The following is a 131,443-nucleotide window of genomic DNA, read 5'->3' as shown; positions in this document are numbered from 1 at the left end:
TATCTGTACAGAAAATAATGTTTCTTTCAAGAAAAGTCATCTTTTTTCCATGTACCTGCCTGTGTTTTTAGTCTAATGTCTGCCTTGGAAGAGGAGATGGCATTTAATGTGTCACAATGATCATTTCATTTTACCCCCCCGGGACTAACAATACATCCCACATTACAGACCAACCAGCTCTTTTGAGCAAGGTGTTCCTTTCAAGGTTTATTCCAAGCAACTGCCTTACAAGAAATATGCGTATTAACAGCTGCTGATCCAAAGAGCAGATGTGTCCACTCAGGTTAACGTGTAATCAGCAACCCATTAAAGGTGCAAGCAAAACCTTACTCACCTTAACTATCTCCTGTGTTTCTGTTACATACTGAGGAGAGTCAATGACTCGTTTCAAGAGCTCTGGAATTTCCTCCAGTTGTGTGTGTTTGCAGTACCACTACTTCCTAGAAACTTCAGTCCCAGCTACAGCAGAACCTGCCTTGGGAGTTGCTCTTAATCTAAGCTTGCTTGAGTTTCAGACCTTGTCACTGGGATTTCTTGTAGCAAGACAGCAAGACCTGGGCTAAAAATAAGAGAAGAGCATGAGCTAAATCTGCAGTGAAATCATGCTTTGGGTTCCTAAGGACATATAATTAATATGCAAGATTGAGCCATGTTTGCATCTGTACAGCAGACAGAACAAGAGAAAAACATTCTAAAAAACATGTTAATTTAAATATTTTGGAACCATGGTAGGGATGAGGGGGGACAGAAGTATGAAAGCACGCAGTAGCAGTTACATAGACCTTATTTTTGGGGGTGACCATCACCATAAACATAGTATTGGTTAAAGCCCTGTATAAGTGTTTGAGTTAGCTTTCTAGCTAGCCATCAACAGAATTTGTGATTCTCCTACTAGCCCCCAGGTTGTTTTTAAAGGTAGAAACAACTACGAAACAGACATGCATGCTTTTCAGGCAGTTTGTACTTGTTTTATTACCATTTTTGTAACTGTTAGTATTTTCATATCTGGACATCTTAAAAAGAATTTTAGATTTACAACTTCAAAAGACACTTACAGAATCATATGTCTTTATGACAACTACTCTACTGCACTGTATACAACTTTGTTGCCCACTTTGTGTCCCCATCTATATAGCTCCAAACAAGTGAAAATGAGATTTATGTTCACATTCAAGCTGCAGGAAAACTCAGTTTATGGAAAATGATTGACAACTTGCAATTCAACTATTTCAGGAATCAAGAAGAGCATACACAGAACTATACATTTTATCATTTTATTAGGAATAATTCCAAGTGGGTTATGAATAAACTAATCCATTGAGTTTGATGAATTTTCCAAAATTTCTTTATGAAGATATGTTCACCAACAAACAGTAAAACTTCAGCAGAACTATTATACACTGGGCAAAAATAGTCAGGCTGATACCAAAAAGCAACATGCAACATAAAAAAAGATACAATATAAAGGAAGACAATCTGCTGAATATTAAAAACAACCTCAACATGAGCTCTTCGCAACCAGCACAGAACTATTCTACCCATCGAATCCAATTCACACGAAGGCAAGTTGGGCTAACAGAACCTAAAGATTAATAAAAATGTTCCTCAGTGCAGTAGATTTGAATAGTGTTTTAGAGCATTGTCTTGGCGGGAACAAGCAATATTAGGAATTCTTCTTGGCAAGGGATAGAAATAAATACATACAGAATGCTACATTTTTAAATCAGCAGACTGTCTGAGGAATGAAACAGGGCATCAGTAAACTAAAAGTAGCAGGGAGAAAAAAATTAAAACATTAATTTATCGGGGCTCAAAAAAAGTATTCAAAACAGATCTCAAAGATGTCACAATAACTATATTCAGGCATTTAGACTAACAAGGGGAATAAAATCAGAAGATACACTTTTTCCAAGTTAAGGAGATTTTTACCCAAGCATATTGCTACCTTTGCAACATGTAGCTCGGTAAACAATAATTGGCAACAAAATAAGTTGAAACGCTTTAATATCCTGCCCAAATATCAGTTCCAGATACTGTAATAACCAAGATGCAAACTAATTTTGTTGTAACAAGCCTAGACCACTTATATCAAACATGTCCCTGGTGAAAGAGTCATCCAGTTTGAGTTAGCGTTTTGAGAGTTCATTTGACAGCCAGTCAAGTCCCTCATACAGACCAGTTCCTTGCGTAGCACAGGTAGCTTGGACATACCACTGTTAACACAGAAAACAGACAAAAAGAGTAAACTTAGTTTGCATTTTGCTAGTATTTAAATTATCACTGTATGTGACGCTCAGATCAATGCTCAAATAGCATTCTTTAAGCATCGTTTTGCACCACAGAATCAATATTGAGCAGAGGGTATTTTCTAAGTTTTGAAAAATATATACAAGATAGGTAGGGTTTAGACATCATCCAAAAGCTCAGTGTTGGCCCACCAAATGCCAGAACACCGTTTAGTGCATCAAGAAAAAAAATAATTCAGAATTTGCATTTGTCTTCTATGCAGAAAGATAGCTTCTTGGTTCTCCAAGACAGCTTGCCAACAAATGGGCGTGGAATTATCTAATTTAAGGGACTTCTAAGACATCTTAAATTATAATTTTGGTGTGTCAACAAAGAGATCGAGTATTACCTAAAGATAGACAGTTTATGTGAAACAACCATATATCTCTAAGGCTTGCATAGATGGAATCTAATGACTCCGGAGCTACTTAATTTCCTCCCATCTTTGTAGAGGTAAGAACGCTGAATGCATTTTTCTCCCCAAGAATAGCTAGCACTGGGACAACAGGCAAGCCCACCACACTCTGTCAAACGTTGACAGCTACAGTTCAGTAACAGCCTGGAGTATTTCTGTTTTTCCAGAAAGAGGTAAGAGATGAAGCACCTGCAACAGCTGTACAAATTGGATTATACTTCTAAATCACCTATTTTGAAGGAAAACCTTAAGCATTGTCCACAGAGTTGAATACCAGATACACTCATCTTTCTACAGAAAGAGGTAGAAACTTCCCTTTCCTTTAAACAGAAATTATTTTTATGATATATAATACAGGAAGCCAGAGTTAGCAACCAGGCAAGTTCAGCACTTACAGTTCTGCTACGCAGGGACTGAAGACCTAGTTTATCTGTCATTTCACTGATTGCCATGGCATTTGGCAGATCTTGTTTGTTTGCAAACAGAAGCAGCACTGCATCTCGCAGCTCATCCTCTTGAAGCTAACAGGAAAAAAGATGGCCATGTTATTGAATTATCTCAGTTAAGTATGTCAACAAGCACTAAAGAAATCTAAATACTGTTTAAAGCATAAGTTTTTTAATTCTTGCTCCTGAAGTCACTAGCAAGTCCATAGTGAAATTTATCTGGTACCAACTTAATTTCCAAAGGTAATGAAATATTCTTTCATTAGGCATTTAAATTTATTAGGACATTGCCACGAAACTCTCTTTTACTAAAACTGTTCTTCCATCTGCTGCATTTCTCTTAATGTTCTAGCAAACGAAAGAAAGGTTTTGACACATTGGTAGTTCTTGAGCTAAAGCTCTCCATGGAGTTGTAACTACAACTCAATGCACTACTTAATCTAGCACTACCCGGTACATACAATATGCACTCTACAAACTCCCTCGACTTAAAAAAAAAAAAAAACCTGTTCAGGAATCTGATACATAAAAAATAAAAGAAGGTATCAACATTTACCATTTTCTGCAGCTCTTCCGCTGCTTCCTGGATTCTCTCTCTGTCATTGCTATCCACCACAAAAATGAGGCCCTGCAAGAAGTTAAGCAGTTTTGAAAAACCATTGTAAAATGCAAACACGTAATATCATTTTAAAAATTAAAGAATTCTTATGGAATATTGTGAATGTCCCCCCTCTTATGGAAGCAAATTTGACAAAAAAACTGTTCAAGGAATTCAAGATACCTGTCTGAACAACTACACAATGAGTAGCAATTGCAAAATTAAGCTACATCTTTTAAATAAAAAAAATTAACCCAGAAACGTCAGTTTATATGCTAGATGGGGAACTGTTAATTTGGAAAAACAAACAAACAAAAAAAAAAGTAAGATTTCATAAGCTAATATATTACTGAATACTGACAGATTCTAAGGGCTTCATCCTTGCCAGACTATGCTCATGACTAAGACCTGAAGCTTTCAGGGTAACAACCTAGCTTCCACTAGAATAAAATCTGGGTATCCTCACAACTTCAGGAAGATAGTGAGGAACCCTTCTGACAGGAAGGAACAGAAGACAACTTCCCATATTTATTCTACAGAACATGGAGTATATAGAGTACAGAACAATGAGTCTTTACAAAACAGGTCATTAACTACTGCTGTCTTAAAACTCTTACCTGTGTGTTTTGGAAATAATGCCTCCAAAGAGGTCTAATTTTATCTTGACCACCAACATCCCAAACCGTGAAACAAATGTTTTTGTATTCTACTGTTTCCACATTAAAACCTGAAATAAAAGAGTCAAGTAGTTAGAAATAGTTAATGCTATTGCTAAAATGTAATTCTAATCATGTTAAAGACAGCAACTTCAAGTTTTACTTCTGGCAATTTATTCCTGTTAAGCCATTTTATCTTTTAGGAGATCAAAGCAAAAACTGACTGAAGGAAAAAAAGAAAATTACTCACACCCAAGTTCACCACTTTTAGTTCAGAGTCTTTCAGCCACAACCTGCTGGAGGCTCATGGTGTTTGGGCTAAGTACTGATACCTCGTTGGTTCCCATACTCCTGAGCACCAGCTGCTGGTCACTGTCAGACACCGGATTCCGGTCTGGGTAAATATTTGGTGGGACACAGTAGGACAGTTACTCTGCCACGGCATTACCAGATCTTACAAATTATTCTGAAAAGCCCACGTTTGTCTTAATTCCTACACTAACAGCAAGGACAGCAAATTTCTACACTATTCAGCAGCCCACCTCCACAACAGAAATACAGAGTAATGAGAATGAAGACAAGAATTGGTTAAAAACACGAGAATTGGTCATCTTACCAATAGTGGGAATTGTGGTGACAATTTCTCCTAGCTTCAGCTTATAAAGGATGGTTGTCTTACCAGCAGCATCCAAACCAACTAAAAGAAACAGAAAATTTGCTTTAGTTCACGATACGAACTACAACCTCTTAATTTCAAAGGTAGGCCATTTTAAATGTAGAGTATTAGCTTTCTTTTTTTCCGCCCCAAGAGGATACAACTGTTTAAATACTTTAAGTCACTGTTGATATAGTACTGTATGCTTTGCCCCACCTTCTCTACCCAGCACCGAGACAGAACTCAGGCAGCAAAGAAAACAAGCTCAGTAACACATTTTCAACCACAACCTACAGACGAAGAAGCTTCTAGTCATCTTCCCTCATGTTTGTGCTACTTAAGTTTTCTCATTCTCTTTGAAAGTTTCTTCTCTGTAAGTCAAGATGTTCTTAAGTGCCTGGAAACATTCTACAAGCAGAACGTCGCTTCTAACTGATCACACAACTGCTACTCTCCCTCATTGCAGCCCCTTGTTCCTTCACTAAGATATTTCTTTTGCAGTAACAAAACCACAAGCATGTTACGTAAATCCTGCCCTCCCTCCATGTAGACCATAAGGGCTGTAATTCTCTCCATGACATCACTTCTACTCATTGAGACCCTCAAGGATGCTTTCTTTACGAGACTCTCTCCACTTTTGATCCTTATAGAAGGCCTGCTGCACTGATCTTCTTGCTCTTCTGGTGCTACAACTAAAATTAAGCTTGCTGTTTTAAAAGGCAAGTTCTAGGGTAAAAACATGACCCTTAAAAAAAGGAAACTGGAGCCTTGAAGATTTTTTTTGAGAAACATCACTGAGATTGTAGGCACACACTGTAGTTTCCTAAAGTTGTTTGTGCAACTGCTTAGTGTTAGACATTTCAGAGCTTGCAAGAGCAACTTAAAATACAATTATTTATGTTATAATCCAGTGCTGATCACAAACACCTAAATAAAAAGTAGGTTATAAGCACTCAGCAAGCAACAGCTTGAATAAGATGTCTATTTGTGCAATTCAAAATTTTTGCCCAAGCAAAAATAAAACCCACATAGAAGAATTAAATAATACTTGTAGCAGAAACCAACCGTCATCCTTGCTTGATAACACTGCTAAGTGTTCTCCATTAATTTCCTACTTGGTGGCTGCCATACATAAGCTCTGAGTACTTGATGACTTGACTACTAATAATACAACCGTTTCCTTGGCATTGCAATAACATGGAATTGAAAATACCCTACTTATTCAGAACGAAACCCAACTCTTAAAAAGCTGCCTCCTTCTCAAGACAGAAACTGCTGTTACAGGAAACTATTTACAAAACCTAAACGTTCTTTATTTCAATACCACGAACAGGATCATACATGTGAATGCAGTTTCTTTGGTATTGTCATTGTGTAAAAAATAAATAAATAAATAAATACAAACGTTGTTCTAATTACTAATATAATGGAGTAAAAGGGGAAAAAAACCTACCATCATGAACAAAGCTCTTTGAGGAGGAATAGACTCCCCAAATGCTCAAATTAACCTTAAAAGCCTTAAAGTCTTACTTAAAGTTAGTCTCAGCATTGGTCTAGAACCAAATGTACAAGAACAAAAAACAGAGTGCAGTTTCACAGGAACAAGTCATGAAATTTGTAAGCATTAGCATTTTCCCCCTGTATCAGTGAAGTGCCAGGTAGCCTTAAAAACCCTTTAAGCAAACTCTGAAACCCTCATACACTCCATCTAAGCTGAAAAACAATGTTTTAATAGCACAATGCTTGAAACCCAATATTATTATGTAGATCATCCTCAAGCAAATGTTTCTAGGATGCCTAGATATCTACAAGAAAGCACGTGGTGTACATGCATCATATATAAAAGTTTTCCAGTAAGTGAATTTGACGTGAACTACCAAATTAAAGCTACACATACTCACGAACTCTCCCCGATCAACAACAACAAAAAACAGAAATTAGTCAAGAATTTGAAGTTATCTGACCTTCAGAAACGACTGCCACAGCTACCCACTCTGCTCTTGCTCCAGAACCTACTGCTGCCTCGATGGCATTGGCAGGCCACGTTAGCTATGTGAGCACAAAGCCCAGAGCCTTTGCTTAAACCCACTCTTATCCACAATTTTAATTAAGCCATTGGACTTTGCACGGAGGCAGGCTGAATTACGGAAAGATGTTTTCTTCTTCCGACTCCACTGTTGAGACAGCAGCTTTTAACAGAGGGAAAGAGTTTCTGCAAATCACCATGACCCCATTTGCAGAAACTGCCACTTTGAATCAAATTACAAACTTGAAGTTTAAATAATCAATAGCTACCAGCAGCATAGCCTCTGTTCATACACCAGTTTGCTGATTTACCCCTTTTTTAGAACAAAAGGGGTCAGAGCACCAAGTCATATTTAATTTTTAGAGCCACTAGGAAGTGTATCTTTACTTTTAGGAGTCCAGCAGTTTACACTACTTGCTGGATCATGTGTTTTCCAAGAATGAATACATTTTTGTTTACTCTGTAACACTAAATGTAAATCTATGAGTTACTTCCGTATCATAAAGTTTAGGTTTTGATCTTGAGAGCAACCTCAATTTAAGTCTTAAATCCTCAAATAATATAAATTTCCAACTCTAGATGTCCGCTCTGCTCCCACTGTGACTACCCATCACCAAGAGGACAAGGTGTAAGTGTAAGAATCTCGACGTAGGGTATTACAGCCAACAGTTACAGCACAAAGCACTGAGATTACAATTCAAGTACAAATGGGAAGCTCAGACTCGCACTTGAAACAATTTAAGTCAAACATCCTCTTCCTCTAGCTGGAGAAAAAACACCTACAGCGCTTCCAGCTGCTGTTAAAACAAGGGTAGTTGTAGGCCCTTTACTTCTCTTCAGGACGTTTTATTTATAGTCTGTCCATCACGCTTCTACATCTCCAGTGTGCAGTTTGCTTGCCCATGGTAACAGCAACTCCACCACACCACATCCCTCCAACAATCCCCAGCTTCCTACTTTGATCAGAGGAGGGGATGGGGGGAGCTTCCACTGGATTTAACTAATTAAAGAAGTCTACCTTGTGACAAACAACAGCTTAAAGATACACAAAATTAACGTAGCCCAATTCATCAGAAATGGTTATTCCTTCACTTTTCTTTTACCTTGATACCAGTTCTCTCAACACTTGTCTTTATTTATCCTTTACATACTAGTCCTCTTTCAGGCTTAGTTTCAAGTGGTAACTCTTTGGAGGCCCCCAAGGGGCAATTCTCAACACAGTTTCAAGAAAACACATGCATGAAGAAAGCCAACAGCATGCAAGTGGACAGTAGTTAAAAAAAAAAAAAAAAAAAAAACAACAAAAACTGCTAAATAGTTGTGTCCTGCACGATAACGTTCCCCAAAGAATCTGGCCTTTTTTTTTTTTTTTAAATGTATTTAACAATTACCTTTGTATTTGAAGCTTCTGAGTAGCTATTATCTTGGTTAACATTCACACAACTACACCAGAAGATAGCAGGCTGAATTATGGCACTGAAAGGCGCACAACGAGTACTGTTCCTTTTTAAGCATAAGAAGTACGAGTGAAGTTTTACAGACATGTACATGTAGGATCAGGACTCGGTTTCTCCGCTGTAATGCCCCGGTTGCCTTGTCTAACATTAAGTCATTTGATCCTTCCCTTTTGTTATTTCTTTTCTCTTCTCTTACGTCACTTCCATTTATAAAGTAGATCCAGGAATTATTTTACATTCCTTTCTTCAAAAGCAAGTTAACTTAATATTTCTGAAATATACCTTATTACTCAAGTGCACTTGAAAAGAAAGCTCCGTAATGACATACCAGCCACCTTTCACTACAAACGTAGCTCGAGACTATGAAAGGTAACATGCTGTTTGCTGTTGGCAATGAAAGCTTCAGGTGCCCTCAAAATACTTGATTATATGTACTCGAATTCTGCAGAACTCAGTAACATCGAGTCTGTTTTACGAGCTAGATTAATTCTACTTAACTTGAATTTCACAGAAACAGAAGAAAGCTGTGAAAGGGAAGTATGAATTATAAATGAGTCATCTGTTCGCTACCAACTCACTCCTATGATATTTCCCCCCTAAATATTTCTTCATGAACATCTTACCCCATGCAGTTACTTCACCAGTACGCTACATGTAAAAAAAATTAACTGCCTAACCTTGCTGAGCTCATTTTCAAATCATAAATCTAAAGTTACCACCTCTGAGGAAAAGTTTAATTCAGTCTCACTGTTCAGACATCTCTCCTCAAAGTGCCAATATACAATGTACAATGCTACATAGAGCTTCTTCGCCAGGTGTAAGCAAATTATGCAATTCACAGAACATATTCTGCTTCTAAACACCCAGTTTAGGACCTCCGCTACACCCTCATCATGATATAGGAAATTTTTCCTCTCATACTACGTAACAAGAATGGAGCACTCTCCTGCTCTCAGCCTGCCCTATATTTGAAGGGGGTAAAAGCACTGAAATTGTAGTCAGAAGAAACTGATGCAGTTGAACCAACTAGAAGAAAGCACGACTCCCTAACCCGTATCTAACCTCATTTGAACTAATTACCAGTGAAGAAACTAAAGCCCTGGCAAGTTCTTTTGATTTGTCTGGCATTGTGTGCCTGTTTTCATTATTTTGCAGAATGCAAAAGAGCTACTAGCATCATTGACACCATCTCATGTTACAGCCGAGCTCATCTGAAGACTTCGCATCACTCATTTAGAGTCATATGAAGAGTCCGACTGCTAGGCAGACAGTCAAATCACTTCCTTGAAACTAACAGATGTCCTGTGTTGTCTCAAAAGACAAAAATTACTCAGGTTATTTTGAAATGGATGAGAGTCTCTCATTTCAAGCACAGAATTTACAATAAAAATTACTGCGCGTATAACAAAGAACTTCGTCAACACAAAATGTATGCAGAGCATGAAAAATTATCATTTAAAAAAGGTGCATTTGGTGTCTGCAGTGCAGCATTAAGGCTGAGCCAGTGTGCCAAGAAGTTTCATAGTCAGGACCCAGTCCTATTGCTGGCTACGTCAAAGAGAACAATTCATAAAATTTCTTAGGACAAGCTACTTCAGTCAACTACGAGTCAAGTTCCAGTCGCTTTGGTAAAAGAATGTGAGAAAAAAAAATGGGGGGTTAAGATCCGGTTGTGCATAAAGCTCGGCAGGGTGGAAGAAGGAAGGGAAGAGTTGGAGCGGAGGAGGAAATGGTGAAGGCAGGCAGTGTGTGCTCGCTTTGACCTTTTGAACTGCAACCTTACATCGGGAATCTTCAACAGCCACTGGCTTCAGCTGCTGCACGATCTGCTCCCAAAGAACCATAATCCAACTCCAAGTAAATAATTACGGCCAGGCAGTAAAAATAATTAAGCATTAAAAAAGCCAACCTATGGGGTTTTACGGTCTCGTGCGCGGAGCGGGGAGGAATCCCAGCGCGCAGATGCTCTGCCAGGGCCTCCAAAGCAGCGGCGCCGAGACCTCGGCTGCCAGAACATCGGCCATGGCGGGGGCGAGGGGCGAACCTCAGGACCCCCAACCTTAAGGGGCGAACCTCGGGGTTCAAACAGCTGTCTGGGGGCCGGCAGGAGAGGGCAAAGACGGGTGAGGAGAACGAGGACGAGGAGAAGGAGGAGGAAGGGCAGCCCCTCCACCACCCCCATCCCCACCCTTCGCTCCCCAACGACCCTGAGGAGAGCGGGAGGGAGGCGCCCGGCCCGGCCGTGAGGGAAGGAGAAAGAGGAGGAGGAGGAGGAGAAGGAGGAGGAGGAGGCCGGGCCCAGCGGCGGGCAGGACGCGAGGCCCGGCGGGCCCTTACCCATGAGGATGCGCATCTGCTTCTTGCCGAAGAGGCGGGAGAAGAGCGAGGAGATGGTGAGGCCCATGGCGGCAGCGGCGGCGGGAGGGGAGCGCGGCCCGGCTCCGGGGACAGCTGGCGGCGGGCGGGCGGCGCCGATTTATACGGGGCGGGCGGCGGCGGCTGCTCGGTGCCCGGAGCCTCGTCGCTCCCTCGCTCGCTCTGTGCCACGTCACGCTCGCCACGGCCGCCCCGGCTCCAACGCGGACAAAATCACGTCACGCTCGCCACATCCCCGCCCGCCGCCCTGCCCGAACGCCCAACGGCGGCGGGGACTACGCTTCCCGGCAGGCGCCGCGGCCGCTCCGCGCTTCGCTCGCCTCTCAGCGCCGCCGCTGGTGCGTGCCGGGGGATGTAGGCGAAGGGCTTCGCTCCCGCCTCACCGCTGCTTCCGGCTGCCCCCCCGGAGCGCGGCATGCCGGGAAATGTAGTCCGCGGGGCGCGCAGAGGCCCAGGCCTTGCACCACGCGCGGCCCCGGCTCGCCCCCCGGCCCCTGGGGCTTGCCCACCTCGCCGGCACAGCCAGCAGGGTCAAAGGACTGCTCAGAACATGAGAGAGGGTGGTTTTGGGGGTAAAACAGCCCCAGCGAGACCCCCAAAATATCCCAGTAACGAACAGAACACGCAGTAAAAAACAAAAAAGTGAAAAACAACAAAACCCCAAACCCCCAGCCCCAGGAGCGCTGATTGCAGCAGGACTTTTCCTGACGTTGTTTCTCTGACTGGAGCCGGAAGGGGCAGAGGGAACGTAAACAAGGGTGATGCTGGCACTAACGGCGTGTGCAGCTGCCCCAGCAGGAAGGAGGCAGCACACAGACGCAGGAATGAAAACCGAAACGAGCCACGTTTTAGTAACAACATGCTCCTTTTTGGAGGGTATGACGTGAAAAGGGAAATCTCCAATCCCCAGACAAAGGTTTCTTTAGTCTGTGTAGAACTGTGTTTATTTTCAAGCCTGGCTCTGGGTTCTGAGCCCTCTGGTGAAAGGGGCAGGTGGAAGAGCAAGGGGCAACCAGAACGCTGCAGGGAGCAGTACAGCGCTGCTCCCACCGTCCTGACCACCTCTGGCCAGGGCTTGCAGCTCTATCTTAGGGGCCTTCTGAACCACCATTACAAAAAGCATTACAGAGCACTGACAAAGATGGCAAACAACCCAGTACAACTTTCCCTTTTGCCTTTCTTTTGAGCAAGGTTCAAATAATTCTGTTTAAACATCCAGTTCAGGCATTTAACCTAATGCCACCTCCATTAAAGAAAGGCAAATTGAACTTCGCTTGGAACCTGCCTCCCACTGTCATGTTTCTCCAGGGCCCATCAGCTGTGTACAGGAAATTGAAGAATGGATAAATGTTGCTTGGAAGTCAGTCCCTGCTATTTGGATTCTTAAGGATCCTTCGGACTCTATCACACAATAACCATGATGCATGATCAAACTACAGCAACACTCCATTGTAGCATGTATTTCTGGTCACCTACACCATACAGCTTCACAAAGTCAGACTAAGCAGAGGTCTCTCTCTAAGAGCTGAGAGAAAAAAAGGAAAAAGTCACACCCTGCATCTAAGACACATAACTTCCAAAAAAAAAAAAAGTTTATTTTCTTTTACAAAAATACATATTTGCAGTCACGTAATAATATTTATCAGTTGTTACCAGCTTATATGGTTCCGAGAAGCTACACAGTGCTCCAAGTTAAATTTAGTATAAGAATGGCCACTTATTAATTTCTAGATTAGAAATTATATTCATCATGGTGTGCAAAAGAAATTCCAAGTTAGAAAGTAATGCTAAAGTGAAGTAGTTTAAGTAACGTAATAGATACATTAAACTTTTGGTCATGAATAATTGTATACAAACCATAACAGTATTAAAATACACATTTTCATAAAAATACAATTGTGACACTTTATCTAAATAAGACATTTTTAGAAAGATGATATGAAATATCATACAAAAGCATTTTCTTATAGCAGGATTACAATGTCATATGTTTTAAAAAATTCTATCCAAGCACTTAAAAGCAGATTTTTTTGATAACTGTGATCCACTTGTTATGTAAAAGTTTATGCTGTGTGTACACTATAGCATTAAGTTTATTCTACTTGAAATTGGTCAAAGTACAACACTGCATGTGGAGCAGCTGAGTTTTAATATACCATGGAACCTTGTTCAAGAAAAACATCATGTTCTTGTTGCTTAGTATGCAAGAGGAAATCATTCTTTATGCACGTCTGCTATATGCATATACCAAGAACAATTTCCTGCTACAATCTTTTCTTGCCACAGTTTGACCTCTCCGTAGGCTTTTGTCAGCTGAAGCCAACATTATCTCCTCCCACCCTGTTAGCTCGTCAAAGACCCTACTGGTGTAAGTAAAAACAAAACCAAAAATAATTAAAAAAATATATTTATAAAAATTTCAAACAGAAGCTATGATCTCCAACAGAAAGAGATTGTGTATCAGCTAACTCTACTGAAGTCATTGATTTTAAATTCTGTTTTAGAACACTACTGCTTACTTCCTGCGATGAATACTGTTACTGTGATGAATACATTTACACTGGTGATCCACTTTAAATCCTGAATGTCAGCAGTTTAAAGCCACAAATTAGTATATATTTATTTAAGGCATGTGAATAAGAGCACCCTAATTAACTGATATTGAATAGAAAAGGCTTCTCTTCAGGAAATTTCTGTCAGCTGCCTTCTGTTCTCTAATGATTCTCTAAATCAATATGGTCTTTGGAAAGAGGTTAAGAAGGTGAAAGGAAGGAAGTTAAGAACCAGTCTGATGATTTCAGCTGTCCCTGAAACAGTTTTGTAAACTGTTGATGGTTTACCAGTAAAATACCTCAAATATGATGCATACTGACCAAGTCACATGTTATCCAAGTTTTTTTTAAAAAAAACAAACAAACAAACGGCAGATACTACATCAACAGGACAGTACAGGATCAATATTGCTTACCCCTGAGTTAACAGGACTGGGTATAGCAGCACCAATTAGAAAACATTCTGCAATGCCAGCACTGCACTGTGGTCCTATACTGTGGTATAATTTCAGATGCCCACAGATTCTTCTTTAAGAGCACTTATTTGAAACATTATTAGACACAAGAATTCCTTTAGTTGCATTGGTACTTAAGTGGGGAAAAAACAGTGAAAATATTACAGTGGACTATACTAGTAGTGTAGTCCGTTTGTAGTGTTAACCTACTATTTAGATATGTGTCCTGAACTTTGTAAGCCACTGTCTTCCACGACACTACATTCACCTTCCATTTTCTGCACACATACAAACACACACACAAAAAAGGCCAGTAGAAATCACGTTGTGCCAGTTTTGAGCAAGATGTCCTGCAAGTCATCTGGAAGTGCTAGTATAATGTCATGGATGTGTGCCTGCAGCTTTTTCAGTGTGTCAGTTTTCACAGGAAGATGCTCTCTGTCAGCCTGTAACTGCAAAATGTACAATAAGAAATGACTTCTACCAAAAATGCCAGTTTACCTCAAGAGACACCAAAATAACATATTAGCAAATCTGGAAAATGAATTCCTCATTTGTCAACCAAATAGAGATTTGGATCTGCTGTTCTGGTCAGAAACCTGCCACATCAGGTTTCCTCAACGTGCATACACCAGCATGAGCTAACACTGATTTGGACTTCCAGAAATGACAAGAAAGTTTGGTTTTCTGCTTCTGTGAGGATTGAGCCTTGCTCCCAAGCAGTTCCAAGTGGTCTTAACAAGATCTCTCTGCAATGCTTCTAACATAGCCGGCTAATGCTGGGAAGCTGGCTTGCTTTCAGTCATGGCTGAACTGTTTGTTTGTTTATAACACCTGATTCCTTTAGCCACCTAGATTTTAAAGAATATTTTTGCTGAAGTACTTGTGAACACAACTATATAATGCTTCTATCTGGTTTATCAAGACAAATTACAGCCATGTTTAATTCACATACTTACCAGTTTGTTCTTTAACTTTAAGACAAGATCCACTGTTTCTACTTCAGTATGCTTCTGACTCCAGAAAACCAAATTCTAACAGAATAAAAATTAAACATTGAAGTATTTATGGCAACACATATTTTCAAAAGTGGAAGTAATTTACACCTACTGTTCTTAGTGGGTCTTCTCCTTTTCCTTATTTTTATGCCATTTACCTAACTTGTTTTACTCACATACTGTCTCTGAACTGCAAAATCTGCTTTATTTGCAGGTTCGCCCAGGACTTAACACGAAAGGAGACTAAGGCACAACCACAATACAAACAAATATAGAAAAAAAATCATGCCAAACAGGCTTAGTTTCAAAAATAGCATCTACAATGCAAAACGGCAGTGAGTGTTTTCCAAATCAGATTGGCCAGCATGATTATAGATTAAAATAGTGCCAAGCTGCACTTCTTGTTTCTAGGGCATTAAAGGAAATCTATCACATAGCTGATAACCAGCAAAATGTACTTAAGTGAATTTCCTTATGCCAATTCTGTTCTCCTCTTCCTTTACTATTCACCTATTAAAGACATTTTCTCATGTACAGAAAGATTTTAACTATTAGATCGAAAGAAAAAGCTAACAAGGAGCAGAAACTGTAATAAATTTGTGACAAAAATCCTTCTCTTTGTAATAAATTAGTATCAAATATAGTTGGATATATTCTAGGTGAGCTAACTGACCTAGCTATTGCCCTGCAAACTATTAGGCTGCTCTACTTGAGCAACCTGTGTGGATTCCTATGAAGTACTGTTTAGGAATTGACAAATCCAGGGATAAAAATCAATAGCTTATTTTAAATTAAAATTAAATATATATAGATAGATCCACTAGTTAAAGCTGTGATGTACTTTTTGCTTTTCCTATTCTCTGTTTAGCTGTACAATCTCTTCTCTTTTTGTGATGCCTTTATTTCAGCCAATTGTTCTGACAAATTATGCTGATACATACCTCAGCTGCTTATGTAAAGAATGGATCTTACAACATATGATCATTACATACCAATAACAGATTTCACATCTCAGTTTCTAATTATTATTGATTAGTTGTAGGCTTATTTCCTATCAATAAGTAATCAGTTGTCAACTTTCTGTGGTATTCACTTAGTTTATACCTTCAAAGTTAAATAGCAGCTCAAAGTGTGTTATGTCAAATTAAACAAAGGGAAAAGAAGACGAATGAAATAACATTGCCAAATAGGAGGAAAAAAACATTTTTTGAGGAAAAATGTGAAATTCAAAATATATAAATATATATATATAAATATATATATATAAAAAAAGAAAATGATTTAAGACTTGTTTTATAAATGATGACAGTCATTAAAAAAAGAAAGTGAACGGTCATACTTTTCTCTTTTGTTATCTTAGTTCTAGCCTGTACATGGTTAACAAATTCATGTTTTGTTACATGTACTTGACAAAGTTATCAACTTTTTTTATGTTCAACCAATGCAAACAGCAGAAGTAAAACTGACTTGAGGGAGATATTTTTATTATTACAAGTTGATAAATACAATCATAAGCACTCATTTTTCTAACCTCATTACAGAGTGCCTCTAAATGAAGGGCCTCCAACTTCTGTGTCATTTCTTTCTGCCGGCTCCTAAACCAGCCATCAAAATTTGGTGATTTCAAAAAATGCCTGTTAAAACACAGAAACAAAATAAAATTTTTATTTTAATTACAATTCTGATAAGAGTTTTCTATATCATCAACTGTAAAGTAGTTATGTTTGATGTTGAGTAAGGATCAGGACCCTTTCTCTGTTTACTTTCACAAAACCGTGGTGAAACAGTAGCTTCTACTAATCCAGAAAAGTATTGAGAAATCAACATAAATAAAAGGTGTCTGAGAGACAATAAACGTTAGACATTTTGTCAAGATAAAAGCAAGGCTGAATTTTAAATATCCTTATTTTTATTTTTGTGTTTAATTGGAATCAGGTATGAAGTTAAGGGGAAAGTCCAGTTCTAACCTCCTGACAGATAATACTTGTTTACCAGGACAATTTCTATTAAAGTATATTTTCCAAAAGTCAGTTTTATAAAGTCTTACTCAAACCAATACTGACAATAAGCATGCTCAGGAAAAAAAAAATAATGCTGATGAAAGAAATGACCTGTAAAGTCCTATCCAATCTCCTTTTAAACCAGAAGTGAGCTGTGGTCCTGCTTTTTCTAGTGTCTTCATGAATTCATCTTGGCTAAAATGCCTCAGTTGTGGTGGACTCTACAGAAAGAAGAAAAAAAAGAAAAAAGTCATTAGAATACTGTAACTGTCTTCTCCAATCACCGATCTCCAGCTCATGCCGATTCTATTTCCTTACCTTCCATGGTGATATACATTTTTGCAAAGGCATTAGGCTTGCCACATAACGTTCCTAGGGAAAGGGAAAAAAAGGTTGCTTGCATAACCAGTATTTAAGATACACAGTCCACGTGTATATTTACTTATCACTTGTGACCACAGAGCGTTCTCTTCTAAGTAATGGTACAGGGTGGGGTCATACATATTTACCACATGAGAATATAAGAAGGAGCTTATCTAATTCCATTTTCACTTCTCAACTACAGAACCTGACATCAGCAAGGTTCTAGAAGGACGCAGGAAAAAGTAAAGCAGGATAGGAAGCAAACACATGTGAAATATATATACCCTGAACTCCAGCCACTAGTTAATAGTTTCTCCTCCTATTTTGGTAGTTCACAGGTACCTTCGTATCCTGGGTGAATGCCAAACACTAATTCCGTATTGTATCAAGTATTTGGAAGGGGTGCTTAAGAGCCTCTTGCACAAAGAAATATAGAACTACCATACCAAACGCTGTATCAGCTGTGAGCCTCTCTGCAGTAGCAATGCTTGGCAAAGGCACTGGCAGCACTTCAGCTGGTTATCTCAAGCATCAGTGGTAGAGACATTTCTTAGGAATGTCAATCCGAAGCTTAAACTCTGACTACAGGAGACAGCTCCACCTTGCCAGCTCACACAAGCACATCAATACAAGCTGTTGCACATGGCCATGCTTTTTTGATCTACAAACATAATCGGCTTTGGTAACATTATGAAAACAGAAATTGGATGCCAATCATGGCATGCTGTAAAATGATGAAAAGTTCAGCTCATCCACAGAGTGTTTATGGAGCTCAGAAAGGGATCATCAGTATGTAAAATCCAATGCCTTAGGTATCAATTCCCTGTTTTTAAACACTTGCCCAGAGACATGACAACCTTGTACAGAACTGTTTGCGAATGTCCTAACTCCAAATGCTAGGTAAGAGCGCATTAGAACACATTTAACATCATCCCAAGGACTAGAGAACAGATGACAAATCTCAGTTTCAGTGCTAGTCAAAGCCTCCAAGCTGTCAGTCTGCACGGATTCAGCAACCTAAACTCAATATTCATCTGTCAGCATAAATATGTATCACTAGCCTGCAACCACTAGAACAGGATTTCAATTTACAGGGCAGGTAAGTTTTTACTATTAGAGTACATAAATTTTCCTACTTTTAAGTTTCTTTCAGCCAATTCTCATCTCAGTCAAGAATTAAAAACAATCTGGTGAACGTTTAGCATTCCAAGAAACCCTGCTTACTGGTTAGAAATCAGGCAAAATTTGCCCCCTCAGCTTACACTTAGAGATTTGAACAGGTGAAGTAACACGTTTAGAGAGCTAAACAGCAGGCATCCACCACTTGCTGAAGAGCAGGATACTGTAAAATAAATTATTCTGATTCACTGAAAAACAATAATTTATATGACACCCCTTTATATTAGATGAAAAGTATACGTATCTCAACCTTCAATGTAAGTCAGTCTCTCCTTTGTAAAATTTTAACAGCATCTTCTAGAGTCATCTGAACACACAGAGTTTGCTGGGAATTGGTTTTATTGCACCCAAAACCAGAAAAAGTATCACTTGATAAAGCAAACTCGTGAGAATCATTCCTTTACAGGCTGAGCTGGCTGATCTGTCATGCACTAGTAGAGAGATTACCCCTCAGCTGTCATAACAAATTACTACAAGAATCAACATTTTTAGAGCTCTTCTCATCACCAAGTACTTTCCAACTCTACTCTTTCAGTACTGCCATTTCTCAAGTTCAGGGGAAACACCCCTGTATTTAAATGCACACACACACAAAAATAAAAACCTCCAACAAAAAAAAGTTCAAACAGACAAGGGGCAGGGGTGTCAATTCCAAGTGTTGAGGAAGGATTAAACAAACTTCCTTCTTAACCCATGTTAAAATATACGCACAATTATACTTTGCATAAATGCTACACAGTACATCACAAGCAAGCATCTGAAAATGCTATGAACATACACAATAGAGCATTCATTTTTTGAAATCTGAACCTGTTGTCGAGGAATATAAATGTTTCCTCCTTTGATATTACGCTACCACATCGTTCTTATGCTAATTACCATACCTGAAGAAACGTAAGACTAACAAATTTTAGAAAAGTCAAGACATAGCCTAATGTTAAATTTCTGCAGCTCAAATATTATTCATAGAACCACAGAACGGTTGATTCTTCTCTTCCCTATGCTACAATACTAAACATTCCCAACTGTCTTAGCCTTTCCTGGTGTGCTCCAGTTCCTCAATCAATCACTCTACTGGCCCTTCGCTGGACTCTCTCCAGTAGTTCCATATGACTTTTGTACTGAGGAGCCCAGACCTAGACACGATACTGCAGGTATCAGGTGTGGCTTCGTCAGTGCTGACTAAAAGAGAAGGATCACCCCTTTGGATCTGCTGGAAACGGCCCTCCTCCTGCAGCCCAGGATACCACTGGTCCTCTTTGCTACAAGGGCACACTGCTGACTCGTGGTTCACCCGGTGTTCACCAGGACCCCTGGATCCTTTTCTGCAGATCCGCCTTCCGGCTGGCCAGGCCCCATATGGAATGATGCATAGGGTTATTCCTCTCCAGGTACAGGACTTTGCATTTCTCCTTGCTGAACTGCATGAGGTTCCTGTCAGCTCATTTCTCCATCCTGTTGAGGTCCCTGAGTGGCAGGACAGCCCTCCAGAGTATCAGCCACTCTTCCCAGAGTTGTCACCTGTAAACTTGCTGAGGGTAAAAGCTGCCCCATCATCCAAGTCATTAATGAAGATGTTGAATAGTACTGGACCCAGTATTGACCCCTGGGGTACACTGTCACCAAAAGAAACCTACCTTGTATTACACATACAAAAAAAAAGTCTAACAACTTACTAGTGGAATAATGAAACTTTCTGTCAATTCCAAAAAGTATCTCCGAAGAATCACACTCTGTGCTTCTGTAGGACGTTTCTGTTGCACACCCTTAAAAAAGGAATCTGAGTAAGTCTGATATGTAAGTAGGGCTTTTTTTTTTTTTTTTTTTAGAAAAAAAGAATATTTGTTCTAATATTGCTGTACTCATTTGCCATAAGCTTGTACATTGCACCCCCTCTCCTGAACCATGAAAGGAAAGCAATAGGATCAAGTTCTTTCTGCACATTCAAGCCTTCAATAGCTGATTTTTCAGTTTGTAAGCTCTGATTCTTGAACACCTCATGGGTGAAATTTCTAGACTAAAGAGACACGAGGAGGATGGCAGAAGGTGGAAAAGCCAAAACAGATAGACTGATCAATCATTTCAATTATCTAAAACATTAAGCAAGCTTCGTGAATTTCACCATTCATGTTGTTATAGAAACATATAAAAGAAGGCCTTTCTTCTACAATGAGGATTTCAAAGTATCTATTCAGTTACCAATCAGGGCAAAGGAATCAGAATGCAGTTTCATTTTAGTTATGTAGACAGAGATCAACCCTAAATGAGAACATTGTAAGACAGCATACTATACAGTTTCCACGAAGAGACTTACCTTTTGTAACTGTTTAACAATTTCTTCATCTTTGTTCAAGTATGGCTTATAAGAGGTATAAACACCTAAAGAAAAAAAGCAGTAGCATATAGCCAAAGGAAAAATGGTTTGTTTGTTTTAAACTAAAAATACTGGTAATTCAACTCTGAGGCAACTTGATTACCAGGTTTGGAGTCCAAAGTTTTTAGGTTCTTCAGTTTTTTCACTTTCACCTGCTTTGGAACATCACCTGCCAAAACATTCAAAGCCATCTTACTAGAAATCTCCATTCCTGTTGCTAGGTATTAGTATGCTATATGTTGCAACGATTTTTAGAAACTTTATAATATTTATAATAATATAATAATTTACAATAATGTTATAAAATTTTATTATATTATCAAATATTTGTAATATTTATAATATTATCCATGTATAATATTATCTAAGACGTTATCTATTCTAAGAGGTATCAGAAACATTAACAAGCATCCAAGTAAATATACAGAAACATCCAGTAAGAACATTAACACCATCACACAGGCTTTTAATTTGTGTAAAGGTTCTCTGTTGAAAAACAAAAACAAAACAAAACAAAAAACTGACAACCTTCTGAAACAAAGTAGCCAAAGAAAAATATTGACTGTTGAGCAATGAATGTTTGTTTCATTCGCTTCAAAATTTATTCCATCTTCCTTTATTTCTCTTAAGGTAAACACTTTCAGGAACAAATCATTAGTACCTTAGCCAAAATTAAAGTCACTAGATATATATGAAACTAAACAGTAGTCACAGACTACGTGTTATAACAAAATCCATTTAAGTCGCTGTTTCAAAGTAAGTGTTTTTTTGTTTGTTTTGTTTTGCTTCTAGTCAAATATATTCTTGTCCAGCCCTAAGACCCTAAATCCTGTTAACAATCTTGCAGCCTTGGCAGAATTTTCTTCTTATATCTAGTATATCTAGTACACTTGTAATAGTATAAATTACTACTGAAACTGCAGAGTGGGGAGAAAAGGAAAAAATAAAAATAAATCACAAGCCCTCTCTTTGTCCATAAAGAAATAAAGTTTAAATTTTTTAAAGTTTAAATTTTTTAAAGTTTAAATTTTTTAAAGTTTAAATTTTTAAAGGCAGGTCAGACAGATTCATCTCCAGAACTTCCCAACTAAGCATTTTACACAGTTCCTCCAAAACTTTAGAGTTTCACACTTGAAAATTGTGTATCCAATCTGAAAGCAACATGGTACATGGCCTTTCAGATCAACAGTCTAAGTAAGATTTTATTTTTCAGATTTTAACTACATAGTTCCATCTTCCTTCTTATGAAACAGGTATTCTGAAGCATGGACAGGCATAATATTTTGAAGTAAAGCAAAAACTTCCATGATTATAAAAAAATTTGATTATAAAAAAACTTCCATGATTATACTGAACACAGTAATCTTTAACTACTTTGGTACATGCAGAAATGCAAGGTAACTTGTTTTTACAAATTTTATGGTATATTACCCTAACTGGATATTTATACAGTCCTACTTTCAGAACAGTGAACCTGTCACAGCAAACAACTACATTCAGGAATTTCCTATCATAAATGGAGCACTGCAGGATTTTATTACAGACTAGCCATTCATATGTTATCAAATATTACATTAAAATTAAGGAAGTCGTCCACCTTGAACAAATAATAATTACTGAAATGTTAGAAGATTAGAATTATTTTATTAACTTAGCTTTTTTAATGGATCTTACTTTCCGTGCACTTACTGCAACTGATCTATTACATTCTGCTAATCCTAGAATTAGTATCAGAATTGACGTTTCTCAATTTAATACATTTTTGGTAGAATACAGAACCAGGACTGTGTGAAAGTTTAGAGAAAACATTATTACTGATGAATGCCACCTTTTGCATTAAATATACTAGATTGGGCAATACAAAACATACAGTACTGGAGAGCCTAATTTCACTTGACAGATTTTTTTTGACAGTTTTTTGTTGTTGTTGTTTGTTTTTTGACAGGTATTTGATTATGTTTTTTTTTTGACAGGTATTTGGTTAGTAGTAAACTAAATTCATTAAACTAAAACTAAATTACATGTTTGTTTATAAATAAAGTACACAGATCTTGTCACACAGGATTGTAGAGGATGTTTATACTTTACCTGGAAGTTTAATATCTCCAATCCGAATAATGTGGGGCCAGTGCTGGAGTGTTTTAGCAAAAAAAGGATTCGTCACCCCTAGAATGACAGATGGTCTAGAAAAATAATGACAATGTTTAAAATATGATAGCAAGAGCATGTGTCTTAATCAATACAAGAGGTCAACTATAATTCTTAACTTGAAATTATTCTGGTTTTGTATTTAAGAGTTAAATTTTAAGCTGCAGGTAAGACAACATGTTTAAAGAAAGTTTTAGAAAACAGCTGGACAGATGTCTCAGAGTCTGAACAGGAGCAGAGAATATAAGTGCCATACCTTCCACTTGACACTCTCAGCTATTTCCTGCCCACTTACAATGAGAACAGGGTATTATCTAACATTATTGTGGGCTTTGCTTGTTTGTTTTAAATGAGCAGAAATTTAACCCTATATTTGAAAGGCTAATTGCTATGTTTCAAAGTTTGATTATGACAGACTCTCAGTACTTCAACGTTGATGTCCAATGCAACTGCTGTTTGTTCAAGACTTCTCAATTGAGCTACCGCTCAGAGGACAAGATTAAGGAAAAAGACACTTGCTGTTCTACTTCCTTTCCAACACTTCAGTGTCCTTTGTTAAAAAGCAGTTATTAGGTTATTAAGTACATGAACATCGTAAACCTGGGCACAATGCTATTAAATTGCCAGATTTTCCTTTCTACTCTGTATAGAAACTGGCTTTGAGGACGCATACAGGCAGAAAAAGAGGCAGTAAGAGCAGCGCTGCAGAATCTGGGTCTTATATTATGATTACATCATATTAGTCCTATATTTTTCTATATAGTGGCTGCCATCCATTTTATGGTCAAATCTTAGCTAAGGAGAGAGTACAACTGCAAACCTCACTGGAACTGCTATGCTAAAAATAGCTTATCATTACTTCTTCAGATTGGTTTTAAGAATCTCATGTTTTTAACATGATGACAAGTGGGTATAAATTTTTTATACTAATCTACAACTATTTTTGACTTACATTCCTGCTTCCACTTACTAATTATAACAATATATATTTTTTAAACTCAGGCATTCAGAGAGAGGACAAAAATCTGAACACACAGCTTTGTAGCTTGGTATAATGCCTGAGCTATGGAAATAGCAATTTTCATCTCTCAGCCCCGTTACACCATAGACTGAGCAGTGCAAAATCACATCAGTAACTCTGAAGTCTTTGCTTGCTCGTCACTGACTCAAGCTTCACCAGTAAATCACTTCTTCCCAGTCCTACTGCTGTTAAAGCAAGTTCACCTGGAAACATTTCATTCCACATATTTGTTACATATTTCCCCATTCACACACCCTTGTGAATTCAGTTTCATTATTTTTGGTGTTTCTATAAACCTGCTAAAGTCATTACTACTGTTGATTTAAATTCAGTGGGATTTGCAAATATTGCTCATGAGTTTTCCATGTTATCATAGGAGACTTATATTTTCTCTTCCAAAACAATATAAAGATCAGCGTCCATAAAAATGTTTCAACACATTCCTCCGTTGTACTCTGAAAAAAATCGATTTGTGATGACTTATCTAATATTCTTATAATCGTCATGATAAATAATCAACATAAGAAACAGTAAACAGTCTCAAAAGTTCACAACCCTAGGGATGGATAAGTCTAGCCTAGCCTAACTTAACACAGCAATTATTTCATGCTTATTGTGTGGGAACTAAAAAGCGGCTTTCACACACAATTGATTTGGACCAATGTACACGAACTAACATTCTTTTACTAACTGGAGGAAAACCATCAAGGTTTACAGTAAGGCTTTCTTTCACACAGAGAAGTTTCTCCAGGCCAAGGTAAATTGGTAGCAAATCGTGAGGAATGTTGTTTTATTGCTACGGATAACACAATAGCAAGATTTTGTGGTAAACTACTTGGTCACTTTTAGGAGCATACTTACCAGAACCAATTCTGATTCTGCATCACTAAAGTAACATTTGAAAAAGCGTAAGTCAAAACAAAGAGGAAAAAACACTCCTTGCTCCCCTCTCCCTAAAGAGAATGAAATACACAGAATCTGCATCATCTGAATTCTTCCCCTTCTTAGAGCCACCGCTTTAAACACCTGTTTCTAGCCTTGCCATTTTTCTGTAAGAAAGCCAGAGAAATTCTAAGGTACTGAACAACCTTTATATTTTGCTACAGATGAGTAAAACATGGGTGACTAAAGTTTAGCTAAATTCTTCTTGAAATTATTTTTAGAAATTAAATTACATACTGTATAACCATGCCCCTGGAATACAACTGGAAGCACAATGCCTATGTTTAGATGTTTTTCCACTGGCAATACTTTTTTGAGAGGAAAAACACAGTAAAAAACAAACAAATGAAAAACCCAACACAACTGCCATTGCCTGTTGAGGAACTAGAAAAAATTGTTTAAAAAATAGCAGTGAATCTAACACACGTACTCCATTTCCAAATCAAGCTGCATTTAAATAGCATAAGAAATACCGTAGGTGTATACTCTTAAAATAAAAGTAGAATATATTAATCTTTTTTTAAAGAGAAGCAAACGTCCTTAGAGCAGTTTTAAACAACTGTTTCGTACAGGATTTGAGACTCATGCTCTTAAAAAAGGATCTTAACTTCTGAAGTATTTACAATGTTTTTCTAGCAAATTTAGTGAAGAGATACTTTTGAAAGGAGAGTCTCAGCTAGGACTCTAAATGAATTAACTTTGCAAAACAGACGTACAGATGTTGAATTCTAGATGTCACTGTGTTCAATTATTGCTTAAAATGAGTACAAAACAATTTCCAGAGGAACTATTCCAGAGCTGATATTGCATAGGCAAAGTGTTACTGAAAAGCCAAACTTAATCTTGCTTTCAGACTTCCACTTTTATTTATGCTGTACACAAGAGTCCTATGAAGCTCAAATTATGGCATTGTTGAATAACTTCTTTATCCTATCTAACTGCAGTGACAATTTTAAATGTCCAATTATTGTATTCCATAAGATAAATCTTAAAATCAGAATAGTTGAGCAATATCTTAAAGCAGATTTACGGTTACAAGTGACTTTAAGCAACACCTTCACAACAAAGTTTGGTTTACTTACGGGGCTTGTGTGCGAGTTGTATATTCTTTGAATTCACTGTCATGTATGGTAAAGTATGGCCTGAAATCACTGCAGTACTTTAATGGTGAAATACAACTGCAGGGTAGAAAGAGTAGAAGTTTGTTGTATGTATACAATACAAAATTTCATGAAAGAAAAAGTTAATCTAAAATTTGTAAGGCTTTGTTATATTCAGATCAACTCCAATTGCAATCAGCTGCAATCAACAATGACCCACTTGGTCATCAGTTTGGCAGCTCCATTACATTTACCTAACAAGTGCCAACACGGTTTCTGAAGATTCTGATGGTGACGGTGCCATCACAACAAGTGGTTCTCCTAGCAGTACTAGTTCCCAAAGCATCTGGATGTGAAAGAACACTGGACAAAAACATCTGAAAACAGATTGAGAGATTTTAATACATTTAACATAACCAGAAGGAATACATATCTGGTTAATAACTGTATGAAAAGAAGGTTTCCAGGAGAATTTGAGTCATTTGAAAAATATAAAATATTATTGTAAAAGGGAACATTTAATGAACTTGCTTATAGATTGCAGTTTCGTGTTGTCTGAATTCTTTTTTAGACAGCTTTACGGAAAAAGAGTATTAAAAATAATACTGATAAACAATAGCTTGTGACCTGTTAACTTTGTGTTATGGAACCCTCCATCTTTGACTTGTGGGAAATTCACAGTTAGGAATAAATCAGTCCTACCTGAAAAGGTCTACTTCATGAACAGTTGGTAAGGCCATAGAGATTTGAGCATTTGCCTAAAAGACATCACAATACTAGCTTTTTAGTCATCACAGGTATTAAAACAGTTTGCCTTAAGGGTTTATATACAGTAGATGCTATATACCTTATGTACCACTACTGTACTACTGCGGTCGTAGTGCACTGTCTCCCCAAGTAACTTTTTTTATGATAAAAGCAAGATTTCCCCAGCACACACACACTCACCCACCCACCCACCCCCTTATGCGACTGTCAGGCTGAAAATGATAAAAAACGCTGAAGCTGTTTCAAACAAGAGCTGTGCAGCATATGAAGGCACAGACAGATTTATTTTATAACCAGCTTCTATGGGAAAAGATTTTTGATGTGATTTTTGTCCTCCAACATATAGTTTTGTATAGCTTCACTCTTTAAAAGGATGCTCAAGTTAAGTAATTTTGTTAGCCAACTATCCTCTTCCCGCAGCAGGACGACTCGTGTCATCCCCTGATGTGCCCAGGGTAACAGGATTAAAATACTTTTATATGAAGAATCCAACACTAGACTCTTCTATTCAAAATTTCAATGACTGGATTTCATTTTTATCAAAATATATAAGGATTTGCTATCAATCTTTTATGAACAAGTTTAAAGAGAAAGAATGAAGGCAGCTATTTAGCTTTGTCTTACGGCTATACACAACAGCAGCATCTAATCTCTACCTGGTGCATGTTCTGTACTATTTGGGTTGTTCCAGGCTTGTCACGGTATGTCGGAATCCGCAGCTAAGAAAGAAAGACAAATAATTTCTCCTCCTTGTATCAAATCTGGCATTGACCTAAAATAATCACTTACACATAAATTGCAACATTTAAAGAGAATGTAATACAGAATGTAATACAGTACTGTGCTTAACTTACTCTCCAGAATATTCACATAACAAAGAATACATAGCTTAAAACTACAGATAATTATTACAGGAATTGATATGCAATGCTACGTAGCACTATACTGCAATTTGAATATTAGAATATGAAAACTATACTTCAATAAAAAGACCACTGGTTACATTAGTCACAACTCTTACAATAAATTCAAATTAAAATAAATTCAAACCAACCAAAAACATTCAAATGCTTTAGAGAACAATCTAAAACAAGGTTATGGGGTTTTAAGGTGATACAGAATTATTGTTAGGAGGGGGAAAACAAAAAAGACTGTCAAAACGTCAGACTTCTTGGTGGGTATGGTACAAAACCCAAATATAGTGAACAACATAAATATCTTTTTCTAAATATATTTATTATTCTATTATTATAGAATTATATTTTATATATTTTATTATCTATTATTATTCTATTATTATATTATTCTATATTCTACTATTTCTAAAGGTATATAAAGCAAAATAGCTTCAGAAACTTCTCCCTGGTAAGGCAAATGTGTCTGGCCATAAGCTTGAAACTATCTGCTAAGAATGTACTTCTGCCTGTAACCTCTGGATCCATCAACTCCATTTAATTGCATTTCAAATAAAGATACTGTGGCTCCCAGAGGCACAATTTTCGGCCACCATTTAATCTCCACAGTTCTCCATGCACTAGATTCAACTTCTTTAATAGATTTCTTCAGACGTATTTCAGTTTCATTGAGAATTATCAACAGGTCAAGAAATTAATTTCTGGTGCATGGGCCAAAACAGATCTTTGTTTATCAAACTTCAATAACAAGAATGTTTTTCATCAATACATTTCATTTAGTTGACTACAATTTAATTATCAGTATTTTCAAGTGTTACTCAATATTTGACAAATATAATTAGCATTAAAGCCTCCTGCATATTCCAGACAGTTAATATAGAGAGTGCAATTAATAGTCGTCTTGAAATATCTCTCTTTAATATCCACAAAAAAACAAATGTTAACCTATGCACCACAAAAAATTAATAAAAAATTACCCCCTCAATCAAGGAACCTAATGAAGACAACCCCAGCTTTTACTCTGAGTGGAACATAAGTCTATTCTTGTTCTGAATGAAGTATGAGACACTGAAAACAAGGGAGAATACAGTGAGTACATACACAACAAATGGAAAAGAAACCACCCTCAGAGAAAAGAAGTGCTGAAATACTTACCTTCATTATAATACCCATGATAGGCAAATGTAGTATCTCCCCTGGAATTGGTGGTGGCCAGCGATCAACATCACTACAGACTTAAAGAAAAAAAATATAAAGTATACCACATATACATACAGCTAGTATGTATATGCATTAACTCACAGTATTGTAGTCACCTTTGTGCACACTGAATTTTTAAGTCAGTGCTAATACCCCACAACATTATCTTTTCTTCACTCCATACTCTAAGGAAGTTTTACAGCATTGTTGACTTTCTTAATATACTATTTCATTAGAACTAGAAAATTTTTCATTTCAAGAAAATACTGTCATCTTGTCTTCTGTTTTTATAGCAGATTTGTAATTCATTGAAGAAATATTATGAGAAAGCATGAAAGCACATTATTAAAAAACTGTGAACATTACATAAACACTTCAACAAATCAGCTACTGTAGAACAGATAGACACAAGTAATTATGGGGGAAAAAAGTCCTAAGAGATATAAAAGGTTTGCCTACAAAGTTTTCCAGCATTTTGTTGTAAGCAATTACAAGTATCATTACTAATTCTAGTAGTAATTTTGTTTTAGAACTTATTTTGTTCATAATACAACCTGTCAAAAGTCTGCCTATACACAGGTAATTCTTTTAGCAAGAACGGTTTCCATAAATTGCTGCTCAGTGAAAGTACAAAGACTCAGATTTTATACGGGGCAGGCTGATGCACCTGTTATCAGTGCTGCCCTGTTGCTTCTCGTATTTGGTTAAAACAACCCCCCCCCGCCAATGCAAGATGACATTTGTACAGTTGCTTAACAAACGTTGTCACAATGCCCAAGAGGACTCAATTTGTGAAGAGTACACATTAAAGGTTTCCATCAGCTACTTGTACCGAACAGCTAGTTCTGAAATTTATGACAAAATCTTAAATATTTTTCAGTGTGGATCAACTCTCCCACAAAGGATCCAAAACCAGATTAGTTCTGTTCAATGATCTAGATAGAAATCAAGCCAGTTTGCTGAAGTTTAGCCCTCTACCCTGCAAAAACACAAACGCACAAACTCGACCATGATGGTTTGTTATTTTTTCCAAAACAGGTATGTGATATTGTAGGAGCGCTTCCAGAACTACATAACAGTAGCCCTACCTGCTTCCAGGAAAGCTTCACTTTTTTCGAAATATTCTGGTGCTATTTGCTTAAGCACAGTGCGAAAGAGATGGACATATGGCAGCTTGCTGATGAGGACCAGTGACTGGAATAAAGAGTTACAAAACAAAAATGTAACTTTAAGTTAATCAGTTGTATTGCAGTTCTACTGATTATCCTCAGAGAACACCAAGTGTGACTTTTCCCACACACATACAAGCTAACCACACATTTTACTGCAGGCAATTGAGAAAGAACTCCCCAAAGTTCCCAACTTTTTGTTTTAACATAAAATAGTTTTCTTCCAAACAGTACTGCTGGAACATAACAAAGCTGACGTAAAATTAAATCGGTTTACTACAAATCACCAAAGAATTTAGTTAAGAGTGCAAGATATTCTTCCTGCTTCTCTAAGGTCACTGAAAAATAATTAACTTTGAAATTTGTATTTTCCTAGGATAATTGAAATTACCTTCTGGAAATAGCCTCTTTTTAATGATTTGTCTCGAACCTGTCTGAAATATACATAGCCATAGTAATATGCTGGATCTTTCTGCAAAAGAACCAAAATAATTAAATATATCAACCTGATAATGTCTGTCTTTCAGAAGGATTCTATATGTATTTTAGAAGTTTATTTACCTGCAAGCTCCTAAGTTGATTAGGCACAAAAAGAGTACTCTGCATTAAAAGATTTTCAATTACTTCAAAGAGAAAGCACCAGTGTGTGGAAATAGTTGTGCTTTCTGGCTTTACTATTTTCATATCTACATTCTCCTGAAATACCACGAAAGCAAAAATAGAGTTAATTCCCTGAGGAATCAACACTCAAATTTTGCAAAGTTGCACTAAAAAGATTTTAGTAGTTAAAAAAAATTGAAGAAATCCCGACTTGAGAAGATAAAAACTAGTCTTTTAATGTATAAGTGTTATAAAATATGCTTGCAATAATAAGGAAGCATGCTCTCACATTTCAACAGTAAAACATCATACTTCCTACATGCAGGAATTCAACTATTTGCCGCATAAACAGATTCAAATTGAATCTGAGAGTCAAACTCCCACTAGCATAGTTAAAATACCAAGAATGACTTTTTGGTCACTACCTCTTTTAGATAACTCCACCATCTTCAAGAACATGAAGAGAGGAAACAGAGAGAGACCTCTAAACTTTGTGGGTTTTTGTTTGTTTTTGTCTTGTTTGTTAACATTATAAAGTACTTCAGATTCCCTATAAGGTAAGGGTTCCTGCAATCTGATATTCAGGTTTCCAGTCAGTAACAAAACAGCTCTGGTCATCAGTTTGACTCTTTGCAGTCCAAAATCCATTATCAGTTACTTATTATGATAATGACATACTAGAAAAAACATCTGCTCAGCTTCACCTTTCACGACATCCAGTTCAGTTTTTGTTTTTCAAGCATTAATCTAAGTGTTAAGACCTATTAATTAACATTATCCAGAAGAAATTAACTTTATTTTTTTAATTTCCAACCTTTAAGTAAACTGGTAGATCTCTATCCAATTGGTCCAGAAAACAACACAATGAAACTTTCCTTCCAGGAGACCGTCGAAATCTAAAACAAAACTGTGTGTCCCCAAGACAACCTACATAGGGGGAAGAAATAAACAACAAATGACAGTATTTTGAATTTGCTTAAACATTAGCACTTGTCCACAGAAAGAGGTAAAATAGTTCTGGTTCAATTATTTTGCACTGCTATTATGCCCACTTATTTATAAATATATAAATTTGGGGTGAGTGATTTGGAACCTGTGGCAGCAATAAATAGCTTTTCTTCAACAAGAGAAAGTAAAGTCATTCTACCTCACAGTGAGTTTATTAGCTGTAAAGACTTAAGACTGTAATGTCCCTGAAGAGCTCCACTAACAGCTGTCCTCCTACTGTTATTACCTATTTTATTGGTACAGTTCTGATCTTGACCAAATTTCTGTTCAATGACAGCATTTAGCCTTTTTTTGATATCAAGCTGGGCCAAATTAATAGAGAAGTTGCACTGTAAGAGCAAGCCTAGGACTAAATAACTTTGATGGCTGCAAAAATGAACTGCATAAAACTGAATGAAATTCAGACATTCTGAACATGCTGTCAAAACATAAATATAATACATATATTTAAACACAAATATTTGCTACTAACACAAAGTCACATCAGAAGAATTCCAGGAAAGGACAAAAACAGACTGTCCCATAATACCCACAAAGGGTAAAGTTTCCCTTCATTGCTATTGAAATAAATTTCTGACAGGAAAATCTAATTAAGTATATTGACTATTTGCAGTCTGAAATTTTGGCCAACTTCGTACCAGACATGAAAGAAACTTTCTCCAGGTGGAACACGAGAACTATAGTATCAGAACTTGTAGCACTAATGCCCTTGTGACTATGTTCTTGCCATTAAAAATGTTGCTTGCCGTCGAAAGAGAGGATGCTCCAAAAAAAAAAAAAACCTGACATTCAAGTAAAAGCTAGATAAGCTGAGCAGACTGCTGTTTGGCTAGAATCTTAAGAACACGCAAGCACATTGCGCACTGCGACAAACCTGTTAAAAAAAATTGCCCCTTTGGAATGCAGTGTTATTAATATGAAAACAATAAATTGAAAAGCAACCTCCCAGGCATTGCCAAGCTATGGTAAGCAGACTATTTTTACTCTAACAATGGAAACCTTCATGTAAGTGACTATAAAAAAGATCTATTGCTAAACCTATAGCTACTGTTATTGCAGTAGGTTTCCAGATGGTAAAGGACATTCAGCATGGGGAAGCAAGTGTAACTTCTTCATTAGAGTTTTGCTCTTACAGCTGTTAGACAACATTTGTCAAGCTCTACAGGAAAAGAAAAATCAGGAAGTGACTACCGATAATCTGGATGCTTAACAGCTGTCCTTATACTAGCCAGTGCTAATTGACTGAACAGAGCGGCAAAGCTCCACACTCCAGCTAACTCTTTTTCAGACTAACAAGCTCAATTTTTTTTTTTTTAAACTTCTCCATCAACCACATGCTTACTGCTACAGCAAGCACAGGCAGCCCAAATCCTCAGCCAAATTCACCTTCCTGTGCAACTGGCAGCATGGATTAATAATGGCATGGTCAGAGCATCCAGACCCGAGGCTCAGAATCCCTCGAAGCTTCAGTGGGAAACCACAATGCGCCAAGACAAAGCCAAAAACACCACAACACTGTACCCTGGGACAGCCAACCAATTCAAACAGGTAGCTGAAACAAGTTCTTAGAACATGGACCTAATCATCACACGAAAAATACCTTACACGCCAATAACAAAGCACTAAGAAATTACTCCATGTTTTCAGTTAGTTCCCTTCATTCAGCTGTATAGCTAAAACCAGCTATTATAAAAAGCTACCACAGAGGTAAAAGTAAATTAAGAGGTAAAAAAAGAGGTAAAAGTAAATTACCCTTTATCATTAACACCCTGGAGAATTCTTAAATAAATATGATTCACAATATGATGAAGTTCTTCATGTACATAGAATTCAAAAAGAATGGTAAACGACTGTTCTTTTCTTTACGACCCATGCAGAAGAGTCAAATATACTGTTTTAAAAATAACAGTATCACATAACTTCATATAAAAACACAAGTGTTATGACCTAGCACCTGATTAAATCTTTTTTTTTTTCTAAATTCATGGTCACTAGGAGTCTTAGAATGACTTCTATTCATAGATTTAAAAACGAAAAGATGAAGCGATCTGTCAAGTTCTCCACATAAATAAATACTCAAACCAAACAACCCCTCCCAGGCCCTTTATGCCTTTTTAAGCCACGAAAACCTAGGAAAGACTGACCTCAAATTTAGCTACAAGCTAGTAACTTCCTCTACTGCTGTATTACACAAAGCTTTTATTTATATGTTACATCCTACAATCAAAAATAAATCAGAAAGGATAGCACATACTTTCAGTTAATTTTTAAATGTGGGTTTTATGCAGGTAATCCCTCTACACCATTTGAAATCAGCCTACCGAAAATCAAGGATGCTCAAGAACCTGCAGATAGTCACATCATAAAGAGAAGAAAGGTGTTTTTTTTTTTTTTCCTGCTGAAAGGAAACCCTCTTTACATACACCTATTCTGCCTAAAATAACTTTACTAACACTTACTTGGAAAAGGAAAAAAAAAAATCAGTCTTTGTTCCTAATGCATTATTTTGTACCTTTAATACCTTTCAAAGGTTGGACAAATTTATAACCATTAACAATGAGAGTAATAAGAAGACAACACATTTTCTCTTTCAATAACAGAAAGACGCTTTTGCTTTATTTATACATAGGATATCAAGAACAGTGAAAATATCTTAAGTTTAATGACATTAAGACAAAGAGGAAAAATAGCTAAGGCATTTTTTAAATGGCGTATGTCAGAGCTCTCTCATATGTATTAAAAGCATACATCTGCATCACTTGATATCACAGTTATGCTGCAGAACTACCAGAGGTTAAGAGCACTATAGGGACAAATCTGCTACTACAAGCTTTGATTTTTGTAAAGAAAAGAAATGTGAAAAGAAGCGTCTGTACTTTTGCCATCTCTTTCTGCAGGTGGTCTAAGTCATCAGCCATATGCCTCTAATTCCTCTTTGGCAGCAGAAAAGGAAAAGTTTAGATGAATGAAGAATTCAGCAAGCAGGACCACACAGCAACAAAAGCAAAGAATAGAGAAGAAAATTTAAGATAATTAAAGTTTTTCCTTCAGGACCGTTCTCTCTCTTGAATTTAAGAGTCCATTTCAATGTTAAGAATTTAGAAAATATACATTTACTCCTTTATGAGAAGAGGGTCCCAAATCCCTTCCATGCATTTCTGAACTCTGTGCCTACACTTTTCTCTTCAACAACAATATTTTTACTTTGTTTAAAGGAGATATTAAGATATCCATTCTTTACTGGCAAAGAACTTTAAAACTTCTGCATGCATGTCACTTGGAAGTTGTTACATACATTCCCAGTATTTCACTTATACTAAATAAAGAGTTCTCAGACCTTACTGCAATACAGTTATATTAAGTTATATTAGACTGTGATATTAAGATTTGCACATGAAGAATTTAATCTAAAACCACAGATGTTTACTGTTAAATTCTTTTTTAACATAGCAACAGATGAATACAGATTAAAAGAAGCACTTACCTGAGTTGGAGTCTGGAAACGACAAATAGCAAATACTGGTTTTCTAAGGAATAGGAAAAAGGAAGAGAGCAGTTATATTTCCTGAAATTACTGAACTAAAAACAAATGATATACTTACACAGCAACCAAGACTTACCTCTTTATCTGTGAGTTTTGAATGTGGAGGATATATTACCTACAGGAAAAAAGGTAATATTTTATTTGAAAATAAACTGGATATAAGCAAAAAGCTTCCCAAACATTTTTACAATACAACCCTAAAAAATACTTGCAAGCTTTGGCTATTTTCAGAGACAAGTTATTAACACTGCATGTCTGTTCTTATTTCTCAAACGCTTTTAGGCTAATGACCTTGGAGAGTAAAGATAAATATCTTTACATGGTGTTTTGGGTACCAGTTGCAGACCATACAGGTACACTCAAAAATTCAGAGTACTTGACATTTTGGTGCAACTGGTCTTAAGGAAGAGCAAGATCACAGCCTTTATATTTAACTTGTACCTAGGAGATGCAGCGAATGATTCCACAGAATGTCAGTAACATTTTATTGTCAGAAATCTGTTGCACTGGATAGTTAGGTAGGAATAATCAAAATTCAATTGCAGTATTAATATAGATTAATACTAACTGGTGAAGGATGAACACTGGCCCCTAATGAGAGCTGGCAACTGCGAAAGCTCAATGAATAAACTCAAAAAGCCACTTGAACTGACAGAACAAAATATATATATATATTTCGTATTGTTTACAATGCATAAATCAAAAAAAGTGCAACACAATGTAAGACATGGAAACATCATTTACAAAAAAAGGAACTGGATGTACAAAATTGATTATTATGCCAATAAGTAAGAACAGAACATAGAGGAAAAAAATGAGATGCTTGAACTTCAACTAAAAGGTACTAAAAAAAAACCAAACTACTAAAATGGGCGGCTAGCCTGTAAGCAAAGAAAATCCAACGTAAATTCAAAAATAATGTTTCAAAGGTGGTTTCAGGGCTTCCGCAGATGAGAACCTCTGTAAGAACGGAGGTTCAATCCAAGAACAGTAACACAGTGTAGAGTCCTTTCATACTACCATACCATTAACGCTAGTTGACCATATTCATTTATCTCATTTAATCTTGTTTTCTACAACATGTTAAGTAAATGTATCTCCTGATAATATAATGTCATTCTACTTTATTGAAAGCAACAAATACATCAATTGCCAGGTCTCCAAATAAGCAGACTTGCCATCCCCTGGCCATTATATCCCCTCTTCATTTCTTTTTCCCTCAGTCTCCTTCTATCCAGTGACTTCCAGACATAGTGGAATAGGTGAAACACCGCATACTGCATGTACTAAATTGCAATTCCTATCTTCATGCTTCTTAACCTCTTACATTTTTCTGTACTAATGTGATGATGTAATGAACTTACCAGAAGCAATACACTTGATCAGAACTACTTCAGCAGTTGAACGATGCTGAAATGATCTGCACCTAGTCAGATAATTAGGACTATAGACCTGACTTGAATTAATATTCCTTTTGCTCACTAGCCGCTGTCTTCCCAGAAGTTAAAGGAATTAAGTGTTAAAAACAGTTCTGACAGAATGGAGGCCAACTGTTGCATCTCCTCAGCCTTTCTGACCTGCACACCCATGTCAGAACGATGCTGTGATAACGAATGCAAGCACAGCACAGGGGAAGTTTTAAAACTTTTCCCAATATTCTGAATGACCTTACTAAAGAAGTCCAAATAGAAAAGAACATGAACACCATTCTTGTGAGCTACCGCTATGCAAGAAGGTGTTGAAAATGAAGTTGCCTACCAAATGAACGAAAGCAAGGACAGAACGAGAGCGCAAGGTGGACAAAAGAAAAGAATGCAAAGTGGACACAAAGAAGCAGAATTATGAGAGACCATCAGTCCCTTGTTTCCAAACATTTCCCTTTGTAATCTACATGTCCTTTACACACATTCTTCTTTCCTGACTGAATCAATAAATTAACTTGCTGGGCAAGAAAGAAAATAATAAGCCCAGAAGACTCATTTTCTGAAAAATGGATTCCAGTGTTACAGCAGATCCAGTGTCACAAACTCCAACCTTATAATAAGTGCATGTGCTTATAAGTGAAACTTGAAAAGTTCCTTAAAAAAAAGTAACTCGCAAAGTGTGATTATTGGAGGAAATGTAACTTTGCCCCTACTTGGAAACCACCTCCCTCCTATTCCCCCTGAACAGTCATCAGAACTTTCTCCTAGAATTGCAGATCTGGGCACGGAGCTGCTTCTGTCTAAGGAGTTTCCAAAAAAGAAATAACACATCTTGCGGGTTTGAAACAATGCAAGCGTTTACTTTGCATTTCCATGTCTTAATTGTCTGTAATGTTACGTAACCTAATTGTTAAGGATTCCAATGGAAACTAACTTAATTATTTGTCCTGCAGCAACATAACTGAAACAACTCAGGCCTTACTTCTGTACACATTTTGAGTTTCATTTTGTGCTTTCAACTAAAATTAATGGGACTGCTAACAGTTTTGAGCTGTTTGCTGACAGGACAAGGGATACTCTGTGCTTCCCTCATCCACCGCGAACATTATCTGCTTAAGTCACAGGTTACAAAGAAATACCTGTCTTAGTTGTTAGCAACACCTTATAATGTTAGATGAACGTAACTCAGACAATAACCCCAGTGTGCCCGTTTATTATTTGTATTTCTCCTGCAGCCAACAATGCATATAAATTACGTATTTTAACTATTGTAATAGCTATCTTTGTTGAATTTTAAGCCTGTCTGCCATACGCTTATGCTAGCAGCACTTTAACAACAACCCAAAAAACTAGAGAAAGGACACTTTTCCTTCCACACAAACTGTGTTTGCTGCACAGTCATATGATGAACACAGTGGAACAGGATGTGAAACTGATCCAAATGAAAGTACTCTTTTAGTTTGTTTTTCGTCTCAATCATATAATCATTAAGGTCGGAAAAGGCCTTGGAAAAGATCACCTGGCCCAATGCAGTTCAATATGCTGCTCCAGAGATGTCTGTGCAAGATGGTAACAGGCAGCTGGGAGCAAAAAAGCTGCAGTGTGGGGCAGCATCAGTAGCTCACAGCTCGACGTTCATTTAATAGTGCAAGGAACGTACCTCAAACGGTTATTTTTGGCTCCCTCAGGGCTCCACACGGCTCTCCCAGGGCTCCTCAAGGGCTCCCCCCGAGCTCGCCGTGGCCTTTTGCCCACCCCGCTTCCCTCGCACCCCCCGCCGCGTAACGCCGGCCCCGGAGGAAGCTCCCGATGACCCCAGAGGAAGCTCCCGATGCCGGCGGAGTGCAGGGAGCGCCCTGCCCGGAGCCGGGCGGCCCGGGGAGGGGGAAACGCGGCCGCGCTGCCCGCACCTAACGGTGCCCGCGCGGCCGCCTCACGTACCTCCACCGCCTGGCCCAGCTCCAGGTCGAAGCCCACGACGCACACGCAGTGCAGCCAGGCCGAGAAGCGGTCCCAGGGCAGCAGCGCCAGGCACGGCTCCGCGTCCCGCCCGGCACCGGCCCCGCCGCCGCCATCCCCGGCGCCGCCGCTGCCCGGGCCCTGCTCCCGCAGCGCCATGGCGCCGCCGCGCGTCACGTGACGGGCCCGGCAGCACCTCCCCTGCCGGGCCCCCCCCGCGCCGCGAGTGGGAGAGGCCGCGCGGGGCCGCGGGGGAGGGGGCGGGCGGCGCCGCCGGGCACAACCATCGTCGCCGCGGGGGGGACCCTTGGGGTACTTCTGCGCCCCCGGGCCGGCTGGAGCTGGGCTGCACGGGAAATTGGGCTAACAGATGGGGAAGGAAACACAGCTCTTAAAACCTGTGTCGGTGTCTTAGCCAGAAGCCAAGGGTTGCTCATCATTTAATGCTTCCAAAATATTCTTCCAAGTGTTCTTTTAGCACAGTCCATGTCCCAAGGAGTTCGCGGCATTCAAGGTAATGTGCTACACAGCTACTCTGAGAAATACAAAAATCACACATCTCCCTCCAGAGGGGAAAAAAAAAGGCTTTCCTAACCCGTCACTCCTTTTATTTGGCTACTCACACTAGGCTTTTGCTTGACTGCTACCAGAAAACCGTCACCTGTAGTAGGTGCAGCCAGGCTAGTTGCCTGAATTACGCCCTAACACTTCTTCCAATTCGGACTTGCAAATATTGAAACCAAGATACCACACCTGTGCATACTTAACAGAAAAGTTAGGACTATTTGGATGCATTGTTTCCTTAACTCATTAACAACATTTGTTTATCTATCAAAACCAAACTGGAAGAAATTAAATCATGCTTTGATCATTATAGTAATTTCCTAGACAAAGGAGGAATTCATATATAACTCTGGCAAATAAAATTATAATACACAAAATTATCATTGTAATAATTTAAGATATAGCAACCTTCTGTTATCGTAAACCATTAGCGGCAAAGTGAATTTTAGATATAAACTAAGATATGGAAGGAGTTATGTAGCGTGCAATGGGAGTGGCTGTACAGGAAGGCTCGCGCTGTCTCCCGTTGCTTCAGGTTGTTTACCATGATGCCATTTCAGACTCATGAACTTTTCCAGTAGCTAATTCCCAGACTCTGTAAAAGATTGCCATCCAAAATATGATGTGACTAAGGCTTAGCTTCATCAGGTTAAACTCACAGCAGTGGTATTTAATTTGCTGGTTCCGTTTAGGAGCTGAAACAAGGCCTGGCCAAAAGCTTTTATCGCTTGGTTTAAGAAAAGATGATGTGTCATGGCTTCTTATAGACCTTTATATTATGCATTCCTTTCTAGTTTTCGTTGGTCTCTATTTTTAAGTCTTCATGAAATCAAAAAGTATACTCCTAAATATGTCTCTCTATATATTTGTACACAAGTAAACTATGGAGAATAAAGTCCTTTAGTAAGATTGATATTCTCTGCTCGTTTTGTTAAACATAGGCAATAACCAGTAAGTTAATTCCACCTGATGCTTAACAGAAATAAACTTTTGTAAGGAGAAAGTTTAGAGAACAGAGATATCATCATTGAGAAAGAAGGGTTCTCACTTATTGGAGATTTTCCTAACTACTAGGGAAATAATCAGTTCAGGAAAATTTTTACATAGACGTTTCAAATGCATTTTAGTTTTCAAAAAGTGCAATGATCTTTCTTGGTTGAGAATGGATGTCAGTTGTTTAAGAAAAAGAATTAAAATGTTCCTGCATGTATTTTAGGTATTGTAATAACAACTGAGGCTGACTGCTTTCTCCTTCAGGAAGCTTATACTGGGTCAAATCAGTGCAGGACAAAGTACAAGCTTCAAAGTTGGGAACCTGTCAACTCAGAATGCATTGCTACAAGTTGCACGTGAAATTGTAGGGCTCTGCATATGGAGTTTGCACTTACAAATCTCTTTGAACTCTGCCTTAATTTGCAGAAAGACTGCAATCTGTTCATATAAATATTCTACAAGGTTTGGACATGAGTACCTTCTGAAAAAACTGTCCTCTTTAATGACAGCTGATGAGTATAGGCCTATGCAGGACAGGTGGATTCTTAAAGTCCAACGCTGTTCAGCATTTGAAGCTATCTTGCTTTCTTCCACCCTCTTTCAACCACAACTGCTCTCTCTGCTGTTCTGTCCTGCCTCTCAGCAGGAAGCTTCCTACCAGGTAGCAGCCAACGTAGTGTTGGCTGCTGGCTGGCCAATTTCCATCAGCTTCAGTAGGGAGTGACAGTGCGGACTGCACATATCCACTGCGTAACACCAAAGGACTGGATAAACATCTTCTGCTTATCTCCCCTTGCCTCCCACGTTTGAGATTCTTATTTAAAATAATACTTAATTTGTATCAGAAAAATAGGTGTAATAAATACATTTATAAAAAATGTATTTAACACTTTCTTTTTCTTACTCTTCAAACCATGGAAAATTTCAAACATCCCAAAAACGTCAACCTCATATTAACAGAAAGGCAACTAAGAGCTCATCACACGATGCCTGTGTTCTACTAAAATGATAAAGCAGGGAAGAGGCCAGGTAGACCGACTTAGAGAATTTCATTAGAAATAAAGAAACATTCTATGTAAAATTAGTTATATATTAGAATTAATATAAACTAATTAACTATTAACAGTATGTTACATTATATTTGCTATATACATTGTATTAATATTATCAACATAACGACATATTGTATATAACAAAGATTATATAGAGAATACATTTTACATATAACATTTACTTTACATAGTATATAAAACTTACTATGCGTATTACATTGTTATACCTGTATACAGTGAAACAAGATAAATGAAGAGTCTACCTGACAAGAGAGGATTAAACCAGCTGAGTTGCGTTGTCCTTCAAAGTTAAGGCTGAAAGATAATGCAATGGTTCTTTAGTCAGAGAGGTGAAAGAACAGAAGATAATTTTGAAACTAAAGAAAAATGGTAGCGCCGCAGGTATAACCACCCTTGAATAAATTCTGGCTGATAATTAGAACAAATTTTCTAATCATTGGAGAAGCAAGGTTTTGAAGGAAATGTTCCAACAAGAGTAGTGAGGACTAGAGTCCTAAGTTTTTAGGAAGAGCTTGGTGAGCTTGTAGAAAGTTTTTTGTGTGGCCACTGGAAGCTAAGGGACTCAGGAGTCAGATCCTTCTCACTCACATACCAATGTTTATAGAATCATCATACAGAATCTTTTCCAAAATTCGTTTACGTGCAGTGCTTCAAACACTGCAATGCAAGGTTTGTAGTTAAATATAAAGTGTAACGTAGCTCTGATATGTATTACGGGCTTTTTGTTCTCTATGATCTTTAGTTACTAGGATAATTTGACTCTCTTTAAACATGATCATGAAACTAGCAAATAGCTTATTAGCAAATGCCTGTTATTCTTTTCCAGTAATGATCGTTATTCTGAGGAAATGATCTTGCTCCATTTATTTCTCATGATGTATCAGCAAGGACAGAAATACACTGCTAGAGAAAACATTTGTAAAAAGTATATGTATTCAGCAGCTCCTGAAAACAACATGTATCTGAAAATTCAAATTGGATTGTTGCTGTATTGATACGCTCTGCAACCACACCATTTAGTCTTGCCACCGTCCAGAGATATATGCTATCACGCACGCACAGAATATTGTGAATTTTATCAAGAACTGCAAGCAGTATATTTCAACAAATTGTAAAATCACCAGTGTCACAAGAATCTTGCCATTCCTTGCTTACCTTATTTTGTGAGACCACTTTTCCTGCTTAGGAAAAAAATTACTCTATATTCAGTCACTGGATCTGAAAAGCAACTGTAGATCAGCAAACATTTGTCTGAGCTAGCTAGTCTGAGATGACATGCAGTTGGTCCTCCCCCTGGCCCTCTAGCGGACAAGAACTGATTGCTATGAACCAAAATATTATTGTCTGTTCTCATCTGAACTGACACATTTATAGCTGCAGGAAAACCAACCTACTGCTCTGAAACAATTTTTTACTTTTTGATGCTTCAGCTTCACTCTGTATGTCTCTGCAGCTACTTGCAAGGCAAGCTTGTTTTGCAAGAGATATAACATCAGGACACAGATAGCAGTTCAAACTTTGCTGTATGTTTCCACATTACGTAACTGTAAATCCCTTTATGCAGTGTTATATTTTAAAATTTGGTATGGCTTCATGTAGGGCAGTTATGCATATTATTTGTTTTATTTCTGGAAATCATAAGAAATTGATTTAGTTAGCTGCTGCTGAATGAGTTTCAGGGGTGAGAACACAGCAGAAAATTGTGCAACTCCAACTTTCTCCTTATCTATTTATTCTGTTTTCATGTTCAACTTACATCATAATTTTTATATTGCAAATTGAACTTTTTCCACACAGCATGCCTCATTCATTCCATATCTAACAATCTCTCTTTACTCAGGATCTCCCACTAAGCAATCGGTTCACAACACCTTCTCAGTGACAACCTTAATCTAACATACAACATTTTAGTAGCCTTCTAGATCATTACACAACATTCAGAAATTTGTCACTGAATTGGCTATAATGATGCTCAGTGGTTTTTTTTGTTTGTTCCCCCCCCTTGGCAGTTACAGATAATTCAGAATTCACAGCAGGCTTTCTTCAGCAGAAGATCCTATTTTTCAGCAAGTCCTTAGAACCAAAGGGTCTTTCCTGCACTTTGGCACACACAAACCAAAATCCAGATATTTAGCAGGTACATACATAAACCATAACCCTGCCACATTTCATCGTTCTGAAACAGACACCAGTTCTTTGGGGGACAAACGCAACAGATGCCTCCCTTTCATTTCCCTTATCCAAGATGGCTATAGAGCATGCTGTAGCTGCCCTCAGTTATGATGGCTATCATTAAATTTTATGGACTTCCTGCCCAGAAAAAGGATGGCCACCGAGGTAGCATCTTGCTGCCCTTGCCTAACATGGCTGCCAAAGCTCACTACCTCTTTTGGTGGTGTGGCCAGCAGGGGCTTGCAGAAAAGATGTATGTGCGTACACATCCTCCGTACTCCTGCTGAGCAGAGTATAGTGGTTGACTGCTCCATACTGAACTCTCTGCATCCTCCTGTTGCTTTCCACTGTTTGAAGATGGACACTTTTTGATAAGTATCAAATACCTCATAAAATACTCGTATTATAGTTTGTTTCCCCAATTCAGAATGCAACCACTTTCTGTATTTTTAATTTAAGTCTATGAGTCAGCCTCTAGTAACTTTTGAACTCATTAGCCAATTTGAAATAGGATTTAAAAAGTCTGAGAGAACTAAATCCATCCAACTTCTCCGAAAGCTGGCACTCACACAGAAGAGAAGGGCTCGAATTAGGCCCCTTGATGAAAGCAGGCAGAACTCTGTTTGCTGAGCCACTTGGCAGCGCCCAGAAGTACTAGGCAGCTGGCACATGCCACTGTTTGCCCCTTGGGATTGTCGTAATGGGATTTCTCCAGGGGATAGAGGGAGAAAGGTTCAGGATACCATTACACGGATAGCACAGGCTTAAAAGACGCTTAAATGTGGGGTATTAGTTTGTTCTACTGGTCACAGAAAACCTTGAGAAAGATATTGTACAGACAATACAGTATGAAATATGTTTGAGTCTCATTAATATCTAAAAAATAGTACTTACAGAGAACATCAGTAACTAATATCCCTCTTAGTTCTCTTGATTCTCTTACTCCCTATAAATGCTAATGCTGCTTCTTCATCTTGGATTTGACTTTCAAACTCCTTTCTCAATTAAACATGCATACACAAATATGAAAAATGCTCTCATAAACATTCTTTTCATTCCAACACCTGTTAGAAGCATTTGTTCCCTCTACTTCTTACTCCTTTCCAATTCCAAAATGTTCTCAATTATTTCTGCTTTCGCAGCTCTTTCCCTCAAGTTTAACTCCTGGTAGACTTTTATTTCCCCATTTCCCCATCTTCTTGTTACGTTCCTTTCCTCTTTTTGATTAATTGCAACAGCCTGTATGCTATAAACAACAGACATATCAAATTTCCATTTACATAAAAGAGTAAATTAGAAATATAGTTGTAACAATAGTAAAATCTTACAAACAAGCTGATGGAAGCTATGAGGTGGTGTATCATATACATACACCATCTGTAGAATTAAAAACTACAGATATACAACCCTAAAGCTTCCATATACTAGTCTGTTTTTGTTCTCAAAAATCAAACTTGTGTCTCATTTTGGATTTCATCTCCTTGCTTCAAACACAGATACACAAACATGTTTTTGCTGTTGTTTTTTTCTTGGGATCATTAGAAGAAAAATAGAAAACTAGGCTGCAATGAATCCAATCCTACACCCTCAATAATAAGAGTTAAAAAAAAAAGGTTAAAAAAAATGACCCCAAGATTTTACTGTGCTATAACTAATAACACAGTAATCATTCTTTCTCTTAGGCACTTCACTGCCTTACTTCAACTGCTATGTATTTCTCTCCTATATTGCTGGCTAAACTGCCTGGCATGGCTCCACTTCTTTCCTCCACGGCTGCCTGGCCTTCCTGGCATCACAAAACCCTCCCATCTCCCTAATCCCAACACCTTGTCACAGGGTAATTATAGTGCTGGCGCAACCCCAGCATCTATCCTATATCAAACAATCTCTGCTTGTTTGCTTTATAGGGACTGACTGACTTAAAAATGAATTTGGACTGGAGAGACCTGTTCTGCACTAGCCTACTGTATGACCTTGAAAAAGTAACACCCTTTCCTCGATCTCTATAAAACGGGGATAACTATGGCCTTGTGCGATGCTCCCTGAACAGCTGAAGGAAAACACTGGGCCAGCGAACCCCACCTCCATCCTCCCCTGACCTTTCTGTCGCTCTGCCTTGGGCCTGCAGCAACCGCTTCAAGGGGTCCACCCCAGCTGCCAAATCGTTACCAGAGCCAGCAAAACACAGCCAGCCTCTCCGTCACGCGACATTCCCAAATTTCACACCTAGGATCACAAAATGGCATGAAAAACGAAAGGAAGGCGGAAGGTGTTGGGGAGCACCCTGAATAAACAAGATATTGGAGACAGTGCAGAAACCCTGCTCTGCCTTGGGGTACCCTCACCTTAAGGAGGGCAAGCCCCCACCTCAGGATGAACCCCTCACCTCAGGGCAGGGGAACCCCCACCTCAGGGCGAGCCCCCTTGCTCCTTCCCACCCAGGGGGGCGCACCCACCCTGTAGCAGAAGGAGATGGTGCCTACCCTGGGGGCTCACTCACCTCAGCGACATGCCCCCGCTCCCACCTCATAACCCTGCCCTTTCTGCGCAGCCCTTTTCCCCCTTCACAGCCCCCGAGCCCCTCACAGCCCTGCGTGCAGCCCCTCACAGGAGACTCCCTCACAGAACCTCCTCTCACAGGAGACTCCCTCACACGACGGCCCCTCCCCGCTCCCCCCGCGCCCTGCAGAGGGCAGCAGCGGCCCCAGGGCGGCAGCGGCGGCTTCACGGGGCCTCAAGGCGGCTGCGCGGCTCCCTCCCACCCCCGGCGCCTGCGCAGCCTCCCGCGCGGAGGCTGGGGGCGGCCTCCTCGCCTCGCCTCGCCTCCGGTCAGGCCCCGCCGAGGCCGGCTCCTCCCTCCGCCTGCCCTCCCCCCCCCCCCCTCCCCGACCCCAGCCCCTCCCCGGCTGCCGCACCGGGTAGGTTTCCAGTCACTATGGCGGCCGCTGTGCTGAAGGTAAGGGAGGGAGACCGAGTCCCCCCCCCCCCTCCCCCCGGGCCGACCCGAGCCTCCCTCGGGGCCGGGCACCGCTAGGCCGGGGACGGGGTGGGGGGGGGGTGAGGAGGAGGAAGGGGGGCGCCGGGCGAGGGCCGCGTCTGACCCGGTTTGTTTTCGCCTCCGCAGGTCGGAGGAAAGTTTTCGCGGCCGGCGGTCGCCTGAGAGGCAGAGCTACCGAGCGGGAGGCGCCCGGGCCCGGCCGCCAGGCCTCTCCCGCCGCCGTCGGGCGGAGAAGCGTGAGGGGCCGAGGGGCGGCCCCCCCCGATGCGCAGCCACCTGCGGAGGGGCTGAGAGGAGCGGAGCTGCGGCCGCCTTCTCCTCCTCTTCATCCTCCTCCTCCTCGTCCTCCTCCTCTCCCCGAGCAGGGGGCTCCTGGCCGGGACCCCCCGCTCGCCGCCCGGAGGGAGCCTGCCCCGCGCCCAGCCCCGCTGGCAGCAACCTGTCAGCCTGCTCCTAGGCCGGCCCCGGAGGAGCCTGCCCCCGCCTCGGCTTGTCCCCGAGAGAAGCAGTTTGCAGCCCTCTCCATGCCTTATCAAGTTCCTTATCTGAGTGGCTGCGAGGAACTGTAGAGCAGTTCGGCTTTATCAGGGGTAGGGGAGGAAAACATCGTAGCTCCTAAATCGAGGACCATCTATTCTGCTTTGTTTTAATACGTGAAGATGATGAAATGCGGCTTGCCCTGTGAGGTGACTAGATCCCTGTTGTGGAGTGAGGGCTTCGTGGTCACCTTCCAACTCCTCACCTGTGTGCTTTGAGAGAGGACGTTAATCCTTTTCCCCCTTCCCTAAACCTTTCTTTGCTTCCATGTTACGTGGGTCAGAATTTTGGTCAGTGTTGTTTACGGAAGGGGGAAAAGAAAGAAGGCAGTTGAGGTCCCAAACAAAAGTATTTGTATGACTCATCTACTTGGATTTGAGACATCCTATCCTTCTTTCAAGGAGCCTTTGCTTCTCTTTGAAGGAATCAGATGCTTGTTCCTATTCTTCCAGAGGAGGATGGATTGAAAGTTGTGCATTTTAGACTTTTTCTGGGCCACTGCTGATGTTGTTAAAAGACATAATGGGGCTTTTTCACTGGATTATTGCCAGAATTAGTTTACACACTGAAACAATGAGTTGTTAGGCCTCTCATACATGATAATGTTTGTCGTGCTTTAATGTAAAGTTGCTGTGGAGGTTCGGCTTAAAAATCGTGGAGGACAGTCTGCATCGGAAGAGGTTCTCTTCATCTCTGGTTGGTGTGGCAACCCCAATCTGTCCTCGATGCCTTCAGCCTTGGCCATCTTCACTTGCCGCCCGAACTCTCATCCGTTTCAGGAGCGTCATGTCTACCTGGACGAGCCTGTCAAGATTGGCCGCTCAGTGGCTCGCTGCAGGCCAGCTCAGAATAATGCAACTTTTGACTGTAAGGTGCTGTCCAGGAACCATGCTCTTGTCTGGTTTGATCACAAGACAGGCAAGGTAAGACGTTTTGTTTTCTTTATTTAAAAATAGTGACCTTCACGCTTATTTAACAAGACCCTGTGTGTTGCGGGTCACTTTAGTTTCACTGTAATAAATATGGTTACATGTGGAAGGAGTAAGATTTGTGTTAAAGTGATTAATTCTCAGGTAAGTTAGTAATTTCTTACTGTGCGGAAACTTTACCTATTGTTAAAAGTACATAAAAAAGCAGTTGAAGATAAGTGATGAATTTGCATGCTTATTGTTCGTTGCTGAGAGTAAGTGATTTTGAGGTGATTAATAATTATAAATCTGAAAGCATAGGATTGTATGAAAGAAGTGGCATAACAGTATTTTTTTTCTCAAATGCTGAGAAATTATTCACAGAGCACGTAAATAAATCTCATCATGAGGAGCCATCAAAAAGCTGGTTTTAAAAAATGCTGGGTTTGCGTGCCACTCTTCCTACTTGTCATTTTGAAATTGTGTATAATGTGTTTTGTTTGGGTCTGATAGAAGGCTTGTTATGTCAGCAGGAATGTAGCAAATGCCATACAAAGTATTTTCTCAATGATAGTGAAAATGATATTAAAATATGCCTGTGTTTTATTAACCCATCACTGTTTATCTCAAAAAGACAGTGGATATCTTGTTAAGTGAAATTTAGGGGCTTTGCAGTGCATGTTTTGTCCACTAGGGATTGAACTGGGACAAGTAAAGCCATTTTACTTAATGTCTGTCAAGTTAATTTTAAATTTCCAACAAGAAATGAACAAAGTGCAGATTACAGTTGCTCAGCACAGTATTTTTTAAAATGTATTGATATCCACCCTAGAACTTCATCTGCTATAAATTAGCTCTTTTTTTTTTTTAGATTCCCTGCATGCCCTTCTGTGAAATGTGGTCAGTGTAGCTCTCGATTTTGAGAATAATATGGTCTGTAGTTAATGCAGTATTTCTTAGTAGTATGACACAGCATGAAGAATTGTAGAATGCAGTCAAAGTTCTTAAACCTTCCATTGTTAACTATCCCATGTTATGCAATACTTGGGCATGATGGGACAAGACAAGCATTTAATTTATTAAGGCTGGGTTATGGCTTGGCTTTCAAGTTACCTGCGTGTAATTGTGCAAACTGCTATCTGTGTGTTTCATTAAAAATGTTGTTTTGGCTCTCTAGTGTATATAATGTGTGTTCTTGGACACTTCAGAAAACAACTTACCTGCAGGAAATATTGCTATTTTTAGTTTAAGCTTAATTTTTAACCTTTGACTCAATAAAGTGTTCCAGTTTATTGTACTGTTTTTAAATTCAAAAGCATTGTACGTACAGCTTTTTATTAACATTTCTCATGATTTATAAACATTTTAAGACCCTCATATACCCTGTGATAGCTATACATTATTTAGCCGTATTAAAGAAGGTTTAATTTGATAAAGCATTGGGTGGTGAGCAAGTCTGCTAATAGAGGAGTTTAAAAGTGTCAGCTGGTTTTTAGTTCTGTTTTTAAATGTTTACTTAGCTTGGCTTTTCTAATACATGTCAAAAAAATTATATATGATTATTCCTTTTATCTAGCTGATCTAAAATAGTAACTTAGTAGTAGTGAATAAGTAGTAAATAAGATAGTAATGTGATATTTCTTGAAATACTGTCGTGCGATGAGTTGATGGGGATCCTGATGATAATTGCCCATGTGAGTATCTTGATCAGCAGCCATAATGATCAACTGAGGAGAGTGGGGTTTGGGTGATGTGTAGGAATACGTTACTATAAATTTTATACGTAGTACTGTAAAAAGTGTAAAGCAGGATGTAGAATTTTGGTTTCTGTGTTTGTTTCATTACTAATATCATCTGATTTTTGGATCTGGCTGAGTATCTGAATGGTAAATTTTGGGAAGATTGGTAGTTGAAGGAGAGGAGAAAATGCATCCTAAGAGATAATACATACAAGCTGTTGGGAAAAGGCAGGTAGATGAGCTGTTGGTAAATAGTCTTAATCTTGTATCACAAAAGTGATTTTAAAAAATTATGTGGTGTTTTAAAAGAATAAACAAAACCCTAAAATTATACCAGAATATTTGCATGTGAGAACGTTTATTATCATTGTTTACAGAACTTCAAATAAGTACATCTCATCTAGGAATATGTCATTATCCTATCAGTGACGTATATTTAAACCTACATAAATTATTTTTTCCACAGTATTTGTTAAGGTTTCTTAGGAGCTTACGTATAGGACTTTTACCAACACTGTTTCTTATGAAAGATAAAGGACCTTGAAATGTTAACTTTGTTACTAAGAGGAATCTTTGAATAATTCAAAATAGTTCATGAGTCATCTGGGGCTATGCTTTGAAAAGCTGTGTACTTCAATGGCAATACCAGTTTCCAGTATTCCCAGTCCATCCTCTTTGCTGCCTCTTGAACTGTCTTTCAGTTGTACTCTAATATTTTTTTTTCCTTGAGGGTTTGAAGTTTTGTTTGTTTTTATTTTAGTGAATCGTGTGAGTGATCCTGTTTGCTACGTAGCCTGTAAACAATAGCATCAGCATAATCAGGAGGGAAGGGTGGAAAGTGGGGAGAGGGAACATCAGTAAATATTGGCGAGGGAACTATTAAACAATTTTTTTTGAGGCAGGGATATGCTTAAGCTGAAGTGAATCACATAAATACACCAAGTTGAAGATGATATGTTATTCTGGGTCGAGACAGGTGAATATTGACCTTGTATAAAGACACTCTAACTATGCATGGGAAAAGCTGCCTGCCCAAAGGAGATAATGTCTGTGTAATGCTGGCATTATTAATGATAAAAGCAGGATGAGTCTTCAAGATCACAAGTAAATAGCAATTAAAAGCAGATGTTTAAAGTTACATTTCTTTTTTAAAATGTTTTTGAGCACATGTAAACCTTTTGAGCATGTAAACCTGAAAAAGTAATGGTGGAAGCAGTGGAGGGGGAAACCTGTACTCGTTTTATTTCTGTGCTTAGTAGAATATTTATAGAAAAACAGCGCAATGTCTCCATTTGCTTGTGTTTATAGAAACAGTGCAATGTATCCTTTTGCTTTTTGTGGATTTTTCAGATATCAGTAACATGAGAAGCTTATGCTTAGAATTGATTTTGATATTTTTTGGGGGGGACAGTAATTACATGTGGATCTTTTTAAGAGAGGCCTGTAGAAATGAGTCACTAGATATGTAGGAAGTGGATGTTGTGCTGAACAAGGAGTGTTCCAAAATGTGTGAATCAAAGCAAAAGAAAGTGTGCTATACTTCAGAAAATCTAAATGTGCTCCTTCAGCTTCTATCACTGCAAATGGACAGGAACGATGTAAAAGCTGTTTAATTGGAATAGTATTAAACCTGAGTTGTTCTCTTGTTTTGTTTTGTTTTTTAAAAAAAACAAGTTAAAAAGCCTTGATAATTTGTGTGTGACTTCTCCCAGGCTGAAATGCTTCTGGCAGATGGGAAAGAAGCTTTTGGTACAAACCTGAAGTTTTCAGCCGATATTCAGACTTTCAAAAAAGAACTTCTCGGAGTTAATCCAGTGCCTGAGGTAGATTGTTGCGAGTGGCTTTTATAACAGAGAATTCAGCTGTGTGAGAAGTAAAGTATTGTCTTAGACCAAAAGGACTACAAATTACTGGTCATTTTTAACAACTGAAAAAATCGGTAGGCACAAGCTTCCATGTTAGGGTGGCAGTTAATACTACTGTTTTCATTTAAGTCAGTGTGGGTACGAATTGAGTTGAACAGGCTCATGTTATCTTGGTTACAGAAATGCTAATTAGTAGATTAAAAGCCAAATAGTCGACATGATAGCGGATGAAGTTTATTAAGGCTGTACTTCATGGCTTCTAGCCTTAAATTATGTGGGATAAAAGAATGTTAAAGAATGTTCCCTGCAGGGAGCACCCTCTTCAAACAAAACAACAAAAAAACAACCTCAGAGATACAGCCGGGGAACTACAGGCTGGACAGATTTGTGTTGGTCCCTGGGAAAATCTTGGAACAAGTTTTGGAACACATTTTTGGCCACGTGAAGGAGGTGATTTGGTAAAAGTCAGCATGGATTCAGCAGGGAGAAATCATCTCTGGTGAGCGTGGTTGCCTTTTATGAATAATTCACTACATTTGTGTGCAGGGGAAAGCAACACACACTATTACTTTGTCAAAAGCCCTGCTGAAGACAGTGTTTTCTGTGGCAGTCTTCTGTCCCAGGTAGGGCATTGCGGACTGGATGGCTAAACAAGTAGATGATTTAAAAACAAACAAACAACTGGTTGGAGGATGAAGCTCAGGGAGTAGTGGTTAATAGGTGGTACTCCACCTGAATGTTGGTAATGAGCAGAATGCTACAGGAGTCTGTACTGTGACCTCTTGTATTTAACATCTTTATCGATGACCTGAGGGAGGTACTGGAGTGCACTCTCTGAGGCAGGGTCACTAAGTGGATACGCTTGAGGACAGGGCTGCCATCCAGAGGGACGTCGCCTTGCGGAAGGAAACCTCAGGAGCCCAAACAGGGACAAACATGAAGTTCTGCGCCTGGGAAGGAGGAACCCCATGCAGTTCTCCTAGCCAGGGATAGACTGCCTGGTGAGCAGCTGTGCTGGAAGGACTTGGATGGGTCCTGGTGGGCACAGCAGGCCGAACAGGATCCAGTAGTGTGCCTAAGTAGCAAAGAAGGCTGAGAATGTGTTGGGCTGTAAGAGGAGCACAGCCAACGATTATCCCCCTCAACACTTTGTTATGCCATGTCTAATGTACTACATCCAATTTGGACCAACAATATAAGAAACACATTGGTAAACGGGAGTCAGAAGATTAGTTGCTCTTTTTTCTTGCTGTATTATACAAGGGATAAACATATTTTGACTGTGGAAGGAAAAAAATATAAAAAGGAATTATGCTGTTCAAATAACATTAATGTTATGTTGTTTGGAGGTCAAGACTTCGAGAAGACTCGAGAAGCATGGGACGCCTTCCTAGGACATGGTGTATGTTCAGAAGTGTTTGAGTAAATCTGTTTCACAGAACTTAGTTGGATATGAAAAGTGGTATTTGGGGCTGCAGGATTTTCATGAGAGATTATTTGTGCTGCCACCTATAGAGATACCTGTGTGATACTCTGGGCTGCTCGGTGCTGGTCTGTGTATCAAATGTTTAACTTCTCATGTATGAGTAGCATTTCTTTAGATAGGTAGCATATCTGATGTTTATTTTTCCTCTAATACCTCTTTTCATCATTGTTACAGTTGTCTTTGAGAGCTGAATAGTGCTATCAGTATTTTCAGTGTTGCTCTGTGCTTGCAGGCTGCAGTGTCTGTTGAAGAGACACTTTATCTTCCAGACATTGATTGTTTATTCCAAGTGGCCTGGGAGACTGACCTGGGATCTTCCCTAATGCTCCGAGGTGAAATTTCAGTGCTTAGATGCTTTTAGTGAGAGGGTGAGATCAGCCAGCCTTGTACGGATACTTGTTAATATTTTTATGTAAGTGCCCCTCACCCTAAATGAACTATCCAATTTTATGCTGGTATAATTGTAAGTAGGATAGAGTAGGGAGTTATCAATTTCGGTAAATTTCACCAAAATGTTTCCGTTAGAAGCCATGTAGAAGGTCAGCTGGCCATTTATAGCAGAGGTGAGCTGCTGCCGATAAGGATTTCCCTGCAGCGGTACCATCTAGAGCCACTGCTGCAGAGCTAATACTGTAATTCTTGGAGCTGATCCATTGCAGTCATGATGCATCTGTACTGAGCCAGGAACGCCAACACATTGATTAGGTTTTAAAAACAAACAAAAATCCCTTTTGTATTTGAAATGAATTTTTACAAACCTCAAATGAATTACGTTACTTAGCAGTAATGAAGGCCGGTAAACGTGTTTCCCTTAGGCCTCTGATGCCGTGGTTTGCATTTGCTCCTGGTTCTGTGCTTATAAATGTAAAACTTTGCTCCCTAATACACTTCTGTTATTTAAAATCTCTTAAACTTTTTTTCTCTGAAAAACTTCCACGCGTTATTCGCAGCAATCCCTTGCTCTTTGGCAGGTAGATTTACATTACACTGGAGAAATACTTTTCATTTGGTTTTGTCCTCTCATTTTTCTTAGTGAGTTTAAACAGTTTTGGTTGCTTCATTATCTAGTGAATGTAATTGAATTTGTGTCCTTTAAAGAGCCGTATGGGTTAGTAGTGTTTAGCTGCGTCAGTGTGCTGCTTTGAGTTGATTTCAGTCTGATCCGTCTAAAACTTTGCAAAATATGTAGACATTCATCAGCTGATTCATTGCGTTCTGTTTTTTGTAATTTCTTTTAATAGGTAGTGTAAAATGAAACTGGTGTGAACTTCATTGTTTACAGACCAACCTGGCAAGTGAAAGGGAAGGAAGAATACTGTCTCCATCCCTAAAGCTAGCAATTTTACAGGCTATTGCTACTAAATTATATGATTGTTTGTTGTCTCTGGATTATTATTATTTTTTTTTGAGTCACATCAATAATTGCTTCCTGTTGATGTTACTAACTTGCTGAGTTTGGATTATCTAAGAACTCCAAGTTAAGTCTTGCTGTGGCAATGCATTGATGTTCCCGACTTGTCTGTATTTCTAGGAGTATTTCTTCATGTAGCAGAATTGATAGAAGAAGGCTTGCAGCATTGTCAGGTTCTTCTCCAGTATAGCCATGCCTTTTTTTCAGTCTGGTTTAGGAGTGGTAACCTCCGGCAGAAAGGTGGAGTGGGCTGCACCATCTTAAGCCCCCGCAAGATGTGTGCCAGAGACTCTGAACAGTTTCCTTTTTGAAAAAGAAAATAATTTGCTGGACACTCAATCAGATACAATTTTGGTGTTACCTTGCAGCAGACACGCAGGTATGTGATTGAGTGATGTCTTAGAGTTCATTTCAGTCTCAAAAATAATGATGAACTTCCAGCAGGCTTGTGACAGAAAGTCCCAAATCCTGAATTAACGCTGTAGTTGAGGGGAAAAGCACAATAAACCCTAGCAGCAAACTTGCAACCATAAAAAGTAAATATTAAACGTACTGGGATTAGTCAAGGATAATTAAGGGCTTGAGGAATTTATAATATTTTTGCAAAAGTAAGTTATATACTAGTTAATGGATCATTTCTGTATATTCTCATAATTACAGCTGTAATACGTCTTCCATAAAAATAAAATTAATGCAAGGGCTTAAGGTAAAAAAGTTGTGGATGTTTGTGTATAGACTAGTAACCTTTTTAAAGGAAGGAGTAGAAATGCGTATGTTTCAAATCAAAGAAGAAAAATTTTGGTATGGGCCAAATAGATATTTGTACAGCACGTTCTTTTGAGGACATTTGGTACTGGCTGCTGCTATTTGCATATGCCATCGGTCTTGCCCGATACAGCATTTTATATTCTTAACTGGCACTTTTTCAGAGTTGTGCCTTTTCTGGATGTTGAGCAAGATTAAGTTTACCCATAGATTTTCTAAAACTTTGATATCTTTTCGATGATGCAATATTAATGGTCTGTAAGAGGTTTTTGTTGGTTTGTTTAACACTTCACTCCCTTCTCAAAAACAAAACAAAAGAGATTTTGATGACTTTGTCTTGTTTTCTATTATTAAATTGCTTTTCTTGAAGTGTTATACTTAACCATATAGGGTAGAAGCCAGATCTCCTGGTTTTGCAGAGCTGGGCTTTTAGCCTGTCTGCTTGTTTGCCTTTTAAATTTCTGGTGACCTTTCCAGTGATTTCTGGCACAATTAATTGGCCACTCTCTTCTTGTCTGGTTGCTGGCTATGATAGTTGAATGAACTGACAGGCAGTGGCATTGCAAATCAATGTTGATGGTATTATTACTTGCAATTTTATTCTAGCATTGCTGTTTTCTGTACTTAGACTTACCATTTCCAGGTGCTTGAAGACTCTGAAAGCTTTCAGGAGGCATAATGAATTATTTGAAATTCTTAACATTTTCAATTTTGTTTGCAGGGGAAAAAACAAAACAAAACCAAATGTTTATATTTGGATGTGAAATAATCCACTCTGCAGACAAAATGTTCTTCTAATCTTTGATCTAGATAGGTAATTGCAATCCCTTGTTATTTTCTTGCTGCTGTTATAGGGATTCCTTTTGCTGAATGTCAGGATTTTTAAGGCTATGTGGAGTCCATATTATCTCATATTATAAAGGAACAAACTATAAGTTTAAATATCTTTTTGTTTCTGTAAATTGCAGAGCTGTAAGTCATTATGTATAGCTAGGGTGGTATCTACTTGGAAGGAAGATGGAATGCTATGAACGAGGGCTGCCAAATTGCATGGTATGGACGGATTGTCACAGAATAAGTTAGGTTGGTAGGCGCCTCTGGAAGTCACCTAGCCCGGTCCTCTACTTCTCAGTAGGACTAATTAGGTTGCTTGTGGACTTGGGATAGAATTTTTGGGTACAGAATTAATCCTTAACGGCAACAACAAAATAAGTTTTTAAGGATGGGGTCAGGCATATCTGCTAGGTAGGCTGCCTGATGTTGCTATTGTCTTAAGCTGTATATGTTCTGAGGACCTAGAACTTTCAGTATGTGTATATATATGCGCATATATATATATATATATATATAAATCTAGTATTATGAAATACCTAGAGTACTAATTTTATGTTGTAACACAGAATTCCCACCCAAATATGTCAGCTAGAAATTTTCTTAAAATGTACTTGACAGAAAAGAAGTACTAGATGAAAGACATGATGGTGTTCCTAGTTCTTCCCCTAGTTCCATAGGGGTGGAAATAATTCAACACTTTCACTTACGGCTCTCAACCACCACTTCCTTTTTAAAAACTCAAAGGGGAAACTGGTTTTTTAAATCTTCCTCTTTGAGAACTTTTCCTAGACTGCATATTCCAGAGTTTGTAGGAGAAAGACAAGAATACAAATCATCATAGAAAGGGCATATCTGTTTTTGAAATCTATGTAGCTGGTTGACACTAGATAAAGCTACAATTGTGCTGTTTAGGCAGGGCTTTTGGTAGGTATATAAATATTGTTTGTAACTATAAGTCAGTGATTTGGTCTGTGGACAGAGACCTTCCGAAGTAGTTAAAGGAGGAACTGATGGACTACTTTTATGGTAATATAGAAACGTGGTTATTTTTAGGCGCTTTGAATGCTCTTTACCATAGCTTCATCCTGGTTTTTGGTTAAATTTATGAATCTGACTGTTAATTAGAAAATTAAAACACTCTGTGTTTTGGATAGGTTTTTAACCATCACATAAACAGAAGGGAAAACGTTTGCTGTTTTTTGTACATGAACAAATGCATTGCGTTGACATACACTGACAACTTTCAAAACTCGCTTTCTGTTTTGGAATCTGTGTCCAATCACTTTGCCACCTACTGAAGTCAGCGCAGGTTATACATGCATCCCGTCACAGGCTGTTGCTTTCAGAGAGTTTTAATGTGGATCTATCTACCCTTTAGCTTCAGGTGACCGCACGTTCCAGAAATGGGTTTGAGAGGTGTTAGTTTGGTAAAAACATTGCACTAACACAGCCACCCTGATTTCTTTGAGCTACTCTGGGAGATCCAGATTGCCTTCCTGGGGGCTCTTTCAGTCATCCTTGTTCTGGGATTTTCCCTGCTTCATAGCAAGGTGTAAATGTGCCTGAAATTGAATGATCTTCTATGCAGATACAATGATAGGTGGGGTTATTTGCTCTCCCCTGGTTGATCAAATCAAAGTGCATTCAATTTTCTTCTTCCCTTTCCCACAAAGCTTTATTTTGAGTCTTCCCCGGGGTAGATGGTACTGGATGAGTTTGAGATGATGATGTAAGCTTTATGATCTAATATTAAAGAATCATGATGACTAGTCTTTCTTGTGAGATCTGTAACTTGTGCTCTTTGATGTATTTTATAGCTTAAACTTGCTGTGCACATCTTCCTTTATAATTGCAGTTTTGTTTCCAAAAGATTTACAAAAATAATTGCTTTTTAGTATCCTTTAAAAACCTTTAATGCAGATGTAGTTTTGTGTAATGTTAGGAGGGCTGTAATCTTGTTACATTATTTCAGTGACTGGATCTGTCTGCTGGTGTCATGCCTCAACCTAAATTAAGTCTAAAAAGTACGTTACATAATGATGCTTTAAATGTTGCTCTAGAAGGTTTTTACATAGGTGAGCAAAGCTGAACCAAAACTATGTATTGTCTCCTATCCAGTGCAAACATTGCAGTTAATAGAAAGATGTAAGAAATGGTAAGCGCTTACTAATACCTGTGGACGTTTGGAAAAGTAATCCTTTTATTCCACTGTTGTACTCATGCTGAGGTTTCCTAAGTATTCCTTCTTAATTCTACTTAATTGTTGACAGTGCTTAGAATTGGTAATTTGTATATTTTAGTGATCTAAAATTGAGGTCCATTATCTGCATCCGAAAGGAAGCTTTTGCCTGGTGATGTTTAATGAGGTCTTTGGTGTTAGCACTAAGGATACCTTTTCTGGTGCCATCAGGTTGAAGCTGTTTTTCCAAGACACTCTGATTTCCTCTTTAGTACTAAAATTACAAGTTACTTGGCAATTAAAGAGTAAAGATCTGGTGAACTTCTCATTCTGTTTTGCTTTTTTTTAAGCTGTAATAAAACATGAGAAATTGCTTGATGCCATGTTAAAAAGTAAGAGAAAAAGGAAATGGAACAACTGACCTTCCAGATTTGAGGTGTTTACTTCATATTTCTTTTTTGATCAACCAAAACAAGCAAACAAAAAACCTCTTAGATTTTTTTTCATTTGAAATTTCTAGTCCTCGACTGTGCAGGATACCACTGATAAAAGTTTGGTGGCTTAACAAGTGTCTTCATTCAAGAGTGGCTGCCTGTGTGTGAATGGTCACATCTATGACGAACACAAGGTACTTTGGTTTAGTCTGTACCTGGAAGCTAACATACGTGTGTGGGTAGCTGCTGGGCTTCTGAGACTCAAGATGTTGCTAAGAATTTGTAACATGACAGCACAGCCTGTGTGCTGGCCAGGCTGTTAGCATTTACTAACACAACAGTAAATGCTGTTATACTGGGAAATTGCATTTGAGTAGGGAGCTTTCATGGCAGGGTCAGTTTTAGAATGAGAATCAGTGATTATATGTGGTCAGAAAACATTTTTTAACTCAGAACTGAATTACTGCATTGTACAGCCAACTTGCATTTTTATTTTAAAACTGATTGCGTTTAGTGGATGAGAGAGTGAAAATGTAAGCAAGCAGCAAACAACAAAAGGCAGAAGTGCTTTCTAGGAATAGTCCCTTCAGCCTGAAGAGAAGTTGCAACTTTTGGGAAGTTCTGGTTGTAGTCTGAAATAACAAATAACGTGGTGGGAACACACAAGCAAAACATATTTTACACCAAAGCATGCGGGCAGCTTTCTGCAGTTTTAGTATTACTAGTGGCTGTGTAATTGCTAGGACGTTAAAAGGGGTTTTAGTGAGTGTACTGAGTCAAATATGAAAAATGGGCCAATTCAGCCTTTGCTTTTACAATTTTTTACTTATAGTTCACACTCTGGGGTTTACTTTCCATAAAGCTAAAGAAGCTACAGTGGGTGGAGGGGATGCCCTGCTACTGATCTTCCAGTTTGTTTGTTTTTTTCCCCATCATTGTTCCTTTTGTGGTATTTCGTTACTTCATTGCACTCATTGAAATACTAAAATAGTATTTGAATTGTTTACAACATTTCAGATTGCAGTAGAGTTTCCCACTGTTTGTGCTTTTTATCATTCTTGATGCAGTGTCCCATTTCAGTGGAAGAAAAGAACATCAGTAATAAATCAGAAAAAAAAAAAAAGGTATTAGATGCACTTCATTCACTCATACAGCTGGCCAGGAGGGCAGTTTTCTTTGACTGTGTCGGTGTGCAGGTCTTGAGGCCTTTTTGCAAGTTTTCTTTTGCTTTAAGCATATGCTACGTTGAGTCTATGCTGGTTGGGATGAGCTCCTTATTTTCCTGATGGACTGTATGTACTTTATGACCAATTGAAAGAGCGTTAGCTGTATTAGAATTTACTTTTTTTAATGCAGCCTTTGAAGTGTGAGCGTTGGTTGCTGGCTGGCATCTTAGAGGAGGGAGGAGAAAGTTTATCTGCTTTGAAAAACAAGCTTTTAGAAGGAGCTCTGTGACCTTGCTTGAAGAACCATGATGGGAGGAATGTCCTGAATATTTATTCTATACAACCAGAAGTGGTGAAGTCAGTTACAGTGCAGCTCAGTTAAAGTTCAAAGCACTTAGACACCTGCCTACACTTGAGGCATAGAAAGGGCATTATCATTTAAATGCCTGAATTATAATAATTAATATATTTGTTTAACATACTAATAGTGTATTAACCCAACTTTAGAGTTTTGGAAGTATTTAAATACTTCTTAGTTTTTCTTCAGTGTTATGACTTCAACATCTGGAAAATAGACCTGAATGATTGCTCCTTACAAAGTAAAGCATTAAGATTTTTTCGGACATGCTGGTATTATGTTGGGGTAAAACCTAAGCGTCCTGCAGCGGGAAGCTTGTATGTCTTGCATCTTTCCACAGTGCTAATGAGAAATTGGATTATGAAAACTGGTAGAAGATGGAGTCTTTGTTACTTTCTGCAAGACTCAGTGCTGTAGTTCAGAGAATGATCATGCTTTTCAGTTTCCAGTTCTGTCTTGAAGGATTTCAGTCCACCTCAAAAAGTGCTTGTTTCAATATGTACTTTCTAGCTCCCTTCACAGAACAGCTAGATCAAATAGCATGAAGCAAAACCTTGTCAATGTGTTCTGTATTGTCCAGTGAAAATATCTTTTAGGAAGTCCAGCATCACTGAATCAGTGGGTTTCTAAGCATGTGGTTGATAATTGTCGTTGAGAGCAAGATGCTCTTGCCAGTAAGCTAACAGAGAGTGAAATGGAGTAGGCAACAAAGGCACCATTGAGCTACAGCATCAGACTGAAGTGATCCTTGTTTCATATTTCTAGTTCTCTTGAGACCTAGTGCCCATGTAGCTGTAAGTGTTTCAGTTTTTGTTGTGGGTGTTCTGGCTGTTTTCTTGTTAATTTTCCCAAAGTAGTTCTCAGAAGTCAGTTGAGCCCTTCTCCATGACTGGTGCCCCATCCGTTCTGCCATCCACACACCTACCCTTAACTCAGGCTGCTCTGACAACAGCTTGGCCATAGACATCAGCTCCCCTGCCTGTGCTCTAAGCTGTGTGCTCCTCTATTCCGCCCATTCATGGGGAAGAAAAAAAAATCCAGCCTTTCATAAGGAGCTGCCTTACCTACTTGCTGTCTGTTTTCAAGCACCCCTTTCTCACTGGGTATTACACAGTCTATACGTGTCTTCCCAAAAGTCACTGTGATCCTAGCTGCCGCCTTCCCCTTCCTGCTGTCCCTCTCTGCAGCGTAGGAAGGCAGGATTCCCAGGGGCTGTGGCAGTGTCCCATCTCAGCTGCAGCTTTGCTTCTTTGCGGCTTTTGTCCAGGTGGATTCAAAGTAAATGTTGGATAGTTGGTGAAGAAGTCAAGGATAAGCATTTTTAGGGACTAGAGAGAGAAAATTGGGGGAAAGAAGAGTGAGGTCAAGGGCTGAAATAAACTTTTCTGGTTCCACGTCTCTTATTCCTTCTGAATGCAAGTCTTGAGCCTGCTTTCTGTGATTTGAGACTACAGGCCGTATCAAAAGGTGGTCTGTAGGTGCCTAGGTAGTACAAAGGACGGGAAGCAGCTCTGTACAATCAGGTGTGAGAAATGTGGAGGTAAGCCTTGTAGCAGCAATCCTGCACAGATGACGTTTCAGTGTTAGGGGTAAACAAATGAGTCAAGTGAGACAAGCACCAAAGCAGTGAGGATACACCATGGAGTTTGATTCCGTTGAAGATTTAGTGAAGACAGGATAGAGACCAGGTGATCGATGTTGCAAGTGGGTGAAGTGATGCAAAAGGGAATATTGAAACTTTACAACAATTGGAGTTGGATTACACACTTTAGATTGCAAGTTGCTCTTAAAAAAAAAAAAAAAAAAACACATAACAGGAAACATGTATTACCACTTCTCCTTTTTGAATTTACTTCTACCATTAAGCATAGTACTTGACGAGCAGACTTCTATGCTGGTGAAAAAAATTGTAAAGGTTAGTTATCATTTAAGGTAACAAAGCTTTTCCTTGAAAATTTTCTGTTAGTTTGCTGCTTGAATATTTCATTTTTAAGAATGCGTATTTCTCTCAGCTGAATTTCTTCAGTTCTATGAAAATAGTCTTAGCATGTTAAATAGTGCCATCTTTATGAGCAATGCAGGAACAGCATTTATTATTAGCTTCTTGTGCAGCAAGATAAGTGTTTCTTGATCAGACAGAGTTTTCATTGCAAATGTAAGGTAAGTCATCTTCCATTAAAGATTTTAGGGAGGGTAGTTCCAGAAATCCGTGTAAGACTGTTCCTAAGCACAGTGAGAAATACGCAGTCTCTGTGCCATAACTGTTTGTTCTACGGAAACTTCTTGTTTACCACTTCATGTGTTTTCATATGGGTTTGAAATAGGTTTTCTTGAATGTTTTTATTGTGACCCTTTAATGGAAATCATTGGATTCGAGGGTTTGCTTCAGTGGTTTTGCTTTGTATTTTTAATTAGCAGCATAGAGCTACTGATGTTCATTTACTTTGTTGTCACAGCTCAAAGAGTTTATGCTTGATGTAGTTTTGAATGTGTCATTTCATAAAACCTAGCAATTCAGTTTGCACTGTAGTTGATACTAAGTAGAGATAAACGTTTGCATCCTCAAATTGACACGAGGGATTACTTTTTGTATCTGCAGTATGTAAAAGCTCTAATAGTTGTCTTCAGAAATCCAAGGCATTTATTTTTTTCTGAGACTCTCCGTGACTGTAAATAGTGATTTTGATCTGTTAAGTTTGAACATCCATGTAAAACAGTATCTGAAATGAATGGAAAACAAAAACTCAGATAAAATGTGAATAGTAAAAATAGTAAAAAAAAAAAAAAAAAAAAAAAAAAGTGACTCAACATAAGGTAAGGAGGATTAAGTACTGCTTTAAAATGATTTCTGTGTTCCAAAATGAGTAGAGTTTGAAGTGCTTTATTTAATTATTTGGCTGAATTAAGGCTTTTCTTTTTTTAAATCTTATTTCTGTTTTATTCTTGAAATGGTTTAGGGACTGAATTCTTCTGGTATATACTGAATTTTCAGTTGAAATTGTGGCTGCACATAAATCTGAGAGAAGTTAAGCAGTAATCTTCTGTAGTTCAAGTGGTGTGGAGGTTCCAGCTGATCCATTGACTCACCACGGGCACACCTCTCCTGCTCCTGGAGTTAGCAGGGCAAGATGCTTGTAAATATCCATTTGTAATGCAAGTGTAAACCTTTAGAAAGAGGGGAGTGGAAGAGTAAAAGGTGATGGTTATTCCCGAATAAAGATTTCTAATAGTTCTTGTCTTACTGGGAAGGAAGCACACGTGTGGCATTCTGGCCCAGTGCAATAATGTTTTACTGTAACTTACAGGATTTTACTGTTGAGTGAATTGCTTTGCTTAATGACTGTAATGCTCCCTTAAAGTTAAGGGAAAACTGGGGGGAAAAAAATGCCAGTTAGACATTGAATGTATGAATGATTATGTACAGAGGGATTTTCTAAAATTGCTTAGTACATTTGTAAATGATTTTAAACACCATAATTTAGACGTTAGTAGAACACTTAGAAATAAAGTACTGAGTTCAGTGAGTTTGAAATGCCTACAGGTTTTCTTTCGGAATAGTGTCTGTGTGAGTTGGCCTGGGATTTTTCATTTTTTTTACCTTGTTATTCTGAACTATCGCTGTGGCTTAACACTCTTGTTTACTGTTTCTGTTATTTAAATGTTCAAGCTAAACCTTTCAAAAGGAAGTGAAGAAAACGTCACCATTCCTGATGTGCCTATTAAGAAACACTGAGGTTATAAAACCGTTGAGAAACTCAGAGAAGGTGAACGCTGCTGGCTGGCGGTGGACGATAACAAGTGAAATGCTTTGAGCTGGTTCTTGTTAGCTCTGCTTGACTGACTGGCGTTGGGAGCCTGGAGACAGTGAGCTGCTGAGCCTGGAAGCTGGCAGGCTGTCCCGTGTGCAGTCCGTAGGTAGATAGGCTGTTCAAGCTGTCCAGCTTTCAATTAGGTGTGTAAAATGCAACTTAACAGTGTAAGGGGGGGACCTTGGTTAAGTGCTTATTTGGTCTTGTACCTAACTTTAAGAAAGAGATGAGAAAAGCAAGCCGTGCAACAAACAAACATCAGGGGAAAAAACAAAAGTAGCTTATTTGTCCCATGAGAACTTGTAAAGAATTTCCTAAAGTATTTGTGCTCATGTCTGCAAGTGCAGCACTCCTTGGTTTTTAAGATACCTTCTGTTGAAGGTTGAACCTATAGTGCAGGATGTTCTGTAGTGTGCTTCTGGTCGCTTACATGCTTTGGACACATCTCAGTTCTGTGGTGGGAGGGGACCCGTCTGCACTCAGTTCCTCCACATGCCCAGTTTTCCTTCCAAAAGAAACCAGAGCATGTAAACAGGGGAGGAAGCTGGGGACACGGCGTGGAGCAGCTCTGAAAGCAGATGGCTGGGAGAAGGGAATGGCTGCACGCTGCCCAGCATGCCTTCCCTGCAGTTGGGTGCCCTGTGAAATGCTACTGCTGCACGGCATAGACCTGGTGAGAAAGAGGGAACTTGTCAGGATGCAAGATATTGAAACACACAAAGAAAGCAGAGAACTGACTCCTGACACTTCCCTGAAAACTTAGCTGGGGGATACTGAGCGCTGTCCAGTAAAGCCAGGAGATGTGTAAAGGCTGAGCTTGTGTGCAGGTTTCTTTCCAGGAACTGCCATTGAGTCTCTCACTTAAGAGTATCTAAAATTAAGCTGGTTCTTCAAACCCCTGCTGTCAGATGGCAACAGAGGAAGGAGGTAGTTTTAAGATCCCGCAGGAAAAGGACTTGCTTCCTCCTTTTGAAGCCCGCAATAGGCAGGCTAATTACTGCCTACTAAGGGAAGCAGCGTGGAAAGGTACTTTGATGTAAGAAAATCTTACCCGCCATTTATTGCCTTTATCTTCCAGGTTATGTAGCTTCAGTGAATATTCACATGGATCTGTATATAAGCAAGAAGGAGAGCTGTTACTGATCTCTATATAAAATGATATATAAAATGATCATTCCTTTCTTATTATAATAGTAGCATCTTGTTTTAAGACTGGGCAGGCAGTCTTTAATCTGAAGCATTTTACATGTTTTCGACAGGTAAACGCTTTGTAAAAATCCGTCTAGTAAATTGTTCTAGCAAAAGAGTCAATTTTTTTTTTATTTTTATAAATGATGGTGTTAAAATAATGCAAAGCTATAATAATCCAACAAAACATTCTGTCTGGCTTCATCATCTACAGGTTTTGATATGCCTGGTATTTGCATAGGACCTCAGTACACTGCCAGGCTGCAGGAGAAAACTATGATTCAGAGGAGTACAGAAGAAACAATGGGGGAACGCATTTCTCCTGAATTTGTATGTAGTCATGTTGCTCTTAATGCTGACAATTCGCAGAAACCCAAGTTATTTTCCTTTGAAGGAAACTATGGATAACATCTAATCCTAATTCAAGGTTATTAAAACTTCCTACTAATACTAGACTATGCTACCTAATTATAGGTAGCGTAAAAGACTTGCTGATTTTTCTTTAATCAAAGTATAAATAGTCTTGTCTACAGCCATATTAAATTTAAGTTTGGATGACAAGCCTCTTGGTATGTGAAAGCTTACTACTTAAGAGCAAACTTGGTTTTTTGTGGGAAGGCTGTGTTTATACTGGGGGTGCAGCCGGAGTTTCATGTGAAATGAATATGAGGGTTCATCTGGTTTTTGTTTTCCTTCAGAGTAGATGGGCCAGTGTAAATGGGACTGATCTGATGCATGCCTGAATGCATCAAACGTTTATTCAGTGTCATTATCATTCTTAATGACTGCAGAAACCAAGCTTGCTGAGTTTCCTTCCGTGTCCTAATGGAACTGTAGATCTTGAAACAATTCTTTAAATGTTATTACTTAGGGTTACCAACGCATATTCTTCTACCAGTTGTTTTAATTCTCGTTCTTTTAGTAAGTGACTCATTCTGCTGGTTTGCTTTAGTTTCTGGACTTTCTCTTTTGTTCTTCTGAGAGTCTGGATAATGAATGGTAGCAAAACTTAATATATTAAATGTCAGGAACACATTTCAAGAAAATGTTTTCGTGAAGAAAAAGCCTCCCTGTTCTCAGAACAGCAATATTTTTGAACTGCTGATTAGACATGGAAAAAATCTGCATGGTGATTCCAGTTCTTTTGGAGTGTATGGCCAACTACTAGCACGGTGGTTTTTTTACCACTGAATAGGAAGTTCACTTCCTATGTTTAATCTGAAAAGGCTTTGACAACATTATGATTTTGACACATGCTTACTCTGGATAGAATTTCAGTAATTTGCGTAATTTTGGTAGCAGGAACATTGAAGCTGAGAAACCTAATTTTCAAATCTGAGAAGCAGAAGAATTGTTAATATGAATGTTGTAGTTTAAACGTTGCTTCTGTGTGAAGACTTCAGACTGTAAAGATGGAATTCACAGTTTAGACAACCAACGATATATATGCTACAATTAATGACAACCTCGATATGGAAAATACTTAAATAAAATAAACAGATCTGGTTTATTTTCTGATAGGTGCTTTTTTTTTTCCATTGAATTTGTTCACTTTTCCAAATTTGGATGAGTGTGTGTAATTGTTGCCCTCTAGTGGTTGCAACTCAGGTTTAAATAGTTGAAAAAAGACATTTTCATGCTTGCAAACTGTCTTTTTTTTTCTCATTGTTGGTCTGTGGGACTGCATGCTGTTTCCTTGTCGAATGAGTAACACCAAGATTTTACAAAGAAAAAACATAATATTGATGTTATGTAAATTGATAGAGGATACTGGCCATAATTACTATGGTGTAATTAAAAAAAATGTATTTCATGTATAATTTAATTATTTCCTAATCTTAAGAAAATATTATTCGGGCCTCTTTGGTATGTTAGTTAAACCTTTTGGGACATGCCCTTGGCAACCACATGGGAAGAGTTATGTGACATTGCTAACCTTTTGGCGAGGCTGTTAATCTTTTGGTAAGGTTCACCTTTTAGTTGAGTGGATTTTGTTATTATTATTATTTTAAAGTGTATTCAAGTCATTTAGGCCTACACTAATTTTGCTTTGTGTGGTTTTGTTCTGTTCAGCAGCTTTTCTTGGTAGGTAGGATAGTTTTGCTTTATATGTTCTCTACAACTGGCCTTTATTTATTTATGCCTACTTTAAAGTATCATGACTGAATTAATGAGAAAAATCACTTGATGGCCCTTCATTCATGGATGAATAATGTACAAGGCCACTACGCTAAGCAGGACGAGGTGCCTTGATGCGTAGCTGCATGGAAAAGCATGTTAGTCAGGGACCGGGCATTTTTCTATAATCTTGCATGTGCTTTTCAGGTGGAAACTATCTATACACCCCACCCTCTTTTTTTTAATCAGTCTGGAGCAAAAAATAATGCTTATCAAAACTCCTTTTTTTTTTTTCCCCAAAGGGTCAAGGTGGAAGAAGGTGAAATTATTATTTTTTTTTCTGATGATGATACCTAAGTGCAAAGAATGGCCTGAGTAAATACATGTATGTAGCATTAGCAGCTTAAGATTGGTGGTCTTAGGGTGTGAACTACGGAAAAAATCCACTGCCTGTTTCTAGCAATTAATGCCTATCCTGTTGGTAAGGATAATATTATATTGTGTTTTGACCTTTGGATAATATGACCTGAGATCTGCCTGTAGATACCTCTGGTTTGCATACACTGAAGGATCTGCCATTTGAAAAATTGCCTGATGGCTGTTTAAAGAATTAAAGCATCTAATTCTTATTCCCATATGAGATTTATCATGGGGGATATTTCTTGGGTGACAATCTAGAACCACTGGGGCTAGAAGGAAGTTCTTTTCGTACTTTGAAAAAATGTTTGCTTTAGAAGGAAATACGGTGCGTTGATTGATAACGTATTCCTGATTGGTGTGGGCTCCTTCCCTCTCTGGCTGTGCAGCTGCAAGGCTGAGGTTGCCAGCAGAGCTTTGCAGCTCCCTTCCCTGTGCTCCTGGTGCCCCCTGGCAGGTTGGTCATGTGGGCTTGCACGTGTTCTGAGTGCTTTTTTTATTGACAAAGAGATTTGAAAAGGCATTCAGGTTTCTTTACCTTGTCCGAAGAACAAACGTCGTGGGCATGGTGTTATCAGTGTGGTGTCCCTGCTGACTTTCTGAAAGTGATGGAAAATAACTGGAAAAAAGGACACTGAAAGACTTTGCATGGAGAGCTGTGCTGCAATAATTAGCTTGGTAAGTTTTGCCACGTTAGCAAAGCTTTTAATCTGCTAACCCAAGGTGCCATGGATGTGATTTTTGCCCTTCACTAAGACCAGTATAAATCATGAGTCACTGTTTTTGAAACTGCAATTACCGTGCTCCTGAACATCCTACCTGCGCTCTGCCGGGGCTGGGCTGGCTTTCCGGCCCCAGGAGGCTGCACAGATGGCTCACTAACATCCTCCAAGATCACCCATCAGAAGCAGCTTGTACCATCTATCGCGTCACTGGCAGACTCGTCTCAGTACGTGGATATGTGCTCTAGGTATTTCCTTCCTTAAGCTAGAAAAATGGTGAACGTTTTTTTAATGTCTAATCATTGATCTCAAAAGGACACCAGAATAATCAGCCTTTTGTTTGCAAATATTTGTTGCTGCCTGCTTTGGAAGTCTTGACCTGAGAGTGAGTTGCAAATAAATCCAGCCTCCTCCCAGACTATTTTCACTCTCACTTTTTTGGAGGTATGACTTGGCAGTGCCTTGAGTACAAATAAACTCCCAATTGTCAAATTTCTCCTCTGTTCTGGAAAATGAATTTTCCGTCTTTGGACGGAGCCGCACCCTTCTCTGACAGTGTTTTGTTTCCAGTTAATTACATTTGCTCTCTGTATGGAATGGTCAAGTTCAAAACACAGAATGGAAATAAATTTAATTTAGTACTTAATAAAAATGTTTTGCTCTTTACGTGACCCAGAGAAGTTTTCAGGAACAGGTGGAGGAGCAAAGTGCCCTGGTGACCTCCTGTTTTCAGTGTGGAGATGTGTGCAGTGAACTTACCACACTCTGTTAAGGAAATATTTGTGTTTTGGATCTCTTACAGAAATACTTGGTTTGATGTGATTAAAATTAGTGCAGTGTCACTTGTGCTTAGGAAGTTGTTTTGAGTTAGAATTTGTGCTTCTGCCTCTTTGTTGGCTGCATTGAGTTTATAGCACCATAGCATAAAACTTATCCCAGTACGGTCATTTTAACTGTAGTTTAGAAATGTGCTGAACATTTTAAAATCTATTGTGTTAATAAATAGTTTGGGAGCAGATGGTGTCAGAAAGCAAGGCGTCTCTGCTTTGCGTAAAGGAGAGGTGAATTACCTAGCTCTGCTCAGACGTGAGTACCAAACACTGCAGTCACATCGCAAGTCTTTGCAGGTGGAACCTGACCCTTACTAAAAGGAAGAAACCCCTTCATAAGTTCTTCAGGATTTTAAAAAGTTTTTATAGAGTTTTATTGTGAAAATTGCTTACCAGACCATACTTCAAGTTGGGAACGTTTGTGAAATCCAATGTGTGTTTTATCTGTATCTGACTGTGTGATCCCCGGGAATTTTCTCTGCCATAAACCAGCAGTAGTACGGCATTAATGACTGTAGGCAAACACTGCAGGACCTTATGCGGAAGGAGTGAAAACGAGGAAAGGTTAAACCAGCTGCAGCAAATCCTCCCTGTATTCTCTATACAGTTAAAAGTGAACACGTGAGAGGAGATTTTTTTCTTCGCAAGGAGTAGAGGAGCTTTGATGTAATGATTAACCAAAGGGAGAAACTTAGCAGTGTGGCAAGATAGCTAGCAGCCTTTGCAGTGCTGCACCGACCTCCGATTACCTTGGGTTGTGGATGAGAGTTGGAGTTTCTTGATACACCTACTAGCCTCGTGCTTTCTGCTGCTGTAAAGTAGATTTTCTCTTCTGGCTCTTCATCTGGCGAAGTATCGGGTAATCTTGTTGGCTTCTGCTTTTGTTTTCCATTTTCTTGCAAATGAAAAATATTGTTTGGTGATTTAATTAAATTTCTAAAGGAAAATTTCAATTTCAGTTAATTTTTTGTGTATCGGTTACCTAGTTACTTCAGGATTTTTGAGGAAGCAGAAACAATGGATAATGTTAGTGTTGAATTTCTTTTCCGAATTTTTTGCTGAGCCAGCTCCTGGTATTATTTCAAGATTTCTTTTTTTTACCTTTTTTATAATCTATCTTCTGCTTTTTCTGTCAATTCTGCCTGTCCTCCAGTGTCTTCCCACTGAAACAGTTCAGCATTTCTTTTAGTAGGTGTTATGGATCTTTGGGTTTCATTTTTATTTGTGACAAATTTTAATAATGTCAGCCTCTTAAAATTTAAGGAGTAGAAGAGATTTATGCCTTACTTCTGGTCTTAAATTTGAGCAAAGTTATGCTTAAACATGACAAACCTGCCTTTTTGTCACACTTTTCATCGCTATAGTCAGTGACAAGACTATGGTTTTTGTTTTTTGCTGTTTTTTTTTTTTAAATCCTGTACTCGAGCATTCCTATAAAGTTGGTTAGGGAAAGTAACTGTCATGTGTAATCACTTCTCTTGATCATGAATTTAGGAATAAGTAATTTAGTTCTCTGAATAGTTCTAGTGTTCTTCCCTGGTGCAGAAATTTAGTACAGGTGCTTTTCGCACATAAAGGTGAGAAACTGCAGTGATAAATTGCAGGCTTCTAGGAACATACATTTGAAAAGAAATTAGTTATGTGGGAACCTGTTCTTTGTAGAGCTAATAATTCTTTGCTTATTTTACCTGGATATCTGTTTCCAACAAATACAGTCTTCAGGACTGCACGCTTCAGGATGTTGTTTACTTTCATTATTGCAAAGTTCAAATATTTCATATTGCCAAAGTCCCATAAAAGTATTACAGCAAACAATAGCATTGAGCAGTTAGTTGAGTTTTGGAGGAAAGTATTCATGCAAGGGCATCAGGATTGATGAACGTTTCTGCAATTTTTTACACCTAGAGGTTCTTGTGCTATCTTAAGTGGTTATCCTGAAGAAGTTTGAATTTCTGGGTAATCACCTATTCAGTCTTTTTTTCTTTTTTCTTTTAGAGCCATGTTGAGTTGCAGTGTATTTCCATAATTGCTTTATACAGAGAACACAGTAACATTAAAAGGAATGCCAGAAAGTCACCTTGTCCATATGTTTGCCCCAGGTTAAGTCTTTGGTATAGTGATAGAAATTGATGTAAATTATACAAAGTAATCACTGGTATCACTGTGATAAATGATACATAGCCATATTAAATGTAATAATAATAATAATTCTTGTGTAATAAGAAAATTAGCTTTCTTAAGTAGAGCAGAACAACTACTTACTCAGCAACAAGTATAGTGTCCTTCTGGAAAACCTGTTTTTTATCCTTTACTGTTTGTATGAATCTGTAACACTAGCCAGGTTTTTAATATGAAGCTACAGGATTATTTTTTTTCAAAGTATCTGTATGTTGTAAAAGATATTGTCATCTGTGACAGCAGCCATGCAAAACAAGTCTCTTTGTTATATTGCATTTGTAGTCTAATGAGTCAGTCTGGGCATCTCAGGACCATGTGAGTAACCATTCTCAGGACTGCACTTTATTGTTCGTTTCCTTTAGCTTAGCACTTGCAGCAGCAATATACCTTAAAATATCTCAGCATCTTCAGGCTGAAAATTCACTTTTTTTTCCCCCTCAAGAACATTGTGTGAAATCAGTAGTGAGTTGGGAAATTGGTCCTGTTTCTGTTTTCAGAATGGAATTGCTGCTGCTTTTCCAATGCTGTTAATGCCCGTAGCTATTTTGTGAGTTACTTACCAAGGGGTTTTAAAACAGGCCGTATGTGAAGTGACTGACGTTAAGATTCAGCTCTGAAGAAAATTAGTTGAAATCTTTTCTAGTTGTCCTAAAGTCATCCAGCATTTGTAGCTGAAGGCTGATTTGGGGGAATTCTCATGAACTGTGAGGACAAAAGTTAAGTAAAAGAGGTATTTTAAAGAGTAGTAATTAGTAACTATGGTGACAGATGTCTTACAGTAGCAAGTCAGTCAGCTATATATAAACCAAATTACTTGTAAATCAGAAATCTTCCTCTAGATCTCATCTCTTTAAAAATAGTCTTTTGCATCAAAACTAGTGACATTGATGTAGAGAGAGATCTATTTTTGCATAGTGTTCCCACATTTTTTGGTTAAAAAAAAAAAAAATCAAGGTTTTTCTGGAGTATCTTGTCATCTTGCTCCTCCTGATTGTGCCTGCATTTCTGGATTATTTGCATAATCTACGGACAGAACAGTGTTCGTGAGTAACTTTTACCTTTTTAAACCAGCTTATTCCACATCTTCTGTTCACCACAGAAAAGTTTATTCAGTAAGCAGAACGAATATTGTGCATTGTGCCTAGGATTGCTTCAGGTCACATCCTTCAACGTCAGTCTTCTACGTGGATGTTGATTATGGAAGTTTGAGTTATGAAGTGTTCCTGTGCAGTAGAGGATGTTCAGGACTCATCCTCTCATCCTTCTATTCTATGATGGGGTGTTTTATGGCATTTTTCGGTTACAGAATGATTATTGGAGGTATTAAATTCACAGCTGTCAAACTAGGTTATAAATTGTTTCTAAGAAGAGTTTGTGAGGTTAATAGAGTGCTGGCAGTTATGCCAGAGGAGTGTGAGGTCAGGTAAGTTAGCAAGGGTAGTCAGCCTTTCTGATGATGCTTCTATTCTTCTTGGTTGGTTCCAGTTTAAAAAAAAAAAAAAAAAGAGAGAGAGAAAGATGGGAGCATCTTTTGTGCAAAGTTTTGGATGAGTGCACAAGCACAGAGTAAAAGCACTGCTCTCAGTGTAAAATATCACTTTAACATTGGTATCTTATCTGTGTCTCATATAAAAGGATATTTTCTATATAAACTTCCCATCACACTTCTTTTTGCCAGAAGTTATGTTGTTCTAGGTGTTGATAGCTCCTTATAGAGCTAAAGCAAATAAAAGAAACCTGGAAGTGGGTTAGTGATGGCCATACAGTTCTGTACTGACCGGTGTTCCAGGAACCGTGACACGCTTTGTTCACTAATATTTTATGAAAGCAAATCTGATGTAGTTTTTCAATGTTTTCTAAGTTTATCTCCAGTTTCAGATAGCTGTCTTTGTAATACAGACAACTCCGTATTCTGGTTGCAAGATGTACTTTGCAGACTTAAGAATCTGACATAGAGCAATCGCTTGAAACCAGACAGTTGGCATTGTAAGTGCGGGCAGTTCTCTGGCATGCTGTTCTCAAAGAAAAAAAAAAATTCTGAAACTGCTCTGAGTTGTTCAGCTGTACTTGCCATCGAGCCAATTTATCTGCTCCTTCCCCATCACAGGAAGCAGAAAACTAGGGTGGCGGTGGATTCAGCTGTCCCAGTTCTTCCGTCCATTGCCACATGTGAGTTGAAGATACCATTCACCTTGGCTCTGAATGGTACAATGGGTGTGAAAGGTGTGTGGGACTAGTTTGGACCTGTAGGCAGCAATCCATAATTACAGTACGCTTTGGGAGATAAATAGTAGAGAGATTATTCCACAGTCTTTTATTTATATCCATAAGCTTTAAATTGTGACCATGATTTTTTTTATTAAACTGGAGAACTTGGATTGTGATTTAGTTGGAGGTCCTGAAGTTATACTTTTAGCCATCTTCTGCCAATCTGTTCTATATAATTACTCTGAACAATACAACAATATAAGTTGAGAATTTTATTTAATAATAAATAGCCCAAACCATTTACATAAAACTCCTTTATGTGCCACATAGATCATTCTAAAGCTGAATAATTAAACATTTTTTTATTTTTTTAATGGTGTTTCAATTAATTTATATTAGGAAATGGTCATTATTAAAAAATTCTCTTGAAGTAAATGTTTGGCATCCTGTTTGTGAATTTTCCTGATCTAAAGATTACGCGTTGAAGAATGGCATAGTGTTGTTGACCATAGGTAACCTTGAGTCCTGAACTTTTCATCTTCAAACAAGTAAGTTACAACTACTAGCAAACACGGGGTTTTAGTACTGGCTTAGAAAGTAACTACTTCTGCCTGATTGGCCTGACAGGTAGGAGGTGGTATTAACTCTGCAAACATGGGTTTTGGTGGGTTTGTTGTTGTTCTTGTGTGCGCGAGTGCTTTCAGTATACCATTATTTAGAATTGTGGTAAGTGTATACTCGCCAGCTAAAGTAAGAATTATGTCAAGAAGAGGTCAAAAGAACGAACTGCACTGAAACGTTTGCAGGTACAACACATCTGGAAATGTTTGCTCGGTTTTATTGAGAAAGGTGACCTTTTGATACAAAGGCAAACACTGGAGTAACTTGAGGCTGGACGTAGACATATGTTCTGGGCGCAGGTTGAGCTGTTAGCGTCTGGCTGCTCCGCATCTCCCCTTTGCCTGAGGTGGTTCCTCCTCCCCTGCCTCTTGGCTTCCTTGCCCCGTTGCAGACCCTGTGCCCATTTCAGGCAAAGGCGGCTGAGTTAGCTCAAACAAAGCTCCGCTGAATGACAGGGCCCGTAGTGAATTTGAAAGCACTCGAACTATCAGGGCATGGCAAGCTGCAGAGGGATTAATACTTCAGAGCACTTCAGCCACATCCAGAAAAGGTTGTCTGTTTATACCCTGACTGAGTTATGCAGGCACAAAGCTGCTTTTACTGCTGCAGTTTATTTTGCTTGACAACAGATAGGAGCAACCAGCAGGGTTGTCCTGGCAGTACAGTCAACAAACCTTCAAGGTGTAAACAGACACGAGCCACTTGGGCAGCAGAAGAGCGGTTCCCTGCTGTCCTCTCCTTCCTGCCCCTTGGGCCTGCTGGCAGCTTTGGACGTATGGCACCGAATTCCTGGGGATACCTGAGGACTTCAGCCTTTTTCAACAGAAATGGTGGATTTAGGTTAGGCTTACATCCTAGTTGAAAGCTTAGGGGGAATATTTTTGCCCAGTCTTGTATCAAAGAAGATTTTTGTTCTTTTTTTCCTTAATGCATGGAAAGAGTGGTTAAATTTATTTTCCAAACAGGCTACTGTAAACTAAAAAGCAACTTTTGCTTCTCTCTGGGCACCTTCAATAATTATGGTCTCTGAATAACCTGCTGCTTCTCCTTCAGTCCAAACAATCTGCGTGGCAAATCCCTCTCTTCGGCTTGTCACTTGTAGTTTCACAGCATGTGCGTGCCTCAGGTAGCTGGTAGAATCCCTTTAAAAAGAGATTTGCTGAGAACTCAGAAGTTGATGCCCTAGTTTTGTGTCCACATTGTTCAAGGAGCTGGAGTTCAGTGAGCAATGAGCTATTAGGTCCATGTGTTTAGCAAATATAAAACTAAATAGAAAAGCAGTTTTGCTTGATGTACCCCACCCTGTGAATTATGCTTGCTTATGGAGAAAAATACTTCTACTTCCTTGATAGGTGGGTGGAGTTAGTCGAGTGAGAGGAAAGGAATTTAGGATGTGTCTAAGCAGACCAGAATGAGGAACTCAATCAATTGAATCTGGAGATAATTTAGCATTTGAACTTCTCATCTATCTTACAGCCAAAGGAGCGACCTGGAATTCATTGTGGTTTGTACAGTGTACTCTGTTAGCAGAAGTGCTGTTCCCAAATCCAGAAAATACTCGGTGTTAATACTTTATGGAATATAAAGTGATCTACTAATTGTATGGGAGAAGAAAATTTTGGCTGCGGTGTGATAAATGTTGGCCATGTTGGTTTGACCCCATTATGTATTGTTTTAAGATCCTTGTGCACAATTCAGGTTGTGCACAAGCAATGTACTTCACCTCACAGTAGAATACTCAGCGTGAAGCAAAACCACAGTTGTGTTATTTAGATCAATTTTTCACTAAGTATTACTAAAAGTTGAGTATTCCAACTTTTACAGTCTCATTTATTTGCTGCATTTGTGTATTGGCTTTAGTCCTCAGGGGCTGTGTTTGTAATACCAGCATTAATCATTCCGTGAGTGGTCTTTTAGTTTGTAGCATGGTAAGGGGGAAGAACCTCTCATCTTCAGCTGCAGCATTTCTGGCTTTACTGTTCTAGCTGACAACCTTGCTGCACCTTTGTGGTAGTAAATACAGCAAAAAGGAATTTGTCATCTCCTTTGCATCAGAATTTGACATTTAAATCTTGCTGGACTAAATTGATGCCTTCAAGTCTGTGAAACAGGGCTCTGAAGTGCGTGGGAGTTGTGCATGCTTCTTTCACACAGGAAATAAAGATGAGGAAAAGGGTAACCGAGGAAGCCCTGAAATGGGGAGATTCTTTCCATATTATTTGTCTAGGCATGTAATGTATTGAATTAATAAGGTATAGGCAATGGCCTACATTTTGGTGCTTATTATTTACTTAATAATTTAGGAATAAGGGTGATGTGCAAGTTAATGCTGTGGTCTGTGTCTGCGTTTTTAGAGAGAGTTCACTCCTCTTCGTGAAGTGGGTCTTAGATCTGCAGAGGCAAATTGCCTCAGTTCTTCAGTAATTCTTCTCTCTTTAATTCTCGGTGTAATTGTCCTCAACAGAAGTTTGAGGTCGAGGGAGTAGCAGTAGTGTACTCTTAAATGGAAAAGGATGGCTTTGTGTAGTGATTGCGAATGTTCTGCGAGTCTGTCTCGCAAAACAATTGCCGTGCTTTGTTTACTGCCTTATTGCATTATTGGTGTGTTTCCATTCTGGAGGCTTGAGGTTTCTGTTCATTGTATTGTACTTGCAGTAGTTAGATCATGAGTTTTTGGAAAAAAGAACACTATTTGAATGATCAAGAACTCATCAATAGAGTACTTACTCTTAAAACATTGGTTTCTTCTAGGCTAGTATGTGAAGCCCTCATTCTCCACCTTTACCTTGGGCTTTGCAATGAAAAGCTACGCAATAGACAGATCTCTTATCTTCAGCTTCTGCATGTGTGATTGATTATTATACACTGCTGGGTTTTGAGATCTTAATCTTGTTCTGAGAAAGCTAAAACGTTAAACTAGCAAGTTAACTGATGATTTATTTGCCTACACTTTAGGCTAATTCTAGAACTTCATGTTAAATTTCTAGGTTGATCCTTAGGGAAATAATGCAGTGTACTGAGAGAAATGCTGTATATAGTCAAAATGAAGGTGTAAGAAGGGAGTGCTATAAGCAAGTCTTGTAGAAGAGACTAAAACAGAAGCACATCGGTTGTTTGTTTTGCCCTAGTGTTGTACTGTAATTAAATTCAAGTAATTAAATCACTGGAAGAGCGTGCTTCTCTCTTTCAAGATCTTCAGTGCATCTCTGACCCCGTCCTTTGTCTTTTCTGAGATCCGTCGGAAGTGTCTCATCCTATACCAGAACTGCATATGGCTTGGAAGCACAAGCTAAGTAAGGAGTTACCTTCAGCCTACCTGCTGGAAATAGTGTGTTATCCTAGTATCTGTTAATCAGAGTGATTTTTTTTCCTTTGGTTTTATTTCATTGAAGAAAAATATTTACATATTTCATATGTAAAGCTAGAATCTGGCCTTCTGGAACATCACAATTCTGTAACTTCCTAATATCAGCTAGAATGCATACACTGTGCGTAAATTTCATGTATTGTCGTAGTGGTGAGCTGTCTCGGGAAGATTTTTTCTGTTTCAGTACTTAGAAAATACTAGGATTTTTTTTATATAGGGGGAAAAAATGCATAGTGCTATCTATCTAACTGCATGAAAGTAAAATGTGTTCTGTGATTTAGCAAGCTGCTGGTACTCTTTTGAGTCATTGACCTAGAAAGCAATGGAATTTAAATGGAGTAAGATTTTTTTATCCAACACAGGTCAAAGCAGAGGAGGTACTTTTTTCACTTTGCAGAACTGAACAGTAACTTGAAATATGAGCAATGCTACATAATGCTCATAAAGTGTTGTGGAAACAGAAATCTAACTTTTTGGAACTTAACGCCGTTTCTGAATAATACGGGCTGTCCTGGAGAAGTTTGAGTGTACAGATGAACTGCAAATTTTACTCTAAAATAGTCTCCTTAAATTTTGTGGAAGCAGTGTGGTAGGACATCCACAGTTAACTGAGTTTATTAATGAGGTGTAAATGGGAGAGGATGTAAATGAACATAAACCCATAAATGACTATGGAAGAAAAGTGGGATGGATTTTTTTTTTCTGTCTGAGAAGGTGTTAGGATACTGGAGAGTGAGTTTTTTAAATAACTCCATATTGCCTTGTTGTACCCTAAGTGTAGTTGTCCGCACTAAGGATGCGCTAATTCTTTAACAGGCCTCCAAAGCTGAGGTGCTCTGAGCGCCCATGGTCTGTCCTCTGAAGTGCTGTAGTAGTTAAGGTAAGGCATGGAAGGGCTGAGCCTCCAGCATGATCTGAAGAGAGGTAGGGATTGCAAAAGCAGGTATAATTAGGTCAGTATATGCTGCCCTTTTTTCTGGCACTACCAGCTTAAGCACCTCCTCGTACAACTCATACAACTCTCAGAGCTGGTTTGCTGGAGCTAAATAAAGGCTCGAGCCAGAACAGCAGAGGAGGTGGTGGTGTGAAACTCAGCGATGAGCAATGGGAAAGTGAAATGTTTGGTTAGTCTTTAAGCTGGTTGCTGCTGAAGTTTGTCAGTTTGCACTGAAAATCAGGAAGAACAGCTGATGCTGCTTTCACAGAAGGCCCTGTATTACCTACCTGCAGCGTAACAGGCATCTGGGGAGTTGGGGAACCCACCTAGTACATGGCACATTTCAAACTGTATTAAATACCACTATCCTACCATAAATGCTACTTAATGCATACAAGTGTCTGTTTCAGGGCTTGTGCTTGGGTTTGGTTCATGAGGATAACTTCTAACAATATTACAAAAGTGGTGGAGAAATTGACCTTTGAGAAAGACCATGTCAACTGGTGAAAACTAGTAGGGAAATAACATTTGGACTTGGTACAAGAAAGGGACCATTGCTGGGCTTGCTGGCCAGTCGCTGCACTGAAGACAAGACAGCACTTAGGAAGAAGGTTTCAGTTGAAGTCAGTGCACTTCTACCCAGACAACAGCTCATTAACATATTGCTGGTATTACCGATTTCTTCACTAGCTGCAAGAAGCAGAGTAGTTTAATCCTGTTTATAAAAACTTCAAGACGTTTAAAGAGCATCACTTTTCTAAAATTTACATAATGAAATTCAGTAACGTGTATTTTAATGGACATCAACTTGATAATATCAAATCTAATGTGTATTTCTTAGAGCCATTTATTTAGCTTTTTTTCCCCCACTTTAAATTTTGTGACTCCACTGGTATTTTGTAAGTTTGGTGTTGCTGATGCTTTGTTGCACTCCCTTTCCCCCGGTAACTCTTCTGTATTTCTCTGTGCTATATTGTCTGTGCTTCACCTGCTGGTTCTGCAGAAATGTGTTTACAAGGGGCAGTGATGAATCAAAAATTTAGAGGAGTAAGAGGCAGGTATTATGCATAGGAAAGAAAAGGGTGGGGAAAAGCAAATAACATGTTTGTTTCTCCTTGCCTGTGACTCACTTTTTCGTAACAGAAGGATTTTTCAAGTGGAGCAGAACACTAATTGAAAACAAACAGGATGTAAAAATAATTACCTCTGCACGGAACCATGAGAGGGTTGAAGACTTTCAGATTAGTAAATTAATGAGCTAATTAATTTGATTGACTTTAAACTGTTATAAAAGCTATATGACTATTATGTTTATATTAATATTTAATAATATATACAGACTACTATTTAAAGTGGGTGGGTCTGATTGTTAATACAATGAATGCAGGTGATATTTCTTGATCTGTCCATAATTCATGTTTACCTTCCCCTTTATGAGCATATGACTAATTGATTTTTTTCTTTAAGACCAAAGGCGTATCTCTTAGAAAAAAGTCTTTCATGTATTGCTTTTCATGTTACCATCTAGCTGAGCTTTCCTGTTTTGGCATTCACCTTACCTGCTGTATTGAGTCCCAGCTTCTGGACGCAGTGGCATTTAAGCCCTCAGGTTAGGGACGCTACTTTATGCCACTCTGGACAAGCACGTGTGTCATGTGCTTGCTGTCATTTCCAAGATGAGATCTGAAGAGTACCAGAGCTGGTCTCTCCATTTTAAGACCACATTTTCCTTCAATATTTTTGGGGTGCTATATTTGTCACTTTTTTTTTTGAGGAATATGATAATAGAGACAAATAAAAGCATGTTGTTTTTTTTTTCCACAGAATTCTAAAAAAAAAAAAAAAATCTTCAATTGCTTTCATGGGTAAAACATGGGAATACCCTCATTTCTGAAGGCAACGCTTGTCCCCCAGCCTTATACTTATTTGGGACATGATGAGATTCCTTACAAGTGCAGGCAGTCAGGGACTTCTAGCATCCCATAAGGATCCTTTAATAACTGGCATTGTCTTGAACTCCCGAAAATGGCTCACGTAGCAGAGCTCCACCTGGCTGTTTAATAACATTCCAGTCCCCTCTTTCATGCTGTCTGCTGAACAGGTCTTAGCCAGTGGCACCGGTCCTCTGCCAGGTGACTCACCTGCGAGGTAACCTTTCCTCAGATGCAGCAGTTCCTCTGACTAGAAGTCTTGTGTCATAAGCCATTTCAGATTCAGTAAGTGGCTATTAAAATTGAATTAATTCTATAAATGGATATTTGCAAAGGTACTTGATGATGCAGCAATCTTAAGATTAACATAATAGTGTGAACTAGTTTCCCTGAGAAGTGAAGGCATCCTCATTTTGTTTTCCTTAGTTTCACTGAAGTGTTACTGCAGTTCCTGAATCCTGTCGTCTTCCAAATCTTTTCTGTCCACCCTCAATGCTAGTCTTCCCTCCAGCACATTTGTATCATGGAATATTGCCATCATAAACTGTATGCAGTTAGAATCGTTGTGAACTAACATAAATCCTTACATAAAAAGTGTTGCTAACAATATCTGATTCTTTCCATGCAGGCAGTAGGTTAAGTATAGTTCATAGCAATTATTTGCATAATGTATGTGCTGGTATTCAATTGTATGTTAAACAATTAAAAATCAAATAAAAATATTTGTTTATAATGTAAAAGTGTTACATCCTGAGGAGAATATCTTGATTTTAATCCATTACTTCTCTTTTACATTGGGTATCAAGCTATATTTTAAAGCAAATAAAAATTTACTGGAGCTCTAGTTTCATCATACTTGTTTTTTTTTCTGTATAATTTACTACACTTACTACTCTTTTTGTTTGTTTTTACAGTTCTATCTTCAAGACACTAAAAGTAGTAATGGTACCTTTATTAATAGTCAGAGACTGAGTAGAGGATCTGAGGAGAGCCCACCATGTGAGATTATGTCAGGTGACATCATCCAGTTTGGTGTAGATGTGACGGAGAACACGCGGAAAGGTAAGGGTATGGATCTTTTCTTTTTCTTTTCCCCAACTATATTTATTAGAACATCTTACTGCAGTGTAAACTTCAAGAGTAAACGGTATTCCTGTTGTAAGAAAGGAAAAAGTTTTTCCTTTTTTTGGTTCCCTTCCCTCTTTTGTGCTGGCGGTGAGTCTGCAGGGTAAGTTAGATCAAGAAACTGATTTGCTGAAAACACTAGCTCTGTCCCTCTCCTCCACCCTGACAACTAGATTTTCTGCTGACTTGCTTCCCTAAACCACATTCTTGGGTGGCTGTATGGGTGCTGGTGTGTTTTTGACTAGGTAATGCAGATGCAGAAAAGGAGGCTCAGCTAGGACCATGTTGACCTGTTGTCTCACTTAAATTGACTTAGAGCAATTTTAAAACTTCAGTGTGAGCATGTGTGCATGGGGCTGTGTGCATAGTTCTTTTGGGTTTGGTTTTGTCACTACGTTTCTTTCAAGCATATGAACCCTAAAGTTTCAGCTGATAATGCGGCAAAAGTATGAAACTGAGTTTATTGATAACATGCTAAGCAGAGGTGTGGAACAGGGTAATTTTATTCTTGTCAAGGTATCTAAGTACTTTTTTTTCTATAACTGGTACTGCTTTTGGTTCCTGCAGGTACTTAAAAAATAAGGATAAAAAAAATCTGCTAGCTGAAAAATGAAGTGATGGGGTTTTGTTCGGTTTGGTTTTGTTCCTGTCCCCCTCCCAGTATGCACATTCAGGAGATCTCGTATTATGATAAAAGCTCTATGTCCTTGTTAATCAATTAAAAATGCAGCCTCAGTCTCTATTCTTTTGCATTTATGTACTGTGTCTCAGGAGCCATTTCTGTTTCTAAAGGCTGCTGGTCTGTGTTTGAATTATTAGATGGTAATCAATAGATGGTAATAAATATCATCAAGACTTGTAAGTTACATAATGGGTCTGCTACTTTTGTGGACATCAGTATTCTGGCCGTGTGTGGAAGGATCCTAATCCAGTAACTGATTTGGCAATAAAATGGCAGAACTGTCATCACTGCGTTTCTACTTTACTACTATCTGGAACAAGACCTTCATAGGCCTTATCCATGCTTATCCTTAAAGGAAAATATATTAGAAAAGGATGAACTGAAAGAATGTTAGATTTCTTTTGCTGATGGTAAAGTTTATATTTAAAGCACACAGACACACATGCACACAACAACAACAAAAAACATTGTACAGCAGTAGATTTTTTGAAGAGCCTTAAGTGAACAAAACAACTATGAAGCTCCCCCATCTCTTACTCATGAATTCTGTCTCTGTATTTAGCCAGATAAGTCTGAAGTATTGGAAGAAGGTTAATGAACACATGTTTAAAGAAAACACTATTTAAGCATGGAGGTGGCTAGTACTTTATCATGAAGAACTTCTGGAGCTATAGTATTTTTGAGTGATTCGTGATATTAAAGGTCATTAAAATGTTTCAGTTTTCTCAAAAATTATGTTATTGAAAATTTAACTCCTGGATGTTTATTTGGTATCATCTAGGATTTACTTAAAATGTTATTTCATCCGACACAACTGCAAATATTTATGAATACTAGTAGTATTCAGTGTATCAATAAGTCAAAGGAATACCTGGCATCTCCTGTGAACCTGGGACTGTCTATTTGATGTGGTACTGTCCTCACTAAAAGGAACCAAATTTGTTCGTGTCTATTCAGACCTAAAACAGTTTTTATTTTAAAATTTAGTTGGAAGAAAAAATTAGTTCCTTTGTTTTTTATCAGCAATTATTTGCAATTCATTTATGTGAAAGTTTGTGGAAGTTTCACTGTAAGCATAGTCACCTGAATTGACAGCAGTAGTTCTTCCCAATGTCTTTCTGTTAGCTTTACAGGACACGATCCATGTGACCAAGCTTCTGTGTCATGAGCGATCTGGTTTTGCTGCCTTCCTTTTGCTTTGAACATAGGAACTGTACTCCAGCACTGCTCATGAATGTGCTGAGCTAGCTAATGAGGAAGGTGTACAAGTTTGCTTTCTCGCCCTCTGTGCCTCCTCAAGCAATGAATGAAAATTGTATCATGCAGGGGCATGAAACAGCTGCATCACAGCTAAAAGTGGTTACACATGAATGCAATTGGAATGCATATAAAAGCTTTTTTTTCCACCAATTCATTGCAGTAATCTTAGATGTTACTGTTAACCTAACCTAGTAACAAAACACAGACATGAAAGGAGTTTTTAAATTAGTGGTTCCCTTTAAAACCATTTTGCATTCTGATATAGCACCTTACTTGCATAAGGCATCACAGCGTTTTGCTGTATGCAATTATAAGGTTATGACTGGATAGGCAGAGTGTATTTGGCTAGGTAAATTTTGAATTGCGTAAATATTGCTAGAATATATTTATTTTTATTTTATTGTTCAGGCTGTGTTTTAGTAAGTAATTTCCTTGCAAATATGACCTTGGTTTGGATCGTTAAAATAGTGGCATGTTCTGTAAATGATTTTTTTTTTTGGGGCTGTCTTATGTAAGCCACCGGTTCTTCCAAGTTCTGCTGCCGAGCTGAAGTCATTAACAGGCCTGAGAGAAATGTTTCCAGCCCTCCTGCTTCCTTATTCGTCCGCTTCTTGTTATTACTAGCGAGCACCCAGGCCTGCTCATTTCCCTATCCTTATTGCCGTGTCTATCTATTAATCACCCTACTGTGCTTTTCTCCCTGTGTTGGTGTGCTTTGGTTTATTTTCTTTTAGCAGTGCCTAAATGTCCCGCTCCTTGCCAGAACGCTATGAGAGTTAACAGTACCCACGTGGAAGGGAGCGAGGCTTTCCAGTGCCGTCAGTAATACCTGATGAGTGAGTTCAAATACAGTTTGTGCACTTTTTTCTGGTCAGGTTTAGACCCTTCATCCCTCTTTTTCTTGGCATGGAGTTGGTAAAAGCCTGTGCAGGTGCGGCAGCCGCTGCGTGCCGTGTCCCAGCTGCACGGAGCTAGCCAGGTGAAGTAACAGAGGCAGGCAGTCTCTTAGCACTTTTGGGGTTGCTGCCCTGACTGCTCTTTTCCCAGTAACACGTGAAAATGAAGACGAGAGCATCATTTGCCAGTAATCTGTCTATCCATGAAGCAAAAGTTTTGAGACAAAACAAAACCAAAACCTAAGATAAAAACCCCTTTTTGTGCTGCTTTCCAGTCGGCTCTGTCAGGTTTCCTGCAAGCAGAGAGTTTTCCCTTCTTTGCCCTTGGTCTCGCCGCCCACCCCCCGGCGCTCCCAGGCCCCGCTTCCCCCGGGCCTTTCAGCGCCGAGCCGCGGGCGGGCATCGCCCTCTGCTGCCTCCTCGCAGCCGCCGCGGCTCCACGGCCGGACCGGGTCCTGTCAGCGGGGCCGGGCCGAGAACCGAGCCCTGAACCGAGTCGAGCCGGGCCGAGAACCGGGCCGGGCCTCAGGCCCCGCTGCGACCTCTTCACACCGCGTCCCTCGCGTCCCTCAGCCCGGGAGGTGAGTGCAGGCAAGCGGGCAGTGGTACGGGGCTGAGGGACCTGCTGTGGCTGGAGGGGCATTTCCCTGCCCTTTTGGCAACCACAGGTCTCTTTTTTTAATTTATTATTGTTTATTCTGAAGGAAATAATAGAGGCAGGAGGTAAAGCAATTCATACTATCCTCTCCAGCTGCCACTATAATGCTTAATATGTTGCTTTACCTTTCCCTTAGGCTGTCTGATTTTTCTTCTGTTTACCCTTTAGCTATTGGCTCATTATAGAGTAAGATTTTGTTTTATTTCTTGTTTTATAAACCAATCAAAATGCGCAATGCCTTTTCACTGTCACTATTTCAGTCACTATTAAGTCCCCTATTTATTTATTTAACACCAAAAAAGCTTTAGATTTTAGTATGTTTTTTCAGTGTGAACGTTAAGGGAAAAACTTCAGAATTACATAATCTCACAGTGTGCTTACCTGATACACGGTGCAGCGGTAAGGCTGTCTGTTACCTTTGATTTCACATACCCTAATATTTTCTGCCTGAAATCAGTAGTTTCCTTATGATGCCTTAAAGGAAAAGAGCCTTCCATGTGAAAGCTATGTGAGTACAACATGCTACAACTAATATTGCTAATGTACCTTTATTTATTTTTTATACTGTTTTCTCGAGAACAGATTTGTAAATTCTGCAGAAAAAAAAAAAGACCACCAAACCCATGGATCAATTTTTTTCAAGAATAAGGTCCTGTTTGTTCCTTGCTGGCATGTAAATTTAATGTTTCAACTTAAAGCAACTGAAGGCACTATAGCCAAAAGGATATTCCTCCAAAGTACGTAGCTTTTAGTACTGAATGCAGGTTAAGGAAGAACTCTTTAGTTGGATCATCTCCTGTATTTTTAGATTCTATTCAGGTAGCTTCCTCAAAGACCTGTCTCTTTTCCCTGGAGTACTACCGTTGCCCTAAAACACCCATTGCCCTTTTTTTCAAAGCCAGTTTAACTGTTTTGCTGATATTAATAACCATGAAAGTAGAGCAGCTGTGTCTTACATGTTGGTGGGTTCCTTAGGTGTAGTGATAGAAGACCATATACTTACTTGGATCCAGCTTGCTGGGGTGTTTTGCAAACAACTTCTATCTTTCTTTCTGTGAGACTGAGAAGATTTACTTCCCAAATCATAGAACTACACAAGAAAAAAAAAGCTGTAATTTGACTGTTTGCAGTCTTACTGAAAATGGTATCAGTATAATTTTGGGAAACGTGGAGAGAGATTGATCTTGATGTTTGAAGAATATTTGAAGAATCTTGAGTATCCTGAATATTTGGAGAGTCAAATACTCTATTTTCTCCTCTTATTCTTCAGGATCTTTCATCAGTTCAAAAGATCCTGAATTAAGTCCTGGAGAAGCAAGCTTTCTCTTTCTGAAATGAAAGGTCTCATGACTAGGGCTGTGTATTTCAGATACATACTACAAGCATACAATAGTAGAGAGATATTGTCCTGAATGCCGCTGGTGTTCATAGTGCCCAAGAGGATGTTCCTGTACTCTCTTCTGTGCTTCCTTTTTGATCCTCGTGTTTGTAAATAGTGATTACTTGGCAAGTTCCAAATGCCAAATGAGTGTCTGGTGACATAAATTGTTTGTTACCTCTGAAGTCTCTAGATACAGGAGTTGTGTCAAAAAGCTATCTCATTGTTATGTTTATACTTCTGTATTCCTGTTAACTAACACAGGTAAGATGCATTCTTTTTTTCCCTTGTTTTATGAACCAAATATAATGTTTTAACTCACTGCAGTGAAGAAATCTTGCAGGCATTGCTCATTTGGAAGAATTGGAATTGCAACTGCTTCATAGGCCAGGACCAAGTACACAGCCTAAACTGTTCAAGTTTCTAATGGTAAAGTTTCCTGTCTCCAGAGAAGGGCTGAGAAGGCAGACCAAAGTACTGGTGCTTGAAGGCATTTATGCCTTTTCTTGTTCACCAGCCTTGGAGTTTCTTAAGACAGTTCACTTGGTTCTATATCATTAAGCACTGAACTTCTAATTAAGTAGTAACGGATCACAATGATGTACTATTTGTTTCTTTTCAGTTACCCATGGATGTATAGTCTCCACAATCAAACTCTTTCTTCCAGATGGAATGGAAGCTCGATTGCGATCAGAGTGAGTATAAGTATCTGTGTGTGGCAAAAATAAATTTTTGTATTTTGAAGATTTGATGGATATTATATTTAAAATCAACATATGAACATTTTTGTGTGTTTAAGCAAGGAAAATAACTGAGAACATGGTTCTTTTGCAGACGTTGTGAAAAAAGAAATCTCATTTGATTATCAGTTTTAAAAATCATGGCAACTATGAAAGAATAAATAAGGTCTTACCAAGTTCAACTTTTCTGTTTGGATGCGATTCTTAGTATACTGAAATGGTATTAAAAACAGAATAACACCGGAAAAAAGAAAGCAAATGAAGCATACTCCTTCCCTGTTTTATAATTTGAGATTTTTATTTTTGTTCATTTAAATGTACAGACTCTACCAAAGTGAAGCTAATATCATCTCTGTCTGTACATGTGTACACATAACACTTTATATTCTTCAGCTAGGTGATATAATAATGTTTCCTCATAATGTAATTACTCAGTGTTACAATGAAGGAATGTTTTCCCTGAGTTGGGGTGAAGGAATCATAAAATACATTGGATGAAAGAATATTTGCAAACTCAGATGAATACCAAGCGGCTTTTCAGTGTATATGTGTATATATTGGAGAAAATTTCAAAGAGTAGTAGAAACAACAATAACATTTGCAGTAACTGAGTGAAAATTACAAATGACATAACTTTAACCAGCTTTCATCCTCAGCAACTGTGCGTTTTTGATTATTTAAATACTCCTACATCATTAATATCCAGAAATATTTAGGGTGTTTGTTTCTTGGAAGGCTAAAGTCAAAATGAAGTATTATGGAAAGTTTTCAGTGTAACTGCATGCACTAAGAAATACTAGAAAAGTGTAGTATTATTTTTTTCTGATGAAAACGTGCAAGTGAAAGTGTACAAAATTATGTAAGTCATTGAATATACTCTGAATTTGTGACCAATATTGTATCTCTTTCCATAAGCATTGTTCTGTGCACGCAAATTGTTTAAAATCTTAGTAAGTTGGTTTTTAAAACATCAAATATGTAACTACTGGAGAAGAAGTCGGCAGAGTGTTCTTAGAAAACACCTTGGGTTTATAGTATGAAAATAGTTCTGTAAATTCAAAAATGTCACTTAGTGTAGTATCAACTGTTTTTGCGTGATTGTTATAAATTCTTCAATTTTACCCCAAGAAAAAAACTTTAGTAAAAAGTGTTGTGATTAAATGCACAGTAATAGTGATCTTGTGGATTTTGAACTGCTGTCCCGTACTTTGCGTTTACTTTTTTTTTTCTTTTTTAGTGTTATCCATGCTCCATTACCAAGTCCTGTTGACAAGGTAATTCAGTAACTTGCTGTTGAAAATCTGTCAATAGGTGTTACTTGCCTGGGACAAATGACTATCAATTGATTGTCTGTCTAGCCTATAAAAAAATGGATTCACTTAAACAGGTTCAAATCGAAGTTTTCAAAGCACAGAACAAAATTTTGAGAAACTAAGGAAACTTATTTGTGAAGTCAGCAGCCTGAAGAGTTCATAGACTTTGCATTTAAGGTTTCAAAACGGTGTATCCAGGTGAATCCAAGGTGTGAGGGCAGAAACTCTGAAGAGGGACTGTAGGTATAACTATGTGAAAAACAGTTTCAAAATTATGTCAGCGTAGAGAGCCTGCAAATAAAACAACAGCAACAATGAACCACATCACCTCCTTAGCCCTAAATCCAGAATAGTTTCTGGGGCCGGAGAAAGTACAGAGTTCAAGCAAGGCTTGGCAAAAAGCAGGCTTTCTTAACCCTTGCTGAGGCAGTGGCACTGAATAGTGAAACTTTCTTTAATTGGATGTCTATGAAAATCAAGTTAGGTGATGATGCTAATATGCAGCAAGAACAATTATGCTTAAAGATAATACAGGTATTCACCAAATCTGAAACACGTACTTCTATGGGGAATGATGAAGATGATAAAGTTAGGTCAACTGAAAATGTACGATGAAGTCTGAATGGGGAGGATGAGACACATCAAATTTGAACATGAGAAACTAATTTCGTTTCTGGAACACCCCTGATTTGTATTTATCCTTGGTTGAATGGCTTCACCTTTGTGCGCCATGTTTCTTTTGTCAGGTTATGTCTTGTTTCAGACAATATTAAGTTCTTTGGGGCTTTGGTGATTCAAAAACTTGTAAAGGTGTTAGCATAGTGGGGCCTCAGTCCAGAGTTGCAAAGTTCTGTGTTAACGCAAGGGAAAATAATAGTAGAACAATAAATAATTGAAAACACTATTAGTTAGATAGTCTGAAGTTTATCTTCATGACTAGATTTAAATTATGAACTTTGCATTATTTGTGTCTAGTGAAAAATCCCAAAACATTTTGAATCATAAATTCTTTTATTCCTCAGGTTGCTGCTAACACTCCCAGTATGTATTCTCAGGAATTGTTTCAGCTTTCACAGTATCTACAGGTAATGTTTTTCATCACAGTATTAGTTTGGCTAAATATTTAATCTCTGTTCAAAAAACCCCAAATCCTTATGTTCTGTATATCTTTGTTTGGCTTCCAGTTTGTAAACAGGAACATGATAAGCATTTAACTACCTTTTTCTATAGTGAAACAGTGTAAAAATTGTTGTAATTTAACATAGTATAGTTCTGTGTAAACTTTTGGAATTGTTCATGAGCAGTATGAACTATGACTTTTCCTGGCCTTTCTCCTCTCCTGCCTCTCTGCCCCCAGTTTTCTGTTGCTCCTGGTATTTTTGGCATCATGTATTGCTGTGGATGTACTGTGTAATACAAAAGAATGGCAAAACAAGGTGTCACTTGGCTTATCAAGGACTAGTTTCTGTGAATATAACTTCTTAGTGTGACTATCTCTGTCTCTGGATTAATTGGAAAATATTAAAGAGGTGACAGTGCCAGCAGTTCTTTTTCCTTAGTCGCACCACCAACCTTTCTGTGCCTGTCCCTGTGTCAGTTTTTATTGGGTGTGTTTTTTCCCAAAGATACCATATCATGAAAGGGTTAGATTGCAAAATGGCAACACTGAAAGTGTGTGTTAACATATGTAAATAAACTCTTCAAAAATTATAATAAAATTAGCTTTCTGGAAAATAAATGAAATGTTCTTACTGGTAAATTCTATGTAGTTTTGTGTGTTATTCTACTGATTTATTTTTATCTGTATTTTGTTTGCTAACAGCAGTTGCTCAAAACAATGATGAGGTTTTTGAGACAGGTATTAACTTTATATGTATTTGTTGACACGGCAGGAAGCAGCTCAGGCATATGCTCTTTCTTGAGAGGGCAAATACAGGTTTGCTCACCAGTCTGTTCACTCTTGTATCCTGGAATCGTTAACAAAGATGCTCTTTTTTTCCTTACAGTTTCAAAACAAATACAAACAAAAATCACTTCTTGCTTGGCATTTATCTTTTGTGACCTGACTTAAGGACTAGCAGCTAATTGCACGGGAGCTGCCAAAGCTGCCTTCAGGTCATTACACCAATTCTGTTGCTTAAATTACTGCCAAAAGTCCGAGTGGGTATACTGTTTCAAGTCTTGGAATGACTAACTTGTTACTATGTGTACTTGGCATGTGCAACATGTGCATGAAAATTTAAGCTTTTTAGGAACCTGAGGCTATAGGAAAACATTTTATAGTTGAAATATCCAAATAAAAGTGCGTATGGATAAAATGGGATGTGACAGTGTTTGCTACTCACATTTCCTTTTTTCTTTCAGTCTAACAGTATTAGGTATTTCTTCTGTTCCTTCTGTTTTTCTGAGTTGTTCTAGCTGAACTGACCAGTTGGCTCTCTGCTCTCATCGTAGGAAGCCTTACATCGGGAACAAATGTTGGAACAGAAGCTGGCAACCCTTCAGCGACTACTTGCTGTCACGCAAGAGGCTTCAGATACTAGTTGGCAGGTACTGGCAGCCATCCTTTCCCTTCATAGACTGAAAAAATAGTGATATATAAATTGTATCTGTTACTTTACAAATAGTGGGGGACCAAAAAAAATAATAAAAAGCATGCAGTGGTTCTCTTAAACTGTGAAAAAGACAAAAGTTTAGCAATTATGTACAAGTTTGAAGTAACTAGTAATGGTAAATAGTCCAATAAAATGAAAATAAAGCAGTTGTCTACTTGAACTACTTAAATAAAGCACAATATTCTGTTGAAATGGTTTATTTGTTTTGCCACATCTAATGTTAATGCAAGGGTCAAACTTCTCTTCTAGGCTTTAATAGATGAAGACAGGCTGCTATCAAGATTAGAGGTTATGGGAAATCAGCTACAAGCATGTTCAAAGGTAAGTAATTCATTTAGTAGCACTCCACGCTAGGAATACTGAAAGATAGCTCTTCTGAAGTATTTTGAAATGAAACACTTAGGAAAGCAGTTGGAACATGAACTTTCTGAAATGAGGCTGTGCAGTTTTGGTAAGCTGGATATCATGAAAGTTATAGGTCTGTTCTGTATTTCATGGAATCATTCTAAATTTAAATAAATGGCTCTCAGCATCTTTTCAGCACAAACTGATTTTTTTTGTATATGCGTATGAACATGTATAGTGAAATACAGAAAAGGAATTTGTTATCAGTGAGAAGCAACCATTCTTTAAGTCCTGTTTACTGTGGATGTTTCTTTTCAAGTAGGAATTTGGAAAAAGGCATTAGGCATGTGCTGTTTCATATTCAGAGACAAAGGAACAAGTATGCCATGCCTTGCATATAACATGCAAGGCCACTATTATGCCTAAATTATTTTTTTTTCTTACTCACATCTACCTAGATTATAACTTTTTTGCAGGGCCTGTTGGAGGTCTTTCAAATTGGGACCAGAGATGGTTCTGGTTTATCATACTGTAGGTCTCCTAGGTTTGACATTGATTATAGGAAAACTATACCTTTTTTGAACACAAGACAAAGCTCATTATAGAATGTGTACCGTCATACATACAGATGGTTTACACCCAGTTATGTCAAGAATCCTTGATCACTGATTTGCCTGTAATGTTTTTCTCATTTGCCAGCAATTGCTAAATATTCTGGAATAGAACAGGTCTTATCACAATCTAATGTATTTAATCAGCAAAATATTAATTTATATTTTATCTTTGTATTTGAATTGTACATACAGAATCAAACAGAAGACAGTATACGAAAAGAGCTTATAGCATTACAAGAAGACAAACACAACTATGAGACAACAGCCAAAGAGTCCCTGAGGCGGGTCCTACAGGAGAAAATTGAAGTAGTCAGAAAACTGTCTGAAGTGGAGGTATTCTAGTTTCATAACTAGTCTTCTGGAAATACTGCAACAGTTATAACTGCTACTGCTTAAATCCATGTTTGTTGCCTGTAGCTGGCCACTATCTGTTGTATTGTAGCACTTGCAGTATATTAAATAACATTGTTTATTATATGCTAATCTAGTACTTACATTGTTAAAGAAATTAATGAGAAATTAGTCTTGAAACTCTTTGCTCACAATTTAGAACGGATGAAGTAGTCTTATAGAAGTTAGTATGACTGGGAAAGAAGCAAAGGTTAAAATGACACGTGCTTTAGAAAAACTGCTGTTAGACCTTGTTTAAACTGTAAAATTTGGGGAAATAGAAGCTGAACTGCTTATACGAATTACACTTAAGAATGAGCTGTTAAGATGATGATGTGTTGGACACTTTAAATAAGATTCTGCCCCTATAATATCTCTCACTACTATCTTTTCCAATTCTATATTCTCTTTCTGTTATCCTTATTTGCTATGACCCCTTAGGTTAAGAAATATCCTAGACTTGCTTATTATATTCAAGAAGTGTGTATCCACTTCATGCTTTTTAGGGAATGCAACAGATTTAGTGCAGTAGTAAATAATCTTAAGAGACTTCAGTTAAATACACCTTTGTGTATTGTAATAGTTCTTGACAGGTTTGTTAATGGCCAGAGTTTCATGTTTACTTCTAGCTTTCTCCTACTTTCCAATCACGCATTTCAGTTCTTTATTCTTATCAGTCCCAATTAAATTTATAGCCTTTTTTTTTTTGCACGTGCATGAAGCTAATATCTTTTAACATAATCTGTTCTGTTATAGAACATTACCAGTAGAATATTACCAAGTTTTATACAAGTAGCATTTTTGCAAGAACTTGATTTGTTGTGTTTAGCCTTAATAATTAGGAACAAAACAGTTTGAAAGCAAGTATGATTAGTTGCATATATTGTTCATGGAAAAAAAATCATCAACTGGAATATTTGGTATTTATTGTAATTCTATCTTACAGCGGAGTTTAAGTAATACAGAAGATGAATGTACTCATCTTAAAGAAATGAATGAGCGGACTCAGGAAGAATTAAGAGAATTAGCTAATAAGTACAATGGAGCTGTAAATGAAATTAAAGATCTTTCTGACAAGCTAAAGGTAATGACAACCTTATCTGACTTACAATGGAACTGTAATGCATGAAAGAAAGTTTAATTCCTAATGCAGCAATCAAGTAAAGATTAAGAAACTATTAAAACAATAAGTAAATGAAAGAAAGATGCACATTAATGTTTACATATTCTTTTGGTTTACATTTAATATACCTGAAAGTGTCATCAGTTAAATTGCTAAAAAGGTTCCCTTTTCATTCACTTTAAGAGTTAACGTATTTTTGAAGCTGCAGTATGTTTTTTAATATAAAACTATATAATACATGAAATTTCATATTCGGTTGCTTTTATATAAACAAGACCTTTCAACCTTAAAAAAAACTTAACTTAGTTAATGGGAATGAAAGCTATATCTAGAAATAAATTTGCATTTCACGTTGCCTTATTGTGCAGTTTCAAGCGCAGATAGCCCACAACAGTTAAATTGTCTCAGCTTCTAGGTGGAGAGGAGCATGATGTCATGTTTATTCGACCAAACTTCTAAGTGTATTAATATTTAAAGGTCCTTTATGCTGGAGAAAAAACTAATGACAGTGTGATAAAGCCTGTTCCAAAAAAGAGACTCCTGTCTAGATTGGCAGATGTTGTGGGGAAGGTAGCATTCTTTTTTTTAGCCCTGAGACAGTTGTTGTTGTCCTGGATAAATACTGGAATTTTGACTTAGGTTCTTTAACTTAGGTTCTTAGCTTAGCATTTCAGATGGAAATTTTTTCTTTCCAAATTAAAATATTAAGTTGTTGGTCTTAAGGCCCCTGGTTTCTCAATTATGAATTAATCATTGATGATGATGAGTGTACACAAAAGGATCAAAACTGAAACTTATTACCTAGCTTTGCGGGGAGGGAAATCTATGAAACTTACAATGAGGTCCAGCAAGTGAGAAGCTGTGGCTTTCAATCAAGTTGATCTGTGCAATGTATGTTCAGTTGAGAAGGCCTTTTGGGTTTTGACTGATAATTTGAGATGGGAGACTTCAGGTATTTCTTCGTTCTTGGGCCCTGGTACTGTTCTGCAGAACTCAGGTGCTTCAGACAAAAATTTAGTTGAAATGCTTTGAGATTCTTTCTCTCTTACTGTTCCTAAAGTGAAGCATGTAGAAAAATAGCAGTAGAAAAATTTTGCATTGTTCATGTGTTCTTCATCTGACTACCAAAGAAAGTTACTTTAGTGCATTTAGTCATACAAACATCGAGGAAATCTACTCCTTTAGATGTTAATTTTCATTTCTGTGTGGATTTTTCTTTTCTTTTGAGCAGGTAGCAGAAGGAAAACAAGAAGAAATCCAACAGAAAGGATTGGCTGAGAAAAAAGAACTGCAGCATAAAATAGATGAGATGGAAGAGAGAGAGCAAGAGCTTCAAGCAAAAATAGAAGCTTTGCAGGCTGATAATGACTTCACCAATGAGCGGCTAACTGCTTTACAAGGTTAGTCACTAGTGGGGAAAATTTGTTTTTTTGTTTTTTCTTTTAATCTGTGAAATATCTTTTTCTTGGAATTCTGTTTACAGTACGGTTAGAACACCTTCAAGAGAAAACACTTAAAGAACACAACAGCTTAGGTAGGTGTGATCAGTTTCTTGTTTAAAACTGGTTTCCGGACTATATCTGTTCAATTCCTTTTATTATAATAATCATGTTGTCTCGGTGTCTGGCGATAGAATAATGTATTTACAAGTTTGCCAGTATTGGATTCTTCTCTGTATAGATTGTTAACATTGAAATATATGTGACCACAACAGAGTGCCAGCAGAGGGCGCTGCTGTTGTGAGTATTCAGACCTAGGTTTCATTGCTCAATTTGAGTGCTTTTTGCCTCCCTGTCCCTTAACCCCCTCAAAGATTTTTTTTGTTGTTGTTTTAGTTTTGTTTAAATTGTTTATGTATATATTATATATATATGTAACGGACAGTAATTCTTTGGATGATAGCAACATCTTACACATTTGAACAATCAGAAACATGATCTGTACTGCTGGAAAATGCGTTACATTTTATCTGTTTTGTTTGATTAGTTTAGATACTCAGAAGAAATAACCTGAAAAGCCATTTGCATTTCACAGTGCTGTATTTATAAACAAACAAAACCAAAACATTTTGCTTGGTTCTAGAAATAATACCCTTTCTTAATCCTAGGCATACAAGTCGATGACTTCATACCTAAAATTAATGGGAGCACAGAAAAAGGTAGTGTATCTCAAGGCTACCTTTTGTCTTATGGTTGATGTTTGAACAAATACTTTTTGTTCTCTGAAGTCTTACTTTGAATAATATTCTCTTTAAAAAATGAAACAGCATTTGTCCACTCTTCTGACCAGCATTTTTTTTTTGCTTAGGCTCTCAGTCCAGGGTGGTTTGTTTTTTGTTTTTAGCAAGTTATGTAAATTCTAAGGTGCCAAACTTGGAAGTTGTCTTCTTTTTTTTTTTTTGATGGAGTCTCACTGGAATCACGGGAATCTAGTGAAGTGGTGTCAGACCTATGACACAAAGTGGAAAACCTTCATTAACCATTTTCCTCTTTGTTTTCCCTTGCAATACAGACACACCCAATTTTTCTATTAAATTGGGTATGGTAAGTAGAGTCAGCAAACTTTTTTTTGCTGTCTGTAATGTATGAAAAATGCAAGTATATGACATACCAATAGCAGAAGCTATCTTTAAAACTTGAGTGTCTATTTACAAAACAGGATATAATACAGATTAACTATTTTTTTTAAGACAAATTAGTCTAAGCTAGGTTTTTCAACCAATACATCTTGACATTTGAGAGACAGACACTTGACAGACACTGGAGGATTTTAGAATAAAATGGTCTGAGTAATTATCTGCCTGACTTCATGTATAAAAGAATTATTCCAGTTATGATTCTAAATTCACTAAATTGTTCCATTAACTAAGATAAATTTGTTGTCATGTATTCATTTAAAATTATTCCTTGATGTAGCTTTCTTGAGCATTTGCTGTGTTTTGCTGGATAGTGAAAGCTCTGAGGAATCCTGGTGGCAATAGTTGGATGAGAACTTGTGGTTCCAGCTAATATTTATGCTGTTTTAAGTGTTTGGAAACAAAATTTAAAAGCTGTCTATGCTCTAATTTTTAGCTTTTTATCTAATTTCTTTGTACTATAAATGAAGAGCTTTTTAATTAGGGAGAATAATAGCAAAATAAAAGCAGTTAATCATGGCGTAATCTCATGTCTATTTCTTATTTGGAGCAGGAGGAGAGAAACATTACACACTGACAGGAACTGTGTAAAAAACTCTTTTATCTAAGTGCTAGTTATCCCTTTGCCTTAGCATCGATCCATCTTTTCCATAAGTTTCCATAAGTTTCAAGTGGTATCCTCATGCTCGATGGATAGAATGGTTAAGAAATAAACTTGCCTTTATTTTTATTTTTTTTAATTTTCCACCCTAGAAAATAGTTAACTTCTCTACAGTGCAAAACTGAAATACGGTATAAAGATCACCAGTCTTTGCTCTAAACATAAAAACTGTAAGACTTAGTAAGTTAGGTTGTTGGAAGTTTTTAGAAAATCCTATAATACTGTGGAAAAAAAAAAAGCCCTAGAACTGAATTGAAACATATACTAAAAGCTTCCAAGCTATGAGCTTAAATATATTTTGTTTTACAGAGAAATAACTTGCAACATCATAGTAAATGTAGAAAAAATGCCTGATTTATTTTTTTTTAATGAACACGTGCTTTAAATTTGTGCACAGGAATACCACGTTATCTTTCTAAATACTGACATCTCTTTATTAGTCAAAATTGATAAGTTGTCTGAAATATGATGTTAAAATCAATTTCATTATTATGCAATTATAGCAATTAAATACCAACATACCTTTGCTATTCACTCATTTTTTTCCCGAAGTTTAAGAAGCAATCCCTTTTTGATTAATTTTGGATCACATAATAGTCAAAATGTCATCTGGATGAATGCATGGAAATACATATTCCTCCTTAAATTGTGGAACAGTAGGACAGGCACTTATGCTTAAACCTGGGAGTTTTAGAAAGCTGTCTGCCAGGTTTTTTTATTTTCGTTTTTTGACTATAGACACTGTAGAACTTCCCATTCAAGTTGTCTTTGTACATGTTTATGAAATTTGTCACCTTTTTCTCTCATGCATCTAATGTTATTTTGTTCTGTGTTTTAGCTTAGCTTTCCATATTTTCCGTTGTACCACATTCGTCTGCACATTTCAGCTATACCTAGTCCATTGACATTTCTCTGACTCTTTAGAGCTTGTTGTCTTGTGTTCTCTTGGTGACAGACTGTGCCTTTCTCTGTTCTCCTGTCCTTTATCCAGCTCTCATGTAATGACAGATGGGCAGTAACTGTTTTTCTGCCAGATTTTGGATTTTGCCCTCTTGAAATCAGCAGGGAACAGTTACTGTGTTTTGCTGAGCAGGCTTGCATTATTTTAGAAGAACTGAGAATTTAAGGGTTGTAATGTAGATTCAGCTGCTCCTGCAGTGAAAGAGGTTGTGGATATTTTGCATAAGGGAAAGACTCATAGATAAAGGTAGAAATTAGAAATTCTAAAATTGATTTTGTACTAGATAGTATAGCCTGTAAGGGAGAAAAAACGTTCCCTCTATTTGTTTATCTATTTATTTACACTCTTCCATCATTAAATGCTCTACACAACTAAAACACTCGGACAAGATTTTTCTCTTAAATATTTTTTTTGATGTGCTGCATATGACACCCCCTCCATTTCTTTATTTATTTAAAGAGGAAAAAGGTAAAATTGTACAAACTTCTTATGTTTTTTAATGTTCCTTTTGTCTCTTTGTCTCTCAAAACTTCAGGTCAAGTTCTTAAGGTATATTCCTAGACATAATACTTAAACTGTTGCAAGAACAAGGATTTTACATGACTTTTTAATGTTATGGACAGCCACAGAAGTAGAGGAACAAAGAGCTCTTCTAATAGTGTCTCTAGAGTCATCTTATAACTAAGTGTTTTAAAGTGCTGATGATTAGGCATTCATTTTCTCTCATTGCACACATGGAAATTCTGGTGCAGAAGAGAATAACTTACATCAAGCCCCTGACAAACGTTGTGTAGAACTGAGTTATTTCAATAACTTGTATTTTTCTCAGTGAGTTCCACCACACCTGGCTTTCAGATTTAAGGGTTTTTTTGAGCCATATGTGCATCCATGGTGCTGTCTTTTAAAACCCTTGTCCTTGTGGGATAGAAAAATGAAGCTTACTTTTTTAAGTTTTTAAAGTTACTTTCAAATTAGTGAAGGTTAATATTATGTCCTTCCTCTTAACAGCTAGACTGCTGATATCAGAAGCTAATGATGGAGCAAGTTTGAAATGTAACAAATTTTACTGGTTTGTGTACAAAAAAGCAGCCTTTTCTGTTGAGATTGTTAGACTCTTGAGGTCAAAGGATTTTAAGGTTCTTCAGAATGGAAGTGCTAGCACTGTTTTAAGAGATGCAAGGTGCTGGGAGCTGAACAAGGTCTAATAAAAGACTCGGATAAACCTGGGAGTTGAGCCCAGTTTTTAGATCTTCACTGCAGAATATCCTCCTTTCAAAAATCAACTGTTTCAGTGCAGTGAAACTTTTTTTAAAAAGAGTAAAGGAAGATATTTACATTTGTAAAATAAATATTTTTGCATTTCAAGAGGGTATGCCATATGAAGAATAAACATGAAGATGAAAAAAAAACTTATTAAATACCCTTTTAAAGCTAAGAATGAAATGCTGAAGACTGTAGGTTAAATACACGCTCCCTATTTCTTCAGCATTTGGATTTGGTATTTGCCGATATTCATGTCTCGTTTTGAATTAACAAGTAGGAATTGATGACAGCACTATGGAGTTGCGTGTTTCAATAATGTATCATCTTATGTATTCTAAATTTATTGTCATTTGAATATCACTTCTGCATTAATCTTTTTGCCAGATGTCTGAAGTTGTAAATGGGAATTCAGTGGAATTCATTTGTCACCACCTAACCTGAAAGAGTAATACTGAAAATGCCAAATGCAGAATGTTTGGAATTTTCTAACTTGTTCCTACTAAATTTGTTAAATAAAGTGTTTTTTTTAAATAGCTTCTACTGAGCTAAGGGACTTCTTCTCATGCTTAAGAACTGCTCTTAGACTTTAGCATTTAAAGGTACCCTTTTGAAGCTGATCAGATGGAGTAATCTCTTTCTAGTATCACCCAATCAGACGTAATTTCAAGTACGTATTGTCTACTTGCATCTAACCCAGACCTCAAAAGTTCACTGTAAATACACAATGACAAATATTGTTAACATACCTTTCACATTTTTGTTGCATCAACCTGAAAATGATAAGAAGATGTAAACTTCAGTGTTTCTTTCTTTACTAGAGCACTTTCTTTCAAAGAGTGGAGGGGACTGCACTTTTATTCATCAGTTCATAGAATGTCAGAGTGAGTACAAGAGTGTTTGTCACATTTGCTTTAAAAACAACAGAAAACTCAGAAAAGGTGGATAAAACCCAGAATTTGTCACTTCTGTTCATTATTTTTGTAGTAGCAGAAACTTGTTAAGCATAGAACTGTGGCATTGTGCTATTAAACAGATGCCTGTATTAGGAAGAGGATATCGTTGCTCTTGGAAAGTAATGATCGAATTGTCTTTTCTTAGCAGTTAATCCATTATTTTCCTCCGGCCCGTAAAAGGGTGGTAACGTTGCCGGTTGATACTTAAAACTGAGTATAATTTTTCTTCTGTGTTACAAATTAAGAAGTTGAAAGCCTACAAATGTCAGTTTAAGCAAACATTACAGGCTGCTGTGGGACAGAGATGAGGTAATGATGCCTTTTCTCCATTTCACTTTATAACTATAATTTATATGATATTTAAAGATTTTACATATTTTTCTAATTATCTGTTACAAAGAACAAAAAGGGAAACAAGACCTTAATTTCTCTGTGGAAATATAAGAGATTCTTTTAATAAAAATAGTGTAAATACGCAATACCGATCTTTGGAAAGATGTAATATTCTGGAATGAGCAACTTGTTTTTCAAAGCAAATGGGTTTTGAAATTGAGTGATGAAGCAGCAGAATCTGCATATGTGTAATTAAAGAAGAGGGTGTATTAACACTTAAGGTGTTAATATTTGTTTTCCAATTGAAGAAAAACATCGTTAGGAAAAAGAGAAAAGTGCTATTAAACTTCAAAGAAAGGTCCTTGGTAGCATAAGGAATTATTTTTCCCCTAATACATAATTTCTGTTAACTCTTAAGTTGAACAGAAATAAGATGGTGTCTTTTTTTGACATTTATACCTGTTGGGCTCCTTCCACTTTGTATTTCAGTAGGGAAACATAACAGACTTGTTTGACCTTACTGCTTGTGATACCAATTGCACTGCTATAAACCGAATGACAGGTTACTACTAATGTTTATCAAAGAAAACTTAAATTGTATTGAATTGAAAAATACTTATTTTTAAAAGAGAATGAGTGGTAGCTGTCTCCTGGAGAGCTGACGTTTAAAATAATTTTAAATTTCACAAAGAATCGTGTTCATTTATTACATAATCTGAACTGAAGTTGTGTGTTTTTTTTTTTTTTTGGTCTAGATTGAAAAAACAGGCATGCTGAGTCATGTTCAAATACAACTTGGTTGACCGTTTTCATTGTTTGGGCATTAGCTTAACCTACTTTAGCAAAACTTAAATTAGTACCAAGTCTGCAAAGGAAATGTGGCCAGTCTTGTCACTATTGAGAAGCAGAAGCAACCATCAGGATCTAATGAAAGATGTTAACATTCAATTTGAAGTAGTAACAATAAAATAAAGGTCAATTTATTTATGTCTCCCCTTTCTTGAGGGGTTTGAAAGCTAGAGTAAAGAGACTGTAAGGACTCAGCAGAATGGATATGAGCTTCAAGGGTTCAGTGTTCTGCGTTTTTTGTGACAGTGTACGTTTTTACTATCAAGTAAGAAAAAGATTCCAAGTCTGTTTAATTTTGTATGTAAAAGCTGTTCTTTTAGTCCTGCTCTTGTGTTTCACTCTCTGCAGCAGTGAAGGCTGGGAGTTAGTGGGGGTCATCAGGAACGAGGCTTTAAGACGTTCAGCAAATACTGAAGTTTAGAACGATATGACAAAGACTAGCAGGATTGAGAAAGGGTAGCCTGTCATACTATACTATGCTCTCCCCCCCCCCCCCCCCCGCCCCGCCAAGGTTTTCTTTGGGAAAGGAGCAGGTGTATTATAAAAATAAAATAAAATCCTGGAAATGCATGTCACATATTTAAGTAGTCTTATGTAGGGTTTGCTGTTTCATAATAGAAGCAGAGGCATTAAAACTCTATCATCTGCAAACCGTAAGAGAAATCTAAAAAGAAAGGAGAAGCGAGACAGCCGTGATGCAGTTTGAGAAGAGAAGGTTTTGACTTGTGCTGGTAGGAAGAGGAAAGTGTGTGTATTGCTAGTTCTGGGGAAGAAGCAGGGAATAAATCAGGAAAGCGTCAGCAGGGAAGTGAAGAAAAATGCATGAAGAAAGAGTCAAGTAAATGTATGTAAAGTAACATGAGAAGGAGAATTTGATGGTTAAGTGATTTAATATTCTGTATAAACAGGTGCTATGGAGGTAAAGGCAATTAAAAGTACTTATAAGTTAACAGACTCCTCAAGATAGTCCAGATAGATTTATTTTTTATTTTTTTTTTGGTAGGGAAGAAACAATAGGACTCTAAAAATCTTAGTTGCAATGCAGCATGGATGTTTGATGTGTGTAGCATTGTTTGTAAAACCTGACTTCTTTAGTGTTTTGGTTTTGTTTTGTTTTTCCAAACAGTAGGGCTCACGACATCATCCAGTAACTCTTGATCTACAGCAGCTATAAAATGTTATGAAATCTTGCTCTGAATGATCTGAGAAGTGTGCTGCTTTCTGATCATTACATCCAGTTCACCCGTTGCTCATTTCATAACTTTTTTTTCGGTTACTACTGGTGAAATCCAGAGCAATCGATAGCAAAAAACCACGTTCTTCTCCCTCTTAATTAGTACTGGGTATGAGTTATTGCCAAATGTGATGATTAATAGACAAAAGAGATGTTCAGTGCCCTCTCAGCTTCCTATCTTTTGCTCCAATTTAGCTGTTCCTTATGACCTATTTTTTTCCTCATTTTATGATTTTGCATTTATGATTTTAAATGCAAGTCAATTTTTGCCTTTTTACTATGTCTGTCTTTGCGCTTTTATTTCTATATTTTAATTTATTTATCTAAATGGAGTAGGTTTTGGATGGATTAAATGGCTGTTTTCAACTTTTTAAAATGTATTTATGACCTGTGGGTGACAAACGAAGTTAAAACTGGTTAGTACAACTTTTTTTCAGATGTTTTGAAATTTCTGTAGAGGGCCAGGTTTCCTTTCATTGGTCTTCAAAACTGGCTTCCTTGAAAGATTAATTTGATACAAAAACAGAAATATATTGAAAGGGGACGCTTAAGCAATCATTGTAATGCTAAGATATCCTATCAGATTGCACATAGTAATAGGCAACCTACATCTAAAGGGGAATTCTTAAATTTAAATGACAGGAATTGACTTAAATATGAACTGCAAATCTTAACTTCAAAGCATGGTATTTCAATAGAAAATATTGTGTATATATATATGTATATATCAACAGCTCTTTAATTTTTGATAAGTAATTACTGGATAACATGAAATATTAAAATTATTTCTGCCAGAGGTTAAAGCTAGGATCCTCTTTTTTTTGTGTGTTTTCAAAAATGAACATCCTGATTCAGGACAAATGGAGATTTTGTTTTTAATTACATATTTTTTAAATTTAAGTGATGGAGTTTATGAAGATTTTTTTTTTTGAAATAGTAACATGAAAAGATGCAGAGATCTGAAACAGGGAAGTTTTAAAGATACAGGTATATCTACTTCAACTTTGTTTGAAGTTCTGATTGTCGTCTGGATTCTGCTGTCTTTAATGAGTAGGGAGGTAAGAGTACAGAATAGAAGTATAAAATGCTATTTAATTTCATGTCTACATCCAATTTTCTATTTATTATCTAAGTATACACAGGTATGCTGAAATAAGCTATTTCTTGTTGGCTTTGAACTATACTGACGCTTTATTTTTAAAACACAGAGTATTTAGTCTTTTTGTAAGTTATGAGAGATGCCAGCCACCAAGTGAAAAATACTTGCTCTACCAGCTTTGGGTCACATTGGACAAGGGGACTTGAGTGTTATTGCTGAAATAGTGTCAAGAAAGCAACTTAGGTACAAATGTTGAAATTAAAACTGTCAAAATGAGCAATAGAAAACAGTAAACCACTGTGGGAAAGGCAAAAACTTTTTAAATCTGCACATAACTTTTAGTCATAGGAACTCAGAATTCTCAAAAATGCAAAGAGCTGCTGCCAGTGTTCAGGGAGTTTATGAGAGTGACTGGGCCAAGAAGACTAATTACTTTCTTTTGTGTTATAATTATTCTGTTTTTTCAACGTCAAGACTTCAAGATCCATCAGTTCATAATGCAAAATTTTCTTCCGTAAGCTGATCACAGAAGTGTATTTTAAGCTAACCATCCAGCATATAGAAGATCAGCCCTTCAGATCAAGCAGTTTATAGCTACTTTGAGTGCAAGGTTTTTACATTCAGCTCATTTTTTCAGAAATAAGGGCAGAATTCCTCAGTTCCTCTCTCTCTGCCTTCCTGCCTGCACACGCATCCAGCCTCAGCTGAATCCTGGAAAAAATAACATTTGAAGGCTTTTGTTTAGATTTTATTTATTTATTTTTAAACAGAATAGGGCTCATGATATCATCCAGTCAGTCTTCTCTGGCAGCTGTAGAAGCTTGATGCCCACTGTTGTCCTTTTGCAGTCTCTCTCCAGTTCTGACAAACATGAGACTCTTCTGAACTGGATGACAAGTGACCTCCTGAATCCAATCCCGAAAATCCAGAGTTTTAACCAAGCACCAGTTTAACCAAGCGCCAGTTTGGTGCTTTACTGAAACAGTATTTGTGAAAGCTTGTGAAAATGCAGGACAATATTGGTAGATAAAAATAGATGGAGGATGCATCTCTTATAGAGTGGTTTGTCTGGCTGGGGGGCAGGAATGGGATGGGACAAGCTTTTGGTCCTACAGACACGTTTTCAGACTTCAGGTTTTCATGTCTAAAAGCTTGTTCTTTTCTATCTGTGGTTGAAAAAGATATCTCCATTCAGCTCTTGTCCTGCATCTGTCCTTAGATTGTCATGTTAACAGCAACATGCCATCAGAGGAATATAGAGACTTCTTAATCTCCAGACCTACGTGAAGCTAGAAACCATGACTAAACTCACTATTTTTTGCTAAGAAATTGAGAAGGATTTCCTGTCAGCTAACTAGCTTAATCTGAACTCTTGTACGCACTGTATGTCCTGTCTTCTCTCCATCTCAATTACCTGTTAAGAGCAAGCACATGGCTGAACCAGCAAACTGTTCTCTGCCAGATTGTCAGGGATCCAGCAGGGAGAGCACCGAGTGGGGACGAGAGGCAGCTTCAGCCTGGTGTTTCACTGAGTGTTAACAGCCCTTAGGAATGCTTTCAACACTGTCTAAAGTGCAAGATTTACTGCATAGAAATTGATTATGTGATCTGTAAGGTACTTGACCCTCAGTAACTTTGTATGTTGGCATTGCCTAGCCGCTTGCTAAGGAATTTGAAATAATGAAATCCTGTAACAAGAAATTAATTGCTGGTTCAGTAGTTCTCTTGGTATCACTGATGAATCCAAACCTATATTTCCCTTGGTCTTACTGTTTGTCTTTGTGTCCTACCTGGAATAGGCTACTTAGTTAGAAGTTAGCAATCTAGTCTCAAATTCAGTTTTTAGTTGTTTATGCACTTGACATACATGGATAGACTGCACTGTCTGTGCTATGTAAACTCAGTTTTGTGAACCTGAATGTGATGTATGCACAGCCTTCTGGAAAGCAGCGTTCTGAAAGTTTTAAGCTAATAAAGGCTATTTCTGTGTACTTTTCCTGGGCACTGATAAAGCAGTTGTGATGTGGAGGTGGTTTACCACTCTATTTGGTGGGTGTTCATTTCAAGCAACCAGCTCGTAGAATTCCTTTTTTTTGTTAGTTATAACTTGAGAATTTATTAATTATTTTTTGCTCCCACTTAGATTAAAAAAAAAAAAAAGTTCATTTAAAAAAAAATCATAACTTTTCATTAGTGAACCAAAGCATTAATAATGTAAGTTTAATAAATTGCAAATGAACTAATTATGCACTTTATCACCAAGTTCCACTAGGTTTGTGTGCTCTGTTTCATTATTCCATGCCAGAATAAAGTTTTTGTTCAAGCCTGAGTTGTAATATTATCAGCTTTTAATTTGGTCATGGAATGTAGTCTACGTAGATGTGTGCAGGGAAAAGCTTGCTTAATTTGAGCTTGGAAAGTAACACTTATTTTGTTTGGCAGACAAGATCATAGATGAAGGACATCTAACCAAAGTTGAAGAAACAAAGCTTTTGAAAGGTTAGACTTATGGATTTATTTAATTGTATTTGAAGCATGGCTTTTATGTCACTTTAATGCCTGTTCTGTCTTTAACTAGCAGTTTGAGTGTTGTTGAATGTTCATTTAAGAAAAAAACAACCAATGAAGGGGAGCTATATTGTGTACTGAACTCTGCTCCACATACTATTGTGGGGTAAAAATGTTTAGGGGAAACTAATTTCTGAAGATTGAGTGCACAAAATTCTAGTCTTGACTGAGTTCTTAACCTGAATCTACTTCTTCTAAAAAATTGAAAGTGTTTTTTGCAAATTGATTTAAATCTCTCATGCCTGCATAAATTTCAATCATGATTTTGTTTTTATTATAGAAGGACATAGAAATAATGTGTAGGCTCACTTAAGTTGTGATTGAGTTTTTTTAATTTGACTTGTTTATACTTTACACCTTCATAATTACTTTAAAATAACTATTAACCTTCTAAACTTGCCTTTTCCAAATAAAATATAAATGTGCATCTCTAACTTTTGCTCTTCAGTGTAAAACAAGTGAAACACAAAGGTCTAATTAGAAAAGATTTACCTTTTGAAAGACAAGTGATCCTTATCTAGCAGTGTCAAAACCAGGAATGTTTCAAAGTGTGTAGATCAATATTTCTTGTGTGTCTAATAATGTAAAATCATTTGGACTTTTAGGCTGATTCCACTTTTGTAGCTTTTTATTCATGTCCAGACATACTAACTTCCTTATCCTCTGTCCTTCTACAAAGAGTTACTGTATTGAATAAATGTCAGCTTGTTTAAAGTTCTGGTATTTTAGAAACTTTTCACCTTATGTATGAAATTGCACCTTTAATCTGTTGCTGTATGTGAGTAAGTTACAGACAGTGTGCCATATTTGGCAGAAGAATGCATACAATAACTGTAACTTAACACTTGCATGCCACTTAACTTGCAAAATGACAAGCTATTTTTAGTGCTTGTTAATATACTCAAACTCATCAAGAAAGTATGATGTCAACACATTTTAATATACTTTATCATTTTGGCTATATTTATGCAGCTCAGTTTTATTATGGGAAACAGGAATGACTGCTGTGAAATAATATAGTACAAAAATGAGTTTTGTCCTTAAGACTGCGGCTCCAGAATAGTAAGCAGGTTTCTAAACCATTTCTCTCTTTTACTTCTGCTGTTTCAGATGGAGATAGTTGCTATATATATATATATATATATATGTATAGCATATATATCTTTCCTCTAGTGCCTGATCTTGGTCCCTGTTTCCAGAGGAGGAGGATGGGGGGGAGGAGGAATTTGTGTACCTGAGGATGTGTGGGAGGGGAGTATAGGAGGAGGTGGGGAGAGAGAGAATTAATTCAGGGTTTGGGACTTGCACTGCTCCATTTCTCACAGAAGAAGGAAGCTGTGTCCATGTATGCCCAGATATGGTAAAGTTAGCTGGATACAAATACTGCTCAGCTTAGCACTTCTGCATTGACATGGGTGAGGTTTTTAGGATATACTTTTCTTAATACCTAAGCTTTACAAATAATGTATTACTTGTTTTAATAATTATTACAGTTTTTCATGTCGGTCTTGTGGGCTTGTTTCTATTTGATACCTGTAAAATGCTTTGTATCATAACATCTTCAGACATTATTTTTAAGGAGTAATGTTTTTAAACTAGGGGAGTACTGCTTTCGTTTTAGCATAGAGGAACCCCCAAACATCAAGTTCTTTGCTCCAGTCCATATGAGCTTTGAAGTCAGCTGTGAAGTCATATGACTTCTATTTGGAATAGCTGCCAGGTCTGAACCCCTAATGTGTTTTAACGTGTACAGATGCTTTCCCCTTCTCTCTCCAGTGATTTCAGTTATGTTAAGGTAGGAAGTCTGGCTGTTGATCAGTTTCTTTGTTTGTACTTGCCTTCTTCTGTTTCATTTTAAAGTAGATGTTCTGGCACGAAGAAATAGAAAACTTTTCATGTTAAATGAAGAAAATGGTTTCTTTCTGTTGTGTTTGTCATCTTGCTAATTTCCCAGTGTAAGTGCATATGTCTTCATTTTTCCACGTCTCATTTTGGGGGCATTCAGTTCCATTTGTTCTCTTGTTATTTGAAAAAACAATTCCCCCAAACTTTCTCATGACTCCTTTGCCTTTTTTTTTTTTTTAATATTTTCATATTACTAACCCTGTTGGTATAACACACTTGATTTGTTTACTACTTGACACTTTTTAATCTACAATATCTATATGTGAAGAAATTATTTATGTTCACCATGCTTTTCTGTATCTATGGTAGAAGGGAAGTCTGTATAATGAGAATGTTGTAATGATGCCTTTGTACGTACGTACGTATGCATCTCTCTTCACCTGGAACTTGATACTCAGAAGAAACATCTGTTAATCTGTGGTAGGCAGCAATGCTGTGAAACCAAGGCTGGGCATAGTTGGCTAAGAAAGACTTCCTTATGTTTAACCTCACTTGCATGTTGGTGTCAAGGTTGATAGGTGCCAAACTTCCAGGGTTTAGTCAAGAGATGCTGTGCCTTTGTTTAATGGTTCCGTCATAATTAAATTTAAATAGTTACTAAAAAAAAAAAAAAAAAAGGCTCACAAAGTAAGCCTTTAGACTAGGAGTCAGGGCTACTGCTGTGTCCGCTCAACTTTTGAAAATGTCTGCTTCCCATTAAAAAATTTAGAACTGGTGAAAAAAACGTGTGAGGCTTCACTAAATTGCATGCAATAATGTGGTGCAGTTATTTCATGAAGTTTTTTTTATGGAAAAGACATAGCAACTGCCTTGTAGTAATACAATCTGAACTAAAAATTCTTTCTAGGAACTAGTTAGTGTATTAATTTATATTACTAGGATTCTTGATTGGTTAACGCTATGCTTTTTTTACAGTACAGTATATACAAGACTTGCTGCTATTTTTTTGTCCAAAATACTAAAGCACAGTTTTATTCTTAATGGCAGTCTCATTCTGACTTGTAACAATATCTGCATTGTTCTACTTTTCTTTTCTTATTTGTTCCCTGATTGAATAAAACAATCAGCTTTTGCACAGAGTTCCAACTGGCAAGAATACAGCTTTAAACAAAAGTTCAAGCTGTGCATGAGGCTCTTACATCCCCTATTAGATGTTAGGCTAGATAATGACTTCAGTAATACTGAATCCATTTTAGCCCAGATTTATGAAGAAATAAGCAAACACCAGGTTTTTAAGTGTTATCAGCTTTTTTTCTAGTGACATTCAACAGTCATTAGATATATATGTGTATAGAAAAAATTATGATTAAGAAACTGAACAAAGTATTTAGTTACTGTAGCTGAATCTCCTTGTCTCTTACAGAGAATCAGGCAAGAGTGAAAGAATCTGATTTGTCAGACACTCTCAGTCCAAGCAAGGAAAAAAGCAGCGACGACACTACAGGTAAAGATTTAACTGAAGTTTCTGTAAAATCTAATTAGTTTGAATTAAATCACTTAATCATGAGAATTTTCTAAAAGGGCAGAGAATACTTGTATTGTGTGTTATGTATTATAAGTTGGTTATAAATTTAAGCAGTGTTGTTTACTTTGCAACTTTATAATTAACTGTTGTAATGTGGGAAGAGTATAAAAGGTTCTTTGCTTAAAGAATGCATATATGAAAACTGTCTGTGGTCTACCTGTTCTCTGAAAGTGTTGTTTTTTTTTCCAGATGCCCAAATGGATGACCAAGATCTAAATGAACCTATTGCTAAAGTAGCTCTTCTGAAAGGTAAACAAATTTATTTTTGTAATTTTAGACTCATAATCTGTATTTATAAGTTAGTCTACCAGCTTTTTTTTTGTTGATTTTTAATGAAATGTGTGTTTGTACAAAGACTCAAGAAATGTTTAAATCATGGTAGTATGGAAGAGTTGCACTTAGTGATGTTTCCTTTGGGTGATATAAAAGCATACTGCCGAGTGTTAATATAGAAGTAATTTGTGCTTAAAGTTAGCTGCACTCACCAACACTGTTCTATGAACTTACATGTTATAACTTCAAGTATTGTTGAAAAATAGTTTCAACATTTACTCAGTTTAGGGCTAATAACCAAGGAGAAAAGGGATTCCTCCACCACTGACAAATACTTTAAGCATTGTGACATTTTACCTGTGTAGTTTCCATCACTGTCAGAAATGTTTCTGTTGATTTGCATCTGGTGGCTAAAAAAGAAAAGTCTAAAGTCTTTTTTTATTGTTAACATAGTGAAGATTTTAATTCCTTGTTTTAACAGTATTTGGAATGATTGTTGAACCTTAGCTATGATCTTAATAATTAACAAAATCACACTTTTTACTGCTCTGAAGGCATGTACTTTAGGCTTGATTAGCAAGCTATTTACATATTTACATGATCTGAAATGTGTTGTGGGATATCGTTACATTTAGCATACTGAAAGTTAACTTTCTTGGCTTTATGTGCTGCCACATATTTGTGAATATCTATGAAATAATGTTTACATTGGCATCCCAAGTAAAGAAGAATGTGAGAGCTTTTTGTGGTTCAGAAAGACAGGAAACCACAATGAAATTTAGGAAATCCGTAAGAGAGCTTTTTTTTCTGTAATTGTTTATACTTCTCTGATTTTCTGATAGAAAGAACTTTAAAATATGTAGTATATATATTTCCAAACAAGAAACCTAAAACTGAGTATGAGATTTTTCTAGTGAATTTCAGTTCAACAGAACCATATAAAAAGGAGTGTTCATAACACTGAGCATGTTCCATTTACGATTTGCTCTGCAATGAACAGCAAAAAATAATAAAGCATATAACCTTACTCATACACTATATTTATAATTCAAAAGCAGTTAGCTAAATGTTTTAAGCAAATATATGCTTTGTGGAAAAACAAATAAAAAATCTGTAGTGGTAGGTCCACTGATAAAGTGATTTTTCTACCCTTCTGGATTCTCAAAAAAAAAAAGTGTGTGTACGTATATATATTTTTCAAATCAGTGGAAGTGAATGTTCTCATGTAGCCAACTGAAGACTACTCATAATTGGCTGGATTTCTTAGTTATCCTCTGCAGGTACATGAAAAGTAGTCCATGGACCCTCAGATTGAAAATCACTGGTGACTGAACTCTCCCTAAATGCAAATAAAGCCTTCCTAGGCTCTGTCAGAAAGGTTGCCTTTTATAGCCCAAGAACAAGATAAGCCTTCTGTGAGCATGCTGCTTCCTGGGTTAGAATGGGCTCGTGTTCTGTCAAGGGTCGGGTATACTTAACAGTTTTTCTGTCCGGGCTGTATTAAAGTGACAGGGAGGGGTAATTGAACTCTTAAAAAGCTAAAATCAAATTTTTGGTAGTAACATCAAAACAGTCTTGTGTTCATGTGGGTGATTGTCATTGTTTCATCTGTCTTTACCCAGTTAGACTTAAACCATAACCATCACAGAATTTCAAAGTAGTAGAAAAATACTTATTTGCATAGACAGCTTTGCAATCAAAATGCATATTATAATTAACTAAAGGAATTGGAAAAACTTCTTCTCTTGAAGCTATTTATGGGCATTCCTATTTTGTTCTCCTGAAACCATTTAAGAATATCTGTACAGTGAATCATTTGCCTTTGTAATTTTTATGAAGAGTCTCTAAGCTCACAGTTTTGTTTGCGATTATGTCAGAGAGCCACTGCATACTCTTGACTTTGCCCTTAAAAGGATCTTATTTGCCACAGAAAGACTTTGAGTTGGGTTTGTTATGCATTCATGTAATTAAGGAAGAGTGAGAACATTTCTCATCTGGCAGCTGCTGGAATGCGGAAATGGCTGTTGGAAAAAGCACTGCTCCTTTTTGTTTAACTGTCGGAATTTAAAAAACAAATGTATGGAACAAGAAAATGATGAGATGTTAAATTGTTGTAGTTTCCTCCAAGTGTATTTTCCATCAATAACTTCTGAGAGCATTCAGGGATCTGCTTCAGCTTTCTGCAAGTCAGAATCTGGCAAAGATGGGGAAGGGGAAGACCTTGCACAGATTACTAGAGCTAAACATCTTTATTAGCCGTTTATAAGAATTCCTTAGATGTCGCTGTGTAAGTGGCTTGTGACTACCTATAACAAAGAAAAATTGCAAAGTGAAAAACAGGTATATGTTGAACAGATGGAAAGTAATAAATGCCATCAGAAGTTCAGTAATCTTGTTCTTGTCAACTTCCTTATGTTGTTTTGTAACTCCGGGACTGATCCGTGGAATCTAAGTAAAAAGTGTGTTCCGTTGAGGGTTTGCTGAATAGTGTTAGTTTAGATAATAAATATCAAGAATCAGTAGACGTCTCGTTCAAGAAGTTTGGGAACCATTTTTTTTAATGTTGCAATAATAGCCAAATATTTATTTTATGTGCATTATAAGGTTTCTGTGAATCTTATAAAGCTGAAGAAAACTCAGATTTAAAATTGTCTATCTGACTTCATCTGAATACTCTGAAAGTACTCATCTGAACAACCTCAGAAATCCTGTAAAATTCTGAAAGGGAACTTTTGCGAGACTTGGAGAAATACCAGCCTACTAAGGTAGTTGCTTCCACAGACCAGACACACGGATAAGGGATGAATTAAGACAGCAGCCTATGTATCATTCTGTCATCTCTGTTATCAGAACAAAAATATAAAGGCAAACATGTAAGCAGAGCTCTGCTAATGTGCTCACGCTGATTTAATCATGTTGATTTAATCTCAACTTTGTCTTTTTTATTGAAGCTTTATAGATCCTGAAATTGCAAAATCAAGGTTTATATTAGATGGAAAATATTCCTTCACACACTATCATATTCTTTAATGAATTGGAAATGTTAAATTTTCCTTATAACTGACCCGTGAGTTAGACTTCTTTCTAGAGCCAGATTGAGGGAGAAGCAGATTTCATATGCTTTGGAAACGATTTGTTACATATCACACTGTTTTGTTTTGTTTTTAATGATTTTAAATCTACCAGTAGAGTAAAAAACAAATGAAAGAAATGTTAAAGGAAATCTTAATTGTGTTGGGGTGTGGGGCAGAAAATCGAGTTTATTAAGAATCTATTATAACATGGCAAAAAATCTGATCATAGATGAAAACTTTCCATGAACTAGAATAAATGAATGAGGGTTTTCAAACGGTTGTATTTCGACCTATTTTTTTTATACCTCATAATTAATGGTAGAACTCCTTAGACTTCTGAGGACAGTTAGTCCAATGTTGAATACTTCTGGAAATTGCTCAAATACTTGTTTAATTGCAGTTTTTTTGCATTGGTTCTCAAACCAGTTTTCACGACATGAAATTGCTTCTGGAAAGAATTATTTCAAAGCCCAATAACAGTTTTTACTAGTTATGAATAGAGCAATCCTACTACAGAATTTGTTTTGCATCTTAGAGTTAGCACAAACATGATGTTTGTCAGTTTGTATAAGACCAAAAACCTGTTATTTTTTTTCATAGGCATACTTGTGTTTCTTGGCTTTTGATTTAAAAACATATCAAGTGTATGGAAATTTCCCAACTGCATTTGAGTAGAAAAGAATTTTTACCTTGACATACATTGCATCTCTGCAAAATTGATTATGCTGTCCCATAACTTAAGATTCTCGTCTCCCTTGAAGCAGTGTTATCTTTCGTGATGTATGCTTTCATTGATTTGAAAATGCTGTCCACCAGAAAGTTCATTTAGGGTGTCTATTGTTTGATTTGGGACACTGCTTCTTTATCAAGAACATAATTTGCCAACTTCCTCATCCATTTCTGCTGAACTGTCTCATTAAGGAGGACTGAAAGTCTAATTGCTCCAAGTCTTCATCCATGAGAAGCTAAGAACAAAACATCTCCAGTAGAGAGCAACTAGGATTTGGAACTCTTAATAAATTTATAAAAGAGTATTTGGATGAAATATTTAGTCGTCTTTGTTCTTTCTGCTCTCATAATTTGGTTCTGAGAAGGTCTAAAAGCACATGTGCACCCATATCTCTACTCTGTGATCCCACCAACTCATTACTGTGAGAATAGGAAAGACACAGCCTCTTTTCTGAGTGCTGGTATGCTGCTGGACCGGGCTGGGATGTACGTGGAGGAGCAGGACTGTGGGAGGGTGGGCTTGGGCGATAGGGGATGCAGGATCATTACTGCTAGGTCTGTGCTAGGAAAGAAGGTTACAGTAGCTTCCTTTTAAAAATAGACCAATTGTAAATACAGTCACGGATTGTCTTATGCTTATTGTTTCTTCATTTATGTCAATACAGAAATCCTTGCCAATCTATACAGTGTTTTTAAAAATTCTTGAGTTCATGTATGATTTTTTTTTACTGCATGTTATGTAGAACGAATGTTTTAAACTATGCATATGTTTACCTCCTTTTTAAAGTGTATTAATATTTTTGCTAATATTTACCTAATCCAAATTTGAGTTTACTTTAACTAACTCTGGATGATGTGAATAAAAAAGCCCATGACATCACATGACAGTGCAAATTAAACTGTTGTACAAATTTATGCTTTAAAGAAAATGTTCTTTTATCAGATGAATTGCAGGGTGCACAATCAGAGACTGAGGCTAAGCAAGAAATTCAGCAACTACACAAGGAGCTGATTGAAGCACAAGAGCTAGCTAGAACAAGTAAACAAAAATGCTTTGAACTTCAAGGTGAGACTCAGATCAACTTGATTATGTAGGGTATCCATTAAAATTGTATTTAATAGGTAATGTTAAAAAGGGGTCCAGCTTTGTTGACTGTTGGATAGATCTGTTTCCTAGCATTCCCGTCTCCTGCACAGAAAGTCGGAAACTTTTTTTTTTAATATATATAAGCAGTCAGATTGAGCCCCTGACTTTTTGGTTCAAGACTGACCATCTTTTCATAGCATTGAATACGTACATGAACTCTATATATTTCATTCATAGAAGATATATTTATCTAGACATATTGGTTCATCCATATTTCAGTCAGATAAGGCACATAATTTAATGCATTCAGTGGTAGCTCTTCAGATCATCCTTTCAAATATGGAGCTGTTTCATTGTCATCAGCAAGACCATGGGTTGTTTTTAGCAGGAAATAGCGTAGTCCAGTTTAACTCACATTGTCCAGTGGTCGTGCTGAAGCTTTTTCTTCCCACCCCTACACCAGTTTGCATTTAGCACACATGGAGTTTTTGGATCAGGCAACTGATTATATTAATTTCAAATTAATTGCAATACTACCACAATAATAATATATTTACTATTAACTTTTTATTAAACTACTTACACAGTTACCAGCTTTGATAACTTACTGGAATAATCTGTTTTAATCTTTTCAATTAAGGGGAAGTCATGACTAAAACTAATTACAAAACGGAAATACTTCTTACTAACAAGCATTTGGGCACATTTTCACTTTCATTTGTAGCACTTTTGGAAGAAGAGAGAAGAGCATATCGAGTGCAAGTTGAAGAATCTAACAAGCAAATAAATGTTCTGCAAGGTATGAAATATTTTTTTCACCTCAGTCTCCTAGGGGAAATATATTGCTTTAGCTGTTTCCATGGCATCATAAGGACTTATGAAGGAAAATGTTAAGTGAGCGTATGTTTTAAATATGATTCGTTTCACAGTATCTCTGAATTCTATTGTTAAATGTTTCCTGTCAAGTTCTATTCTTTAATGATGACTTTAAAAATGCAAGTAATGTCATCTGTAACACATTCCTCTTCTCCTTTCTCTTCCTTCAGTCTTTCTTAGCTTTGAATGATCCAGAGATTCTTACTATGGCTGTTTTACCTTTTCCTTAAACACTCAGAAGGTTTATTTTGTTGTACTTCTCAGTCTCTTCACTTTATTAGTAAAATCCTCTTAAATAATTTTTAATCACTCCAGATCTGCACTCAAGTTGGATGCATTAAAATGTCTTCAACAGAGGCACAGTCTGTGCTTTATGAAAAATGCGTATGACCACACTCGTGCTCCTTTCGGCCCAAAATGATTATAGCAGAATGGAGTCCCATGATTTGTGTAACTCTTACTTGTGTCACAGAAGCTACTATTTTCAAGCTTGTGAAGTTCTTATTTACTGAAAGCAGAAGGGTTTTGGAAGAGCAGTGAAACTAGCCAAGTTTGGTTTTCTATGGGTTTCTTGAATACCTCAGCCCCTCCAACATCTTTGTGTTGCCCTGGTGTTTTAAGAGATCTGTGCTAGCTCAAGCTTTGACAAGAGTCGCTCGCCCAGTATGTTGGGCTAGTGGTAGCATGTCATGTAAGCAGTTTCGGCATTACACGCCTGCTTGTTTGTCAGCCTGTACGTGCGAGTGAGTTCACTGGTCGAGAGGCTATCTTGCCTTAAAATCGATCAGGGTTATTTTAGGACTCTTCCTTAAAACAAATGTTGGTATGAACACCATCATTATGAACTCAGCCATTGAGAAGGGATGTGTAGGAACTTCATACCTTGAGATCATTGTCAGTAATATTGCTGGATTTGGACATCAAAATGGTTAGAAAACATGAACAGACAGGTAAATGGACTGAAAACACAAGTCTTACTGTCTTAGGAAATTAAATTAGCTTTAGAAACTTATTTTTATGGGTAGTAGTTTGTTGTAGAATGTGATACTTTTCATATACCAGTTACACTTACTGAGAAGCTAATGACTGCACTGTTTTATAGGAATGTCAGCAAAGCGTATTTAGGTCTTCTGCCATTATTCCTCTAAGAAAGAGGAGCCTTCTTCAGAATAAGAGCGATTAAATTTTGACTTCTGTCCTGCTAACAAGGAAAATTCTCTAAGAAAAAAATGCTGTAGGAAAAGCTAGAAATTAGGGTTTGATAGGCATTTCTATGCAGGAGGAAGAAATTTTACATCTTTTCTCAAAAAAAAAAAAAAGTAGAAGCTTGACAGAGCCATGCTTAATTGCAAGGTGGCTCTTTGTCTCTTGAACACTTCCCAAGTGAGTTCTTGCTAATGATTCTTGCTCTTATCACTCCATTGTGGTTTAAAACATTCTGATATTATCTGTCTGCTTGCTGCTTTCCAAACTTTTAGGGTGTGACTTATCACACAACTTGGGAGAAGTTGTCATGATGTCACTGTTCTATCTTGGCAGCCTCTGTGAACTCTAGTGGAGAAAAAAAAAATCCTGACAATCTCATACAGTAACATTTGTTGAAGTATTTTCATGGAATCAGTGTTTTAGACCAGCCAGTGCTATGTGGCTCATGTGTTTGACATAGAGAGGGTGCTGTAGAAACAACTGAAATCCTGTCTCTACACGTGAAGTTCTTTACATGCACAGATAGGTAAAGCAAGGAAATTCTTGTATCTCAAGTAACTAGTCATTGCCTATTAAAAAAAAAAAGTGAAACATTCAGTTTGGGTGAGGTAATGGCTTACATAAATAAGAGATGTAATGGAAGCTTTTTTTCTAGTAGCCATTTCAAATTATATCCCATGCCTCGGAAACCATTCCAGTATTCTTTGTAGTAAATCTTCTGTGTAAGTTATTTCTACAACTCCACCAAATTTTAGAAACACTTGTATATTTTTGGATTTTCATTCATACCATGCTTGTTTTCATGCCTGAGTATTTAAAGGGAGAGCTGCTCATAAATAATGCAGACAAAAAAATAAAATTTCTTGGAAAAGCTGCCTGAGAAGCAGCAATTTAGTTGGGCTTGATTAAAAAACATATATATCAGGAAGATATGTATATTGAAAAATCACTGCTTTGCTAACTGATGGGCTCCTGCTGTGTTAACAAGACTTAATTCGTGGTGTTTTAGAAACATGTACTTTTAGTAAGGGTTTGGTAGGTTCAAAGCTTCAAGTACAACAATACACAGGTGATTGTTAATGTTCTGTTGTCTTACTCTGTCAGATTGTTCTCATCTACTAGTTTGATTACTATTCTGTTAGTATAATCCTGTAGAAATTGTTTCCAAATGAATGAGATGGAAGCCTTTCGTTGCTCGCATATTCAAAAATCCATCATGCTGCAGATGTTTTTGTCATGGAACAGGTATGCTGCTTCATCTTACACAGGATTGCTGTGGAATCTCATTTAGTGTAGTCTATAATAGCTGTTATGTATTATAATACATAGGAGTTATCATGGTCTTTACCATGCTGTATTTTCCTTCCAAAGTGCAGAACTGGGTTGTTCATAGGTTCCTTAGCTCATCTAATGAGCTAAATGTCTTGCTGGAGCCTGTTCAGAAGAGAAAAAAAGTTACATGTTTCTTCTTTACTATATGTCAACTAGCAGCAAAGTTTCTAGATTGTACCTGTGCATGAATCATGCCTATATCTCTGTACATGAAAGGTCTGAAAGACATCAAGCATCATGGATAGTTGTCATGAAAGCCCCTCCTGAGCAGTTTTTATGCTATATCAGATTGCAGCATGACTCGCTCACATTCTTGGTGTCATCTTCTGTAATGGATTGAGAGAACAAAAATAAATGCAAGAAACCTATGAAGGTTACTTAGTCTCAGTTATCTTCCCCGTGCTTTCCACTGTCCTTGCTTGCCCTTTGCTTCAGAAAAAGTAACATACTACTGTAAGTGTGTAATTCTAACCCTCTACAATATTTGATATTAGGGTTTCGAGTGATCTAAAGAACTTTGTTCTTTTCTCAGAGCATTTCTTCATTAATTAGGTAATTGCTTTTTCTCTTTGAAAATCAGTGAAATACATGTGAGCTTTGATTTGTGTACTTTAAAAGGCAAAACAAAAACACTGGGCAAATTATACATTTTGCTTCCATCAGTCAGGTTTTTAACTATAATTTTGTTCTTCTTCCTTTCATACTTTCCTTTCTTCTGTACTGTATTTTTGTAAGTATTTGCACAGGATTCTATTTGCATACATATTTATGAAAAATAATTGTGCTCAGAGAAGGGATGTTAAGTAATGAAACAGTTTTGAATAGGAATAATTTATAAGGTTTGCTTCATGCAGTTGTGAAATGCTGAATAACCCAGCACTTAGGTGACTGCTGCACATTTGCAGTTTGCGGCCACTCATGAGCACTAAAGGTCTTCTTACAGTTCAGTATGTTAGGTGCAGCTATTGCTTTTGATCTAAAATTCATCTTGAGCCTTGCAAAACACTTTTTGCAAAGAAGTAATTTTTAATTTACAAGTTAAGAGAATGGAGTAGAAATTACACTCTGTGCCTCAAATATTTATAGACATCACAAGTTAACTTTAGCTGCTTAACAGGCAAACATTTCCAGTGTAGTATTGCGAATCTGTTTGGCTTGTCACAGAAGCTTTCTTGCTTTCCCTCTTGTTCACTAACCCCCCAGTTTCCCCATTCTGTAATACTTGTTTTGCTTACAACAAATTTGGATCTAAATCTTGATTTCATATTTCAGGATAGTTCCTTTAATGTCCTCCACATAACAACCGTGTCTAAGAAAGCTTTGTCAAACACTTTTTCTTGTTTCTTAACTCTCTGTAATACACAACCCCTCATGTGCGTAGATCATTTGTTAATATTAATATGTTTTTAATTGCATTAGTTTTCTTTAGTTCTATTAAACTGGGAGGGTTTTGTTTAGATTTTCTGTAAATAAGGTTTATAAAAATCGTAACAATTATGTATGTTTTCCAGCTCAGTTGCGGAGGTTGCAAGAAGATATTGAGAATCTTCGTGAGGAGAAGGAGAGCGAAATTTCAAGCACTCGAAATGAGCTAGTCAGTGCTCAGAATGAAATTCTGTCCCTTCAACAAGTAGCCGAAAAGGCAGCATCAGAACGAGATACTGATATTTCTGCTCTTCAAGAAGAGCTGCAAACTGTGCGAGCAGAACTTGAGCGGTGGAGGAAAGATGCCTCAGATTATGAAAAAGAAATTGTCAATCTACAAGCCAGTTTTCAGCTCAGGTGTCAGCAGTGTGAGGAGCAGCACAAGGAAGAGGCTACTCGTTTGAAAGGTACTTGTTTAATACAATGTCACAGACCACCACAAACAGCATCCTTCTCAGTCTGATGAATGTCAGTAATTCAAATTTTCCTCCCTTCCTCTATCCCTCCTTCCCATCATGCATGCACACACATGCATTTACTATATTTTTATTTATAGATGTGTATCAAGGCTTATAGTGTAATAAAACCCTTTTGTATATTTCATTAAATAGTAACTTTCAATTATGCTTAAATTAGCTTAGGTACCCTTTTGATACCAAAAGTAGGCCAAATGCAATGCCATTTGGAAAACGCGTGTTGTTAGAGAGATCGATACTGCTACAGGTTTTCAAAAGGACTTGCATGAAATCTGTATAATTAAATCTATATAACTAAAGCCTGTAAAGGGGTAGCTTCTGAACTTTTAATTTTTATAGCAAAGCTTCACTTGAGAAACCTGCATTTATTATGGGTTAATAAAACAGATGATATTGTGTTCATTTATGTTAAAATACATTTAGAATTAAAGTTTTATTTTGGAAGCATGATGTGCAGAGATACACAAATACTTGGTGCTGAGCCAGATCTGCTAGGCTCATTCATTTGCTCTTCACATGACCTGCCGTACACACAGGTAAATGCACTGGAGTTCTATAGCTTCGGGTCTTGGAGAATCTGCTAATAGAGGTCAAAAGCTCATGCTAAAATATTCTACATGCCACAGAGAAGCTGGTGTCTGTAAAATATGCTTTGAATTCTGAGTTAGTTAATCTTAGAAGTCATTAGAAAAGCTTTTTCCCAGCTGAGACTCCAGTCTCCGTCATTATATTACGAAGACATGTAATATGTGATAAAAACCAATTTTACCATAGATTGATTTATTTCAAAGGTCTCATTTTAACCATTTAGTTATTGCTTTAAACATACTGTTCCCTATAGCAGAGGTATGGTTATCTAATGATTTTAGTTGTTTGTTACTTTCAATTAGTTTCCGATTTTCTGCTGAGAAGTGAAATCAAATATGCTTCAGATATGCTTTTTTTGTCACTGGTTTTAAAATACTCGAGTAGACACATAAGCAAGACAATTTTCTACTGCTTTGTGCCTTAAAGAAGCTCACATTAAGAAAAAGCACCAGCTTGTTTACTGGCTCGCAAACTCTTCCTAACAGTAAAAGATACTGTGATATGTTTTATAAATGATTGCAATAGAATTCATATAACGTGATTATAATAATTTGAGCTTTACAGCTAATACCAGGTTTTCCACCATTTATTAGCTAGTGCTGCTTGAAGCATTCATGAAATTATTGTACTCAAAATTTAATTTTATTAATTGCAGGTGAACTTGAAAAGTTGAAGGCAGAATGGAGTGCTCTGGAAGCTGAATGTGTTACACTAAGAAAGGAAAATACTTCGCTTACATCTGAACTTCAGCGACAAGAGAAGGAGCTTTCTAGGTAAGGGCACGGTGAATTTGTCTAGGAAGGTATCAGAGAAACTTTAGAGGTTGATTATTCTTATTTCTTCCCAAAACTGGTACTAAATGTCTGATAGTGTTCGTGATTAAATGAACTGAAATTTTGTTTGTATCTCAGTTTTTGGCAGAACACAATTTTGCCATTTATTTCTCCCCAAATGCTTCTGTATTACTTCTCAGATATGTTACATGGTATCCTGATATATTTTGCTATTGGCTTATGCCATTGGAGTAAGCAAAAGAAACATGTGTGCAAACAAATGAAATACTTCTAACAACCTTGGACAGACTTCTTCAAATTACAAGTTTGTTTCACAATGCTTTCATGTATATAATATATAATTAGAGACTAATAAAAGAAGTAAAATATGAAACTAAAAAAAATTAATGATAATGTAAGTTATAGTATAGATTATAATTACATTAAACATGATAATGTGTGCACATGCATTTAAAAGTCCGTGGACAATCTTTTATGTCAGTACTTTGCATTAGGGAGTCAGTGATGATCTGCACTTCTATGATTGTTCCTAGCTGATTTTTCTGTAATAAATAGAAATGTGAAGCTTTTGAAAGTGAAAACTGCTTTAAAAATCTTTTGTTTAAATTTAAAATGTGTAAAGAATCAATTGGATTTTATTTTTCAGCTCTCAGAAGCAGAGTTTAGCGCTAACCAGCAATATAAGTGTTCTTGAAATGTCTCGAAAGGAACTTGAAAATCAGATGGGATCTTTAAAAGAAAAACATCAACAGGATGCAGCTAGTCTAAAAAGCCAACTCAGTGAAGCTGAGAGTCAAGCAAAGGATGTTCAGAAAGAGGTAACATGAAACATTTTCTGTTTCGAAGGAATACAATGCCCAGTGACTTTCCTTTTATTTCACTATAAAAGCTTAAATGTCAAAAATTCAAAATTTTTAGTAGCAGAACTTTTTCTTTTATTTCAAGTACGTTTATGTTAGGTGACTATATATATATATATATATATATATATATATATATATATATATATAAAATATACATATATATATATACACACACACATCTATGGTTAAATCTCAAAGGGAAGATTTCAAATAACTTGTGTTTTGAGAACTTCCTGAAATTTACTTCCATGCATTACCTTAGTAAGAACATTAGCTTACTTATAAGCTGTTAAAGACAGGTGACCCTTATTCAGAAATGTTCCTGATCGTCATGGTATAGAGTCTAGTTAGCCATTATGAGTCAAAATGTATTCTTAGTCAGTATGATTTTCCTAGTTGGATTTAAGCTTTATTTGAGGACAGGACTACACATTCTTTAGAGATGGTTTCCTTTCATCGTAATGGATCACTAGGCTTCTAAAGATGATTAGCAAGTGCATAAGGAAAAGCCAGCATTTGAGCCTAGCTTCTAATGATCATGTCTGGAAGAAGGCCATAGTCTCCGTTAGTTACTTGCTTTCTTCTAGAGGCATTTTGAGAGAAGTTTTCCCCTGTCACTGCTATTAGTTTGTGTACTGCAGTGTTTTTCTTTGCTTTGTCGTTAGGTCATCCGTGTCGCATTCCTTACTGTTTTTCTAATTTGAACAGTCTTCCTAATCTGTGTGTTAGCAATCAGACATGTTTGTAAAGTTGCCTACTCTTTTAAGTTTGTGGCAAATGCCACGAACAAATTGAAGGTCATTGGTTCTGTCCTCACTAACCACTGTCATGATGACTACTAAAAAACTTGTCATCTGTAGAGAAAATTGAATGCAAGTTTGAAAAAGGAGAAACTGTCCATAAGATAGAAAGATGAGATGCATTGTCCCCGTATTGTTTATACTTAATCCACAGTAAGAATTGTGGCATATTATTTTTTTAAATGCCTTTCCTTCTCTTACGATTGATTTTGGTGTGTGGGAAATGGTTTTATTTGCTTCATACAAAATGGTGATTTTTGCACCTATTTGACTGATCAGCATAGTTGTAAGACCACTATTTAAATGTAAAGGATTCCTTATTCCCCTGTATCTTGTTTTGTCTTTATAGTTCTTACAGTTCTGTCCCATATGCTAATGAGTAATTGTTTGATAAGAGAGATGAGTTAATTTACTTCATATTTCTCTGCTTTGGAAATCATTGCAAGAGTTGATAAGCTGTGTGTTAGCCTTGTGTTCCGAGGTTAGCATGAAGATGTGTTAATGTCATATTAATTTCTTCATGCACTGTTGTCCATGATTATCATTGATAGATGTCAGATGTCATGTTACTGTATTGTTACTGGTACAGCACGTAAATCGTTCGCTCTGGGAAAGACTCAGCACAGTTGAGTATGAGCAAGCTTTCTGGAAAAGGACACAGTACTCAATGCAGTGATTTTTTCAGAATATATGTGACAGTCTACTAAAAATGTAGTTTACTTCTAGAATGTCCCAGGTAAAAAGAAACACATTCTTTTCTATTCAGTGATTTGCTGTCTGTGAATATATTCCTAAGAAGTTCCAAGTCAGGCAAAATTTGTCTGCAAAAGAATCCTCTCAAGTAATATAAAAATGTTATTGATTATTTAATGAGAGATAATGGTGAGCTCATTCTGAACTATTGCAATTGTATGTTCTTAATGTCATACAGCATGGGCAGGTGCTACATTTGTCTGAAGTGGAAAATTTCTGAAGCTCTGGACACTTAAAATATTTGAAACCTAATATAGAAATGTAGCTAGTTAATCTGTGTTTCTAGACTTAATTTGTTAATTCTATCTACTTGTGAATTTTTGTTAGTAATGTGACCTCTAATAATCTTTCTGATTCTGAAGCAAGCTGTAATGTTGTTGCTGCCTGTTTAGTCATTAAGTGAGTTGTGTTTTCTCCTCCAGTAGTAGGGGAGATCGTTACATATCTAGCATGAAATTTATTACACTTCTTTGTATCATGTTATACATAAACACAGAATTTACACTTAATTATCCTGAAATAGCATACAAGGAGTCCTAGTTTTTCAAAGACAGGAACAAAATCTTCATTTAAAAAATAAAAAAAAAACAATATTTTTGTCTTGCTTTCATTAAGAGAGAGTGTTCTGATCGAAGGCAAGTTATGCTGGGCAGAAAAGAAAGCTGGGTGCTAAGCAATTGTAAGCATGCTTTGGATGTCCAGAAATCTGCAGCCTTCTTTCTTTTTGCATTTAGTATGAAAGAACACAGGCAGCGCTCTCAGAACTGAAGGCGAAGTATGAGGTGGCTGAGCAAGAAAAACAGTCAATCACAGAAGAGCTTAAACAGTGTAAAGAAAACCTGAAGCTGCTACAAGAAAAAGGAAACAATGTAAGTCTGTCCAAAATATTTGGGGAAGTCTGGTTATGACACCAATTTTGTTGACTGAGAGAACACCTAAGTGTTGAATAGAAAAGGCTGGCCTTAACAAAAGGTCCATGTACCATATCATATGCAAAATTCCATTCTGGTACTACCTATGCAAATTTGCAGGTCATTACACTGGTACAATTATGCATGCAAGTTAAATTTACAGCTCTGTGACAGTTTTAAGTATGGCCTTAGGTATCTGCTGTATTGAAATAATCCAGCTTAACTAATCATGAACCAGAACTAGGCAGAACTTTCTAATTTCAGAGACTGATACATAAGTAAAAGCTGAGAAACCTGGGTCCAAAAGAGTTAAGCAACCTTCTTCGAGGTGCTTTTATTTTATTTATTAGTGAATATTACAACGTTTGTTCCCTCCTCACTCTTGCTTATGCTTCTTAACAGTGATTATCCCTGGTCAGCTCATGCTTTATACATGTAGTTGAACCATTCTTTCTATTCACTAATGGAAATCTTTTCTGCTACAATTCATTTGAGAGGTTCTATCATTAGAATTAAGTTTACAGCTAGGGACAGCTTTTTCTTATGCTGAGGCTTCTGCGATCCTCCAAATGTTAAGTGTGGCAGATGTGTTAGAAGGTAATTATAGCCTTTTTAGATACCTTACTGCTCTGGGATGGCCAGTTTGTCTTCCTGTACTGCTGCCACGATCTGTGGTGGGTCAACAACTCCTGTAGTGGTCAGTACAAAATAAAAAGTTTACATGTATTATCCTCTAAAATCAGCTGTGTGCTACATGCCCAAAGTTGATACGAATACTCTTACCATAGCCCACTTACTGAAAGTAAACCTCTGACATAGTTAAACAAAGATGTAAAGAACTCAAAGCTGTTATCATGACTATGATGCTAATATCCTCTTGGAACCTGCTTCCTTTTAAGAATTCTTCTGCAGTGCCAAAACAATGTTGAGTTACTGAAATAGACAGATGTGCAGAAATAAACAAACCAAAACTTTCTAATAGAAGAGACCATAATGAAATAATTGTGAATGTGAGACTTCCTGTTCTGTTAAAACACTAATCGCAGCCCTAAGGTGATTAGTGAAAAAGGGGGTTAGTTGAAGGAAGAAAAATACTGTGAGGGGAATTGGAGTACCAGATGAAAGCTTGTGAGGTAAGGGACTTTTTTTAGGAAGAATTTGAGGTGGGTGTTTAAATGAAATGAGGAACTAGACCAGTTGCCAAAATCTGTTTCCAGAAGAGCTACAAGAGTTGAAGCCCGGAGGTCAGGGTATGAAGAGCATCCAACCATATAAGGACTCGCAGGACAAGCTTGCTTATCCAAGCGAGCATTACTCACAATCAGCAATGTAAAATATGTCTATCTTGTGGATTATTTGAAGCATCATGGATACTGGGCTGAGCTCCAAACTCCAATTTTTCAAGTACTCTTGTCCCCTTTTTACTGGAAACATTATCCGTTACTTCATTCTTTAGGGCAGTGTCCCACAGAAAGTGACTTCCCAGTGTGGGATTTGTTCCTTTTTGTAGCCCATCTATATCTGAGTTTTTGCATATCTTCATATTCTAATAGAGGATGCATGTTTTTGATGAAGCACCTGGTTAAGTGCTCTTCAGCAATAAGGAGAATTTTTTATGTATTTTGATAAGTTCATGAGGGGGGAAATTTAATCATTTGGAGGCAACTTCATTTAATGTGGTGAATATTTGTCATCTGTCTCATTTGTGAAGATGCCCCCAGACTTGAATGTGTGTAGCTGATAAATAAACAAATCTCTAAGGTTGTCTGGTAAACTAATAAATGTTAAAAAAGAGAAGGCTTCTCTTTTCCATTTAGAATACCATTTAAATATTAAGGTTTTATACCTTCCCTTTAGGAAGGATGAAGTTTACTTTAAAAAAAAAAAAAAAAGCTTTGTGTTCTGAACTGCTTAGCAGTGTGGTGTACTACTTGTGCTTGCATGTTTGTAGTCACTGATTATTTCCTGATGCACTTCATACGATGGATTTATTTATGTGAATGGTTTGAGAACATTAGCTGCTCTGGTTGACTTAAACTTTTGGCGCTTTTTTGAACACTGCTGTGATTATTTCTACCCGTGTGCTTTCTGTGGGAAGATGGCACTGTGATTTGTGGCACCAATGACAAAAAAAAAATTAATACTGCATGGAAATTACTTTAAGAGTTGCACATGATTTGTGAGATTCTGTTTTTCAATCACAGTGTTTTAGAAGTCTTCAAACCTGAATTGATCATGTATTTATTTGGCTGAAAGAAATCAGGGTGGCTTCAGCACAAAAAAGTTGTTAAGAAAATACAAAGCATGGTTTGAACTTAACCTCTGTGTGTCTGTGTGTGTGCACAAATATATAGGTTAAGATGCAGAGAAAGCAGATGTCTTCCAAGGACAGCTGAAAAAGAAATTAGGTCCATTTTTGCTTCTAGTTTATCATTTTAAGGATAGAGGCTATATATCCAACATGTGAAGTAGTTTACAGTTAACTGAAAATAATTGAGAAAATATTTAGATTCTTCTAATAAAAGCGTAAGCTAAATGAACCCTGAAGTCTTGCTAGCTGGTAGTTTGGCCCAGCTGCATCACTGGATCGATTTTTAGAATTGCATTTGCTCACAAGGCTGATGCCCTGCTAGAGATGCTGATCTTTGTGGTGTCTCTAACAGCAATATACTTCCCTGATTCATAGTACCTTGGTGCTGAATGTACAGTCATGCTATAACCTTACAGAAATGTCTGAACTACTGGGTTTGCCTGTGGACGTAGTTGTAATTAATTCATTAATGAAGGAAAAAGATTGTTTTTCCTGGAGGCTGGTGATGGAAAATGAGAAAGGTGGAATGAAGAAGCAGCTGAAAAATTTAATATCTGGGATGAGTCTTTCTCCCTTAAGAAATCCAGTTTGGATTTCCTATCACTTAGAAAAGAAAAACAAAAAACAAAACAAACAAAAAAATAGAATGAAGATACAGGCAAATTCCAAGTTGAGATGAAGTTTCTTAGAACATTTTCTGCCTCCTTCCCTTTATTTTTAAACATTCCTGTTCATTTGAGTAGAATGGTGTACTAACTTTGTATACCAGATTAGATAATGCTGTATTGTGTTAGATGTCTTTAATACATTTCATTTAAAACAAAGCTCACTGACTTATTTTCCCCTCTCTAAATCATCTTTACCTGATTGATTTATAGCACAAAGTGATTTTTAATATCCCTTCCCTTCTTTAGCCTTCCATATTACAACCCGTCCCAGCCGTATTCATCGGCCTAATCCTGGCTTTCCTGTATTGGTGTTACGGCCCATTGTGGTAGCGAAAGGTACAAGCACTACTGTTCAGTCGATGTATGTTTGTCCCTCTCACCTGTATGTGCCATTTCTGTATAAAATAGTGCATGGTGAAATGCTCACAGGTATTTCTTTACCTGAAGCAAACCCTTCATTTAATATTGCCATTCTGTCGATACTGATGAGCTGAGCGATCAACTAATCACTTAACATCTGTCTGATTTCTTTAATTCTAACAATGAATTCCATTCTAACTGGTTCTGAATGTGCCTCTTCTAACTTGGTCTCAGTTTGTCTTTAGCAAATGGGCTACCTTTTGCACAATGCTGTGATGCTAGGGCCTGGAAGAAAGTTTAATTGCTTAATTAACTATGAAAAAATGAAGAGTTTGCCTTTAAATAATAATAAAAGTCAACAAGCTTCAGTTCTTATTTACGGACTAAGAAATTCCTCTGTCTTTAAACCCTTATTTTTCTCACTATGGCTGTGAAGAAGATGGGATAAAACCAAGATGAGAAATAGGTGGTTGGTTTGTATTCTGACCTCTCAGCTTGCATTTCCTCTAACGTCTCCCAGTGTGTCCTTCTCTTATTGTCATAAAATGTTGTGACAGTCCGTTGGAAATGATTTTGTTAGGATCTGTTATGAACTAACTTCATAGATCTGGGTTTGAACCTTCAAAAGCCAAGTTAAAGATGTCAGTACTACGTACACCTGGCTAGCAATTGCTTCGCACAAGTGATGTTTTAAACATCTTAAGCCCTCACGTGTTTAATAGCAGATTTCTTTGAGGTGCGTACGGTAACGAAGCTGGAAATACGGAACTGGTTCTCCTGGTGACCTTCAGTCGTGAAGAGCTGTGGAACTCCCTTTGCCAGAGCAACACGGGTCACTGTGCCCCTCCAAGTCAGGACTAGCCTGCAGTAGGGCTCGTGGGTAACATTTTAGTGATGCCTATCAACAGGTACTCAGGACTTTCAGGAACCATGGGGTAAACTGATTAGTATGAATTAGAACAAATATGATATTGATTTTTTTTTTCTTTCCACACAGAGACAATGGCCTTGGATGCCTGTGATGGCAGCTTTGGTTGCTGTAACAGCCGTGGTGCTGTACCCAGGCCTAACCAGAGCTTCTCCATGAGAACTGTTGTTGAATCCATACACCGTCCTCCCTTTAGAAGCTGGCAACATTCATATACTGAGGGAAAACAGATTAATTCTCTTCCTTTTTACCTCTTAATACAGCACAGCTCCGCGTGAGAACAGCAGTAGGGTCATTTGCTTTAAACTGTATAAAATGTATCTGTCTATAAAGAGGGAATAAAATTGTGATTCATCATACTGTGAGCAATATTTTTGCTTACAATTTCATGCAAGTTTTAAATTAGTATGTTGGGATTCTGAATACTATATTGGTGGCCTAAAGTAGGCTTCTTGGTACCAAATTATTTATAATAGCTAGATTTGCAGACACGTGCTTTAGAATCTGATTGCCAGATTTAAAAGGAAAAACACACTTCTGATTTGGACACCCATGCCAAGTAACCTTGCAGATACTTGGAAAACGGATGCAGTGTGCTCAGTGCCTTTCAGTATGACTTTTTTTTAAACTAGTATACCATTTTACTTGCTGTTAGTCACTGAGCTGTTGGGAACAAGACTTAAGAAAACTTCTCTTATCACGCCTTTTGAAGGAAACATATTTTTCTTTGATAAGGATTGCTTTATTAATGACTTTTGGGGAATAAACACAATTCATGTCCAGCCTTAAAGAGACAGAGATACTGATGGTGGAGACCAGCCTAGATTATTTAGTGTGCGCGTGTGCGAGTATAAGCATGTGTGTGTTCTTGAGTGAGCTAAGGTATTTCTGGGAGCAAATACTTGGTCATTTGATGGACATAGTGCAGTGGTTCAACTCACGTTAACTTTAGTTTGAATGTAATTTATTAAATTTCATATATTTAAAGAGGTGCATTCTTTAAAAGTATGAATACTTTCTCACATATCACATTGTATCGATTTATTTTTTCAGTCATTTGATACTTTCTGATGAGCTGGAGGAACTCTTTAATTAAGCTTTTCTTGACATAACTTCATTAAGAGAACTGCAACAGTGTGATTAGCTGAAAAAATTCTAAGATACATAAAATACTACAAAATTGGAATCATACACCTGGTAATGTATTGTCAGGTGAATGTGATTTTAATTTGGTAGTAGAATTTTGTGCATCCTCATCCCATGGCTGTAAGTACGATGCAGTGGTCCCCATTACAAAGTTTATTTTCCTTATCCAAGTACTATGCCTATTGCTTTTTGCTGACTTTTGGTGGGAATCACTGTAGTTAGTGCTGAATTAAATGTAGACTCTAGTTGTCTTGTTCAGCTCAACAGTTCTGTCAAAAAAGTTTATTAAAGACTTAAATAATATGTTAAAGAATGGTAAAGTAAAATGGCTCTGCTAAAGGAAACTTCAACATAGGGAGATAATCTCAACAATTGAATTGGCTTTAAACAATTCTATGGCAATCAACAGGTAGTTTAAATATTTAAATAGAAATTTAGTATATAATTTACCTTGTAAAGTTTTGAGGGTCATTGTCCTTTAATCAAAGATTCTATCTTAAGTTACATGGGATTTGCTATTGGGAGGATTATTAGTTATGGAAAAAAGTCCACAAGACTCGTAGAAAATATTGTCATTTAGTTCATTCATTTCATCATTTTCAGTTGCAGGAGGCCACCCAACCACAGAACACTCGTATGCCAGTGGTACTCAGTACCTCTTGTATATAGGTTATTGCAAATATTGTTCTGAAATGCTTAACTTCAGAATTACATTTTTTAAAGTAAATAATTGTTTTAAATCTATTTTGTAAAGATATAAAAATACAATAGAATTTCTGGAGTACAGATTAAACTATTTGCACTAACACACGTGATGTGCATGATTTAATAAAATAACTTTACTCTCCCTATGCATGTTTGAGTTGAATCTCATTTGAAAACAATACTCATGCTAAGTTTCTTTTGTGCTACATGTTGCCACAATTACTAGGCGCAATGTCTGCAGCATGTTCAGTAATATCAAGACTTTTTTTACATTGTATTTCACATTTGCACTGGTTTAAGTTTTTGTCTAGCTGATCTCTCTCCTGTCTGTGGCTTTCAGAAAGAAAGGGGGGAGGAGAGGGCCTTGAAGAACTTGGGAGCATTCTTGCCGGGGAGAAAATAATAAAGTTTTTACAGCTGAAAGCTGGATTGCGCCTGTGGCAGAGGTCATGAGATTGCAGGAGCAGTGGCTGCAGATATGGAAAGCCCTTCTGGGGGAAGGGAGCCTGATGCTGTCTCTGTTCCTCAGCATCCTGCACTCTCCGGTTGTCCCTTTCAGCCACTTTTCCAAC

At 37.4% G+C, this 131,443-nt stretch overlaps 3 protein-coding genes across 45 annotated transcripts; 1 reads left to right on the top strand and 2 right to left on the bottom strand.

Annotated features, from left to right (window-relative positions):
• Positions 1-943: 943 nt before the first annotated feature.
• ARF4 (ADP ribosylation factor 4) lies at positions 944-11,640 on the bottom strand. The gene is made up of 6 exons (XM_035546580.2): positions 10,877-11,640; positions 5,018-5,098; positions 4,363-4,472; positions 3,704-3,775; positions 3,097-3,222; positions 944-2,213 (listed from the first exon to the last, which is right to left on the bottom strand). Exons 1-6 carry the CDS (start codon positions 10,941-10,943, stop codon positions 2,127-2,129), a joined length of 543 nt encoding a protein of 180 aa, XP_035402473.1. The 5' UTR covers positions 10,944-11,640; the 3' UTR covers positions 944-2,126.
• Positions 11,641-11,759: 119 nt separating this feature from the next.
• DENND6A (DENN domain containing 6A) lies at positions 11,760-38,806 on the bottom strand. 3 transcript variants are annotated; one of them, XM_035546577.2, is made up of 20 exons: positions 38,616-38,806; positions 35,327-35,365; positions 35,191-35,233; positions 31,513-31,625; positions 30,490-30,570; positions 30,018-30,123; positions 28,885-28,964; positions 27,472-27,534; positions 26,750-26,805; positions 26,302-26,424; positions 26,030-26,125; positions 22,925-23,019; positions 20,940-21,005; positions 20,777-20,841; positions 20,139-20,228; positions 17,239-17,292; positions 17,032-17,141; positions 16,452-16,554; positions 14,882-14,956; positions 11,760-14,374 (listed from the first exon to the last, which is right to left on the bottom strand). In XM_035546577.2, the coding sequence occupies exons 1-20, from the start codon at positions 38,790-38,792 to the stop codon at positions 14,243-14,245; spliced, it is 1,767 nt and encodes a 588-aa protein (XP_035402470.1). In that variant the 5' UTR covers positions 38,793-38,806; the 3' UTR covers positions 11,760-14,242. The 3 variants fall into 3 exon arrangements, with proteins under 3 accessions (XP_035402470.1, XP_050568626.1, XP_035402471.1); XM_050712669.1 differs by lacking the exon at positions 20,139-20,228; XM_035546578.2 differs by lacking the exon at positions 30,490-30,570.
• Positions 38,807-46,149: 7,343 nt separating this feature from the next.
• Positions 46,150-131,017, top strand: SLMAP (sarcolemma associated protein). Of its 41 annotated transcripts, XM_035546517.2 has the most exons (25): positions 46,211-46,391; positions 46,560-47,893; positions 81,356-81,509; positions 87,063-87,135; positions 88,418-88,454; positions 89,516-89,578; positions 90,948-91,043; positions 91,358-91,429; positions 92,260-92,400; positions 93,404-93,541; positions 94,812-94,980; positions 95,064-95,114; positions 95,688-95,738; positions 99,919-99,981; positions 106,011-106,067; positions 109,405-109,485; positions 109,756-109,815; positions 114,586-114,708; positions 115,454-115,528; positions 119,655-119,975; positions 121,288-121,405; positions 122,073-122,244; positions 124,577-124,711; positions 127,979-128,068; positions 129,090-129,148. In XM_035546517.2, the coding sequence occupies exons 2-24, from the start codon at positions 47,696-47,698 to the stop codon at positions 128,060-128,062; spliced, it is 2,532 nt and encodes an 843-aa protein (XP_035402410.1). In that variant the 5' UTR covers positions 46,211-46,391; positions 46,560-47,695; the 3' UTR covers positions 128,063-128,068; positions 129,090-129,148. The 41 variants fall into 41 exon arrangements, with proteins under 41 accessions (XP_035402442.1, XP_035402411.1, XP_035402410.1 ...); XM_035546518.1 differs by lacking the exon at positions 127,979-128,068 and having other exon boundaries at positions 46,209-46,391; positions 81,356-81,503; positions 129,090-131,017; XM_035546516.1 differs by lacking the exon at positions 127,979-128,068 and having other exon boundaries at positions 129,090-131,017.
• Positions 131,018-131,443: the final 426 nt, after the last annotated feature.

This window comes from Cygnus atratus, chromosome 10, assembly GCF_013377495.2.
Source record: "Cygnus atratus isolate AKBS03 ecotype Queensland, Australia chromosome 10, CAtr_DNAZoo_HiC_assembly, whole genome shotgun sequence".
Lineage (NCBI taxonomy): Eukaryota > Metazoa > Chordata > Aves > Anseriformes > Anatidae > Cygnus > Cygnus atratus.
Note: the sequence above shows the minus strand (reverse complement) of the source record. Positions and strands in the feature narration are given on the sequence as shown.

Bases quoted from the DNA above. Each gene is read 5' to 3' on its own strand.
- ARF4 (XM_035546580.2), bottom strand. From the start codon at position 10,943: ATGGGCCTCACCATCTCCTCGCTCTTCTCCCGCCTCTTCGGCAAGAAG. The intron at 4,473-5,017 runs GTAAGATGACCA...CTTTTATTTCAG, and splicing joins CACCACAATTCCCACTATTG to GTTTTAATGTGGAAACAGTA. The intron at 3,776-4,362 runs GTAAGAGTTTTA...AACTTCTTGCAG, and splicing joins ATTATTTCCAAAACACACAG to GGCCTCATTTTTGTGGTGGA.
- SLMAP (XM_035546516.1), top strand. From the start codon at position 47,696: ATGCCTTCAGCCTTGGCCATCTTCACTTGCCGCCCGAACTCTCATCCG. The intron at 109,816-114,585 runs GTAAACAAATTT...TTCTTTTATCAG, and splicing joins TAAAGTAGCTCTTCTGAAAG to ATGAATTGCAGGGTGCACAA. The intron at 122,245-124,576 runs GTAACATGAAAC...TTTTGCATTTAG, and splicing joins CAAAGGATGTTCAGAAAGAG to TATGAAAGAACACAGGCAGC.
- DENND6A (XM_035546577.2), bottom strand. From the start codon at position 38,792: ATGGCGCTGCGGGAGCAGGGCCCGGGCAGCGGCGGCGCCGGGGATGGC. The intron at 26,806-27,471 runs GTAGAGATTAGA...GATGTCTTTTAG, and splicing joins TAGTACAGAACATGCACCAG to GCAAATGCTCAAATCTCTAT. The intron at 14,957-16,451 runs GTTAGAAAAATG...TTATTCTGTTAG, and splicing joins TAGAGGCACTCTGTAATGAG to AATTTGGTTTTCTGGAGTCA.